This window comes from Symphalangus syndactylus, chromosome 16 (genome assembly GCF_028878055.3).
Source record: "Symphalangus syndactylus isolate Jambi chromosome 16, NHGRI_mSymSyn1-v2.1_pri, whole genome shotgun sequence".
NCBI lineage: Eukaryota > Metazoa > Chordata > Mammalia > Primates > Hylobatidae > Symphalangus > Symphalangus syndactylus.
Window position 1 is genome coordinate 90,542,452 of NC_072438.2, and position 144,179 is coordinate 90,686,630.

A 144,179-nucleotide genomic window follows, 5' to 3' on the forward strand; every position below is an offset into this window, starting at 1 on the left:
GAATCAAAATAGAACTGGAGGAGTACTCAAATGCCATCTTCTCAATGAGGCTCACACCAATCATCCTATTTATAAATTTCAACTCCAATGTCCTTTGCCTTTTCTTACTTTCTTTTTATCCTGTAGCACATACTGCCTTCTGACACACTATATGTTATCTTATTTAGTGTGCTTATTGGGTATGTCCCTCTTCTCATACTAAAATGGAATTCATTGGTCAGGATGTTCATCTCAGATCATCGATGTACCCAAAGCCCTATAAGAGTTAAATAAACGGATGCATGAATGAATTAACATTGAAATTGCAGAGGCTGGCTCAGGGAAAACATCTCATATAGTGACTTCTCTGCTTCACCTCTGGGTACAATACCTTGTCTGGACTGTTAACCCTTTTAGGTGAGGGTGAACAAGGGTAAGGATGTGTCTCTGTTACTGGATTATTTTAGGTAGCCTTCTTTGAAGCTGTTTAATCTACAATGAAGATTCCTGCTGCCTGGCAGATAAGAACTAGAATGTATATGTAGACCATGATGGGTACTTGAGAGTTAACCCCTCCTTGTCTGTGAAGCCTCTGTCTTACTCACAGTGCAGCCTGAAGATCACCTATGCAGAAGGTACCTGCCTTGGTATTATGTGAGTTAAGGGCCTAGGCCATGGCGTGATTAGTCAAAGAGGATAATTTAGCTTAGATATGGCCTGGAAGGAATGAAATCGATACTGGATGGAACCTGGCTAACCCAATTTCCGAGAAAGATTAAATATCAGATGAGTGGAGAAAAATACAAACATTAAAGTAGAGAAGCAGCAAAATGGGATCTATAAGAAGATAATAAGTAGGATCATGAGGCAGAAAAAAGATAACAGTCACTGGTGATTGCCGAGACCTTTCAGGCAGAAATTGGAGAGCTGAGTCACTAGTTGAAGAACTAGAGCAGGGGATAGGAGAGCTTGCTGCTGAAGGAGTCAGAGTGTCAATCACAATACCAGAGTCTGTGTTGGACCATTGTTCACAACCTTGATCTAAATGATGGAGTCATGTTCCTTAAGGCCCTCTGGCAGGCTCAGAGATAGTTTCCTGCACCCATTACTTTTATTCTTACTAACAAATTTGTAGCTTAGAACATAAAGTCAAGTAGCATTCTTAATTATCTTCTACAATAACTAAACATTATTTTCATTTCTCTCCTCCATTTAGAGAGATGGTAGAAATTTAAAATAGGTCACTTTCTAATTCTCATCTTTATCCCTTTCTCTAGAATTATGTCAAGTTCCAGGAGGCTTACAAGGGGCAAGCGTTTTGGCAGCACTGTGTATAAGAATAATAAGAGTGAAGAGATGGGAAGGAGCCCATCTTCATGAATTTCCACTGATTTATACTTACTATAGAACTTACTATAGATCCTCTTGAATCATGAGATCTCTTCATGTCTCTCTGCTACTTCTAAGCTCTATTCACTTCTCAAGCCTTGGATGTTTGAAGTCATAACTGCTTGGATATACCATGAGCCATTCCTTCATTGAGCTCTTTCTGCACTGCTGAGCCTCTGCCTTGGAGAGGTGGTTTATTTTCCTTCTGCCCTGGGATTCTCTAAAGACGCCAAGGCATTTGACTACCCCCCTCCCACACACCTGGACTTCACACCCTTGTTGGAGTCAGAGGGTTCTTGCACAAAGCTCCGTGCTCTGCACTGAATATTACACATCTCCTTCCCAAATATTCACAGTTGTAAATATATTTTCAATATTCAAAACCGTCCACCAGAACTCTTAATCTGCCAACTAGGATCATTTTCCTGAATCAAGATCAGGAAGCCTTCACCATGTATTCTCTAAAATATATTATTCAAGCCCAGAAAGTTGTTCTTAACGCCCTCCATCTTCAACATCAAGATTTTGGAAACAAAGGCCAACAATAGTTGTCTCTATATTTCGCTATGTCACCCCTTCTCTGAGATGATAAATGTAGAAGACCCCAACTTTTGAATGGGGCAAAGGGCCTGGGGTACAGGGTAACATTGAAGGAGAAACTTTGATTAACATTTTGATATAAATATGCTTAAATATTTACATTAATTATGGAAAACTATGTAACCAAAATACTATGAATTTCTTAAAATAAGGAAGATCCCAATCGACCTCATATGAAAGGATTTTCCTCTGTGAATCTTAGTAGAGATTTTAGTGAGCCAACTACTGTGTTCTATGTATAGTTTCTCACATGAGATTCCTAAAACTGAATCATTAGTTACACATGAATACTTAAATCTGAAAAAGTGAAATAATGTTTACCTGCCACCAAAATATATTATTTGAATAATAAATAATACTAATACAGTATAATCATTTGATATCTTTTACAGTTGCATATGGTTACAATAATTTTCTCTGGCAATAGAAATCTTTCATATTCCAGAGTTTGAGAATTAATTATAATAACTGCAATCAAATGTTAGTATTGCACATTGGTATTTACAAAGTACTCCTTAATATATTGTTGCATTCTATTTTTATGGAAGAAATTGACTGACAACTTTAAGGGAACCAAATTTAAAGTGGTAAATCACTTTATTTTTTTCCTAAAATGAAATATGTAACTGGGAGTAGAATAAGTTACCCTGGTGCTCAGTCCAGTAGTAACTTTAAGGCAACTAAATTGTTATAATAATTTCCAAAGCTAAAGAGATTTACCCCCTTCACCTTGCAAGACTTATTTGATATACTAGCATCAAATCCTGGCTCAATTCCACTCCAGAGTTAGATATGTTTCAATCTGTTAACATTTTTAGCAGTCTTTGGTTGACTACACACGTAATCTGGAGGATGGTTTATTGCATGTAAAGTATCTATTTTTAAGCAGTTTTCTCTGTGATTGGTTTTTCAAGTAATTACTTCTATTAAAGTCAAATATTTCATGTCTTCTCTTATCACATCTATTTGTAACATGGTTGCATTACTTATTTTGTATTCTAAGAAGACATTCCTTTTCCCAAGGGCTTCTATGTTTCCTCCCGCTTACATTGCAACCATATTCAGAACTTAAACAATTCATCAAGACTCTGACACCTTGCCAGTCTAATTCAGAAAAGGCAGCCATGTTTTAATCAATAAAGCTTAAAGAGACAGAAAGAAAGGAAGATTTCACTTCTCTAGGGGTTTGTTGTATATATTCTGTTTTTAGGCACAATTTCTTTCAGTCAATCTTGAAGTACAGGTTACATAAGAAATATGTTAGTCAAATAACTACAAAATATTGGAGAAAATGGAGTTGCAATGCACACACTTAGTATTTTCATTGCTAACATCAATGAAAGGAATTAATTTTGCATTCATGAGCATGAAATTAGCATGAAATACAGCTATACAAAAACATATAATTTGGTATATTTATGGCATAATTTGTTCTCTAAAATTAAAAAGTTATCTACTTCATTAAATCTAATGAATCAGTATAATGGGCATTTTCACATATAATTATACTGGAAAGCACAAAGAAGGAGGGAGAGAGAGACACACGTGCACACACACACACACACACACAGAGAGGGGAAAAATTGTATTATTTGACTATTTTATTTTCTTTTTTATGGTATTATACATATATATGTTAGATTTGCTTCATTAAAGTTCCTTGTGGTCTCTCTCAGTCTCTGTCTCTGCATGTGTGTGTACATGTGTGTATTCTTATCTCAGAATGGGGCGGAGGAAAAAGTTGACATACATAATAAATGTTCAAAGAATTAGGCCAATACAATGAAGGAATCATCTCATATTTCATATTTAAAGGGTAGATCTGAAAATAACAGGACTGCAGATAATTTTATGGTACACAAAAGTAACCATTTTATTATCTGAAAATCTCATATAACATATATTATTCAATCTACTTCAGTAACCTACAATGTACATCACATGAATTGGTCCTATCTGATTCTCAAACACTTTTAATTTGGTGACAGTAGCAGATACACAAAATAACTGTGTTCCCAAGAAGAATTTAACATTTCTCATGAGATTAGAAGATACATTTCTAAAGTGTGAATGAGAGAATGTAGCAATGCTGATATCCCTACAAATCAATCTGGGCATAGAACTTGTTTGGCGAAAGGAGGAGAATATTGATTTAATGTTGGGCTTGTTCAACTGATTTTCATTTGTCCAGTGGCCAAGTAGGAATATCAGACAGACACTTACATGCATGGGAATGGGGATTAGATAAAAACCTCGACTGGCCTATCAAGCAGACTTAGAAATAATATCGGTTGATGAGGTCATAAAGATATTACTTTCCATAGAATTTATTTACACTGGACCTAGAGTTGAGGGGAGTAATTCACTGTGGTACAATAACACATTTCTGTGATTCCAAGTCTCACCTTTTATTCAGTTTGACATTTTTGAAATTTTCTTATAAGACTATACACACATACATAGATGTATTTATGTGCATGTACATACAGTACCCCTTATTATTGATGTTACTATAGAATCAAGGAAATATAGTCATATTTTGTATTTCCACTTGATATAATTTTAAATTCTCATTAGAAGAAACATAGCTGGCCAAACCAAGTATTTGGAGACAAGTTTTTAACTTGACAAAGGTCTTCCAACTATGCAAACTTTATGGCATGTGGATTTCAAATACTGCAAGCAAGAGGCGGAAGTGTCGTCTAGGGACTCAGCAGGTTGACGCCTGTCATGGTTTCAATGTGTCTCTCAAATTATCGTATTAATAGATGAGGCTTTAGGAGGTAATTAAACCATGAGGATGAAGCACTCGTGATTGGGCTTAGAGCCTTTACACAGGACTGTGAGGGGATGGCTTTGTTCTCTTCTGCTCTTCCACCATATGAGGACACAGAATTTGTCCTTTTTTGCCCTGTCTCTCTCACCACATGAGGACACTGAGACAGCACCATCACTGAGGAACAGGCCTTCTCCAGACACTGATCCTGCTGGCACCTTGATCTTGAACCTCCTAGCCTCCGGCACTGTGGAAACAAATCTAGAAATAAATTCCCATTCTTTATAGACTACCCAACCTCTGGTACATTGTCGGAGCAGCACAAACAGACTATCACAAAGCCCATGACATTTCCTTTAGAGACTCAAAGCTATTGTGACAGTCTTTAATTGAAGTAGTTCCAAGCAAGATGAATAGTCTGCCTATTCACTATCAGTGGTTTTGAGGAAGTCAAGAGACTGGAGGGAAAATAAAATATTGTGTATAGCACTCAGGTGCTAGCCCTGGTGACTGGATGAATGATGCCATTACATGATATAGAGAATATCAAATAAGCCAGGGGAGAAATTGGGAGAGGAGAGTAATTCATCCCGAAAATTGTGAATTCAAATGGAAAATGAAAGTTAATATTTCTGCAAAAATGTTGTTGATCTAGAATGTAACAGCTAACTGTTGATATGTTGATATGCTATACATTTAAAGTATACAGTAAGAGCTTACAAATACTTTCTGAACAAATTTTAGAAAGTTTTGTGTACATATCCTTTAGTTATAGGGCTATAAATATATTTTTATAAAGGCAATCGTGTCTTAAAGTCTAGATCCGTACTGTCCAATATTTTCAGATTTCTTATTCTTTACATTTTAGCTGTGTTCCTCCAATATAATAAAGTTGCTCTTTAATTTGAGAATTTGGTCCATTTGTAATTAAATAACTTACTTAGATGAGTATGGATTCACATCTATTTATCTTATTCTTGCCTTTTACTCTTCCTTTTCTTTTAACTTCTCTTGGGTTATTTTTTCATTATTCTATTTAATCTGGTTGGCTTGGTAGATTTACAAGATTTGCAAGATTGCAAGATTGTTTTACTATGCTTTTTATTGATTACCCAGCAATTATAGCACATGTCCTTGAATTATCAAAGTTTAGTACCTTTACTGCTTCTCATATCAGACAATTTCCTTTAACTACCTTCATTTCCTTTGTCTTCTTCCTGACTTACAGCCTACCTCTCTCATGTGATTTGATTCTTTTAACTTAGTTCTCTTTTCTCATTATTGGGGGTTTCTCAACAAGTCATAATCACCATAGTTCTAACAGAAAATATCCATTTATATTTATTAATATATTTGCCATTTCAAATGCTCTTCTTTCAAGTTTGCATCTTCAAGCTTTTATCAAGCATCATTGCCCTTCTCCCTAAAAAATATAGTTATTTAACGTACTTCTACTAGTGACGAATCCTGTGCCACTTAATTTCTCTAAAAATGTCTATCTTTATTTACTGAAAGATATTCTCATGGGTTTAAATGCTAAATCAGCTGATATCTGCTTTTCCCCCTTTGAAGCTCCCCTTGTGTTGTCTTCTGGCTTCCCTGCCTCTCTGGGGAAGTCCATGGTGGCCTTCCTGTCGTCCTTTTGAAGGTATTGTGCCTTTTTTTCCTCACTTCTTTTAAGATTTTTAAAAGCAAATATGTTTTACAAATCTTGAGTTTATGCTTTCTAGTTAATCATTAACTTTGGGGACAGTAAAAAAAAAAAAAAAAAAAAACTGTTCAGCGATCTCTGGCAACTCTCTGTCCCATTTTCAGTACATTTGAGAAAGGAGTTACAGTTACAATACACTGACAAACGGAGGACATTTTTGTCCCACCAAGCTTATTTCGAGCAGCTCTTTAGTTCACTGTTCCCTTGCCACCAGACCATGAAGTGTCTCATTTTCTCTTCTCTCTTATTTACGAGGGGAATTTAAGTAGAATCTTGTATTATTTATGGCAAAAATGATCATCCACATTCAAGACTTCTCTCAAAATATATTGAATGTCTTCTCAAATAAAATCGGTCAATAAACAGTATGCTTTCTTGATAATGTTTACTTAAAATGTTGGTCTGTTTTGATAATTAAATTGTTTTTAATTAAATATTAGCCATCCATATGTGCCTTCCAGGTAATTGCAAGTAAAGTCTCTAATCACAAAACAATGCGTGAAACTTCCCAGTGACTTGTCACCAAGTTCTTTACAAGGCAGGAATGGGATTCTGGAATGCGTTGATGGCCTGGCTGTTCTCTTTGTCCCTAGTATGTTTGTGTTGTGTATGTGTGCACATGCACATGTGTGGATGTGTGTCAGTTACTTCTAAATTTTTTAAAGTTTGAGAACTCCACTATAAGCTTTAGCTTCTCTGCTATGAAGGACTTCTGAAAGCCATATTTTTCGTGAGTGTACAGTATAGTCAGTTCAACATCTGATTTAATGTAAAGAGAAAACATTCATTAAAGATAATGTACTAACAAATATATATAGGTCAAATATAAAATAAATAATGAGATGCACGGAAGTACAGGATTACAGAGATGACTAACATAAATTTTAAAGAGCCACCATTTGCTACATATACATTCAATGTTACACTTTCCACTACAATGAATAATATGTCCAATGAGCAAATATTAAACTAATGCGTAATAATATCATCATATACTTAATATCTAAACCTAGACATGTTTTCTTCTAAATTCATAGCTCATAGTACTTGATAGTTTCTGGCTCTTACTGTTATTTATTGCCTGTTTATGAAGCATCCAGAATTTCCAGTGATTATTTTCTAGCCATTAATTTCACAACAGTAACAACAATGATCACGTTTGGTGCATCAATCTCCTGCTGAGAGCTGTCCACACTCTGATTTTCTTATAGCCTTCCTCTTTAAAATAACCATCTCGCTTTCTATCTCTGTCACTGTAGGTCTATATTCTGATAACTTAGGTCACACTGTCAGGTCATACTGGACAGTTTACTTTAAAAGTAAATAGGCCTCCAAAATAACTGGCGTTGTGACAGTCTTGTGATTCATGGTGACATTCTGTCCCTGAGTAAAGAATCTTATCATTAGTTTCTCAAATTGTTGATGTACTGATTAATGCATAACCTAAGGACTCTGAGAAGGACTCTGATTTATTTCTGAAACATGAAGTTTTACTGAATGTCTTGCAGGTAGACATTTTAGCCTGTATGTTGCAATCCGTACACAATGATTGTAACCTCTGTATCGCACTCTCAAACAAGAAGGGAAAACTCTTGTATGAAGCCTCTCCTAAAGTTTCCTATTCACACCTCCCAGCTTGGAACAGATTCTGGAAACTCCTAACCTTGTTGGTGTGTCTTCCCAGGTCAGTCCTCACATTTGGGTTCCAATAAACCTTTATCAAATTATTTCTGCCTCAACAGCTATAATTTGGGTCACAATTCCAAACTGATATAACTTGAATGATTTTTTTCAACGTATTCTTCCTAATTTACCACATACGTTACAACATTTACATGGCTAGTCATTTATCACTTAGATTGAAACAAAAATTTACCAAAATTTAGTGGTACAGTGCTTAGCAAAGCAAAGATTTAGGCCTCCGAACATGACAGGACTGGTTCAAGACGTAAACACAGTGTGCTTTATGCCGTATTTATTTTAAACGAGCATAAAAATCTCACCTTCATTTCCAAAATTTAGTCCAAATTAGTAAATGTAAAATTTTATAGTACAATTTATTATTTAGAAATAACCTATTTTTCTATATATGCTCACATTTTAGATCTTGTGTGCCTGACTCAATTGACTCAATTAAATGATTAAACTATATTAATCTCAATCAGTCTTTGGGGTTTAGGACATCAGTTTAGAAGTATAAATGATTTAACATACTTGAGTTTAGTCACTAGGAACTTCCAGCAATATTACAGAAAGTCAACGGAGATTACAGACATGCACATTTTTCAAAGACCAGAACCATATTATTAATTAACATTAAACTCAAAGGAACATTGATACTTCAATTATGTTAAAAACCGCTGATCGGGGAATGATGAATCAGACTCAGAAACATAAGTACGAGTGCAGTCACCATTAAGCAGCTACTGAATATTTTATCTAAATGTTAACAGCTTTTTGGTATAGTGATTACATATTCAGAAAGGTTACTGGTGAACACTAGGATCTCAAAAACAGTTTCATTAAAAATAATACAACATTAGAGAATTTGTGTTTAACTGGGGATTTTTTAACTTAAGGAAACAGTATCATCCTTGGCCTCCACCAATGATGGAAGACACTAGTAGTTCCCAGTTGCATACAAATCGAATGTCTCCAGTCATTGTCAAATGTGTCCTAGAAAGCAATATTGCCCTGGGTTGAGAAACATTGTTTTTAGATAAAAGTCAAAAAAGTTTCCCAAATTCTTACCATGTGATGAAATTTTATTAACTTGCCTAATATTAAGATATTCGATATATTGTATCTTTAACTAGGGGCTAACCTACATTTTAAAAAACCACATTTGTCTGTTACAACAAATGTCTAACTGTAAAGATTATTCAATCCTTCTTGCCTGGGAATCATCTGTTCCAAAAATTAGTGTCCCAGGGAGCACCAATCAATCTTTCTCTAATGGGCATCAGCAATCTGCTGAAAATTCCACATTAGTGAAGTAAACTCCCCAGTTGTAAGTACAGTTGTCCCTCAGTATCCTTAGGGGATTTTCTGGGGCCTTCCACAGATACCAAAACCCACTGATGCTCAAGTTCATATAAAATGGCATAGTATTTGCATATAACCTCTGCACATTCTCTTTTTACTAATTGTATTAAGTATTATAAGTAATCAGTTGGTACTAATACTTTTTACTAATTGTATTAAGTATTATAAGTAATCTAGTTGGTATACTCAATACCATTTTATTAGGCATTATATTATAAATATACTATATATTATAAATATAACATAAAACATAATACCTAATACAATGTAAATTCCTCATAAATAGTTGTTTAGGGAATTGTTTAGGGAATAATGTATAGGGAATTGTATGTATTGTTTAGGGAATAATGACAAGAAAAATGTCTATACATGTTCAGTACAGATTCAACCATCTTTCTTTTGTTGAATATTCTCTTTAATTATGTATATATTGTAGACTGTTCCATCAGAATTTTATAATACACTGCCATTGATCTGCTGTGGTGGTTGTGAGAGGGTATGAAAGTAAGTTAAAAGAGCATGGTCCCATCTCAATAAAGTAATTATATTCAGTAAACCATGCTATATATTTTCAAAAGATATACAATAGATAGAAGAACATGACCATCTGGAAGATCCCCAAACTAACAGCAATTCCAACTAGAGCAAGCATGGGTGAATGATTATGTACACTGCATCTAAATTCTTCTAGGTTTCTTTTTAAGTGTCATTAATTGATGTGTTATGTGTCTAAAATATAATAATTATTTTATATATCAAATGAATAATGGATATTTTAACAATAACTAGAATAGAAAATATTTATTAAGAAATTTCTATTTGTCAGACTCTTTGGTGCATACTTTAGAAGATTTGCCTTATTTTGAAACAACCACATCACATAGCTAATATGATTATCCTTATTGTACAGGTAAAGAAACAACGGCAGAGTGAAGCTAAGTAAATTGCCCAAGGCTGAATTACTGATGAGTGACAGAGCCTGAATTCCAAATAATGCAACCTATCCCCAGAGTTCTGCTTTTAACCTGTAGGGTATTCTACATGACACACTACAATAATATTATGATGTGGATACCCATCTTTCATCTTAACAAATTAAGAAACATTATAAGCAACAAATCATTGAGGAATGATGGTTAGCTGACCATGGAGCGAGAGCAATTTTACAGGTGTGTTTCCTTGACTGAGCTGATGAATACTATGACTGACTTCACTTGCAGATTGTATATAACATACAATTATTTGGTTAAATTGAGCAAACATTTTCATACATTATGAATTTCCAGTTTACAAAAATAATTTTATTTCTACTCTTCATGAAACCTGCTTTATAATAGGCCTTCCATATGCCTATACCCTGCAATTAACAATCAATATTTAATAGTTTTAGATAACCATCTGTTATGGTTGAATTGCGTCCCCCAAAAGGATATGTTGAAATCCTAACCCCCCATCCTCAGAATGTGATATTGTTTGGGAAAAGGGTCATAGCAGATATAATTGGCTAAGTTGAGTGATACTACAGTGCGATGGACCCTTAATCCACTATGACTGGTGTCCTATAACAGGGAAATTTGGACACACACAGACACATAAGAGAGCAGTATGTGAAGACACACACACAGAGGAGAAAGCCATGTGAAGATAGAATCAAGTTTTGGAGTTATGCTGCCACAAACCAAGGAATGCCTGAGACTATCAGAACCTGAAAGATACAAGGAAAGATCCTTCCCAAGAGGCTACAGAAGGAATAAGGTCTAGCCAACACCTTGATTTTGGACTTGTGGCTCCAGAACTCTGAGTGAATATATTTTTGTTTATTTTAGCCATCCAGTCTGTGGTACTTTGTTATGAAAGTCCTAGGAAACTAATTCAACATCAAAATAATTCATCACTGAACTAATATTTAGAAGAATCATTCTTTAAAAATTAAGTTTCTAGAATAATATTGGAAAATAATACTTCTTGACTGAATCAACAGACTGTAATTTGTTAAGGGAATTTTCTTAGCATGATGAAATCAACATAAACATCACAACCCTTAGCTCTTAACTGTGGATTAATCATAGCAGACAGTTTATAGTCTGAAGTACAAACCACTTGCAAGTAAGCTCATGAAGACTTTTTACTAAGTGATAAAAGATAATACGCAATGCATTTCTTCCCATCAGGAAGAGGAATAGCTGTCCATAAACTAGCTGTCCATTTCCTTAGGGGATCAAAACAGATTTCTAGCATCCCTGGGAACCTGGAAGGACAACAGCAGTTGGCATGGGACAGCAGAAAGTGGGTGACCTATCATCTCCTCTTCAGAGTGCTAGGACTCATTGGGTAGAGATGCTGTGTAACCAAAGAACATGAAGCAATTTGGTATATATTCGGGCAACTACATTGCTGATATTTATGAGAAAAAAATATTATTTGACAAATCAATGCCATTAGAAACATCAGAGCTGTCAGCATCTTCTCCCTTGCAAATACATAGCAGAGACATCAAGTACAGTATCTTGAGGATTTTCCTAAGGGCAGTAACCAAATGAAAAATTTTAAAGTTCCTAAATAGAGGTCATCCCCAAGCCTAAACCAAAATATTTCAAACACAGATCTCAAATTAGTAGCTTTGGCATTTTCAATCCACAGGATCTTTTAGATAATGCACTGCTCTAGATGCCGCTTTGTAACAGCCGGGCAATATGTTTAACTTGATGGCCAATAATTTAATCTATGGTACACACTGTATACCAAAGTTATATATTCTTACTTTATTGTCTGCATGGAAATATTTTCGACTTGCAATACATTAAGTTAGACATACAAAATAGTATTATAAGCTTTCATTTTTTTTTTTTTTTTTTTTTTTTTTTTTGAGACGGAGTCTCACTCTGTCGCCCAGGCTGGAGTGCAGTGGTGCAACCTCGGCTCACTGCAAGCTCCGCCTCCCGGGTTCACGCCATTCTCCTGCCTCAGCCTCTCCGAGTAGCTGGGACTACAGGCGCCCGCCACCACGCCCGGCTAATTTTTCTTTTTGTATTTTTTAGTAGAGACGGAGTTTCACTGTGGTCTCGATCTCCTGACCTCGTGATCCGCCCGCCTCGGCCTCCCAAAGTGCTGGGATTACAAGCGTGAGCCACCGCGCCCGGCCTATAACCTTTCTTAAAAAAGATTTTTTCAACACTCTAAGTATGCACCAAAATATTATCTAAAGTACAACCTTTTGTAAAAGGAACTGTCAAAACGGTTTGGCTAAACTTAACTGAAAATTATTATCTCACTTTGCAGTTCTGTGAAAAGACATTTAATGGGCTCATGATCGGAGATTTATAATAGGTACAAAAATACTTTCTGACCAAAGATTTAACATAGTACAATTATGTGAAAGGATAAACTGCACACTATAATTTTAGATCATGTTGATTTGAGGATAATGATAAGGCAAAGGAAAATTTTAAATGGATGATCACTACAAAATTATTTTATAACTTTCAGTTACGTTACAGAAATGTGTTCGGTGTTTCGAACCCTGGTTAGGTAACCTTAGACTTTAATTTGTTGCAAGGCAAGTGGCTGGTTATATGTAATATTAAGATAATATGTAAGGACTAGAAAGAAAATCTTCAGTCTTTTAAGTGATTATATTTAATTCTATAGAAAAGCATCTCATTTCATGTAAATAAATTGTATATCAAAAGCATCAAGCCTTATATTACTAACTTATTGATATAGAGAAATACTGTTAAATTTTGAACAAGAGGATTAATAAAGTCGAGGCCTAGAAAGCCAAACTATTATTTTACATCTGTTGGCAAATATGTGTGTGTGTCTGTGTGTATGTGTGTGTGTGTGCGTGTGTGTGTGTATGAGAGACAGACAGAGAGAGATTTTTATGTTGCCTGCTCATTTCACCTACTTAACTAAAAAACAACATAAGATCATAATTTCCTCTAAAAGCAATCATCCTAGTTGATGTTTAGATGGATAATGAAATGTAAGGAGGCAAAACTAGGGAGTGGGGTATCAGCTGGGAGCCTGCTGTAGTTGTATTAGACCAAGGATGGTGGCTTGGACTAGGATGCTGGCAGAGATGTGAATAAAAGAAATGAAACATACATGTGATGAAGAATCAAAAGAGCCTGGTGGTCAGTGAGAGAGATAGAAGGGCCAAGAATGGCCTCTAGATTTCTGGCAGGTGCATCCAAATTGAAGGTGATATAATCCACTAAAATGAGTATCACCAAAAACTTGAATCACCGACTATTGTGTGTAAAGTTCTTGACCATCACTTATAGTAAGCAAAATGCAAATTAACAGGAAAGTAAGTTATTGCATCACTCTCAACATTCTACAACCATTTATTGATGGTGGTGAGAAAAAGGGGACACTAATATACAGCCAGTGAAAATATTAATTGTTAAAACCTCCTCAAGGAGCAATTAGAAAACATTTAGTGATATTAAAGATGCAAATACCCTATGACTTAGCAATTCAGTGTTGTGTCCTGAAGAAACACTCCCACGTTGGCCCAAGGAAACACATCTGGGCATCTGCACCATAGCATTGTTTGTTGTAGCAAAGTAGGGGACCTGCTTATTTCCTTCTCAGCTAGAATTACACAAGTAACTATAATTGTTTCAAACAATGGAATATTCCATAGCAGCAGCAAGAAATAAATTGGGCCTATATGTGCTAACATGGATAAATAACTGAAATGTAATATAAAGTTGAGAGGTTGCAGAAGGATATGTACATTATCATACAGCTTATGTAAGTTCTAAAAGCATAAAACAATACTACACATTGTTAATAGTAATACAAATTACAAAATGGTACTTGGGAATGATTAGCACCAGTATTATGGTAATAATTACCACTAGGGAAGAAAGAAAGGGGTGGGGAAGCTTACATACACAATACAAAAAAAATCTAATAATTCAGAATAATAGTTTTGGGTAGGTAAAATTATTAGTAAATTTTGTTGTCATCATGATATACTTCTGTATTGTTGGCATTTTAATAATTTTAATAAATAATAAAATATTCACTAAAAATTATCTCAACAATTTTTATGTTGAGAATTACCATCATCTTACTCCACACATATCCTTCAATATGGTGTTTTGCAAAATAAAGCACACACATTATTTCAAGAAATATGCATACCGTCGCCATCCTAGACATGTATGCAATGTCATGATACTTGCGTTTGCCACTAAGTGTCCAGTAGCTATGAACTGATGAGGAGGTATTGTTGTCATGGTCTCACATGTTTCTGTCACTTCTACCAGCTCTGCAGCAACTGCAGTGGAGATCAGTTATCTCAGCATTAGTCAAATCCAGTTAGTCAGTTTCAAGTCCTCAATCTATCATTACATTTGAGGTTAGAAAATCAGACAAAAAGTTGTGAAGTGCCCAAAATCAGAATAAAAGGCCAAGTTTTATAATGTCTAGTGCTTTTAGAAAACTGTGGCCAGAGATAAGACAAACTTGATTACTCAGCTTGACTATGACCCTCATCCCCTGTGAGACTTTGTTTCTAAATTAAAAGCATTTAATCTTGGCAAGGTGCAATTTCCTCGTTGTAGGTACTGACGGCATCTCTGCGCTGTCTACATGTTTTACACACTTGTCTCCTTTAATTCCTAAACAACTATGAGAGGAAATATTATTGTCACTGTCTGATATACAGAGAAACATACATTTACCAACCTAATGTCCCCAAGTTTGTGAGTGTTCCAGAGACATCTCAGCCATGTTTCGGACCATCTGCCTCCCACTCTTGTGATCAAGACACAGCATTTGGTCTGTTGAATGCAAAGCATATGTAAGATTTAGACAAAGAAAGTCAAAGAAATGTTCAAAAAAGAGAACTTTAAAGCATACTACAATGATTATCTTATCAATATTAGCATACTGTTAAATCAAACATAGTCTTCTGAGAGCCAAATCTCAGATAAAGCAGTGAATAGTTAGGTGTTTGCACTCATCTTACATAGAGCTTTTAAAATAAAAACAATTTCATGTCATGATTATTTTGTATCATCCTATTTGCCTTGCTCAATCCCTCATCATTTCCTCCATTTTCAGTCCTTTTCCCACACCTGCCATGCCAAAAATGTTTTTTTGCAGGTGTAGCTAGTGGCGGATTGCACTTAGGTAATAAAAGGCTTTATTAACTATAAATCGTTTTGCCCTATATTAAACCTGGAATCGTAAAACTTGCTCTGGGTCACACTCACAAATAAAACAATCAATGGATATGTACGCATGAATACTAAGGTGTGAGTATTGGGGTTAGATCAAAGACACTTAATATGTAACTGTGCTGAATAACGGACTCTAGGGGAACACCCAAGTGACTAAGCCTGTTATATTTTTTCATGATTGAATGCTCTCTTAAGGTTATCTTTGTAGAAGTACTAAGTCCTTAACATTTGCAAAATTATATACCTTTCAAAAATCATCAAACTCATTTCATACCTGTATTTTGAGAAACTTTTTGCCTTAGGTTTTTACCTCCAAAAATCTTTTACATTTTGAACATGATATAAACATAAATCTCTGTGGTGAGGATCTTCATTATTTATGTTTCTGATGATTTCTAAGCAAAATAATTTCACTCTAGGGTAGGCATGGTGATAAATTTTATTGTCCCAGAGAATATTGATAATTTAAGTTCTGTGCACTCTGAAGTTCCTTATTGATTCTGCTTAACCCTCAGGATCCAATTTAAAATGAAATCTTCTTGCTTGTAATAGAGATACGGAAAATGTTTTAAGAGTGGAGAAATCACGATAATATTTACATAAATATTATTTCATTTTATATTCGTCATTCCTTCTTAATTCCTTATCTAGTCTTTCTTTTGCTGCTGTCAGGAGTAGAGCCCCAGGTACTATTTTAAGGATTTTGGAAAAATTGGAATTAACCTAGGGTACCAACCCTGTCCCTGAGTTTCAACTTTGATTTCTCTGGGCTTCAGTGATTCTTGAGAAATTGGAAGGTCAAAGAAAAGTCAGTAAGTTTGGAGAGCTTTCAGGACTAAAGTTATTTCTAGGTGAGAAGGAGGGTCCTTGTTGTATCATCTTTACACTGAAATTTATTCTTTGAATTTAGAATCACCTTTTTCCCACAAGTACCTTTATTTATGTTTATTTAACAAAGACTATTCTAAGCACTTTATATATGAAAACAAATTCGAGTATCCCATTACTGACGTAGGCACTATTCTATGCCCATTTTAAAGATTAAAAAGGTGAGAAGCAGAGAGCTGGGGTATCTGTCAAACATCATATCGCTTTTTAGAAGAAAGTCCAGGCAGTCTGCCTCAAGAACTTATGCCCAGAACTACTCATGCTGACAGGGGGAGTTTTCTTGAGGTTTTGGTGCACATTATTGTCTAGTGTATTGCAATGATCTAAAATAAAACTAAAGTGCCCTCTAGTTTTGAGAATATTTTTATTTGGTGGGATTTTGTCTCATTTATGAAAGGGATTCCTTCTCTTTCTACTAAGAACATGGTCGTCTGCATCCTCCTCTTTCTGGATTATACCACTGCCAGCCTTGCCTGCCTTCCTCTCGTCCTTCATCGTGATCAGAGCAGGGGAAATAATGGTGCCTGTTCCTCTACACTGTGTTCAGAATTAATCACTTAGTATTTTCCTGCTACCTAACATTAGTTCTATTCATTTTCTTTTTCTGCTACTCAAGTCTCTCTTCATCTATCATTGCTTACTCTTGTTTAAAGGCAATTTTAAATATCAATGCCTGGTTCCTTCTTGCTTTGGAAAAATGATTGATGTTTCCTGACAAGAGCCTGGAGCACTTTCAGCCTCACCTTTTACTGCTATTCTTCATGCCAATCTTGGTGAAGATAATAAACTGTATAAAGAAGGCCTTCCTCTGAGATCCCTTGACCTCCACCCAAACCCCACCTCCACGGGAAATGCATTGCTGTCACATGCTCTTCTTTTTCCTCCTCGTCTCATCTTACTTGCCTGTTGTCTGACCCTGCCAGACCCACTCTCTTTTTATCATGATCTCAAACCAAGCCAAGAAACTGATCTTGTGAGTGTGTAAACAGGTATAAAAAATTCACTGTTTCCAAATTAAATAGAAGCTGCCTCCTGACTTTCTCTTTCCTCATAATGCCATTGTAAATGTCCAAAGTTAAAGTAACCTGGCCCACTCTAATTATAGTCCAAAGTTACAGTGTTCTGGACCATTGTTGCTTTTTCTTGATGTGTATTTACCTGTTAATTCATGAAAAGTATGCATTTAAAATCTCACTCATCTATCCTGTTTCCAGATTTTACTACGTCTCCCCTGCACTACCGTAACATGGTTTTTAACTGGCTTGTTGAAAGGCCCCATATCTCTATCTCCACTGTCATTTATTTAATATTTTTAAAAATATTTTTGGTACCAACTCTGTGCACATAGGCAAACAAAATTCTTGTTAAACAAAGTTTAATAATACATTATCCTTCCTCTTTAGAAAGCTTGGTAGCCGACAGAGAGAGAGAGAGAGGGAGTGTGTGTGTGTGTGTGTGTGTGTGTGTGTGTGTGTGTGTGTGTGTGTATACCTGTACTCAGGCTTCACACAGCAGGTGTGGGAATCTATGTTCAATTAAACATGGATTTAATTATTATATGCCCTTACTAAAAACATTAGTAAGTCTTTGTTTTCCATTGAATTAAGTGAATACCATGTATTCTGACCTTAGAGCCTCAAATTTTACAAATCTCCTAAATACACCAAACCTCATGACATACGGCATTCAAACTAGACTCTTCGTTTTCTGGAATGGTCCTCAGCTTTCCCCCTCTCCCTACATGAGCTGAACACTCTTCTTCTCCTCCCTGCCACAACTGACTTCTTTGTTAAGTCTTGGGCTGCCTCTTTTACATCCTTCAAACACCATCTCCCTACAAGAAGGGCTGTCTTCTATCGTGCCACCCTACTTCAAACTATATTACCAGCCTACAGTAACCAAAACAGCATGCTACTCGTACAAAAACAGGCACATAGACCAATGAAACAGAATAAATAACTCAGAAGTAAGACTGCACACCTACAACCATCTGACCTTCGACAAACCTGACAAAAACAAGCAATGGGAAAAGGATTCCCTCTTTAGTAAATGGTGCTAGGAGAACTGGCTAGCCATATGCAGAAAAATTGAAACTGGACTCCTTCCTTACACCTTATACAAAAATTAACTCAAGATGGATTAAAGGCTTAAATGTAAAACCCCAAACTATAAAAACCCAAAAAGAAAATCTAGGCGATACCATTCAGGACATAGGCATGGGCAGATATTTTATAATGAAATTGCCAAAAGCGATTGCAACAAAAGCGAAAATTGACAAATGGGATCTAATTAAACTAAAGAGCTTCTGCACAACAAAAGAAACTATCATCAGAGTGAACAGACAACCTACAGAATGGGAGAAAATTTTTGCAATCTATCCATCTGTTAAAGGTCTAATATACAGAATCTACAGGGAACTTAAGCAAATTTACAAGAAAAAAAATCCTATTAAAAAGTGGGCAAAGAAACATAAATTATTCTATTACAAAGATACATGCATGCATATGTTCATTGCAGCACTACTCACAATAGCAAAGACATGGAATCAACCCAAATGCCCATCAATGGTAGACTGAATAAAGAAAATGTGGTATATATACACCATGGAATATTATGCAGCCATAAAAAGGAATGAGATCATGTCCATTGCAGGGAAATAGATGGAACTGGAAGCCATTATCATCAGCAAACTAATGCAGGAACAGAAAACCAAACACTGCATGTTCTCACTTGTAAGTGGGAGCTGAACAATGAGAACACATGGACACAGGGAGGGGAACATCACACACTGACACTGGGGCCTGTCAGAGGAAGACAGGGGTTTGGGGAGAGCATCAGAAAAAATGGCTAATGCATGCGGGGCTTAATACCTAGGTAATGGGTTAATAGGTGCAGCAAACCACAATGGCACACACTTACCTATGTAACAAACCTGCACATCTTGTGCATGTACCCTGGAACTTAAATAAAATAAAATAAAAAAGGACTGCTTTTAGTCCTTCAAACTGAAATGAGCTCCATCCTTTTCTGTAGGCTCACAATACTTTATCTCTTTCTTAAGATTCGTTCTTGATTACAGCTTGCATTTGTCACATTTAAGGAAAGCAGAATACGTCATGGAAAGGAAAGGGGACTCGGAGCAGGAACATCCAAATTCAAATTCTTCCCCTGTCTGTCTCTGAGATCTAGCAAATTACGTCACTTTCTGTCTACATTTTTCCTCATCTCTAAAATGCGGATAATAAATACCTAACCCGGAATTGTACAGAAAATATTTGGCACCAATTCAATGCTCAGTGAAATGTTTCTTTCTCTTTGTGCAGCTGGCTTACTTTCTCTCGTTCACTGTCCACTTCTTAGGGACTTAGGTTTGAATGCATTCAGGTTTTTCACATGGTTTTTTAAACATATTGATAATTGAATACCTTGTTATTGACTGAATACAATTTAATATTGGCCTTAAGAAAGTATGCATGAAATCAGAGTGATTCTGGAGAACCAGAGAGTTTGCACATCTTAACGTGGCAAGGAAAGAGAAGAAGTGTTAGAAGAATCTTGTTTTTTAATCTTTCAAATCACACCAAAAAGATTCCCAAACTGTAAAGTCATTACCACCTTGAGGTCCTGATCACCAGTTCAGAGCTTTTGTTTTACGCCTTTACCTTTATAGTCCTTCTTATGAGTCCAGAGAGCTCTTCCTCCAAGGTCCTGCTGAAATGTTGGGTTGTCTTCAGCATTGCCCTGTTCTTCACCCGCTAGCCACTCACTTCTAGACAGGGCCAGTGTCTTCCACCTTTTCCTGTCCTAATAAGTTGCTGATGTATCTACTGGTTCACTTTTCACATTGTATTGCAAGTATTTGTTATCAAGATTTTTTTTTTTTTTTTTTTTTTTGAGATGAAGTCTTGCTCTGCCTCCCAGGCTGGAGTGTAGTGGCATGATCTTGGCTCATTGTGAGCTCGGCCTCCCGGGTTCAAGCAGTTCTCCTGCCTCAGCCTCCCAAGTAAGTCTCTGAGACTACAGCTGAGACTACAGGCACCCACCATCATGCCTGGCTAATTTTTTTTGTATTTTTAGTAGAGATGGGGTTTCACCGTGTTAGCCAGGATGGTCTCGATCTCCTGACCTTGTGATCCACCCGCCTCGGCCTCCCAAAGTGCTAGGATTACAGGCCTGAGCCACTGCACCCGGCCTGTTATCAAGATTTTAAGAGCTGAGTTGTCTCTGTTTAGACTGAGGTATCAATGCAATGGAAATGAGATAGGTAGTTGAGTGCGGGAAAAGATCCTCAAATGCAGAATCTATACAGGAATAATTACGAATTGATTCTATCTCCAGGGCCTCATGGTACTATCAGAATTATAAAAAGAAACCAGAAAGTGGCGATAGATAGTGAAGAGATGTGTTTTTGGAGAAAGGTGTCTTTGAACTTTGTGTCCTCACCCAAAAAGGAGAGGCATCTGCAGGCTGCCTCATACATGAGGCAAGTGGATGTGGGAAAGAGGTCAGTTGCTGCTATAGTCTAGATGTTTGTCTCTTCCAAACCTCATGATGAAATTTGATCCCCAGTTTAGAAGTGGAGCCTAATGGAAGGTGTTTGGATCATGGGAGTGGATGCCTCATGAATGGCTCCATGCCACCCTCGTGGTAATGCCTGAGTTCTCACTCTATTAGTTCCCACAAGAGCTGGTTGTTAAAAAAAAAAAAAAAAAAAAAAAGTCTGGCACCATCCCACTCGCTCTCATTCTTCCTCTGTCACCATGTGATCTCTTCACACATCTGCTCTTTTTTGCCTTCCACCATGAGTAAAAGCAGCCTGAGGCTTTCACCAGATGCCCAGAGTTCCAGCCAGCAGAATCATGAGCCACATAAACCTTTTTTCAAAATGAATTAATCAGTCTCAGGTATTCCTTTACAGCAACACAACATGGGCTAAGACAGTCTCTGAGATTACTCACAGTAATGCTTTGACACACATTCTCTGCAGTGGGGAAATGCAGAGAACTGCTAGGTTTCTATCAGAACCAGCAGGAGAAAGTGAAAATGAGCCAAGGAGCAGATGTGAGGTATGAAAAAGAGAGCTGTCTTGGGTTCTGCTCAACAGGATACAAAAGGCTGGAGGTGAATGTCAGAGACTGCAGCCTGGGAATGGCTGGCAACCCAGCACCCAGAGTACAGAAGCACCTTTCCAGGCAAAGTGAATGGCAGCAAAAAGACCCAGGGTGATGGAGATCTAGCAAAGAGTTCACTAAAGTGACAGAAGAAAGTTCCAATATCTGCCTGTTCAAGAAAATCCTTCCACACTTCTCATCCTTTGTCTTTCCCTGAAAAAGTCCAAAACAGGCCAAGAGGGTTATGAGTGGAAGTTGAAAAAACAACTGGCCAGAGGAATAAGAGAAGAGAACAACCCTGCCTCTTCCCAGTGCTAGAGCTCAAGCTCAAGCAGGCCAGAGCTGGCAAAGATAAAAGCAACCCCTGACATCAGGTTCCTGGTGTCGTTTAACAGTTTGGAATGAATATTCTAATCATAATGTGACAGTAGAGTCATCTTTCATTCTATGTGGGCAATTGGTTCAAGGACCGTGTGTATACTCAAATTCGTGCAGGCTCAAGTCTGGCAGTGAGCCCTGCAGAGCTCACAAATAAGAAAAGTCAGCCCTCCATATATATATGGATTTTGCACGCCACAAATTCTGCATTTTTAGTATGCATTTGGTTTAAAAATTTTTGCATATAAGAAGTGGACCATGCAGTTCAAACCCATGTTGTTCAACGGTCAACTATTTATAATGTAAAGCGACCATTAAACATTTTATTGCCTATAAAGGAACAGGCAAGTGAGGAGACCTACTTAAGGTTTCATCCTTTTGGGGGTGAAGAATTTTGCCACTGAATTAAAAAATAAAGTTTCATGTAGGTTGCATCTCTCATCTCAGTTGTTCAATATGCTGCTTACATTCACAGTACGAGGCTCCAGGTGACTGAAAACAGCCATGTTTACTCATCTCCACTTACGCTACGCCCCAACTGCCCCAAGTCATATGCCACACTCTTAGATAATAGGCACTATATAAGTGAACTGTATGGACTGTTCTGGAACATAAGGGCACAATATTTGTCTCATGCAGGTTTGTATTTCTCGTCTGCCTCCAAGGCTATACCTTTGATTTTGCATGTAGCAAATACTGAGCTATATTGATTTACCACGTTCCTCTCCCTAATCTCAGTAAGAGGCTTTTATGTTAGAACAACTTAAAAGGGGAAAATACGGGACCCAAAATGTAATGACACAATTTTAGGCGTCCTAATGGAAATGTTGCCAAGCTTGGCTGCCACAGCGGTCTGTGGCATGAAGGAGGAAGTGTTCAGTTTAGAGAGGAAGGGAATAAAGAGAATGGAGGGCACAGCATACCCTTTTAACATTTTGGAGGACTAGATTCTGCCATGGACAACGAGTATGCAGGGGCAGCATTGCCAGCTGCCAAGGTGGGGGCCCACCTTAATTGCCCACTTTCTAGTGTTTTCATGTGATGCTTCAGGGGAAAATTGTCTGCAGCTTATTTTGAGGGGTTCCTTAGGCATTGAAGTCAAATTCCCTGTAAGGGTTCTTTTTTTTTTCCTTCCTTACCATGTGACACTCTGAACAACCTACCTCTTAAAATCCGAGGCAGGCGGATCACGAGATCAAGAGATCGAGACCATCCTGGCCAACATGGTGAAACCCCTGTCTCTACTAAAAATACAAAAATTAGCTGGGCATGGTGGCATGCGCCTGTAGTCCCAGCTACTCAGGAGGCTGAGGCAGGAGAATCACTTGAGCTCAGAAGGTGAAGATTCGCAGTGAGTCGAGATCAGGCCACTTCACTCCAGCCTGGCGACAGAGTGAGACTCCGTCTCAAAAAAAAAAAAAAAAAAAAAAAAAAAATTCTGTGCAAATATTGACTTGTACTATATGTTTAAATTCCCAAGAAAAACATATGCTTTGGCTTGAAATGTTCATTTAATTAGAAATAAAATCCAGTGAATAATTCTAAAAGAAAATATGGGTCTGAGTTCCTGACATAAATTTTTTATCAGGCAAGTTTCCCAAACATCATTTTATTTATTTATTTATTTATTTATTTATTTATTTATTTTTATCATCATTTTGCGACAGAGTTTCACTCTGTTGCCCAGGCTGGAGTGCAATGGTGGGATCTTGGCTCACTGCAACCTTTGCCTCCCAGGTTCAAGCGATTCTCCTGCCTCAGCCTTCCAAGTAGCTGGGATTACCGGCATGCGCCACCACACCTGGCTAATTTTTTATATTCAGCAGGGACAGGGTTTCACATTGTTGGTCAGGCTGGTCTTGAGCTCCTGACCTCAGGTGATCCACCCACCTCGGCCTCCCAAAGTGCTGGGATTATAGGAGTGAGCCACTGCCCCTGGTCCAAACATGATTTTATAAACAACCCATCCACACCTTTACTTCTCACCTCCTGCATGTGCACACACACACATGTGGACACACATGTACACATACAAAACTTGCTTGGCTTTTACCTAGAGGATGAAAGTGCTAAGAATTGCATAATTCCAGGTAACTTACTATTGATCTTCCATTTCTGAATTATACATATGGAAGTTACAGGAGTCTGCATAACCTCATGAGGACATTCATGGGTCATTAAGAAGTGTGTGGAATTTTCTTAACAGTCATAATTGCAAATCATTTATACAAGCATATTCACTTGGAAGAATTTACTTCTATTTCTTGTATGTTTTTTTTAAAGAATGTTAGTCATCTCTCTGAGAATTACTAGCTGGATGTAATTTTTTGCTTGTGGAATCAAATCAGTTCTTCATTGATTTGAACCAGGCTTACAGGGTGGGCACCACAGTTTGGAGGTAACAGTCACAAAGCGAATCTTTTTATTGATTTGACCATAAAAAAAAGTATCCTGAGAATATTTATAGACAAGAGACGTAATGCAGCCCAATATTCCACCTTTATGGGAAAAAACTGACATGAAAAGACTGAGATGATCCCCTTTTTCATGACTAGTCATTAATGTTTATAAAAAAGATTAAGTACACGTAGAGACTGGTTCATACACACTTTATGCTGAGTATAATTATTAAATTGTTTTATGAATATGTTTTTAATGTACATGCACTTCAAGATTATGAATCTGAGAGCAAAGTGATGAAACAATAGTTTTCTATAACAAGCGTGATCAGAAACTTCCTGTGCAATCTGCTACTAAGATGGCACCTCAGGGTTTACAAGGCACGTATTTTCTTTCAACTAGCTAAAATAAATTTTACCCAACCAAATATGGATTGTGAAATGTCAGGCAGATTTTAAGACAGAGACATCTCCTCTCTGAATTTTTAGATATTCTATCTGCAAAGCAGAAGATGTTTTATTGTTATGTAGCCAAATGTCTTCATGATGAATACCTTATTAAAATCATTTTAACTGTACAAGGTCACTTACAAAATGAAGTATGCTTAAAAACCAGATGGATTGTTTACATTGCAGGTAGAGGACAGAGAAATGTTGGTGATTGCTTTGTGAGAATTAAAAGGGAAATAAATGCAAGTTAGAATACATACATATACATATATATGTGTAAGCTCACTAAACGAAGTACTAAAACAAAAATTGATTATTAAAATATAAAGCACAGACATGATTACCGGCAAATATTCTATACATGTGTGATCAGTTATTTACTGGCTTACAGTGACTGTGTAGCTTTGTAGTGGGGAAGGGATTTTAAAGAATATTGGACTAGTTTCCTATTGCTGCTATAACAAGTTACCGCAAACTTGGTGGCTTAAAATGGCACAAATTTATTCTCTTACACTTGTAAAGGCCAGAAGTCTGACAGTTTCACTGGGATAAAGTCAAGGTATTAACAAGCCTGGTTATGTCTAGTAGCTTTGTGGAGAATTATGGTCATTGATTTTGCCATTTCTAGAGGCTGCCCACAGTTGTTGGCTCCTGGCTGCATCTCTCCTCTCTTTCCATAGTCCCATCGCCTTCTCCCTCACCGTAGTCAAATCTATCTCTGCCTCTCTCTTTTAAGGGTAATTGTGATTGCATTTAGGGTCTACCCAGATAAGTAATCCCCCATCTCAAGATACTTAGTCACATCTACAAAGTCTCTTTTGTCAAGTAAGGTAACATGTACCTGTTCCTGGGATTAGGGTGTGAATATCTTCAGGGTCATTATTTAGCCTACCATAGAAATGCTAGGATTTTTGCTGATGAACAGATTTGAAAATGCAGTTAGAATTTCCCAAAATATCTGAACAAATAGGAAATTGAACCCTGTCATCAGCCAATAACACTGGTAATGTTGAAAAATGTTTTTTTAAGGTTTATATCAATAATTTACCAAACGTGTATCATCATTAGAAACAACACTTTTCAGAAAATAGTAGATTACTTACCTGTAAATCCTTTTCTAGATAAGCCCTTGGGAGGGATTCTTAAACTCCACTAAAAGAATACTAACATTGATATTTGGAACTACTCATTAGTTAACTCATTATTGGAACGTAACCATCTCCTTATTGAAAAAATTCCAAAATTCTGACAAAATTAGACAAATAATAACAAGAAATGAGAGATAAACTAGGCTTTTGAATAAATAGACCAATAATAGAAAACCACTATAACTCATTTTTTTAAGGTATCAACTAGTTATAATATTTGAATGAGTGAGAAATAAAAGGTGTTTATTCTATATACTTTGAGTATTTGAATAGTTGGTAAATTGTGTAGTAAATTGAGATTTTTAATAAACATAAGTGATTCTTCCAAAAGAAAAATAACTGTCTGTTTAATAATAGTTATTTTGCCTAAATTGGCTACAACTTTTCACTTTCTCACATTAGGCACAGCGTCAGCTAGACGTATCAAACATTTCTCCAATTGAATGAAAGCTTTCACATTTACAGATGCAGACTAAATGTATAGAGTGTATTACAAAGCTATGCATGCAGGGTGCCATGCTAGCACCTGGAAAATAACTGCTTGTGGGTGAAACCAGAGGCTAATCAACTAGGCACTGACAGCTGTTTATAAAGAAGAAGAAGAGGAAGACAGAGAACAGGAAGTAGAAGGAATATGAGAGAGAAAGGGGAGGGAGGGAGAGAGGAAGTAGGAAAAAAGTGGTGCTCTTGATCTAATTGGTAGCATGTAATTCACTAAATTGAAATTCTCCAAGAATGCAATCACCTGACTCAAGGAAAGATGACACCTTCGATGACTTTAGACAGCCAGCTCCCCAAAGAAGAATGACCTTTGCTGTGAGAATGGTAGACAACTGTCTCTGCTGAGTTTTTATATTACCCAATGTCAAGTTAATTTTGGAGGTAAATCCATTCAAAATATTGATGTGAATCATTTTTGTGCATTTTGTGACACAAAATTTTGCTCTATTAACAACAATAAAATTGAACTGTATTTCAATTTTATAAATAGAGGTAAAAGGGCAACTCATTGAGATCACTTAAAAGTAACAAAAAAGATAACAAATACAGTTTTTAACAATTAGCATTTTCCCCAAGCACATCAATTTACCAAATTTTATAGGCACAACATTAATATGACGGCAAACCATGGTGAGTCTTTTTTTGGCCTACATCTACATTATTAAATGTTTGGTTTGAATTAATAGCATATAGCCAGAATGTTCTAAATTGCAACAGAATTATGGAAAATTTATATTGTAACAAAGATAAGACTATGGTTCCAGTGCTCAAAACAGCCATCACCAAAAATATATGACAGACTGTGCTTCAAAATATCTCACTTGTCTCCGGCTTCACAAATGAAATCCGAAATAAATAATCTTGAAATAAAATGTACATATCAGAAATAATTATGAACTCCTCTAGTGTTATAATAGATTTTTACCCCATTATGGCTTTCTTTTAGTGAATTGCCAAGAAGAACATTTAAATTCTACACTTTGTTAAAGTTCAATTGATTACCCCTTAGGAAAAAGGCATATTTTTCTAGAAATCAGCAACTTCACAATAAAGATAAGCTGAATTATATGTGCTTTATTTCCCTTTTATTTTTCCTCCCTAATGTTGACACATATTGCAAATATATGTGAAGACATAACTGATACAATTTTCTTCCCAATGAATCTGGTATAACCTTCCTCTTATCTAACAGAAGTAACATGGTTCTTGAGAGTATTAAATTAATTATTGGAAAAGTACTTGGAAGATAAAAAGCCCATAAGTGCTAACTATTAATTAGTATTTCTATTATGAGTATGACCTTGGAAACTGTAGCTCACACAATTAAATACTGGCTATACTTAGCATATATAAATACATTTCAGTGAAAAATCAGATTTTAAATTGAGAGAAGATAAAATATTTTATCTAAATACATTCCATCTTAAGAACTGAACGATTATACATGTATATCATACATATATCATACATGTATCATACGTATATCGTGATACGTATATGTGTGTATTCTACATGTATGATATCATATGGTATGATACACATAAAATTTAAGCCATCATAATTAACATTTTATACATTATTTAAGGACTATAATAAATTAGCCAAACTAAGGCTAAATCAACTTGTAGTTCAAATCGTGGGGAAGTTATAAATTGCGGTGGATATGAATATCAGTTCATAAATTCATTTCTCTAAAAATACTATTTCACAATTTCTTGTAATAGAACTTAAATTCTGTTTTAATCTCTATCTCATATGGTAGAGGTGACATACCTTGAATCAGTTTAGATTCTCCTCTTCGTATCAAATTTCTGGAAGACCTAACAAGTAACCAAAAAGCGTCTCGCTGTATGTGTGGGTGGGTGCATGCCATGTTTAAATATGTCCCCCAAATTTCATGTGTTGGAAAGGTAATCATCAAATTCATATGAGGAGCGAAGGTGGGAAGTTTAGGAGGTAATTAGGATTAGGTAAGGTCATGAAGGTGGGGCCCCTATGATGGAACTGGTGGCTTGATAAGGAAAGTAAGAGAAATCTCAGCTGAGACTCATGCTCTTGCCCTTTCACCATATGATGCCTCACACTCTTGCCCTCTCGCCATGATACCTCAGCCATGTTATGACATCACAAGAAAGCCCCCACAGATGTGGGCACCATGCTCTTGGACTTCCCAGCCTACAGAACTGTAAGAAATGAAAGTATTTTCTTTACAATTTATCCAATTTATGGTGTTCTGTTATAGCAACAGAAAACAGACTGAGACAGTATTTTTTTTTTTGGGGCCTCTCATTTATCAATACTAGCACTGTTTGTTGTCAGCTGATCTATGAGAGTTTCACTTGAGCGTGCTTGTTGCTGTTGTGTATTTCTTATTCTTGAGAGCAGGACACAGAGCTAGCCTGCTCTAGGAATCACCAACACCTCTTTATTCATCTGTCATTTCTAACAACTACATGATATTTTGCTTTGAGAAAATTAAGAAACATTCTACAAAGCACAAACATAGCCAAAGAAAAAAAACTCTACAACAATCACAAACTTATATTTGTTCACTTAATGTTATATTATTTTTTAATTTTAATTTTTTATTTCTATAGTTTTGGGGGTACAAGTGGGTTTTGGTTACCTGGATGAGTTGTATAGTGGTGAAGTCTGAGATTTTAGGTCACTCATCACCTGAGCAGTGTGCATTGTACTCAACATGTAGTTTTTCATCCCTTACCACTCCACTTCTGAGTTGCCACAGTCCATTATATCACCCGTATGTCTTTGCCTATCCACAGCCTAGCTCCCACTTATAAGTGAAAACATACTTGGTTTTCCATTCCTGAGTTACTTCACTTAAAATAGTGGCCTCCAGCTTCATCTGAGTTGCTGCAAAAGACATTATTTCATTCTTTTTTATGGCTTTGTAGGATTCCATGATATATATATATATATATATACCATTTTTTATCCACCCAGTTTAATGAGTGAATAATGGGTACTTAGGTTGGTTCCATATATTTGCAATTGAAAATTGTGTTGCAATAAACATACACATACAGGTGTCCTTTTGATATAATGACTTACTTTCCTTTGGATAGATACCCAGTAGTGGGATCGCTGGATCAAATGGTAGATCTACTTTTAGTTCTGTAAGAAATCTCTATAATGCTTTCCATACAGATTGTACTAGTTTACATTCCCACCATCAGTGTATAAGCATTCGCTTTTATTAGAAATGAAATAATTTTTAAAAGTTTTTAAATAGAAAACAGTACAGATAAAGTTAAGGTCATTTTATCCCCAATTATTAGTTTTATTTTACTGTCCACTTTGTAGAAACAAACTTCCCAATCTAAATATATATGCTTACACACACAGAAGCATGAAAAATAAAAAGATACTTATTATCATTTTTATTTCTACATTACATAAATGCTACCTTAGTATTTGTATTATTCTGCAACTTACTCATTTTTATTAAATTTAGTATTTCTGTAATCTGCTTTGAACTGTGCATGAATTTCTTTCTATGATTTCCATCGGATAATGCACTTTCTATACCTTACTCAACTTCAACCATTACAGCTTTAAAATATGCCCTGAAACCTGAAATGACAACCTGCCACATACCCCGCATATTGTGATGATTTTCAATAACTTTTAGAATCAATTTTTTACATTCCACAAAATGTCCTATTGAGCTTTGGTTAAAAGTTGCATTAATTTATCATCTGTAGAAAATTTACATTGTTTAAATAGTATATCTTCCCTTTCTCCTTTAAAGCTTTCAGTGGCATCAAATATTATAGGCACCATGTACATGTGCATATATTTTACACATATTCCTAGTGACCATCGAGTTTTTGTTGCTCTTTAGAATAGGCTTAAAAGATAAACATTATTGCACTTATTTCTTGTATCAAGATACTAATTATTTTTGTTGTCATGTATCCATACATTTATTGAACTCTGTTATTATTAGCAGTATTTTATACATTTTCCTGATTTTTTGTGATCTCCTTTATTTCATTTCACTTATAATTCCATTTAAATCTTTTAGCTCTTATGTCTTTGTCTGACTTTATTATATTATCTAAAATTTCCAATAGTAATGCTAAATAATAGCCATCATATGAGGCACAATTTGCTGTTGCTGACCTTAATGAAAATATTGTATTTTTTCTATACAATTAACAACTGTTTTATGAAAATGAATTGATTGTTACACAGATACAATTATATCCTATACAACCCTATATCATCTTGAGAATAACTTGTCAAAATTTGTTTGAAAATCATCAGAAATATTTACCTTTTTTGTATTTTTTGTTTTTCATATACAGGTGCATATGGCTTTAATAGGCAGCTTGGCTTAAACATCTTACATAATACTGCTCAATCAAAGATTCTAAGTATTTTACACTTATGACCATTCATTTTATAGGTGTTATCTAAAATTGAATGTTAATGCTACTCAAAATGCTTGTCAATATCCATTTAATACATTTCACTGATTTAGTTAAACTGTACATTTTCCCAAAGGTGTTGTGCCTCAGGCTTTGTTCCAGATGCATGTAAGATTTAATGTGCAAACAAATATACTCCCTGTCTAATATTTTGTGCTAAAATGACATGCTTTTTCCCATGGCCTAGTTATAGAACTACAGTGACAATAAATAGATAAAAAGAAACTTCTGAGTCTTAAACATTTATGGTCTCAAGTCTTTCAATTCAGTGCTGCAAGAATAAAAATGTTACACCTTTTGAATTCTGATACTCCTTCTATAAATACATAAGAATTTATTAAAATATAGAATTGCATGATTAAAGCACAATGTGTAAGGATTCATAAAAGTGATACACATTTTAATGTTAAAGAATAAAAAGCTAGCCAAAATGTATTTTTTTCTGTGCTATGAAACATCATACTAAATATGCTAAATTACTTTTGAGATGCAGCAGTGATCTTCAGAATATTATCTATCATGCTAAATCAATCAATCTCTGGGGAATAAAACTATTCATACTTCTCTTTTGAATATAAACATGATACCATTGGCCAAAATCAGATTTCTGTATCTTTAAATTCAGATTTTAATTCACTTCCAAGATTCTTAAGCAGTGGTATTAACATGGAAGTGAACAGTGTGCTAAAAAGGGTTTTCCAGTCCATCACATGAAGCCATGGTTAAATTAATTATCAAAACAAATTGTGCAGTTCTCTGAATTTATAATATGTAGCAAAAATCTTTCTTATTTAACTAACATCTAAATTACGAAGTTAAAATTACATTGGTTTTTCCAAATCTGTTTTTCCATTAGTATCTTCTTTCCCTTTTATATATCCTAACAAAACTACATTCAAAATATTAATCATTCTAGGATAATTTTGCATAACTTCCTGCCTATATTTATTTGCTCCTACTCCTTTCCTCACCAAAAATACTTTTCTCTTTCCCACTGTTTGCCAGACAGGCTCTACCCAAATGTCAAATCATCCTCTGAAAATCTATTACATTTATGAATGCATATAAAACAACTTTGCCATCATTATTTATTTTATACTACTTGACATCAGATTTTCGTAAATAGTAGATATATTTTAAAATTTTATTTTAACAAACAGTCATATCAGTTAAGAGCTTTTTTTTCCCCCTTCAAGATATTTAGGTTCCTATCAGTTTCTTCATTAGACCCTTTTCTTCTCGCTCTCTGCAGTCTCCTTGAATTCTGACTGGCTCACAGCTGGGCCATCTCCCCATCATCCCACCAGTTCCTGGGAACCCCAGTCTCATATATTTGCCTGGTTATTGTGGAGCTCCACCATAAGTTTGTGTGGGCAACACAAACTTAACTTATCTAATCTGAGTTTACTCCCCTTCTCCTATATAATTACGGCTGCTCGTGGTACCACTATGTTTTTAGTAATCAAAGTAAAAAACTTGGAAATAATTCGAAATATCTTCGTTTTCCTAATCTCCTTTATGCACTTACCTTCTGGTAGTAGACTAAATGTTTGTGTCCCCCCAAAATTCTTCTGCTGAAACCCTGACCTCAAACGTCATGCTATTAATAGGTAGGGCCTTGGGAGGTACTTATGGCTAGGTGAACTTGTGAGGGGCCTCTTGATGGGCCTCATGAGGGGACTGGACGACGGTCACACTATTGAATCTCAGAACTTATTCCTTCTATCTAGTAATGTGTTTACCCATTAAACAAGCTCTCTTTATCCCCTTCTCCCGGCACTCACACCAACATACCCTTCACATCCTCTGGTATCTATAATTCTATGGTTTACCTCCATAAGATATTTTTAGCTCCCATATATGAGTGAGAACATGCAATATTTGTCTTCCTATGCCTAGTCGATTTCCAGTTTCATCCTTGTTGCTGCAAATGACATAATTTCATTCTATTTTGTGGCTGAATAATATTCCACAGTGTATGTATAGAACATTTTCTTTACCTATTAGTCTGTGGATGGACACTTAAATTGATTTGATGTCTTTGCTATTGTGAATAATGCTGCAATAAACTTGCAAGAGCAAGTATCCCTTTGATATACTGATTTTCTTTTCCATTGGATAAATTTCTGAATTATATGGTAGTTATATGTTTAGTTTATTCAGAAATCTACATACTGTTTTTTATAGTAGCTGTATCAATTTACATTCTCACCAACAGTGTATACAAGTTCCCTTTTCTCCACATCCTTGCTGGAATTCATTGTTTTTTCTTTTTAATAATAGACATTCTAACTGGGGTAAAATGATATCTCACTGTGGTTTTATATTCATTTGTTTCAATAAATTTTTGTATTTCCTCCTTAATTTCTTTCTTGACCCAGTGGTTATTTGGGAGCATATTGTTTAACTTTCATCTTTTTGTACAGTTTCCAAAATTACTTGGTTATCAATTGCTGGTTTTATTTCACTGTGGTGTGAGATAATGCTTGATGTGATTTCCATTCATTAAAAATTTGCCAAGAACTTGTTCTGTATTCTAAAATATGTTATATACTGGATAATGTTCCATATACTGATGAGAAGAATGTGTATTCTGTAGCTATTGAATGACATGTTCTGTTGATGTTGGTTAGGTCCATTTGGTCTAATGTGCAGTTTAAATTCAATGTTTCTTTGTTAATTTTCTGTCTGGATTGTTTGTCTAATGCTGAGAGTGGGGTATTGATGTCCCCAACTATTACTGTATTGGAGTCTATCTCTCCCTATAGATCTAATAACATTTGCTCTATATATATGTGGATACTCCAGCGTTGGGTGCATATAGGTTTAAAATTATGTCCTCTTGCTGAATTAATCCCCTTATCATTATATAATAACCTTGTCCCTTTTTGTTCTTTTTGACAAAAAGTCTGTTTTATATAAGTACAGCTACTCTTGCTCACTTTTGTTACTGTTTATAGGGAAAATATTTTCTATCCCTTTACTTTCAGTCTGTATGTCTTTAAAGGTGAGATGACTTTCTTGTAGGGAGCATATAGTTGGACCAATTAAAATAAAATTCATCCTGTCAGCCTACATATTTTAAGTGGAAAGCTTAATCCATTTACATTCAAGGTTATTATTGGTATGTAAGAGCTTATTCCTGTCATTTTATTAATTGATTTCAGGTTGTATGTACCTCCTTTGTCTCTTTTTTTCTGTCCTACTGTTTACCATTTTGGTTTGGTGGTTTTCTGTTTTGAGTCCTTTGTTTATCATTTGTGTGTTTGCTCTACCAATGGGTTTTATACTTTCATGCATTTTCATGGTGGCAGATATCATTCTTTCACGTCTACGTGCAGAACTCCGTTAAGCATTTCTTACAGAGCCTGTCTAGTGGTGATGAATTCCCTGAGCTTTCACTTATCTGGGAAAGACTTCTCCTTCATTTAAGAAATTAACTTTATTGAGTATAATAGCCTTGGCTGGAAGTTTTTTCTTTTAATACTTCAAATTTATCATCCAATTCTCTCCTGGCCTATAAGGTTTCTCCTGAGAATATCACAGTTATCCTAATGGGGGATACCTTATAAATGCCCAGATACTTTTCTCTTCCTGTTTTTAGAATTATCTCTCTGTCTTTGACTTTTAACAGTTTGACTATAATTTACAAACTGTAAGACCATTTTCAAAAAATTGTATCTGCCAATCTCCGAGCTTCCTGTATCTCAAAGTCTAATTTTCTTCCTAGACTTGAGGACAATTTTGTTAAATACGTTTTCTATTTGTTTTATTTTTCTTTTCACCTTCTGGGACCCTAAATATTTGGTCACTTTATGGTGTCCTATATGTCACATAGGTTTTTTTTATTCTCTTTTATTCTTTTTGCTTACTTTTTGTCTGTGTTATTTCAAAAGACTTGTCTTCCAGTTCTGACATTCTTTATTCTGCCTGATCTTGTCTATTGTTGAAGATTTTGAATGTCTTATTGTTTTATTTAATTAATTATTCAGTTTCAGAATTTCTGTTTGTTCTTCTTATATCATCTCTTTGGTAAATTTCCCATTCATGTCTTGAATTGTTTTCCTGATTTATTTGTGTTGTTTTTCTGTATTGTTTTGTGTTTTCCTGAACTTCTTTAGTATCATTATTTTGAATTCTCTTTCTGGAATTTTATAATTGTTTTATTGGACTCTGTTGCTGGAGAATTATTGTGACCCTTTCAAGATGTAATGTTTTCTTACTTTTTCATGTTTATTGTGTCCTTATGTTGGTATCTTCTCATCTGGTATAGCAGTCACCCTTCTTAGTTTTAGAATTTACTTTTTAAGGGGAGGACATGTTTCTGAAGATGTATTTATGGTGTTCATTGGGTAACACAATTTAATTTTGATTCTGAGTGTGTACAGTTGTAGTCTCAATATAATTTACCTGGCTATAAACAGCATCAGTGGTATCTGTTATTTCCCCATTGGCCTAGGGTACAATTGTTAGTGGAGGCTGTGATAAAGTTTTGGTGGGTACAGGGTTATGAAATGGGTCTATTCTTGAGCCCCAGGGTGGTATAAGTTGTTACCACTGTTAGTAGGTCCAAAAGGGTCAATTTTGGGGCCTTCAGATGGCTTGCTTGGGTGCTAGTAATGGCAGAATACAGCTAGGCAGATGGACAGGTCCTCAGGCCCCTGGGCAGTGGGTGTGACAAAGACAATGGCAATAGCAGGGATAGGACAATTTTCTGGATCCCAATAAGTTCACTTCGGTGTTGGCAGTGGTTGCAACAGGCTGAGTGAGCCGGTCTCCAGGTCCACAGGTGGCACATGTAACCAGCTGTTGTGGGTGCCAGCTGTTGTGGTAATGGCAAGCTGGGTGGGCTTGACCTCAGGCCCCTGGGAAGAGTGTTCCTTGAGCACTTGGTGGAGTTGGCTGGTTGGTCTGCAGGCTGCCAGGGGGCATGCTCAGGCACTTACAGGGTAGTTAGGTCCTGGCTGGGCAAACCTGCCCTCAGGACCCCTGGTGGTGCACACAGGTGCTGATTGTGGTAGACACGGGTGAGGTGACCCCCAGGAACCCAGCAGAATGCTTAGGTAGGGGCCACAGCAATGGCACTGCAGCCCAAATACTGTGGAGGGTGGGGTTGCTTTCAATGACCACAGCCTTATGCAGGTGTTAGAGGTGCATGCATTTCAGTGTGCTTTGGTCTCAGTGGCAGCAGCCTGCAGCTGCTGGAGGGGTTTGTCCTGAAGGTGCATGAAAATGCATGGTAGCTTTGCTGCTTAAAGAAGTGGGATTATTGCCAATGGATTGTGCTTCAGCCTTGACAGAAGCAGCCAGCGATGGCAGTGGCTGTGGGCAGGGGATGTCAATGACGCTCTAGGGATGTGAAAATGCAGGGGTTGTTGGGCTTCTGGGCAGGACATGGTCTAGAGAGGACTGGGCTGTCTGTATGGTGCCTTGTTGCAGCTGCTTGGGGCTTGTGGGGGTTTGGTACCCAGCATGAGCTCCCTCACTGCAGCAATGCCTTCATACAGTGTCTAGGTGACTCCCTATGTCAGCCTCAGGGTTCACAAAGGTCTAGAGTCTCTCTTGTAGCTAGGAGCGTAGGAGTCTATGGTGGGAATATGGATTCTGGGAAGGTCACTCACCCTTTCCACACAATGTAGAACCTTTCCAGGATCCCCACTGGTCCCAGCAAAGCAGGCGTTTTGCTTCCTCTCTTTCCTTGCTTTAAATGTTTCCTGTCATTTCTCTGTTGAACTCCAGTGTTCTCTCTTAGATAATGTGTTTCTAAGTATGATTATCTACTCAGAAGTTTGGTTCTTCTTTGTAGAAGAGGGAAGTACTAGTTGCTTCTAATCAGACATCTTAAAGGTCTTTGTCAAAGAAACTTTCTTAAAAAAAAAAAAGATTCAAGTCTACAAATGAGAAATACTCCAATATCTCTCACAAAATCAATGCACAGTTATCTATAATGAGTGCCTTCTTTTGCTACTCACCAGATTTGAAAAGTAAAATAAAAATCATTATGAATCTCAAGGCAATAAAAGAAAAGGAAATAAAGTTAGATAATGTACAAAAGGGCGAAAACCAGACTCCTCCCAAGCTCTGTGCACTATCATCTAACAGTATGTGACAGTGGAGTAATATCTACAGTGACTGCAGTAAAAAAAATGTGTGAATTATGAACTTTTTATATTTTTAAAATTGGATCTAAAAATCTTAAAGTACTTGAGAAAAGGCAGCTTTTTAAAAGTGTGCATTAACTCAGGAACTATGGTTAACAATATGGTTTTGTTGTGTCCCCACCAAAATATCATCTTGAATGTTGTGGGAGGGACCCAGCAGCAGGTAATTGAATCATGGGGGCAGGTCTTTACCATGCTTTTCTCATAATAGCAAATAAATCTCACGATATCTGGTGGTTTTTTTTTTTTTTTTTTTGAGACAGAGTCTCGCTGTCGCCCAGGCTGGAGTGCAGTGGCGCGATCTCGGCTCACTGCAGGCTCCGCCCCCCGGGGTTCACGCCATTTTCCTGCCTCAGCCTCCGGAGTAGCTGGGACTACAGGCGCCCGCCACCTCGCCCGGCTAATTTTTTGTATTTTTAGTAGAGACGGGGTTTCACTGTGTTAGCCAGGATGGTCTCGATCTCCTGACCTCGTGATCCGCCCGCCTCGGCCTCCCAAAGTGCTGGGATTACAGGCGTGAGCCACCGTGCCCGGCTATCTGGTGGTTTTAAAAAGGGGAGTTTCCCTGCACAAACTCTCTTTGCCTGCCACCATCCACGTAAGATGTGACTTGCTCCTCCTTGCCTTCTGCCATGTTTGTGAGGCCTCCCTAGCTATGTGAAACTAAGTCCAATAAACCTCTTTCTTTTGTAAATTGCCCAGCCTCAAGTATGTCATTATCAGCAGCATAAAAATGGACTAATACAGTAAATTGGTACCAGTAGAGTAAGGCACTGCTGAAAAGAAAAGATATCCAAAAATGTGGAAGCAACCTTGGAACTGGGTAACAGCAGAGGTTGGAATAGTTTGGAGGGCTCAGAAGAAGACAGGAAAGTGTGGGACAGTTTGGAACTCCCTAGAGCCTTGTTGAATGGCTTTGACTAAACTGTTCATAATGATATGGACAAATCCAGGCTGAGATGGTCTTAGATGGAGATGAGGAACTTGTTGGGAACTGGAGCAAAGTGTCTCTTGTTATGTTTTAGCAAAGAGACTGGTGGCATTTTGCCCCTGCCCTAGAGATATGTGGAGTTTTGAACTTGAGAGAGATGATTTAGGGTATCTGGCGGAAGGAATTTCTAAGCAGCAGAGTATTTAAGAGGTGACTTGGGTGCTGTTAAAGACATTCAGGTTTTTTGTTTGTTTGTTTGTTTTGAGATAGAGTCTCACTCTGTCATCCAGGCTGGAGTGCAGTGCCGCGATCTTGGCTCACTGCAACCACTACCTCCAGGTTTAAGTGATTCTCCTGCCTCAGCCTCCTGAGTAGCTGGGATTACAGGTATGTGCCACCACACTCAGCTTATTTTTGTATTTTTAGTAGAGATGGGGTTTCACCGTGTTGGCCAGGATGGTCTCGATCTCCTGACCTTGTGATCCACCCACTTCAGCCTCTTAAAGTGCTGGGATTACAGGCCTGAGTCACTGCACTCAGCAAGGCATTTAGTTTTATAAGGGAAGCAGAGCATAAAAGTTCAGAAAAATTTGCAGCCTGACAATGCAATAGAAAATAAAATCCCATTTTCTGAGAAGAAATTCAACCCAGCCACAGAAATTTGCATAAGTAATGAGGAGTCGAATGTTAATCCCCAAGATAATAGGGAAAATGTCTCCAGGGCATATCAGAGGTCTTCATGGCAGCCTCTCCCGTTACAGACCCAGAGGCCTAGGAAGAAAAAGTGGTTTCCAGGGCTGGGCCCAGTGTTCACATGCTGTATGCAGCCTAGGGACTTGGTGCCCTGTGTCCCAGCCATTCCAGCCCTGGCTGAAAGGGTCAATGTAGGGCTAGGGCTTCAAACAGTGCAAGCCTTAAGGCTTAGCAGCTTCCACATGGTGTTGAGACTGCTGCAGTGCAGAGAAGTCAAGAATTGGGATTTGGGAATCTCTGCCTAGATTTCAAAGGATGTATAGGATGCCTGGATGTCCAGGCAGAAGTTTTCAGCAGTGGCGGGGTTCTCATGGAGAACCTCTTCTAGGGCAGTGTGGAAGGGAAATGTGGGGTCAGAGTCCCCACACAGAGTTTCTACTGGGGCACCACCTAGTGGAGCTGTGAGAAGAGGGCCACCGTCCTCCAGATCCCAGAATGGTACATCCACTGACAGCTTGCACCATGCGCCTGGAAAAGCCACAGACACTCAATGCTCACCCATGAAGGCAGCCAGGAGAGAGGCTGTACCCTGCAGAGCCACATGGGCAGAGCTGCCCAAGACCATGGGAACCCAGCATGACCTGGATGTGAGGCTGTTGCTGTTGAATGGCATGTTAAGTATATATGTCTTTTAGATCCATTTGTTCTAAAGTATTGTTAAATTCCTATGTTTTCTTATTAATTTTTTTGGTCTGGATAATCTGTCTATTGTTGAAAGTATAGTGTTGAAAATTCCTACTATTTTTGTATTACCATCTATCTTTCCTATCAGATTTTTAAATTTTTGTTTTATGTATTTTTATACAAATATAGATACCATGCATTGTCTCAAGCTTGTACTTAAGTACTGGAACCTTCTAACAGACATTCTATCCTGTGGATTGTTGCTACTTTTCATAGAATGGAGTCAAGACTGTAAATTCCTATGCTACCAGCTTGCTAACATCCCCTGTAACTGATTTATTGTTGATGCCATTTAGACTATTCCTATTTCTAGTTTGCTGATAGTTTCATCATGAATAGGTATAGAATTATTTTCAAATGCTTTTGTACACGTATTGAAATGATGTCACAGTTTCTCTCCTTTACTCTCCTAATGAGGTAAATTTCATTGATTGATTTTTAAATATTACATCAAACTTGCATTCTTGTGATAAACCCTACTTAACTGGTCATGATGTATTAACTTTTTTTTTCCACATTTCTGGATTCAATTTGCTTATATTACACTAAGTAATTTCCAATTTATTATCTGTTTCCTTCTTTAATCCTGTCAATTTTGTCACCGATTTTTTTGAAAGCTTAATTATTAGGTGCTTACAAATACATGATTGCTATTGACAAGTTGATCTTTTGGTCATTATTAAATAGCTCATTTTTACTTTGATAATGATCAGTGTCTTAGAGTTTTGCATTATATTTTAGTGCTTCAGATTACAATATATATTTAGAATATGTATTCTAAATAAATAACAATATATAGTGGAGTACTTTTTTAGTGCTCTAGAGATTACAATATATATCCTTAACTTTTCAAAACATACTTAGAATTAGTACTCTATCACACACATAAAAATGTAGAAATCTTGTAAACCTTATCTTTTATGTTATAATTGCCATATGTATTATATCTATGTATATTACAAACAACTAAGATAATGATATAAGTTTAGCTTGATCAGACTATGCAGTTTAAGGAAATTTTAAAAAATCATATTTTATATTCCCCTCATTGTTTACTATTTCTGACGTTTTTCCCTCCTTTCTGAAGAACAAATTTTTTCTAAGGCTTTATTTTTCTTCAGTTTAAAATTTTCTTTTAAAATTTCATGTAGTGCCTGGAACTTAAATTTATGGCAATAAGTTATCTTAATTTTAATTTAGCTGATTGTATCTTTATTTTGCTTTCATTGTTGAGGGATACTTTGTGTATGGAATTCTGGATTGGTATATCTCTCTTTTTTCTTCACTTGATGATACTGTTGCAATGTCTTCTGGTAGCTATGGTTTCTAAGTCAGGATTTCTTCAAATCACAAGTCCCCAGTATATTATTTTTGTGGTTGATTCCAATATTTTCTCTTTATCTTTTTAAAATAATTTGATTATGGTATGCCCAAGCATGTGTTTCTTTGTACAGTAGGCCAACCATGTGTTCCTCATTGATGGATTCAACCAACTACAGATCAAAAATATTCAGAAAAAAATTGCATCTGCACTGAACATGTACAGCCTTTTAAAAAAATTATTCCCTAAAAAATACAACAAATATTTACATAGGATTTCTATTTTATTAGGTATCATAAGTCATCTAGAGATGATTTAAATTATATAGGAGGATATGCATAGGTTATATGCAAATACTTTGCCCATTTTATATCAGGGACTGAAGCATCTACAATTTTTAATATTCTCTTCTAATAATAATATTTAAAATTTAAATATCTATGATATTTAATAATTTTAATATCACAGATATTTAATATTCTTCCTTTTTCTCAAGCTTATCTCTCTCTTTTTGACTTGGATAATTTCTGTTTTTTTATCTTCAGGTTTACTAGTCTTCTCTATCATCTACTTGTGATCAGGTTCATCTTGTGAATTTTAAATTTCAGGTACTTAATCATTTGATTTTAGAATTTTTAAATATTTTTATTTATCATCTGAATTTTGCTCTGTGTTCATTTATTCCAAATATATTTTTCTTTATTTTTTGAGCATATTTAAAATAGATGCTTTAAAATCCTTCTCTATGAAGTCTAATATGTGTGTCATTTGGGAGTTGCTTTCTATTGATCGTCTTATTACATGATACTGGATCATATGTTTTTTATTCTTATATCAAGGAAGTTTGGATAGTAAGCTGGATGTTGTGAATATTATGTTATGGAAATTGTGAATTCTGTTATTGTCCCCAAAGAGTGTTTAAGTTTTTGTTATAAGGGCAATTAACCTGCTTGAATTTCAACTATAAACTGTTCCTTGAGCAATATCTCTAATCTCAGTATAGTTCTTTTATACTTCGCCGGACTGCTTTAATTCTGTACAGCACATACCCGATTCTGGGGTCAACCTGAAAAATGGTCAATATTTATTTACAGATTTTGAGAAACTCCATATGTTGTCTCTCCTTTTAGGATTTTAAAAAATCACTTTCTAGTGGCCGTGAGTTGCCCCAAACTCCGTCCTTTGATTCTTCAAGTCAAAAGTGCTGCCGGTTACTTGGAGAATTTGCCCTACTACAGGGAAGCCGCAGCAGTCTGCCCTCCGGCTGAAAGCCATATAATCAGGAAACTCATATACCGCTCCTTCTTCCAATGTTGACCTTCCTCTTCTCTCTGCTCTTTATTACTCGTTTGTGTTTCAGGTCATTTTTGTTTATTTGGTGTGTCAGTTGTGTGACAGAAGCACATAAGTCAGGAGCTACCTGAGCCAATCAAAAAAAAAAAAAAGTAAAGTAGCCCTTTAACTGTATGAAGGAAAGTAAAGCTGTAGGATTTTTCTGAAGAACATATGAAAATTTTTATCCATTTTCTTATCCATTTTACTCATTTACATTAAATTGTCATCTTCTATGTACAAGGTACTCTGCTGGTTACTGAAATCACATTTTTTAAAAAAGAATAAAACTTGGTCTTTCTCTAAAGTAATTTTTCAATGTAGTTGTGGAGGAAAACAGTCTAAGCAATAGCCAAAACTTGGTGTGCAGCAGGGCGCAGTGACTCACGCCTGTAATCCCCGCACTCTAGGAGACTGAGGCAGGCGGATCACAAGAGGGGTCAGGAGTTCAAGACCAGCCTGGCCAACATGGTGAAACCCCGTCTCTACTAAAAATATAAAAAATTAGCCAAGCATAGTGGTGTGGGCCTGTAGTCCCAGCTACTTGGAAGGCTAAGTAGTGGGAGAATCACTTGAACTCAGGAGGCGGAGGTTGCAGTGAGTCGTGGTCGTGCCATTGCCACTCCAGCCTGGGCGACAGAGCGAGGCTTTGTCTCAAAAAAATAAAATAAAATCAGTGTGATAATTGCCATACTTTATGCTATCTAACATGTAATATGAGAGCACAGTGAAAAATGCACATTTACAGTGTAGTTCACCTTGTACAATCCCCAAGTTTCAACTAGGTATGTGTGTGCACAAGAACAGTTTTTTTTTGTTTTGTTTTGTTTTTTGTGACAGTCTCGCTCTGTCGCACAGACTGGAGTGCAGTGGCGCGATCTCGGCTCACTGCAAGCTCCGCCTCCCGGGTTCACGCCATTTTCCTGCCTCAGCCTCCCGAGTAGCTGAGACTACAGGCTCCCGCCACCATGCCCCACTAATTTTTTGTATTTTTGGTAGAGACGGGATTTCACCGTGTTAGCCAGGATGGTCTCAATATCCTGACCTCGTAATCCGCCCACCTCGGCCTCCCAAAGTGCTGGGATTACAGGCGTGAGCCACCGCGCCCAGCATGCACAAGAACAGTTTTGTGGACTTATCACTGGGTCACTCTTCCTGGTTAAGGTAGCTACCTAGATGTCGATTTAAAATGTTCTTTCACCAGTATAATACAATTTGTTGATGTTGACAGGATTGATGTAATGTTCATGTTCATGATGTAAATGTAACACTTATTCAAGTACATCATTCTTAAGCAAAAATCTTTTGTATCCATAATCATATAGTGAAGCCAATTAATATGATATAAGGTAATTACAAATGTTGCTCCTGTACTTCGGTGGGATCTTGTACAAGGTACCTGTGACAGGTGAATTGATATCTGTCATAGGTACCATTCAGGCAGAATAGAATTTTGATTTAGTTATTCGGGAGTTATCATCTTGTAAATTTGCCGGTGCAGTGACTACCTCCAAAATTTACACTTCCGAGGGGTGGTAAAGACAAGGTAGTGCAATCTGATTTTCATGTTGAGTATCCAAGAGAGACTGCGTCTACCTTCACATATGGGCTTCAATATATTTCTAATAACTGCAAGTATACTGCAAGTTTCATTGCTTGAACAAAGAAAGCTAATGAGTATCATGTTAAGAATTTGTGCCTGTCTGTAGGCAGTTATAAAATAGGCAGTAATATCATGATTCTGTCACCCCAAATCATCCATCAGCTGTCTCATCATTAAGATAGCTTAATTTTCATAATGGCTAGATTGCATAATCACTTGTCAATGCATAATTATTAAATGGAGCTAAGCATTGCATGGGCAAAGCATCTGCATCATCAGTTCCAGGCATTTCAGTGCCTTAAAGATGAGGCCAGCAGCTGTGTCACACGGGCAGCAGCATGTCACTGGAAAGAATTAGTAAATTGGATGGAAAGCATGATATCTGTGTATTACAGATTGCATGGTTTTCTGTAAGCTCCAAATTGGTACATTTTGGTTATTTTACACATCATTTCCTCCTTTTGTGACCATTAGAATCCACTGAACTAATCATTCTACAAATCCCTGGAAGTCCACAGCTCTTACCTGGAAGAAAATTTATGTAAACTTATCCTTTGGAATGTAAAAGGTAGTTATAAAACATGAAACCTATATATCTTTGAAATTCTAGGGATTTTACCAATATGATTATTCAAATAGATTTGTGATGTTACTATGCTCAAAATATATACTGCATCATAAAATAAGTGATTTACTTAAAAGTAATGTGGTCCATTTCCTTTTATCATGTGTTCACAGAAGTTCCTAAGACTTAAAAATATGACATCATGACATGGCAGCTTATAGCTATCACTTTGTAGGACACTTCCAGGTTCTTAAATTTCTAATCAATCCCGTCACTTCTCACTGACTTTTGATGCTTTCTGGGAAAAAATTATTTTTGCTCTAGATTTATTCTGTCTAATATACAACCTTAACTCTGAATTTTTATGAGGCTTCTTTCTACCATCTTTTGGTACAGTGAATGATGAGCTGATTTTTAGACTAATAATTTTTTTCTGTGTGTTATATAAAATTATTGGGTTCTAGAAGTTTCCATTTGGTTTTCAGCATTTTATACTGAAACACAACATTCTGTATACAATTTGGGGAGCAAGATATTATAGGAGGTAGTTTAAATTAAATACATGAGCTAAAAAATGTGTAAAATATGTTTTCCCTCAGTGTTATGTGAAATTCTTGCATACCAGTAGATAACATCTGGAAGTACCAACTCTAATTAAGCAAACACAGCGGGAAAAGATCCTCTTACTGTGAACCCATCTGACACCCGAAAATTCCTCATTCAACTATACATACCAATGAGAAGAGGATTTGAGCATTAGCAAGGCCTCAGCTGCTACCCTAAACTTAATGAAAGTCAGGGAAATGAGAAATCTCAGTTTTAACATAGACATCTGACTGTCTTGCTTTCCTTCTAAAGTTAGTATTAACTTCATTTTCTAATTTTTAATGTACAAAAACATAACGCATTTTGCATACTAGTTTTATCATGTAACTATTAAATTCAGTATATAATTCAAATTGACATTACTATAGACTTTAATTTTTTAAAAAACAACTATAAATAAAGACAACTATTTTTCTCTTTGGTAATATATTATCTCTTCCTCAAGAAATAGATTCCAAAAAGAGCCCCGCAGGGATCTATATCTGAGAAAACAAGAGTTGAAGAAACAGAAAAGAACCAAATTCTTTTCTCTATCTTGAATAATCACATTTCATGCTAATATATTAATGCTTCTGAGAATTATTACATTAAAGATTTCTGTTTTTTGATGATAGAACCGTTTTCACTGAAATATCTATTAGAAGAATAAACTATGATGTAGATATGTTGGAATGTTCACTGATCTTCATTTCATTTAGAATTTGCAAAGAAGAATCTCATATAATAAGTCTAAATAGCTCTTAATGTGATAACAAGGTCCTGTCCACTTGAAGAGCTGCCATGCCTGGGATAGTTTGTTGAGAACTGATGAAATGCCCCCATCACCTGGCAGCTGGAAAACTGGTATAAAAGGCATGAATCAAATCAGGCCATGTCTTTCCATGTCTTTCAAGCCCTGACCCCTCACCTCTCTTACCTTAAAAAAGTTGAAAATATATGTTATTCAAATGCAATGCCAAGTTTTTCTCTAAATAACCATATGGCCAAGTGGAATAAGAAGTCTGTCAGGACTGTTTGAATGTTACCATTTCCATGGGTTTAGTGGGTTGAGAAATTGCAGAGGCTCTTCCAGAGGTTATGCACTTCATTCAACAGATGGCGAAATCATCTGTCTTTGGGACACTGTCCTTTGTGCCATGGCATTTCAGGTCTTCTTTTGAAAGGTCATGCAACTAAAGAATAACACTTCACATAATCTTATTTTTTAACAAATGTATTAATCTTTTTCCCTCAAAATAATTTTATTAGGTATAGTATACAGATCTTAAGTACACAATTCAATCAATTTTGACAATTGAATGCAGCCACATAAATCACACTTCTATTGAGATAAAAAGTTTCTTTATGTTGTATCAGGGGTCCCAAGACCATCCCCAGGTTTGATGATTTGCTAGGAGTGCTCCTGCGACTCAGCATATAGGCATAGTCATGGCAGTGATTTATTACGGAAAATGGATAAAAAGCGAAATCAGCAAAGAGAAAAGGTGCATCCAGCAATATCCAGAAGAAACCAGGTGCAAGCATCCAAGAATCTTATCCCACTGGGGTCACACCAGCTGATCTTAATTCACCCAGTAGCAACTTATAATGGCAAGTATGAAATGCTGTCTACCAGGGAGGTTCCTGAGAAACTCAGAGTCCATGGTTTTTATTAGGGTTGATTACATAGGACACACTCTGCCTACTCTGTAAAAAATTTTAGACTTCAAGAAAAACAGATAGTCAGGATAAACCAATTGTTTGAACAAATACTTTAGGACAATGAATCATTCTTATCAGAGAACGGTGGGTACTCTCTTGAAATATAAGTTTCTAGATGCCAGCGAAGACCAACCTCGCAAGCAGGCTCTTCTAAGGATCAGTCTCCTGCCTGCTTATGTTAACCCTTTCCTGCATGTTTACTGCAAATTAAGCCTCCAAGAAACCACAGATCTACTTTTAATCAAAATAGTTAGTTTTCCTAGTCTAGAAATTCACATAAGTGGAATCAAATAGAAGAACATAATGTCATTTCACCACTTAATTTTCACTCATTTGTCATAGCTTCTAAATGTTTTTGGTCTTGATTTAGTGTGCATTTTATATTGCGATATTTTGTAACTCAGGAATCATGGCCATCAGCAGCTCCAGGCTCAGCTTCACACAGCTTGGCTGCTGGAAAGAAAAGTCAAGTGTGCATTGGAAAATCCCTTTTGGCTAAGATCATGTGTGAAAATTCCAGGGAAGAATCATGATTGTCTTGGATAGAGCGAAGACCCACTTGTGACCAAGGAAGGCAGGTTTGGCTTGCATTCTGAGCTACAGTTCTACTGTTATCAGAAATGAGTGGTTTTCAGAAAGAACAGGATCCAGCCACTAGAAGAGATGACGCTGGGTGAGACAACCATTCCAGTGTGACAATATGATGTTTAATTTTTCAAGAAAGATTTAATTTTTTAAATTCCAAACCAAATTTATGTTAATTTATTGAGCAATAATAAAAATAATTATTTTCTCAGGTCTGTTGGTAGGGACCTGAGAAAGTGCTGGAACCCTCAAAGTGCTGGGATTATAGGTGTGAACTACCATGTCTAACCCATTTTATGTATAATTTATAAAGTCCACAAAAGCTAGTAAAGCTGTACATATACGTTGAATATAAATAATTTTAAACATATATAGAGAGCAGAACCTGCTCAGATGATTTTTAAGTATTAGTGTTGATCAAAAAGGAAGGGTGTTTTAAGGAACATAATACTAGTTATTTCTCTTTCTGTCTCAACTCTTCTGGATATCCCAGCCTCCAGGTCGTCCATCCTTGGAAGGGACCTGAGAAAATATAAAATGAATTGAAGAAAGATTTTTTTCTCACATAGTGTGTAGTCTAGAATGGCACTTATAGCCAGCCGTGTGAACATTCAGTAGATCCTATATAGTGGACAGAAGGCATTCCACTGAAAACAATTACATCTTCCACCTCTGAGTCAATTTTTCATCATTGCATTTCAATCTTCTTTAGCTTCTTGTTAAAAACAAAACTCATCTGACAACTATTAATTCAGAAAGCTAAATGCCAGGGTTCAAACCTAGATCCTTCATCACATTGCTTCTCCAGGCAAGAACGAGATTGTGTTGAGGGTACCTGGAGATCAAAACAGAAAGCACAGTTTACAAGTCATTTATTAACTACTTTTTAAAAAAATTCTGGTCTTAATAGCAACATTTCTTCTAGTTGAGAAGCCAAGTTGAAGATGGCATAATAGACAATTCGAAGTCATTTCCTCTAAATATATTTTGTCTAAACGATCTAACATAAAACTTTCCTGCAGTGACATTTGCATCCCTGGAGAAGGGCTTCCCGATGTTGGCTTGCTGCTGATGTTTAGTGCAGCTGCTGATGTTTAGTGCAGCTGCAGAGCTTTAGCCTGACTCTGTCACTCCTTGGGCATTCCTTATGCCCAAAGAATAATTCATTGTTCCAGATGAATTTTAAAATCTTTGTTTAATGTAGCACTATTCCTCAGTTTATTGTGCAAAAGGAAAAAAGAATTGGTGTTTTAAATTTACACATTAAAAATTAATCTTTTTTCTCAACATTTTTCATTCAATTAGATGTATGATTGATTGATTGATTATTTTGAGACAGAATCTCACTGTCACCCAGGCTGGGAAACAGTGGAATTATCATGATCATAGCTCACTGTAACCTTGAACTCCTGGGCTCAAGTGATCCTCCCACCTCAGGCACCTGAATAGCTGGGACCAGAGGCACATGCCACCACACTTGACTAATTTTTTTTTGAGGGGGAGAGATGGGGTCTCACTATATTGCCTAAGCTGGCTTCAAACTTCTGGCTTCAAGCAATCCTGCCACCTTGGCCTCCCAAAGTGCTGGGATTATAGGTGTGAACCACCAAGTCTGACCCATTTTATGTATAATTTATAAAATCCACAAAAGCTAGTAAAGCTGTACATATACATTGAATATAAATAATTTTAAAGATATATAGAGAGCAGAACCTGCTCAGATGATTTTTAAGTATTAGTGTTGATCAGAAAGGAAGGGCATTTTAAGGAACGTAATACTAGTTATTTCTCTTTCTGTCTCAACTCTTCTGGATATCCCAGCCTCCAGGTCATCCATTATCTTGAGACTTCTGATACCCACTGTACTTTACACAACCACCAAACTACCATAAACAGTTCCCATTTTTTCCCCTGAAGAAATCTATCTGGAACTCTTCTTCTGGGATTACAAAATTTTCTCCTATTATCAACTTCTCTTTTCTCTCCCTTCCCCTTCTTTTTACCCAAACATCAGTCTCCCTGACAGACACTGATTCTGCTTGCAGGTGGAGGTTATTATTCCTTTCATGTTCCTTCATGATCCCCATCATTATTGCCAAACCACTTCCATTTCTACCTCCCTCAAAATATTACTGCTCTTTTGAACTTCAGACCACTTAGCTGTAATCTCCAAATTGTTGTGACACACCAGTGTCAAAGTGTCTACAAAACTCTCCACTGTGTTCACTGAAAAACCTAGTTCTTGGTTCGCTGTCTTTTCCTTCCCCCTTTTCTAATAGTTATTCCCAGTGATTTTAAAACCATCATGTAAAGCCCATACCACATTTTGAATCGGCAGCTCTTTGGCCACCTCACTTCCTACAACTTTTTTTTGTCTTCCATATATTAATCCTTCAACCAACTTTTTCTTATGAAATAACCATGTACTAACTTTCATGAAATGTATGCTTTAGAAAACTTTAAACATGCTTCCAATTTCAGAAGAAAAGCTGATGTTCAAGGTGTCAAAATTGTTGATGTTATGTAATAGATGATCTTCCATACAAGGCATAGGTGTTCATGCAATTTGTCACATCCTTGCTCAAAATTAAAAGCCATATCTGTAGCATATTGTACCTTTTCCATACTGCTATTTTCAAAATCAGCTGTGAAGTTAAAATGCCCAAGCACTCACTATATAATACAAAGTGCTTTATTATTATCTTTCTTCTGAGTTCTTACTTTTTCAGATAAGAAAGTGTGTTTAATATAAAATGGTTAACGTTATTAATAAAAACGTTACTGAGTACCTGCATTTTGTTACCATGCAAAATAAGTCCAATTCCATTTTAGCATATGAAGGCTTTAACTTATATAGATATTTTAGTTGTATTAATAGACACACAGAATTGGCTGTGTCTAATATGCATTGAAATATGTTTCCCTTTTTATTATGTGAAAATATAAGCTAGAAAAATAATTCCATTTTCTACAATTGTGATGATTAAAAAATGTATGGAAGTAGTTGAATGAAAATGTGAAGCATCTAAATAAATAAAAGTGATTAAATAATAATGAAGTAAATATTTGGGATTTTTTTTAGTTTACATTTTTATTTTCTGATTACTTTTATAAGCAGCAGTTACCTGATTAGACAGCATTTAAACTGATAATGTTATTTATAAAAACTTAACTAACTTTTGTTTCCAAAAATACATTTCAGGAATGAGACAGTAAAACAAGGGAAATATTTAAACCATGCCAAAAGAAAATGAGATTTCAACTATAACTGAAAAGTATGAAAGTTTATAATCTAAAGACTTCTAAAGAAAATTTGAGAGTGTTTTTGTTCTGCAAGTTACCGAAATTTGCAGTTGTATTCCTGCTGAGCAGAAGGGAAATTGACCTAAATTTTATAGGCTCTCCAATTCTGTGTAGTAGAGAATGGCTTGGAAAAAATAGAGTTGGGAAATTATTGTTCAATTGCTTGGGGAACATGATTTCAATAGGTGTATTTGATTTATTAATACTGATTTATGTAACAACTTCAGAAAGCCACATGTTTATTTGCCACTGTAAAATACATTATTTCTTTTTTTTTTTGGAGGGGGGTGGATTTTTACTTTAAGTTTTGCAGATGAACTGGTATTAAGAAAATATTGAGCCAATATTTTGTGAAATCTACAACGTTAGGCCCTTGAGAGAAGGAAATAAAAGAGTAATTGCCTATTTGAAGTGAGTACTCTAGTGAGGCAGGCAGACATCATGACTTGAGAAACGGCTTCTAAGTAGGATTGGGCATCAGGAAGCTTGCTGTTGCAGGATAGAAGACAGATTGCAATTCTGACTTTGGGATCAGAAATGACTTAATGGTGAAGGTATATTTTGAGATGAAGCATGATCAGAGCTTCTCTTGCTGTCAAGATGAAGATGAAGCAGCAGAGCATTCTGACATAAAATTTTAAAATAGCAAAAACAGTTTGCAAGGCAGCTATGCATGGTATAGTGTGTGCTAATAAGTGGTCTGGAATGGCTGGAGTTGGTGGAAATGATATGGCATGAGCAGAGTGGGAAGACCGTGCAGGTGACAAGAGAAAGTCATGTAAATTAAGACACTGTGAGAGCAAGAAATAGTATAGATACTACCGTCTAGAGATAGAATCTGCTGAATTTTTCATCTAGATGCTGTTACAGAATGAGTGCTGGGAAAATACACTCAAGCACTCATCTTTAGATCTATTTCAGGCTAGCCATGGTAAGTCATATCTGCCACCCCTGTAATAATTTTGAGATGCTGAGGCAGGAGGATCACTTGAGGCCAGGGAGTTTGAGACGAGATTGGGCAACAAAGTGAGACCCTGTATCTACAAAACAAAAATAAAAAATTAGCCAGGCATGGTGGCACATGCCTGTAGTCCTAGCTTTAATACTTGGGAGGCTGAGGCAGGAGGATTGCTTGAGCCCAGGGGTTCAAGGTTATATAGTGAGCTATGATAGTACCACTGCACTCCAGCCTGGGAGACAGAGCAAGGCCCTGTCTATAAAATTTAATTTAACTGAAAAATTAAAATAAAAAAGTAAAGATCTCTGGTTTCTCATAAGTTCCTTGGTCCCTTTATATCAGACCCCACATACTCAACCTACTTTCCTCTAAAAGTCCCATGTTTGGGATCTAAAACCCAAATCTATCTACAATATCTGTCCTTCACAACAATGTGTAATTTTAAATAATGTGAAGGTAGAAATCAGAAAAATAAAGAACCTATGCCTTTCCTATTTTTCCATTCTGCTTCAACAATAGCAAAGGAATCCTCTTTGCATGAGAACATTGTTCTGGCTTAAACTTGCAATCAGGCTGAAAATGCATTAAGCTGATTGACTGTTTCCTGTGAATAAACAACACTGCACAGGACTTTCAGCCATATGTCCAGTTCCCTGGCCTCTGCATGTTAAAGAAACATCCTCTCATGGACATTTATATAATGAACCAAAAATATGTCCAAAGCTTCAATGTGACTAAGAAGATAACTGTGTAATTTGCCAGAAACAAAGTGAGAAGCAGAGAGAAGGAATGGAAAAGGAAGGAAAGTATATAAAATGTTAGGAGGGAAGAGAGAAAACACACTGGGATAAATAGATTGGGAGGAGTAAGAGAAGGAAAAGAAAAAACAAAAAACAGAGAATGCATTTTTTAAAATCCTTTTTGTGTCCCCAAAATGGAGAATTTAGTTTTCAATGCTGTATTAGTTATTGCCTAATAATGTTACCACACTTAGTGGCCTAAGTAACATACATAACGCTATACAGGAAGCCCTCACTTAATGTCATCAGTAGGTTCTAAGCAAAATAACATATAATGAAACCAATTTTTTTCTCATCAAAGTTATAATAAAATAATATTGATCAAAATTATGTTATTCTGGGACCAGCTTTACATGGTTTCCAAAAATCTATGGACAGAACAACATTAAGCGAGGACTTACTCTATTGTCTCACAGTTTCTATAGATCATAAATCTGCCACAACCTAGCTAGGTCTTCTGTTTCATGATCTGTTACAAGCCTGCAATCCAGGTATCAACCAGGGTGGGGGTTCCTCTGAAAGCTCAGTAGGGGAAAGATCCACTACCAGACTCGCAGGGCTGTTGTCATGTTTTAGTTCTTTTTTTTTTTTTTTTTTTTTTTTTTTGAGACGGAGCCTCGCTCTGTCCCCTAGGCTGGAGTGCAGTGGCGCAATCTCGGCTCACTGCAAGCTCCGCCTCCCGGGTTCACGCCTTTCTCCTGCCTCAGCCTCTCTGAGTAGCTGGGACTACAGGCGCCCGCCACAACGCCCGGCTAATTTTTTGTATTTTTAGTAGAGACGGAGTTTCACCATGGTCTCGATATCCTGACCTCGTGATCCGCCCGCCTCGGCCTCCCAAAGTGCTGGGATTACAAGCGTGAGCCACCGTGCCCGGCCTCATGTTTTAGTTCTTTATGGGTTGCTAGATTGAGGGTCTCAGTTCTTTTCTAGATGTCAGCTGGAGGCTGCCCAGAGTTTCTTGTTGGCTGTTATCCAAAGGGCACTCTCAGTTCATTGCCAGAGGGTCTAGGAGCAAGAGGGAACTTACAATCTTATGTCATATAACCATCAAAGTGACTTCTCATCACCTTTGTCATAGTCTAGTAATTAAAGGCAAGTCATAGGTCCCATTGCACACTCAAGAGGAGGCCATTTGAGTGTCTGACACAAATGCATTGAGTTTTAATTGTAAATAAGTTTATCTTAAAATTTCTAGTGTCTGAGAACTCACATTAACATAACCCGCTTTCCCTGTGTTGAATAACACTTGTACCAGATGTACTTTCCTATCTGTGTGTTAAACAATGCCGGGCCCAAGTTAAAATGACTTCATGCCTTGCTCCAGAAAAAGGCTGGTCCTAGATGACAAGACTCTAAAAAACTGCTTACTTATCAAGACTGATATCTTTTCTAGGACTCACTTCAATACCCTTTCTTTGTTGTAACTACCAATCGAAAGTTATAAACTCTGTCCCATCACAATTAATTCCCACTTTGCAGGAACTGATCTAAAATCACACACTTCAAGGTCTAGATTCCTACAAATATCTTTCCCTGAATCCATTCTCCTAAGACATTACTAAGAGTCTATCAAAATAGTATGCTACCTTCAAGCAGTAGGCTTTGCTTAGTCCATGAGTTTTTTGGAAACTGACAGTCAACATAGTCAATGAATAGATAGATGCAGATTAGGAAGTCACCTTCTTTGATTGTTAAATCAATAGAAATGAGTGAGTTATTTCAGGATATATATACAGGTCAAGAAGTCCAAAATTTTGAGAATGTCTTCATGTAACCAAATTCCTCAGCCATAATCATCAGAAAAGTGGTGAATCAAGGAGTTGTCACAGAGGCCTAGCTAGAGAAACCACAGAAGAGATCTCCCTTAATGTAAGAGTGTATAATAAATTGTGAGAAATTATAATGTTATGGACAGGTACACAAAAATCAAAATGAAGATTGATAGAGTTGTGCATTATGATGCCAATGATTCCTATAAACATAATATTGAGCAAAAATATAAAACAAGAATATAATGATTAGATTTAAACTTTAGATGAATGCATAGGTGCACAAATATGAAGAAAATTAAGAGTATATTTTCATAAATGTTAGTATTGTGATTACCTTAGCAGGGAAAGGTGATGTGGTCTGGGAAGGGAAGTGATAACTTCTGTGGTGTTGACATTTTGTATTTCTTCTGGGTATAAATTTCTAGAGTGAGAGTATTTCATCTTTATTCCTACAGAACTTTAAAGATATCACTCCACTGTTTTCTGGTTTACATAGCTGTGTTTATGTCAAGAAACCTGCTTTCATTTTAGTTCTTATTGCCCTGCATATGATGTTTTCTTCTTCTCCTGCTACCTTCAAGATTTTTTTCTCTATATTTGTTTTTTGTTGTTACGGCTGATGTCAGTTTGACTATCATGTGCTCATGTCTGTTTTTCTTTGTACTTAGTCTTTGCCCAAAATATTATTTTTCCATTTTTGCACCTTTCTCCTGGTGGAACAACAAGTAAATATGAGTTAATCAATTTAACAGTGTTCCACAGCTCATAGGTGCTCTGTTGTATTTTTTTTCTTTTCATTCAGTTTTCACTTTTTGTTTCATGTAAGATTATTTCATGAAATGACTAACCATTTCTATTAACCTTGAAATGATTGACCCATTTCTATTGACCCATCTTTAAGCTTAGCCCTTCTGGACTCAGTTATGTAAAGTGTAATGATAATCTCATGAAAGGAATTCTGTATCTCTGATAGTGTGGGATTTTTTAAAAAAAACTTTTGTTTATAATTTCCATCTTCTTGCTTAAGTTTTCCATGTATTGCTGCATGTTGCCCAACTTGTCAACTAGAGCCATTGACATATTAGGTATAGGTATTTTAATGTGCCTGTCTAGACCATCTCTAAGTCTAGTTCAGTTGATTGTTTTAGCTCTTGAAAATAGGTACTATTTTTCTTGCTTTTTAGAGAGCCATAATTTTTAAATTAAGTGGTGACTACTTAGATATTGAGGTAAATTGTATGTACACTCAAATGTGGCCATTCCTCTGCTTTTCTTAACTCTCACCATAGGAAAATAAGTCTGTCTATTCAGGAGTTAGGATATGTTTTGGATTTTTTGTTGTTATACTTACCTTTAGTGCATTGAAAACTGAAATTTTCTCCAGTTGTGGGCTGCTGCTACCTTGTGCTTAGTGATGTCTGGATTATCTGAAGATTTTTTCTAAATATTTGTTTCTCTGCTTTCAGCATGCCCTGCACAGACATTCCATACAGAAGTCTCTCTCCGTACTTTTGCCTTTCCCCTAGCAAATTACTATCATTTGTTATTAGTGCAGATTCTTGGTGTTAAAAGGTGGAGTTTTTAGGTTCTTATGCTCCAGATTCAGGTACAAGCAGGCCCTGAGTAATTAGTCTCATGGATGGAGCTTTCTCACTCATTCCATGGAACCTAAAATCTGTCTTACATAATGAGAAAAGGTCTCGGGTAGAAATATGTTTCCCATTTCTTCTCTGGCAGCAGCTCTTTGTCTAGCATCACTCTAGAATTGGGCACAACAGGTGCTCTGCCACTCCTCACAAGCAGATGATTTTTGCTTCTACTCCTCCCCTGGCCACAGGTGACATTTGCCTGCAACAGAGATTTCCAGGGTGTTCTTGTAGTGCAGGTGACTTTTGCTTAGATGAGAAAAGTGCTTGTTCAGGAAAGGGATAGGTTTTAGTGGCTCTGCTCACCGAGGGAGAGGGAGATCTCTCTTGAATCTTTTGCTCTTCCCACAAACCGCCCCCCGGGTCCTTCTCATAAACACTAGCTGGAGGCCTGTGGCAAAAGCTGGTGGGTGGAACCAATGCCCTTGTGCCTGGGGTCTCAAGCTTCTAAATTGTCACACTGGCCTACACTTAATGATTCCTTACTATGTCACCTACTTTCTTCTCACCTGCTTTTACTGACCCTGCCTTGCTATTCCAAAGGCAGAACGATTTTTATGTCCCACCCCTCCTTGTAGGGGCTTATCATCGTTTGGAATTCAGTTCATCTGTATATCTTGCAAACTCTGCTCTCTGATGGGTCCCAAAAATATATGATTTTGTCAATTTTTTAAGTTGTTCTCAATTATAGGTTGAGAGTCTTAAGCATCCTAAGTGCAACTGGAAATTCTTTAAATGTGTTTGCTTTCTTTTGGGGGGGCGGGGAGTGTTGATATTGTTTTTTATTGAACAAATAAATTTCTCTTTCTTGACACCTTCTGGTAAGGACCATAATAACTAGAAAATGAAGTTCTCTGTGGGTTCCCAGAGAAATATTGTTAAAACATATAACTGTATATAAGCTTTATGGATTTTTCTTTACATATATCACATAGCACAATAAAATGTTTAAAAATGAATAAATCTTTATATTTTCATTTAAATTAACACTGACTTTTACTTACAAATGACCAGAAATATATAGGTTCTTTATTCAACACTTAGAGTATAAAGTATCCCCTCTGAAATATGACAGAGATAGGAAAGTGAGAAAAAGCTGTGTATTAGTCCGTTTTCATGCTACTAATAAAGACATGCCCAAGACTAGGTAATTTATGAGGAAAAAGTGATGCCAGCACGGTAGCTCACACCTGTAATCCCAGCACTAAGGGAGGCTGAGGCGAGTGGATCACCTGAGGTCAGGAGTTCAAGACTAGCCTGGCCAATATGGTGAAACCCCGTCTCTACTAAAAATACAAAAAATTACCCAGGCACAGTGGCACTCCTGTAATCCCAGCTACTCCAGAGACTGAGGCAGGAGAATTGCTTGAACCCAGGAGGCGGAGGCTGCAGTGAGCCGAGATCGTGCCACTGCACTCCAGCTTGGGCAACAAGAGCTAAACTCCACCTCTCAAAAAAAAAAAAAAAAAAAAAAAAAAAAAAAAAAAAAAAAGAGAGAAAAAGAAAGAAAGAAAAAGAAGTTTAATAGACTCACAGTTCCCCAAGAGTGGGGAGGCCTCACAATCATGGCAGAAGGCAAAACGTATATCTTACATGGTAGTAGAGAAGAGAGAATGAGAGCCAAGCCAAAGGGAAATCCCCTTATAAAGCCATCAGATCTTGTGAAACTTACTCACTACCAAGAACAGTGTGGGGAAAACTGTGTCCATGATTCAATTATCTCCCACCAGGTCCCTCCCACAACACGTGGGAATTATGGGAGCTACAATTCAAGGTGAGATTTAGGTGGGGACACAGCCAATAATATCAGGCAGTATCCTCATTCTTAAAAGTTTGATAGTCTAGAGGCAGGAAGGGATACAAAAACGATTTTGATACAACACATGGCACTGTTACAGGAGCATTTAGTGGAAATATTACTTCCCTCAAGGATTCAGAATACTATCTTCCTTGGAAACAATTTAGGAAATTTTAGGTTAAAAATCTGATAATTCTGTGATTTCTATATTAAACTCGAATATTGTTCTCTACTGATAGTTGTTTGGCTTTATGAGAAAAATCTAAAAATATATCTGCTAATGTGACAAAGAGACATCCTTCAGATTCCTCTAAGTGTGTACAATGAGATGTTATTTTCTTAGTTTGGAGAAATCTTTTATTTTTTGGAATCAATGAAGTATGCATGAGAGGTCAAGCCAGCTGGACTTCCTGGGTCCAATGGGGACTTGTAGAACTTTTCTGTCTACCTAAAGGATTGTAAACACACCAATCAGTGCTCTGTGTCTAGCTAAAGGTTTGTAAATACACCAATCAGCACTCTGTAAAATGGACCCATCAGCACTCTGTTAAATGGACCAATCAGCAGGATGTGGGTGGGGCCAAATAAGGGAATAAAAGCTGGCCACCTGAGCCAGCAGCCACAACCTGCTGGGGTCCCCTTCCATGCTGTGGGAGCTTTGTTCTTTTGCTCTTCACAATAAATCTGACTGCTCCTCACTCTTTGGGTACTACCTTTATGAGCTGTAACACTCACCACGAGGGTCTGTGGCTTCATTCCTGAAGTCAGCGAAACTATGAACCCACTGGGAGGAAGAAACAACTGTGGACGTGCCACCTTTAAGAGCTGTAACACTCACTGCGGAGGTCTGTGGCTTCATTCCTTAAGTCAGCGAAACCATGAACCCACTGGGAGGAAGAAACAACTGTGGACGTGCCACCTTTAAGAGCTGTAACACTCACTGCGGAGGTCTGCAGCTTCACTTCTGAAGTCAGCGAGACCACAACCCCACCGCAAAGAAGAAATTCCGGACACATCTGAACATCTGAAGGAACAAACTCCGAACACACCATCTTTAACAACTGTAACAAGTACTGCGAAGGTCCGAGGCTACGTTCTTGAAGTCAGTGAGACCAAGAACCCACTGGAAGGAACCAATTCTGGACACATGGATTTGAAAGAAACAGGGCTAATAATTTCAAAAAACCCCGACAAATTGACAATCATATTACTACTTGAATAAATATAATTTAATATATGGTTCTACATGAATTATTTATACAGTGTCAACCTTAACATTCACATTCTCCAATTTCTGTCCAACTCTACATTTATCATTACTTTAAACTAATTCAATAGTACTTTACAAGTTTGCAGGAAAATTTCCTCTTTTAAAAAGTATTAATATTGAAAGACAAGTAGTTGGTACTTCTAAATTAATTTGTCATTGTGCAATTCTATCATAATGGGAGTCAGTGAAACATCATTACTGAGAATTCAGAAATTTTGCAGCGCACTAAAGAGAAACTTAATAAAGGGGAAAATATCCAAAAAAGCTCAGATACTTTAAAGTACTGTGCAGAACTACAAGAAAACAAAAACCTTTCATTCATTAGAACCTTGGATAATATTGTAAAGAAAGGTTTTAGAAGAATTCTTCATAATTTATATATAGGATAATAATGCCGTGTACACTGTTATTTATACCAGGTAGATTAAGTGCCTATTAAGCCAATCAATATATGTAATCCTGGACCAGGTGTGGTGCCTCACGCCTGTAGTCCCAGCGCTTTGGGAGGCTGAGGCAGGCGGATCACAAGGTCAGGAGTTTGAGACCAGCCTGGCCATCATTGTGAAACCCTGTCTCTACTAAAAATACAAAATTTAGCCAGGAATGATGGCGGGTGCCTTTAATCTCAGCTATTCTGGAGGCTGAGGTAGGAGAATCGCTTGAACCGGACAGGCGAAGGCTGCAGTGAGCTGAGATTATGCCATTGCACTCCAGCCTGGGTAACAAGAGCAAAACGCCATCTCAAAAAAATATATATATATATTTTTATACATTTATTTACATATATACATATATGTATACATTATATACATTATATATTATATACACATTTATATACATATGTGCGTGTGTGTATATATATATATATATATATATATATGATGCTAAATTCCCGTTATTGATAAGGCAGATTGTTGAGCCAGTAACGATTATGACATTATTATTGCTGTTGTTGCTGCTGCTGCTGCTGTTGTTATAGATAACAGTACATCATTTGCTAGCTTCTAGTCTAAGCACTTGACATACAACTTTACTATGACCCTATGAAGTAGACAATATTGCCATTCCATTGTTTCAGGTGAAAATCTGAAGTTTAGAGAGTTCAGTTTGTTTCCACAAAGTCACATAGTTATTATGTTTGCCAGACTGCTTGGTTTCTGAATCCAAGCTACATCGTAGTACTCTATTTGGTAGTGTCCTAACACATCATGTCTTATGGTGCTTACACTATTTATTTTTTGATTCCAAAGAATGGAATGAATTCTGCTATTCTTGATTCATATAACAAGCTAAAATACAAATTAAAATTTTGCCAGAGATTATTCTAAGTATATTTTTTAATGATAACGATATTTTTCTTCTGAAAGAATTGATATAACTAATTTTAAGAGTTTCAGAAGGTAATTATTCACATAAATATAATTTAAATTTAGAGAGCTAAATCATAGACTATGAGTTTATTCATGAGATTTCCTGTTAATACTGAGTCAGTATTCATTTTCTCATCTAAGTCAGTACATTATAGTGGTGGTTGTAGATATCCATTTATTCAAGAATATTACTGAATATTTCTTATGTACTAAGATAATTTGTAAGAATATCCGGCTGGATATGAGCATTGAGCATTTAAATACATAGATAGAGAGTAAAAAGCTTACTGAGAATTTAGGAGAAAAGATTAATACATCAATACATTGCTTGCCATAAAAAAATTACACAAATATATTTAAGCTTGGATTCACCTTCATTTCTCAATGAAAACGGAAAGCCATGTGATGAGAATTCAAAACGCAGGAATATAAAGCAGCTTCTCACGGTTCTCCACCTAGTAATCACACTCTTCACACCTTCTTATAAGACAATATCTCTGTATTAGTTTTAAAAAATGCTCTTCAGTCTAGTTATTTATAATGAGTGACTTGTAAAATGCTTTCAGAAGCTACAACATGAATATTTTCTTCAAATATTGACTGCAAAGTACATAAATCTCTGACATAAAATAACTACATTTCCTATGACTTCCCTCACAGCATTGTCTTTTCTCGTTTGCTTGTTTCTTGCTTGGTTGGTTGTTTTTCTTACTATTACTATTGTTCATTCCACCAAGAGTTTGAACCAAAGAGTGGACAAAGAATAAGTTGAAAGTAACTGTGCAAGCAAAACATTTTCTACAGTTAACTGTATTCTTTAAAAATAATAATTATTAGAGTAAGAAAACAAGCTTCTGTACCTGTGATTTTTCATCTTGTACCTCATAAAATGCAAGGCAGCATAAAGTACAGAAATTAAAACTCAATTGCTAGTTTTATTCTGGTTTTACTTTCAAGTTGCTTTCACTGGAATAATTTACTTTTCTTCTAAATTAAGCCAGGCAAAGTTAATATTTCTTCATCTTTTCTCTGCAGTATACCAGTTCTTAGAGCTATTATAAATGCTTTGCGGGGAAAGGCAGAAATTAAAAAAAAAAAAATACACCAAGGACACACTGATTTAAAGTCCAAAACATGTCAGTGATTTAATTGTGTTAACATACAAGGAAAATATCACAACAAAACTTTTGATACTTATGAACTTGTTATATAAATACTCAGAAAAATTAGTAAAAAGTTACCCAAGCAAATGAAAATTGCATGTTGCTGTAATTCCCAGTAAGAAAAGGTAACTGGGTCACAAAGGTTTATTAAAGGGGGCATATCTGTTCTGGGGTATCCAGGAAGGATTCTCCTCTGAAAGAGGTATCAGACGGGAGAGTGGAAGAATGAGGTTTTTTACTTGTTTTTTCCCATCATAGAAAATTACACTATGAATATTTTATACACCTTTTCTTGTATATGTCATGACATCGCTGTAAGTACCTAGGAGTATAATTAAAGGGTTTGAAACTATGCATATTTTCATATTGATTAGATTTGGCCAATTATTTTCCCAAGGGTGTATTCCAATTTTACATCTACAAGCATTGCATAGGCAAATCCCCTATTCCATATTCTCACTGATACCTAGTGTTATCCGATTTTCTGTCTTTTGCCAATCTGATAAATATGAAATTGTAGTTTCCTGTGGTTTTACATCTCTCTGACTAAATATGCATTTAAAAATCTTTCAGATATTCATTGGTCATTCTGATATTCTCTCCTATACATTGTCCATTTACGTCTCCTGATTTCTATTATTTCTATATTTTACTTATACTTAGATCTTTTTATATTATAAATATGAGTTGTTCATTGCTTTGATGTTTTTCAAATATCTTTTCCCAACTGTGCTCTGCCATTTTAATTTATGTATAAGTATATATTATTTAGTAAATTGCAAGAATTTTGTCCTCATCAATTTTCCTGCTATAACAAAATACCATAAACCAGGTGACTTATAAACAATAGAAATTTATTTCTCACAGTTCTGGGGACTGGGAAGTCCAAGATCAAGGTGTTGGTAGAGGTCCTGTTTATAGACTCCTGTCTTTTCACTGTCTCCTCACACAGCTGAAGGGGTGAGAGATCTCTCTGGGGCCTCTTTTACAAGGAAACTAATCCCATTCTTGAGGGTTTTCACCATCATGACCTAATTACCTCCCTGAGGCCCCACTTCCAAATACCCTCACACTGAGAATTAGGTTTCAACATATGAATTTGCAGGGGAGTGGAGGAACACAAATATTCAAGCCAAAGCATTTGCTTTATTTTTTGTTTCTTCACTTTAACCTAATCAACATGAATCAACATTTACTTCATTGTTTTGCTCTTTGTGACTGACTCAAAAACTGAAGTCATAAATATATTCTCCTATTTTATCTAAAATTGTTTCAGCTTGGCTTTTTGATTTCAGTTTTGAATGACCTAAAATGTATTTTTTGCATACAAAAAGAAGGGTCCATTTTTGTTGATTTGCATATAGATTATTCATTTTTCCAGCATGCCTTATCGAATAATCCATTTTTTCCCTTCTGATCTGCATGGTCAAATCTGTCATGTATCACATTTCTGTATATCTGTGCCACTTTCACCCTCTCTATTGTATTTTTCTAATGAATCCGACTATTGCTGGGCCAGTGCCAAATGTCTTAATTAGGAAAGTTTATAATATATCTTCATATCTAGATTACTCACTTCTACTTGTTTTTCCTCCCTTGGAGGAACTTAAAGAAAAATTACAGTTTTAAAATATGATGATGACTGCCTAGTGAGGACCAGGAGTGAACGTGAGGAAACCATTAGAAAAATCGACCAAGTGCAGGGTAAGGTAGCTGGTACTAGGCAGGCAGTAGTAGAGATGTAGATAAATTGGCACAATAGATATTTAGGAGTAGAATAAACACAGTGGGTGGCTGGCTATGTTTGATGATAGGAAGCAGTGTATGGTGGGTGTCCTCAATGTTATTTGGAGAACTACATGAGAAACAGTGTCATGATTAGAGACAGAGAATACCAAAAAATGAGTCAAAGAAGATCTTTTACTTACTCAAGAACTAGCAACCTTGTGACTCAGGCCAGCAATAGACTGGGTTTTAACCCACCAAATATATATATGTGTTGAGATATATACATATATAGATATATATATCTGTTATTAATTTCACTTTGTTATTAATTTCACCTTCTATCTATATATATAATTGGTGGGTTATATTAGTGTGTGTGTGCACGCATGCCAACTGTTATCATATGATTCATTTATATTTCTTAACTGTTCCTGCACTCGATATACTTGCTGTTTTAAACAAAAGAATTTTAGAAAATGGATGTTACTTGAATACATGAGATTGAAGGACAAATTATTGGCACTGTAGATTCTAGTACTATTTGTTAATTAAATGGCTTTTATTTTGTTGTTGATGATGTTTAATTTTTTTATTTCCATAGGTTATTGGAGAACAGGTGGTGTTTGGTTACATGAATAAGTTCTTTAGTGGTGATTTGTGAGATTTTGGTGCACTCATCACCTTAGTATTATACACTGCACCCTATTTGTAGCCTTTTATCCCTCACTCCCTTCCCACCCTTTCCCCCTGAGTGCCCAAACTCCATTGTGTCATTCTTATGCCTTTGCATCCTCAATTTAGCTGCCACTTATGAGTGAGAACATGTGATGTTTGGTTTTCCATTCCTGATTACTTCACTTAATAGTCTCCAATCTCATCCAGGTCGCTGTGAGTGCCATTAATTCATTTCTTATTATGGCAGAGTAGTATTCTATCATATATATATACCACAGTTTCTTTATCCACTCGTTGATTGATGGGCATTTGAGTAGGTTCCATGCTTTTGCAATTGAGAATTGTGCTGTTATAGACATGCATGTGCAAATATCTTTTTTGTATAAAGACTTCTTCTCCTCTAGTTAGATACCCAGCCAGTAGTGGGATTGCTGGATCAAATGGTAGTTCTACTTTTAGTTCTTTAAAGAATCTCCACGCTGTTTTCCACAGTGGTTGTACTAGTTTACACTCCCACTACCAGTGTAGAAGTGTTCCCTGTTCACTGCGTTCATGCCAACATCTACTATTTTTTTATGATGATCATTCTTAGAGGAGTAAAATGGTATCATATTGCGGTTTTGATTTCCATTTCACTGATCATTAGTGATGTTGAGCATTTTTTCATGTGTTTATGGGCCATTTGTATACCTTCATTTTAGAATTATCTATTCATTTCCTTACACCACTTTTTGATGGAATTGTTTGTTTTTTTCTTGCTGATTTGTTTGAGTTTGTTGTAGATTCTGGATATTAGTCCTTTGTCAGATGTGTAGATCGTGAAGATTTTCTCCCACTGTGTGGGTTGTCTGTTTACTCTGCTGACTGTTCCTTTTGCCATGCAAGAGCTCTTTAATTAAGTCCCAGCTATTTATCTTCGTTTTTATTGCATTTGCTTTTGGGTTTTTGGTCATGAAATCCTTGGCTAAGCCAATGTCTATAAGATATTTTCCAAAGTTATCTTCTAGAATTTTTATAGTTTTAGGTCTTAGATTTAAGTCCTTCATCCATCTTGAGTTGATTTTTGTATAAGTTGAGAGATGAGGATCCAGTTTCATTCTCCTGCATGTGGCTAGCCAGTTTTCCCAGCACCATTTATTGAAAAGGGTGTCCTTTCCCCATTTTATGTTTTTGTTTACTTTGTCAAAGATCAGTTGGCTGTAAGTATTTGGGTTTATTTCTGGGTTCTCTATTCTGTTCCATTGGTCTATTTGCCTATGTTTTATACCAATACCCTGCTGTTTTGGTGACTATGGCCTCACAGTATAGTTGGAAATAAGGTAATGTGATGCCTCCAGATTTGTTCTTTAGGCTTAGTTTTGCTTTGGCTATGCTGCCTTACTTTTTGTTCCATATGGATTTTATAGTTGCTTTTTCTAATACTATGAAGAATGATGGTGGTATTTTGATGGGAATTGCATTGAATTTGTAGATTGCTTTTGACAGTATGGTCATTTTCACCATATTGATTCTACTCATCCATGAGCATGGGATGTGTTTCCACTTGTTTGTGTTGTCTATGATTGCTTTCAGCAGTGTTTTGTAGACTTTCTTGTAGAAGTCTTTCACCTCCTTGGTTAGGCCTTTCACCTCCTAAGTATTTTTTTTTATAGCTATTGTAAAAGGGTGGAGTTCTTGATTTGATTCTCAGCTTAGTCACTGTTGGTGTGTAGGAGAACTACTGATTTGTGTACAAATACAAGATTAATTTTTTAATCTGGAAACTTGAAGAATTATTTTATCAGTCCTAGGAGCTTTCTAGAGGAGTCTTTAGGGTTTTCTAAGTGAACAATCATATCATCAGCAAACAGCAACAGTTTGACCTCCACTTTACCGACTCGAATGCCCTTTATTTCTTTCTCTTGTCTGATTGCACTGGCTAGAACTTCCAGTATTATGTTGAAGAGGAGTGGGGAGAGTGGGCATCCTTGTCTTGTTACAGTTCTCAGAGGGAATGCTTTCTACTTATCCCCATTCAGTAATATGTCGGCTGTGGGTTTGTCATATATGGCTTTTATTACATTGAGGTAAGTCCCTTGTATGCCGATTTCGCTGAGAGTTTTAATCATAAAGAGTGCTGGATTTTGTGGAATAATTTTTCTGCATCTATTGAGATGATCATGTGATTTTTGTTTTTAATTCTGTTTATGTGGTGTATCACATTTATTGACTTGCACATGTTAAATCATCCCTGCATCCCTGGTATGAAGCCCACTTGATCATGATGTATTATCTTTTTGATATATTGTGGGATTTGGTTAGCTAGTATTTTGTTGAGGATTTTAGCATCTATGTTCATTATGGATATTGATTTGTAGTTTTCTTTTTTGTTATGTTCTTTCCTGGTTTTGGTACTAGGGTGGTACTGGCTTCACAGAATGATTTAGGGAGGGTTCCCTCTTTCTCTATCTTGTGGAATAGTGTCAATAGGATTCCTACCAATTCTTCTTTGAATATCTGGTGGAATTCTGCTGTGAATCCATGTGGTCCTGGACATTTTTTTGTTGGTAATTTTTTAATTACCATTTCAATCTCACTGCTTGTTATTGGTCTGTTCAGGGTATCTAATTCCTCCTAATTTAAGCTAGGAGGGTTGTATCTTTCTAAGAATTTATCCATCTCCTCTAGGTTTTCTAGTTTGTATGCAAAAAGGTGTTCATAGTAGCCTTGAATGATCTTTTGTATTTCTGTTCTGTCAGTTGTACTATCTCCCACTTTGTTTCGTATTGAGCTTATTTGGATTTTCTCTCTGCCTTTCTTGGTTTATCTTGCTAATGGTCTATCACTTTTATTTATCTTTTCAAAGAACCAGCTTTTTGCTTCACTTATCTTTTGTACTTTTTTGTTTCAATTTTATTTAGTTCTGCTCTGATATTGGTTATTTCCTTTCTTCTGCTGGGTTTGGGTTTGGTTTGTTCTTGTCTCTCTAGTTTCTTGAGGTGTGAGCTTAGATTGCCTGTCTGTGCTCTTCCAGACATTTTGATGTAGGCATCTAGTGCTATGAACTTTTCTCTCGGTACCACGTTTGCTGTATCCCAGAAGTTTTGATAGGTTGTGTCAATATTGTTGTTTCGTTCAAAGAATTTTTAAATTTCCATCTTGATTTCATTTTTGACCGAATGATCATTCAGGAGCAGGTTATTTAATTTCCATGCATTTGCATGGTTTTGAGGGTTTCTTTTGGAGTTGATTTCCAGTTTCATTCTGCTGTGGTCTGAGAGAGTGCTTGATAACATTTCAATTTTCTCAAGTTTATTGAGGCTCATTTTGTTGCCTATCATATGGTCTATCCTGGAGAATGTTCTATGCACTGTTGAATGTATATTCTGTGGTTGTTGGGTGGAAGGTTCTGTATATATCTGTTAAGTCCATTTGTTCCAAGGTATAGTTTAAATCCATTGTTTCTTTGTTGACTTTCTGTCTTGATGACTTGTCTAGTGTTGTCAGTGGAGTATTGAAGTTCCCCCTATTATTGCGTTGCTGTCTATCTTGTTTCTTAGGTCTATTAGTAATTGTTTTACAAATTTGGGAGCTCTGGTGTTATATGCATATATGTTTAGGATTGTGATATTTTCCTGTTGGACAAGGCCTCTTATCATTATATAATGTTCCTCTTTGTCTTTTTTAACTGCTGCTGCTTTAAAGTTTGTTTTGTCTGATATAAGAACAGCTACTCCTGCTCGCTTTCAGTGTCCATTTGTATGAAATGTCTTTTCCCACCCCTGTACTTTAAGTTTATGTAAGTCCTTATGCATTAGCCGAGTCTGTTGAAGGCAGCAGATAGTTGGTTGGTGAATTCTTATCCATTCTGCAATCCTGTATCTTTTAAGTGGAGCATTTGGGCCATTTACATTAAATGTTACTATTGAAATGTGAGGTACCATTCCATTCATCATGCTATTTGTTGCCTGTATGTCTTTTTTTTTTAGTTTTGTTTTTGTTTTTTAAATTGTATCTCATTTTATAGGTCCTGTGAGATTTATGCTTTAAAGAAGTTCTGTTTTGATGTGTTTCCAGGATTTTTTTCAAGATTTAGAGCTCCTTTTGGCAGTTCTTGTAGCGGTGGCTTGGTTATGGTGAATTCTCTCAGCATTTGTTTCTCTGAAAAATACTGTATCTTTCCTTTATATATGAAGCTTAGTTTTGCTGGATACAAAATTCTTGGCTGATAATCATTTTGTTTGAGGAGGCTGAAGATAGGGCCCCAATCCCTTCTAGCTTGTAGGATTTCTGCTGCGAAATCTGCTGTTAATCTGGTAGGTTTTCCTTTATAGGTTACCTGGTGCTTTTGTCTCTCAGCTCTTAAGATTCTTTCTTTCCTCTTAACTTTAGATAGCCTAATGACAATGTGCTCAGGTGATAATCTTTTTGCAATGAATTTCCCAGGTGTTCTTTGTGCTTCTTATATTTAGACGTCTATGTCTCTAGCAAGGCTGGGGGAACTTTTCTTCGATTATTCCCTCAAGTATGTTTTCCAAACTTTTAGATTTCAATTCTTCCTCAGGAATACCAATTATTCTTAGCTTTGGTCATTTAACATAATCCCAGACTTCTTGGAGGCTTCGTTCATATTTTCTTATTGTTTTTTCTTTGTCTTTGTTGGATTGGGTTAATTTGAAGACCTTGTCTTTGAGCTCTGAATTTTTTTATTCTATTTGTTCAATTCTGTGACTGAGACTTTCCAGAGCATTTTGCATTTCTATAAGTGTGTCCATCATTTCCTGAAGTTTTGATTTTTTTAATTTATGCTATCTATTTCATTGACTATTTCCCCCTTCACTTCTCGTATCATTTTTTAAATTTCCTTAAATCGGGCTTCACCTTTCTCTGGTGCCTCCCCGATTAGCTTAATAACCAACCTTCTGAATTCTTTTTTAGGTAAGTCAGGGATTTCTTATTGGTTTGGGTCCATTGCTGGTAAGCTAGTGTGATTTTGGGGGGCTGTTAAATAACCTTGCTTTGTCATATTACCAGAGTTGGTTTTCTGGTTCCTTCTCATTTGGGTAGGCTCTATCAGGGGGAAGGTCTAGGACTGAAGGCTGTTGTTCAGAGCCTTTTGTCCCATGGGGTGTTCCCTTGATGTAGTACTCTTCCCCTTTTTTTAGGGACATGGCTTCCTGACAGCCAAGTTGTAGTGATTGTTATCTCTCTTCTGGATCTAGCTACACAGCAAATTTACCAGGCTCTGCACTGGTAGTGGGGATAGTCTGCACAGAGTACTGTGATGTGAACCATCTGTGATCTCTCAGCCGTGGATACTAGCATCTGTTCCAGTGGAGGTGGCAGGGGGGTGAAATGGACTCTGCGAGGGTTCTTAGCTTTGGTGATTTAATGCACTATTTTTGTGCTGGTTGGCCTCCTGGCGGGAGGTGGCACTTTCCAGAGAGCATCAGCTGTGGTAGTATGGGGAAGAACAGGCTGTGGGCAAGGCCCTAGAACCCCCAAGAGTATATGCCCTTTTTCTTGAGTTACCAGGATGGGTAGGAAAAGACCATGGAGGTAGGGGCAGGGCTAGGCATGTCTGACCTCAGACTTTTCTTGGGTGGATCTTGCTGTGACTGCTGTGGGGTATGGAGGTGAGATTCCCAAGTCAATGGAATTCTGTTCCTAAGAGGATTATGGCTGTCTCTACTGTGTCATGCAGGGTGTCAGGGAAATAGGGGAAAGCCAGAAGTCACAGGCTTCACCCAGTTCCCACACAAACCAAAGGGCCAGTCTCATTCCCACCGTGCCTCCCCAACAGCAGCGAGTCTATTTCCAGGCATTGGGTGATCAGGGCTGAGAACTTGCCCCAGACTCCTCCCTCAAGTTGGCCAGGAGACTATGCAATCAGTTCAAATTGTTACAAAGTTTAGCTGGAGATATCCTTCTCCTGTGGCCTTTTCCCAGTGCCTCTGGCCACCCTCCCCAAGGACCCCTGTGAAGCCAGGCAAAAATGGCTTGCTAGCGGACCCAGTGATCTCACAAGGCTTTTTCTCCTCCTTCCTCTACCCCTGTATTTTGCTCGGCTCTCTAAGTTGACTCAGCTCCAGGTATGGTCTGAATCTTCTCATAATATAGACTTTCAGTTTCCCCAATGTGGGTGTGTGTTTGAGGGCAGACATTCTCCCTTTCCCACTTCCACAGTTTGGGCACTCAGTATTTGGTGTGTCTCCCAGGTCCTGCAGGAGCAATCCACTTCCTTCAGAAGGTCTGTGGGTCCTCTCGGGTTTCTTGATTTATGCCTGTAGTCGTTCTGGAGCAAAAATTCATGATGTGAGCCTCCATATGCTGCTCTGCCCATCCGAGTTGGAGCTGCAATCTAGTCCTGCCCCCCTTCCACCATGATCCACCCAGGTATCCCCTGTAAATGGCTTTTATTCTGAAAAATGTCCTATCTCACCAAGATCTCTTTTAAAGATTTGCCTTCATCAGATTTCCTAGTGTTTTAAGCATTTTATCTTCTAGAGATTCTACTTTCTATCTAAGTATTTTACTTACCAACATTGGAGGAGATTAAGAATTGTGTCATGTTAGAACTGAAAGAAATTTAAGGATTGTGAAGATAGTTCACCCACTCCTACCACTTCAAGGGAAGCAGTTGCAACATAGAGGTTAAAAGGTTAGACACTAGGCTGGATTCCCTAGGTTCAATCCTTCTCTAAATGTTGTGTGACTTGGGAAGTTAACTCTCCCTACCTAGGGTTTCTCAAATTAAAGAGGCAATATTATTAATACCTCACATAGTTGTAATTTCAATTAAATATATTTATGCATGCAACAGTCTGAAATGTTCCTGGCACATAATAAGTGGTCAGTAATACTGGCTACTTTGTTATTCACTTCCATAGAAGAGAAACATAAAACCCCAAACGACTCAGTTGCCCAATCTCATAGCCAGCCAGTCACGGTCAGAGTTACGACCAGAAGCTATGTCTTTTCTTCCTTACCTAATGTTGTTTCCAAAATTATTATTACATTTCCTCCCCACTCAACATGCATATAAAAGTAAAATGCACATCCTACACTACAATATTCTCACTCATTTAGAATTGTTTATTGATTTGTATCTGTGTGCCAGGGGAAAAAGACAAATGATAATATACAGGTAAACTATAATAGTGATGAAGTGCAATCTAATAAATGAAATAATGCTAAAAGACAGAATCAGTATTGTAAAAAGGTCAGTGTTGCAGAAAATCACTATTAGTTTTTCTTATGGGTTCTTCCTTCTGAAGAGTACAAGTTTCTGTCACATACCTTTCCAGAATAGAGCCAGGAATGAGTATCCCCAGCCCAAACACAGAGCAAATGTGTTGGTAAATCAGCCTGTAAATGTAGAGACAGAATGTATCTAAAACCCCCAAAAAGATAAAAATGTATAAAAGAAAAATGCATAGATGGAGATAAGCTTTGAAAGACTTTGATGTTCTTCCCTGACCCAATTTCATATGGCTGGCATGCCATTCAAGAGAAAAAAAGTCTACAAATATTTTTATCTATTATGACCATCTATGAGAAAACTAAGCGAAATATTGGTAAATACTATATCTGAATGTTTTTCCAGCCCCCGTGGGACAAAAAAAGCATGACTACAAACCTGTTACATCATTTTATCATAAGTAGGGTCACATATTTTTTAATAAGGTTAACACACTTCAAATAAAATAATCATTTCCCTTATGTCAGAGTTTAAAATCCAATCCATGAGAATACTTTTAAGAGTGTGCATAAATTGTTAATCTGAAGGATAGAGCAGAGTTTCAGTCTTCACTCCAAAGTGCATGACTGGTGAGAAGGGAGGGCTGGTTGCAAAGACAACAATTTGGGTTTGTCTGAAGTGTTGAAGCAATTTTTTGATATCCATTTTTTCTAAACAGCATAGAAGGAAGAGTGAATAAAACTAAAAGCTAAGGAAACATTATTCTTCTTCTTCCAGCATTAATGTAGTAAGGCAAGGTTCTTTTTGTTCCATAAAGAAAATTTCATCTGAGATTTATTTTTTTGAGGGTTGCTGTTATTAGCAAATCAAGATAAAAAAGCAAAACCCCACTACCACCCCTATTTTAACGTTTCTTGCTGTTCTACAAACACAGTTGTATTTTGGGAGAAATCGTATTCCCCATGTGCATATTCACCTACAGTAAACTCTGGTTAATCACATGGAAAGTAAGTATGGCAGAGATGTTATGAATAGATATAATTCTTGGTCTCTTTAAAGGGTATCACGTGGTCATTAAGACCTTGGAATCTAGCAAGAAACATATCTGGGGTATGATACTGATTCTTCTACTTACTATCAGTTACCTTTGGCAATTAAATTTTGTCTAAAAAAATGACAAAAACAATAGCCACCTCCCAACATTATTTTAGAGATTACATGACATAACGTTTGCAAAATCCCTAAAAATCATTCTGTACTTATAAATAGTGAATAAACATTAGCCATTATCATTACGTTTATTAAAATAATATATTCTACCATGTTCAAATCATATACTTGTAGAATGTGTGTGCCCAGGAAAAGAACTTTGGTTTTTCACCACTATTCAAATCTCAGGCTTTAAAGACTAGTTTACACCCAGTTCTTCCAGGAAAACTATTTTGGATACTCCAGCAGCCACTGATTTCTCTGCCTCTTAAAACTGCGACATACATTATATTGAGTTTTCTTTGTACATTATCTGGCTTTTCTACTTAATGAATTTTTTAATGTCTCTCTTTGATATTTTGCAGTTTCACCACAATGTGCCTAGGTTTGAATTCCTTTATCTCACTCAATATTCAAAGCATTCCTTTGATAGAATCAAGAGTTTTTTTCATATCTGAAGAAAACCAGAGTTTTATATCTTCTAAAATTTTTACATTTTCTCCTTCTGATATTGCCAGTTGACAGAAGGCAACACGGCTCATGGCTTGTCTATTTTTCTTTAACACTTTCCAGTTCTGCATTTTCCAACTCCTTGTGTGCTTGCACTACATACACTGTACAAGCTCTCTATTTTCCTGTGGGGAATCTTCCATCTTACCTACTGCGGCAGTTTGTATTTTCCAAAGACAGCCTTTTGGGAAGCTCATTCTTGGGAAACCCCCTCTTGAAAGCCCTATGCCATGTCACAGGATGTAGCACCTGCCCTTGAAAGTTCTGGGAGATAAGACACTATGTGCCATGGAGAGAGACAGAGAAGTCAAACAGCCCCAATGAACCAGACATGTCAGTCCAGGGCTGTGATGGGAGTGGATCCTCCTGCTCCCGTCTCCAGAGTGAATCAGAGATAAATATTGTCCACCATGAACTTTTTAGAAATTTCCAACTCTCAAAAGAGTGAATAAAATAAAATGACTATTTTGATATACTAATTTTGAGGGAGTAGACTTTTACTTAGCAGTTGTTATCAATGCAACAGCCCCTCCTTCTTTTATCACTTTATCCACTTTAGTGCTATTTTAGGGCTTCTTTCAACGTTATCTATGATTTCCAATTCTTGTTTGACTGATGATTCTCTTTCAGGTTAATCTTCTTTTTCTGTAATTTTTTTGGTTGGAGGTCATTTTTAATGGAAGATGAATTTTGTATAAGGCCATTGAATAAGTTCCTTCTCACATTGCTGTAAGGAAATACCCAAGACTGGGTAATTTATAAAGAAAAGAGGTTTAATTGACTCACAATTCTGTATGGCTGGGGAGGCCTCTGGAAACTTACAATCACGGCGGAAGTCACCTCCTCCTAGGGCAGCAGGAAAGAGAATGAGTACCAGTAGGAGAAATGCCAGATACTTACCAAACCACCAGGTCTCTTGAGAACTCACTCAGTATCATGAGAACAGCATGAGGGAAACTGCCCCCATGATCCAATTACCTCCCACTGGGTCCCTCCCACAACACGTGGGGATTATGGGGATTACAATTCAGGATGAGATTTGGGAGGCGACACAGACAAACCATATCAGCCATTCTCATGTCCTTCTCACATTTCAAAATACAATGATCCCTTCTCGATAGTCCTCCCAAAGTCTTAACTCATTCCAGCATTAACTCAAAATTTCCAAGTCCCAAATCCAAAGTCTTATCTGGAAATGACTTTCTTCCACTTATGAATATGTAAAATTTAAAAAAAAATGTTATTTACTGCCAATATACAATGGGGTATAGGTATTGTGTAAATATTCCCATTCCAAAAGGGAGAAATTGGGCCAGGCATGGTGGCTCACACCTGTAATCCCAGCACTTTGGGAGGCAGGAGGATCACTTGAGGTCAGGAGTTTGAGACCAGCCTGGCCAACATGATGAAACCTCATCTCTACTGAAAAATGCAAAAAAAAAAAAAAAAAAAATTATGTGGGTGTGGTGGTGGGTGCCTATAATCCCAGCTATTCAGAAAGCTGAGGCAGGAGAATTGCTTGAAACCAGGAGGCAGAGGTTGCAGTGAGCCGAGATAGTGCCACTGTACTCCAGCCTGAATGAAAAAGTGAGACTCCATCTCAAAAAAAATAAAAAATAAAAATTAAATTAAATTAAAATTTTAAAAAGGAAAATATTGGCCAAAAGAGGTCTATGTGCCCCATGCAAGTTCAAAACCCAGTAAGACAGTCAGTAAACTTAAAGTTCCAAAATAATCTCCATTGACTTCATGTCCACATACTGGGCACACTAGTGGGCTCCCAAGGCCTTGGGCAGCTCCATCCCTCTGACTTGGCAAGTTTCAGTGCGTGAAGCTGCTCTCACAAGTTGTTGAGTGTCTGTGGCTTTTCCAGGCACAGGGAACAAGCTGTATAATCTACCATTATAGGGTCTGGAGAATGGTGGCCCCCTTCCCACAGCTCTATGAGGCAGTACCCCAGTGGGGACTATGCATGGGGGTTCCAACCCCACATTTCCCCTTGGCACTGCCTGAGTAGAGGTCCAATGTCATGACTCCACCCCTGTAGCAAGCTTCTGCATGGGCACTCAGACTTTCTCACACATCCTCTGAAATCTAGGCAAGGGCTGCTAGCATTTTTCACTCTTGCACTCTGAGCACCTAAGGCTTAACACTACACAGAGGCTGCCAAGGCTTATATAAGGCTTGCACCCTCTGAAGCAGCAGCCCAAGCTGTATCCGGGGCCCTTTGAGCTGAAGCTGGAGCCAAAGTGGCTGGGATGTGGGGAGCAGCTTCCAGAGGCTGCACAGCGTAGTGGGGACCTGGCCCTGGCCGATAAAACCATTCTTTCCTCCTAGGCCTCTGGGCCTATGATGGAAGGGGCTGCCATGAAGGTCTCTAAAATGCCTTTGAGGCCTTCTTCCCATTGTCTTGGCTGTCAGCATTGGGCTCCCTTTGAGTTACGCAAATTTCTCTAGCAAGTTGTTGCTCCACAGCCTGCTTGAATTTCTCTCCCATAAAGGTTTTTCCTTTCTTTGCCACATTGTAAGCCTGCAAATTCTCCAAACGTTTGCACTCTACTTCCCTTTTAAATATAAGTTTGAACCTTAAGTCCTTTCTTTACTCCCACATGATTTTCTCTCATCTCCTTCTTTCTCTCATCTCTGAACTAAATTAACACTCTTTTGTTCTAGCTTCCACAGATCCCTAGGGCATGAACAGAATGCAGCCAACCTCTTTGCTAAGGCACAACATGGGTGACCTTGGCTCTAGTTCCCCAAATTTCCTCATTTCTATCTGAAACCTTGTCAGCCTGGACTGCACTGTTTATATCACTATCAGCATTTTAGCCACATGACAATTTAACCGGTCTCTAAGAAGTTCCAAACTTTCCCTCATCTTCTAGTCTTCTGAGCCCTCCAAACTCTTCCAACCTCTACCCATTACCAAGTTCCAAAGCTGTTTCCACATTTTCTGGTATCTTTATGTTAATGCCTTACTCCTCAGTACCAATTTTCTGTGTCAAGCCATTCTTGCATTTCTATAGAGAAATATCTAAAACTGGGTAATTTATATGAAAAGACATTTAATTGGCTCATGGTTCTGCAGCCCGCACAGGAAGCATAGCAGCATCTGCTTCTGAGAAAACCTCAGGAAGCTTTCACTCATGGTGGAAGGTGAAGCAGGAGCAGAAATTTCACATGGTGAAAGCAGGAGCAGGAGAGTGGGAGGTGCCACACTTTTAAAGAGCCAGGTATCGCGAGAAGTCACTCACTATTGTAAGGAGAGAACCAAGGTGGATGGTGCTAAACCATTCATGAGAAATCCACCCCCATGTTCAAATCACCTCCCTCCAGGCCCCACTTCCAATATTGGGGATTACATATCAACATGAGGTTTGACCATCATATACAAAGTATATAACATACGTTTATTTGGCCATGTGCGGTGGCTCATACTTGTAATCCCAGCACTTTAGGAAGCCAAGGTGGGTGGATCACGAGGTCAGGATTTCAAGACCAGCCTGGCCAACACAGTGAAACCCCACCTCTACTAAAAATAAAAACAAAAAATTAGCTGGGTGTGGTGGCGGGTACCTGTAATCTCAGCTGCTTGGGAGGCTGAGGCAGGAGAATTGCTTGAACCCAGGAGGCGGAGGTTGCAGTGAGCCAAGATCACGCCACTACACTCCAGCCTGGGCAACAGAGCTAGACTCCATCTAAAAAAAAAAAAAAAGATACATTTATTTGTTTGTTAATTTGTTTATGGCAAGGCAAATATGTCTCTTCTATGGGCTGTTTTCCCCCATTTCAGAGTCATGAAATTTCACTGGTCTTTTCACTTATTTTATGTTAATTTTATGCACAGTAACTCACACCTAGAGTTTTGTAGTTCTGGAAGTTGGCTTTTCCCTCCATTCATCCAAGGATTTTTTTGGTGGCAGCCATCCCAACCACTTTCCAGTGCCAGTATGTACTTCCTCTTATCTTCTTATCTATGGAGCAAGACAGCACTTTGAGTCACCCACCATTAGGCAAGGATCTTATTTTAAGCTCCCTCCCTTGTGCATAATCAAGGATTCTCTGTGATGTCCTTCTTGAATAATAACCTTCCCAGCCAGCATCCCTAGGAGCTTTACCTAGGTACCAAATCCTTATGATGGCCATGGTGTCAGCTCCCACTTGGTGTCAGCTTCCTTTTTCATTTCTGCCCCATTGGGATTTTCTTTCATTCAAGGTTGACAACAAGGTTTTCAACATCATCTTTTTGAGAAACTTCTTCTTCCTAGAAAGATATGGCTTGGCTCTGTGTCATACCCAAATATCATCTCAAATTGTAATCCCACATGTCAAGGGAGGCACTTGGTGGGAGGTGATTGGATTTAGGGGTTGGTTTCCCCCATGCTGTTCTCATGATAGTCAGTGAGTTCTCATGAGATCTGATAGTTTATATGTGTGGTACTTCCCCTCTCTCTTTCTCTCTCTCTCTCTCTCTCCTACTGCCATGTAAGATGTACCTTGCTTCCCCTTCACCTTTTGCCATGATTGTAAGTGTCCTGGGGTCTCCACAGCCATAAGGAACTGTGAGTCAATTAAACCTCTTTTGTTTGTCAATTACACAGTCTCAGGTAGTTCTTTATAGCAGGGTGAAAATGGACTAATACAGAAAATTGGTACCAGCAGAGTGGGCCACTGCTATAAGATAACCTAAAAATGTGGAAGTGACTTTGGAACTAGGTAATGAGCAGAGGTTGAAATCATTTGCAGGGCTCAGAAAAAGATAGGAAGATGTGGGAAGTTTGGAACTTCCTAGAGACTTGTTGAATGATTTTGAACAAAATGCTAATAGTGATATGGACAATGAACTCCAGGCTGAGATAGTCTCAGATGGAGATGAGGAACTTCTTGGGAACTGGAGCAAAGGTCACTCTTGCCATGCTTTAGCAAAGAAACTGAAGGCATTTTGCCCCTGCCTAGAGATCTGTGGAACTTTGTACTTGAGAGTTATGATTTAGGGTATCTGGCAGAAGAGCTTTCTAAGCAGCAAAGCATTCAATAGATGACCTGGCTCTTTCTAGAAGTGTACAGCCATATTCATTCACAAAGAGATAATCTGAAATTGGAACTTATGTTTAAAAGGGAAGCATAACAAAAAAGTTTGGAAAATTTGCATCCTGACCATGCAGTAGTAAAGAAAATCCCATTTTCTGGGGAGAAATTCAAGCTACCAGCTGCAGAAATTTGCATAAGTAATGAGATGTATGTTGATAGCCAAGATAATGGGGAAAATGTCTCCAGGGCATTTCAGAGATCTTCATGGCAAAATCTTCAATCACAGGCCCAGAGACCTAGAAGGGAAAAATGGTTTCATGGGCCAGGCCCAGGGCTCTGCTGCTCTGTGCAGCGTTGGGATATGGTGCCCTATGTCCTAGCTGCTCCAGTTCCAGCCATGGCTAAAAGCAGCCAAGGTACAGCTTGGGCCATTTCTTCAGAGAGTACAAACCGCAAGCACTCGTGGCTTCCATGTGATGTTGAGCCTATACACAGAACACAAGAGTTGGGTTTTGGGAGTCTCAGCCTGTATTTCAGAGGATGTATGGAAATGCCTGGATGTCTAGGCAGAAGTCTCTTGCAGGAGTGGAGCCCTTGTGGAGAACCTCAACTAGGGCAATGCAAAGGCGGAATGTGACGTTGGAGCCCCCATAAAGAGTCCCCACTGGGGCACTGCCTAGTGGAGCTGTGAGAAGAGGGCCACCATCCTCTAGACCCCGGAATGGGTAGCCCCACTGACATTTTGCACCTTGTGCCTGGAAAAGCTTCAGGCACTCAATGCCAGCCCCCAAAAGAAGTTGCAGGAGCTGTACCCTGCAGAGTCACAGCAGTGATGTTGCCCAAGGCCATTCAAACCCATCTCTTGTATCAGGGTACCCTGCCATCTCTTGTATCAGGGTACCCTGGTTGTGAAACATGGACTCAAAAGAGATTACTTTTTTTTTTTTTTTTTGAGACAGAGTCTCACTCTGTCGCCCAGGCTGGAGTGCAGTGGCGCGATCTCGGCTCACTGCAAGCTCCGCCTCCCGAGTTCACGCCATTCTCCTGCCTCAGCCTCTCCGAGTAGCTGGGACTACAGGCGCCTGCCACCACGCCCGGCTAATTTTTTGTATTTTTAGTAGAGACGGGGTTTCACCGTGGTCTTGATCTCCTGACCTCATGATCCGCCCGCCTCGGCCTCCCAAAGTGCTGGGATTATAAGCGTGAGCCACCGCACCTGGCCAAAAGAGATTACTTTAGAGCTTTAAGATTAAATGACTACCCTTTCAGGTTTGGGGCTTGCATGAAGCCTGTGGCCCATTTGTTTTGGCCAATTTCTCCCATTTGGAATGGAAGTATTTACCTTATGCCTGTATCTGCATTTAATCTTGGAAATAACTAATTTGCTTTTTGTTTCACAGGTTTATAGGCAGAAGGGACTTGCCTTTTCTCAGATGAGACTTTGGACTTGAACTTTTGAGTTAATGCTAGAATGAGTTGAGACTTTGGGAGACTGTTGGGAAGGCATGATTGGTTTTGAAATGTGAAAAGAAAATGAGATTTGGGAGGGACTGGGGGCAGAATTATAGAGTTTGGCTCTGCATCCCCACCCAAATGTCATCTCAAATTGTAATCCCCATGTGTCAAGGGAGAGACCCGGTGGGAGGTGGTTGGATCATGGGGCCAGTTTCCCCCATGCTGTTCTCATGACAGTGAGTGAGTTCTCAGGAGAGCTGATGGTTTAGAAGTGTGACAGTTCCCTCCACCGCTCACCAGCATGTAAGATGTGCCTTGCTTACCCTTTCTTTCTGCCATGATTATAAGTATCCTGAGGCCTCCCCAGCTGTGTGGAATTGTGAGTCATTAAACCTCTTCAGTTTATAAATTCCTCAGTCTTAGATAGTTCTTTATAGCAGTGTGAAAACAAACTAATACATAGGATGAACAAATCTAGGATGACTCTCACTTCACCCTAACAATTAGAAAATTATGGTTAAACAACAGAACTTTGGTGCAATTCATCACCAGGATCTCCCTCTCTTTTCCTCAGTCCATATACATAAGCTCTTCTCTCACAGAAAAATCTCTGGTTCCCAAATATTTACAGTTATTCATTTGCTTAATTCTACTGTACACATCAAGTCATTTTAGAATTAGAACTTTCATGACACAAACAACAAAAATTCCCTAAATAAAGTCCAAATTTTCTGTTTATTTTTATCTTTAGTTTGTATTCCATTGAAGGTATATATGACTGAAGACACAGGCCATTCAAAAGTTACTTGGATTAGTTCTGTATTTATTTTTTGAGATGTTATTATCAATGTGATACTTAGTCCCTTTGTTTTTTCACATGTAAAGAAATAATTTGTCATAGACTGTGTAAGTCAATGACATAAATTGTAATCTCCAAGGTAACTATTAAAAGAATACTAAAATCATGTTTAATTAATGATATAATTGTAGGGAAAATGACAAAAATACGTTTGATTAATACAAAGAAGGCAAGAAATTAGAAAAATGATTTTTAAAAAATTAAATAGAAAGCAAATAGAAGAATAAAATGTATATGTTGATAATTACATTAATTATAAATTGACTAAATAAGTGGTAACAGTCAAAAATATGACAAAAAACTTATAAGCACAATTATCTAATCATTAAAAAATGTGTTATGAAATTTATGCTTAATTACTGATTATTAGGATAGATCTAATGTTAGCTCTTATACCTACTATAATTTTAAAATAATCATCAGTTAATGATAATTTGAGTATCTGCAACAAGTACAAAATATAAAAATAAAGATAATTTCTATTGGTGAGAAAGTCTCAAGGACTTCTTTTTTTTTTTTGGTTGTGTGATCTGTGCAAATCAAGTACTTCTTATGTTGATTGTCTGCTTACATTCATGAAGGAAAGAGCCACTAAATTTAAGTTAGTGATTGTGAAGACAGGATTTTAAGTATCTTCTATTCATTATATTGTAGATCAATGAAATTATTTCCATATCTTCTCTGTGTACTCTGAAGAATTTCTATTTTAGAGAAATAGAGTGTGATATGGTTTGTTCACTGGATGTGAGTGACCGTGTGTAGGTACACCTGCCATGCATAGTGAATATCAAGGTGAGGAGAAAAGAGAGGTAAGATCTGCAGGGTCTCATGCAAATAGGGGGGATTTTAGATTTTAACCAATATATGACAGAAAACCATCAAGGATATTGGATGGGGTAATGTCATGATGGATGATTTTATTTGTAGAATGTGCATTGAAAGTTAGGTAAGTGTTCACAGTAGCCCCAAAAACGCTCAGTAATAGGATTTAAGGCATTTTGGGCACGTAAAACTTCAAGGCATTTACTGCATCCCTACCAGCCATATCACTTTTAAAAGAAATAGATACCATTACTATTTCATTCTCTTTAGAATTCTTATAAATATACTTCTACTGAAAAATATGGCTTTTGGATCATCATTATTCAAAAAATTGTTGGTAAATCTTTCTGAAAAAAATCCTCACTGAAAGGTGTCTATTACCTTCCATTTTCAGGTTAGAGTAATATTTTAGTCAAAAAGAGTCAACAAAAAGTATTTTCAGAGAAGAATCTTGGCCCTGCCATCTGATACCCCCTTTGCTCCCACTTGGTGAATATCTTTATTTTATTTATTTATTTTTTTGAGATGGAGTCTCGTTCTGTCGCCCAGGCTGGAGTGCAGTGGCACAATCTCAGCTCACTGCAACCACTGCCTCCAGGGTTCAAGCGATTTTCCTGCCTCAGTCTCCCGAGTAGCTGGAATTACAGGTGTGTGCCAGCACACCGAGCTAATTTTTGAGAATAAGACGAGGTTTCACCATGTTGGCCAGGCTGGTCTCAAACTCCTGACCTCAAGTGATCCTTCAGCCTCCCAAAGTGCTGGGATTACAGTCATGAGCCACCACGCCAGGCCTAACTGGCAAATATCTTTAATGGATCCTCTGTTTTCACAGATGGGTGTAAATTCTACCTTAATTCAGCTGATTCTTAAAAGTTTGTTTCTTCCCCAACAAATACATGGAATACTATTACAGACACCTGTAAGGGAGTAATATCGAGTCTTCTGTCATTCTGTATCTTGTAAAAGTTTGGTTGAGACAAATATTAATATGACATGCAAAATTTGAAAAGATGTGAGCTTCATTAGACTTGAAATCATTGAAACAATGCAGAAAAATATTGTGTGTTTTTGCCATCCTCCGTATGTTCTGACTTCTAATGCTGACTGTATTACCCAGTTTCATCCAAACTTTTTACATTTGCTGATGTAACTAATCAAATTTTCCAATGTTATTCAACATTACTTAGATTTTATGTTTATGAGCATACTAAAAACTTGTATTGAACCTTTGTCTTTTATGGTAATTACAGAGTCTGGTTATGGTGTGAATTCCTAAAACCCCTGCCCTACGTTGTAACAGAGTAAGGAGAAAATGAGAAAAGATAACACTTCACAGTCTCTTGTTGATATCCTAAGAAGGTATACCTTAAAGCAAACATCCAAATTTAAACTGATTATCAATATAAAGTTAAAAACAAAATAAATTATAAACAATTTAAAAAATAAAGATACTTGTTTATGTCTCCCAAGAACAAATTCAAATAAAAAACCCTTGAATTAATGCCAAATGGACTTTAATATCATTATCACATTACTAGTTTATAGTACAATATACCATATCTTTCGTATGTTGAAGCTTTGAAAGAATCTAAGGTCAAATCAGAGATCATGTTTAATCCAAACAAGAGGAAAAGGAAGTAAAATGTCTTTACAAAATGTTAAGATTCTCATATTCTATGATAATAATCAGCCTCTTCACCTCGAAAAACTATCAGGGTAGTTCAATTCGAATATCTCTATCAGTATTTTCTACCAAGCTGCCCTTAAGTACTGTAATTAGAAAACCATTAATAACATCAGATTTTTCTTTGCCCAGTAGAGGGCAGTGCTACATATGGAAACCAACTTACTACTTGGTTCTTTGAGAGTTTGTGAATGAATGACCCCATTAACTCCTGTACCTAGTATAACTTGATTTCTGTTCCTTAAAATAGACAATCAAATTCAACGGAACTAAGTGGCAATAGAGATATAGAGAAGTAAAATGTCCGCACAGCCAAGCAATAACTACAGAGCTGTGGCCGCATTGATAACACTAATATTGTTTAATATGAGTTATACAAGTGTTTTCAAGTAATAAGTCAAATAGCAATGTACATGAGAGTCAGAGACTAGATAATTCTTCAGGATTAATATTCAAAAGTAATATTAGAAAAACATATAAATTATCTTTAATTGTCTTCTTGCTTACTAGAATTAAGCTAAGTAATGTCCCTAAAGAGTAATGCTCTGAAAAATAACCTAATTTAAGAGGATGTAAATTCCATCCCTTGAAGCTTTTACTCCAGTTGAATCTCCACTTTAATCTCATTCTTTTAATTAAAAATCCCAAATTCATGAGCCAGTTTTAGTTCATTGTGCTATATCTTATGATAATATCAATATCCTAGCACCAAAAACTGAAGTAATCTCTTTTCAGGGATACTGAAACAGTAGCAAAAATGGGTTTTTTTTCCAACATCTGAGCACTTTACTTTAAAAAACCAGACACTGTAAAATGTGTAATATGTAATTTTTTGAGGAAGACAACATCTACTCTTTTCTACCATAGATAGCTTCATTTGTTTCTACTCCATAAACTTATCAAACCAGCTCCTAAAAATCACTATGGTAATTTGTCAATTACATCACTTTGACCTATATCCTCTTAGATAGAAAGTTTACCTTCAAATATTTCCCCAATATTTCTTAATTTTAATTATTTCTTTAAACTTATTTGATTTTTATTTGTAAGCATAAATTTAATTAATTATTTGAAAAATACTTCGTTCTGGATGTGTAGTCTTTAGATCCCCTTTTTCGGATTTATAGGTTTAGGAAGAAGTTGTATCTTCTTTATTTTGTGAAGTGCTTAGAAATAAATATTTGATGATGATAATAAAGCATCCATAGGATTTCTTCTCTACTCCATTATCTAAATATTCACTAAGAGGAATGTCTAAAAGAATTAAATAAGTATGAACATGAGTTAAACATTTCCAGTTATTTCATGTTGCAGCACCTAAGTCAACACTGCCATATGCCAACTCTCCTATTAAAGCTCCCTTCAGGGAAGAGAAGAAATTGGTAATCCGATAGAAAATTACCATTCAAAAGCGTTACTTTTTAAAAAGATACTGTCTCCACTATCAATTATTTTATATGTCATTCTTTGACTTGAAAAATATGTACCCAAATTTTTCTATGATAACAAATGTCTCGATATAAATTATTAAATGAGAAAAAAGCAAAGCTAATCTGAATGAGAGAAAACTATTTTATAACACACAGTGAAATGCTCTTAGTTTAGTTTAATTTGTAACACCATTGTAATTTTAGATTCCGCTACTTACTTACCTGGGTTAACTTGGTGATCATAGATAATTGGAGGTAATACTATCTTCCTTCGAAGGCTGAGGCAAGCATTATAGGGAAATGTATATGACACACCTGTCATAAGGACCAGTATGTGTTTGTTGACTAGTAAATACTTACGACTGTTATTAGCTCTGCAAATCACTTTTTATTTGATGTTGGGCAAATAATTAACTTCTTTGAATCTCTTCTTCACCACTCAAATTGGAATTATAATACCCACTGTTTTACCAAAGAGTGATGTTAATTTGAGATGAGATAATAATAAACGTGAAAGTGTGAAAACACTTTGCAAGTGACAGAGGGCTGTATAAGTATTAGGATATAGAATTAATTGGGAATATACACAGAAATTAAAACTGGCGTAAGAAAAACTCTATTGCATGCTTTATCATCTGGGGACATTGTTTAGAAAGACCATTTTGAAAGAAAAGTTTATAGTAGGTTGTAGAGAGCAGATCATTACTTATAACACCATCGTAATTTTTATTTACTTTGTGAAAATCATGTTTACATTTTTCAGAGTTTTGCCTGAATACTGATGGATCGATTTAGTGGGTCAGAACTAACAGTGTTGACTGTATTTGTAAAGTACAAGACTCCCAAGATACATTACATTTTTATTTTTGAAATAAATTTTATTTTTAAATAGGTGAGTTTCAAATTCTCACACAGAAGGAAAATTTTACTAACAATTTACTGGTGAGAAACCCTGGCCAATATGACAGAGGTTTATATTCAGGATCACTGTATATATTGTAGCTCCTACCTCCTGGGAGTTCTGTAAGGGACAGAGGTCATGGATGGCATAACTGTTGTCTCTGAAGAAAGCAATGCATCTTGCATCCCTCCGAAGAGTCATCCCACGATGAGTATTACTGAGAGCCAAGTCCTCCCTGACTCAGGAAGAGAAAATGAAAAAGTGCTCCTCAGAGAAATTGTTCCTCAGAAACACTTTCTAGGAAGAAAAGTGTTCCTTTCATTGCCTCTTCCCCCAGACAACCACATCTCCTTCTGGGTCCTCAGAATGCCCGTTCAGCTATGGCCTTCCATAGCTGATGAGGAAACACTACTTCTATGCTTAAACATTATTAATAGCTCTAGGGATACTAGCCATACCTAATTCATATGTCCATCAGTTTATTTATCTACTTGTTTAACCTAGAATTCCCAACCTCCTAAACACACACACACATTGAGCACACTATATCCAGATAGATAGATAGATAGATAGATAGAAAATAGACAGATATGATATATGATAAATAGATGATTGAGATGACAGATATGATATTTGATAAATAGATGATTGATTGAGATGATGATAGATAGATAATAGACAGATATGATATATGATAAATAGATGATTGAGATGACAGATATGATATTTGATAAATAGATGATTGATTGAGATGATGATAGATAGATAGATAGATAATAGACAGATATGATATATGATAAGTAGATGATTGATTGAGATGACAGATAGATATATTTGATAAATAGATGATTGATTGATTGAGATGATAGATAGATAGATAGATAGATAGATAGATAGATAAAAATATTTGAAATTTGTGGAATTGCAAGGCCAAAGGCTCTACCATTGGTAACTCATTACTCTAGTGGTCTATATTCATAAGAACTTGGATAGCTAAGAATAAAGTAACATTACAAGTATATTTACTAATGGTCCTTATTAGGATATTTCCTTTCAATACGTTTCTTTCCAATGCAACTACTGGGATATGGGAGAGACAATGTCCATTTTGATGAGAAAATGCTTCAACAAGGGTGTTTTTAGAGATCTCTATGAAGTGTCTTCTCAACAGACAGATGGGTGGATGTCAGATCCCACAGTAACCTCAGCTACATAATAAATTACACAGAGCATCATATTTTTAATACACACGTAACACTGGTTTTTTCTTTTATATATAAATACATTTTTTTTCAATTCTTAAAACACACCATGTTATTAAATACTTCCTGCCACAGTTCCTTTTCACATCCTGCTGCTCAACCTAAAATGGAACCCCCCTACAGCTAGGTCAGGCTGTTTCAGAGGGGCTGGCATAGAACTGAGACTCTTCCCTTAGAAGGACCTATCAGTAAACGCCTATCGTATGCCTACCTTATCAGTTGTTGTCTTTCCCACTAGACTGGGAGCCACATAAAAGGCAGCGCTGGTGCCTATTTTCTCATCATTCTGTCTAGAATCCATTGTACAGTGGCAACCTCAGAATAAGTGCTCAGTAAATTTTTTTGGATAAATAAAATTGGGAGGGTTACACATTTTAAGCATCATGGAAAATATTCACTTGTGTAAGAGTTTCAGGTTATTGTGTCTCATTTAAAAAACGAAAGGTATTATGGACTGTTTTATTGCCAAAACGGTAGAAAGAGGTAGATAAACTGCAACATAATGAAGTGTTGGAAAGCATACAGCGGATTGTATGTGTAACGGCGTCAAATGCCATGGAAATCTAGAAGAGAATGGTGATTTAGGGAGAAAAAATGACGTGGCAAACAGAAGGTAACTTCCATGGAGAATTTTCAAAAGATAACAGAAGGTAGCTAGAAAGCAGATCCTTGGAGAGTGGAAAATAATTTGGTAGCATTAAATGGCCCATTCATACTGCAGGAGGTGGAAGCAGAGGGTGATTCTAAAAGGGGGATGATGCAACAATGCTCACAGAAGAGCCTCACTGCTGTGGATCATGCGCATTTTCTCATCCAGCTGAGTGTACATGCTTACTTCATTTGTCAGTGAATTTAACTGGTAGAAAATGATATCATGTTAATAAGCATGATAACTGGATAAGAACAAAAAAGTCATCGAATGCAATCCATAGAAAGTTAGAGAATCTGGCTCCTGCTTCTCACAATAAGAAACTCAGAACCACAAGCTGAGTGTTTTATTCCGGGTGCCCAGGTGCATTAGGATGGGGGTGGGACTGGAACAAAGGTCACTTTTATGTCACCAGATTTTACACCAACCGTTACAAAGACTGATTAGCATTTGGAATACCTTTTTTCAGCATTTTTTAAAGGACCAAGAAATAAAATGCCCTAGTTCTAAAAATCCAGTTTCCACTAATTAAATCATAATTAGTTAAAACCACATAATTCTATTTAACCTTGATGATATGCCTTTATTCTTCAGAATAAGGAAGAATGTCTCTATGGTTATACTTAACATTTTTTATTTGGTAGGTATCCAAGTACAGCTCTTTGCAAGTTATATATAAGCTAAAAATAATGCCTGGGTATTTGTTTCAGAACAGAAGGAATTCTAGACTAATGTGATAAATGGCATTTCCCCAACTGCACCCATACTATTCCATTTTGGTTATACAGTCAGCTCCAAGACTAGATAGAGTCTTAAATGTCTATCTTCATGCACTTTAAGTTTGTGACATTCAAAATTTCAAGGAAAGGAATACAGTTGCCACCGTGTGCTTTAATTGATAGGTAAAATGGTAAATTCAAATCCAAGTCATTCATTTTATTTATTTGAGCAATATTTGAATGGCTAAACCTAGATACAAAGTATGGAAATAGAGCTATGAGGGAAATAAAAATATATAAAGACACCATCCTAATGTCTAAGTCTTCTTATAGTCCAGTGAGGAAGAATATTGTGGTATACAGTTTTTCCTTATTTTAAATTCATGTGTACACTCTTGAAACCCACATTGACATTGTTGCTATGACAAACAAGAGTAGAAAATCATTATTACTTGGATAGCTAAGAATAACATTACAAGTATGTTTACTAATGGTCTGAATTTAATTATTTCCTTTCAATATGTTTCTTTCCAATGCAACCATATCTTCAACTAGAACCAGAGGAATAATTTCTAAATGGTGGAGCTTGAATCCAAAGAAAATCAAATAAGACAAATAAAAATGTTTCAAAATTCTTCTCTGTAAATACTGTTTTTAAAAATTATTTTTTCAAACATTTATTTTCTACAACTTCAAATAAATCTTTCCAGCCAGCCCAGGACTATTTAATCATCTGCAAAAAGTAGGCTACATGGTACCCTGAAATACACCATGCTGTGTGTCAAAGCTACAGCCAAGAACTGTTTACTTATTTTTGTCAATTCCATGGGACAATGGGAACTTTAGAAATAGTGGGAAGGGGTATTGAGTAATCACTGGCAATGACGAAGCACTCTGTGATCATTCGGTGATTGTGACAGGGACTTTGTCCAAAAGTTTGCATATTTTACTTTTGGTTAGAGATAGGTTGGCAAGAACTCAACTCTGAACCAGCAGCCTCATGCATTCTCATTAATTTTAATTGAATGAATTGAATGTCCAGTCTAGACACAATTTTCAAACCCAATTAATAAGATACTTAAGATGTTGGCAAAAGTCTCTGCAAGGCTTTTAGCTATAATTTTAAGAATTTTAAAGATGGGCCAAATGCCGGGAAATTATAAATGAGTCAATGCAGTAACTTTAGTTGAAAAAGAAATAACAGATGATACTGTATGCTCTAGGAAGCGCAACTTATTTCTATACTTATGCACAAAAAAAAATCAGAAATAAAATGTCAGTTTTAGAACACCTGGATGAGATCTAAAACACCTGGATGAGATCAGGGTACTGGGAAACAAACGGCACTGCCTGAGAAAGAAAAGTTGTCAGATTCATTGTTTTTCTCACCGTGAATGCAGCCAAAATTAACGTGTTGTGGTGAGAACACCTTTTACACTTTCAAACATGATCTAACTTTTTGAAAATAGTCATATTTTTGGTAAAATTTTAATATTTTCTTATCTAAATGGACCCATTACTTTAATCATCACTCTCTACTAAATTTTACTGAAGGATTGACTTTGTGCAGGGTAGCATGTGTTATTAAAACTTGTATCACAATACAGGCCAATATCACATGCTATGCTATCTAAAACAAATATATTCACACGGAGTTACTTGTTCAGTTTGATCCTGACAACATGCTTGTGGGTAGAGTAGTGTTGGTTTTGCCAACTTCATTTGAAAAAGAGAAGGTTGTCCTGGTTCTCGTGGTGGGGCTGAAATGAAGCTAGTTGGCTGCAGCTGAGTTCAGGGAGCTTCGGAGTTAAGTTCCAGTTATCAGCTGTTAAGAAGCGAGTTCTTTGCTCAGAGCAGGCAATGGAGCTGAAACCAGAGCACAGCCTGTGTAGGACCAGGGGGCAGATGCCCTGTGTCAAAGCCAACGAGCAAGAGGGAGCTGTGGGTGGGAGAGCCATTGTGGAGACTGGCAGCAGTTCCGGGTTTCAGGTGTAGAGCAGGTCGGAGTGAACGTGATGAGGCGATGTGTGACAAAGGCTGCCACAGGTGTAAAAGGATGAAGAGAACCCTTATGTTGCCCTGGCTACAAGCTTTAGGGATAGAGTTAATGATTGATGATACCCTCAGAAGGCCGAGAAACAGAAGCCAATAAAAATAAAAATGTTCATTCTTAACTTACTGAGTTACATATACAAATATATTACTATAATAATATAAGTTATTCCATTATAATATATGAAAATAATATAATATTCATAATAATAATCTATTATTATAATATAACATATTCAAATAATATAATATATATAATAATATTTAAGATATTATGCATATTCAAGAGGAAGCAAGAGCCTGCCCTGTATATAGTAATATGCTAGATTCTAGTCATTTAAAAACAAAAACCTGTGTTTCTAATGCATGTGTCTGAGATTGAATTTAATTATGATGCAATTGAAAATCCAACCAGGGCAGTCTATAAAGATCTCTATTCTCCCGTTCTCCCACTGGAGCTAGTCTAATCAGGACAGGGAAACTGTGAGAGCAGACAGTGGTGTCTCCAGGACTCAGCGGGAGGCAGAGGACTCAGCAGGGGCCAGACAGCCGCTCCATGGAAGGGATCAGCATGGACTGGGATCCTTTCTAATTTTCCACCTCTCATCTCAGCTCATCTCAGCTCCTTTTATTTAATCCCCTCTTTCATCAGGCTTGCTGCTTCTTTTTTTTTTTTTTTTTTTTTTTTTTTTCCTGCCATATGGAAGATAAAAACAAATGCTCACTCCCTTGCCAAACTTACAAATGTAGACGGACCAAATGCATGAGGAAAATACTCTCCTCAGCTGAGCTTGGGTGAGTCACCTCCACACAGGGCTGGGTTCAGTGCATGAAACAGCTGCCTGTGGCCTCTGCTATATTGGAGAGGTAAAGAATTTAATACAAAACTGAAACTGTCAAGTTTTTTGTTTAATGATGTTTTTTTATAGCTCTCATATGCAGTACAATTCTGCTCAGATGTCTGATAAGCCTGGATTGTCAAATCACATACAAGAATGAAAGTGTCAGATGTTGCTTGAAAACTCGTGGCACCTGGGTAGGCTTTGTCAGGTGCCACACTGGTAGAAAGATAGTTAAGAAATTGCAGGATCAACCTGGAGTCATTTCTTTTTTATTTTTAAAAAGAACTTTTTTTGTTTTTTTTTTTCTAAAATGAAAGCATCTAATCTCTGGAGCTTATAAAAGTACCAGTGTGGGTGACCAGAGGGCTTGGACTCCAATATTTTGACCCCAGTTCTTTGACTCCAATAACCCCCCTTAGGCACCAGTGTGATTCCTGCCTTCCCTTGTGCGTGAGTTTTCAGTCCCGAGCTTTTTGGGGGTTGTGGAAGGACTGACACTGGTATCAACTCTTTTTTTTTTTTTTTTTTTTTTTGAGACGGAGTCTCGCTCTGTCACCCAGGCTGGAGTGCAGTGGCAGGATCTCAGCTCACTGCAAGCTCCGCCTCCCAGGTTCAAGCCATTCTCCTGCCTCAGCCTCCAGAGTAGCTGGGACTACAGGCACCCGCCACCACGCCCGGCTAATTTTTTTGTATTTTTTTAGTACAGACGGGGTTTCACCGTGTTAGCCAGGATGGTCTCGATCTCCTGACCTCGTGATCTGCTCGCCTTGGCCTCCCAAAGTGCTGGGATTACAGGCGTGAGCCACCGCGCCTGGCCTGAACTCTCATTTTTTTCCCCTCTCTGTTTTCTGCGCTACACTTTCTTAGGGACAAATCTGCACACTTTTCTTCTGCCAAACTGTTATGTTGTTCTTTCACTATTGCTCACTCCAATCCCCTTTTTAGTCATTGTGAAATTATACCTATTTTATACCTTCACTGTCTTTTGTTTTTATTTTTTATTTATTTTTGAGACAGAGTCTTGCTCTATTGCCCAGGCTGGAGGGCAATGGCACAATCTTGGCTCACTGCAACCTCCACCTCAGGGGTTTGAGCAGTTCTCCTGCCTCAGTCTCCTGAGTAGCTGGGATTACAGGCACCCACGCTGTGCATGGCTAATTTTTGTATTTTTAGTAGAGATGGGGTTTCACCATGTTGGCTAAGTTGGTCTCAAACTCCTGATCTCAGGTGATCTGACCTCCTGGGCCTCCCAAAGTGCTGGGATTACAGGCGTGAGCCACTGCACCCAGCCCACTGTCATTTTTAACAGCATTTCAGGTGGTTTTCAGGGGTCACAAAGACCAGCCACATGTTTCGTGATTCACAGAAGGACTCACAGATCTGGTGTCCTTTGTACTTACATCTATAAGGTTTTTGGTGATGTTAATTTTCCTTTTGAGTTTTTGTCCCTCTGTATTGTGTTCCTTTATTTGGCTTACTTACTGTAACTATCTGTTTTGTTGTTTAGTTAGATTTTTACTGGTAGCTGGTCACATAGATACCCTCTGCCCAGGGTTTCACCATAAATCACATTGTTTGTACCAACAACCCTGTCACAGCAAAACAAACTTATCAACTAGGAGTGGAGAAACTATTGTGACAGTCAAGCTCCCAGATGTCAATCAAAGGCCAGCCCTGAGAGCAAGGCCTTTTGAAGATAGTGCCATGATGTTAACTCCTTTCTTCACCACTGATAAGAGGATGAACATGTGCAAAGACACAATTGTATGAACAAAGCTAAAAACCTTTTACCTAGGCAGCCGCTCAAAAGGCAGATTTTCACTACAATGAAGTCAAGCTAGACTTCCTGATGCAGTTAATAAATACTATCGGAAGAAGTCAGAGAAGTAAGGAATTATTGTGATCTGGATCAGAAGGGTTAAATCTTAGGTTTTTACTTGGATTTCAAAGTGTAGGTGGAGGGTAAAATAATTGAAGGAAGTATAAAGCAGCATGAACTGACATGTGCTATTCTGTATGAATGTTCATTGTCAGGTAAAAATGAAGTCACCCTGGAGAAATGGAATCACATGAGGAAGCACATGGAGGTAAGAATTTATACGTACAATAGGGGACAATCTGAACAGTAAATTTTGTCATTCTGCTGTAAGCAAAGGGATATATAAAGACTTTTTTTTTTCCCAGTAGAGATATAATGGAACTAATATTCTAGAGAAATATATCTAGCTTGGATCCTATGATGATTCTCTTTGGGTCAGAGTGGAGCCTTAGCCTTATGTTATATACATGCAACCACCTGAACTAAGGTTATAAACATTTAAAAGGCAAGATATTTTTTTAACTAAAAGACTAAAATGAAGGTATGCATTACAATAAGAAGTTATAACTACGATATTGAGGGGAGGGGAGGAAGAGGTTAAAAGTTAAATAAGGGAATTTTTTTTGTTTTATTTTGTTTTTTATTATTGTACTTTAAGTTTTAGGGTACATGTGCACAATGTGCAGGTTTGTTACATATGTATCCATGTGCCATGTTGGTGTGCTGCACCCATTAACTCGTCATTTAGCATTAGGTGTATTCCTAATGTTATCCCTCCCCTCTCCCCCCACCCCACAACAGTCCCCGGAGTGTGATGTTCCCCTTCCTGTGTCCATGTGTTCTCATTGTTCAATTCCCACCTATGAGTGAGAACATGCGGTGTTTGGTTTTTTGTCCTTGCAATAGTTTACTGAGAATGATGGTTTCCAGTTTCATCCGTGTCCCTACAAAGGACATGAACTCATCATTTTTTATGGCTGTGTAGTATTCCATGGTGTATATGTGCCACATTTTCTTAATCCAGTCTATCATTGATGGACATTTGGGTTGGTTCCAAGTCTTTGCTATTGTGAATAGTGCCGCAATAAACATACGTGTGCGTGTGTCTTTATAGCAGCATGATTTATAGTCCTTTGGGTATATACCCAGTAATGGGATGGCTGGGTCAAATGGTATTTCTAGTTCTAGATCCCTGAGGAATCGCCACACTGAGTTCCACAATGGTTGAACTAGTTTACAGTCCCACCAATAGTGTAAAAGTGTTCCTGTTTCTCCACATCCTCTCCAGCACCTGTTGTTTCCTGACTTTTTAATGATGGCCATTCTAACTGGTGTGAGATGGTATCTCATTGTGGTGGTTTTGATCTGCATTTCTCTGATGGCCAGTGATGATGAGCATTTTTGCATGTGTTTTTTGGCTGCATAAATATCTTCTTTTCAGAAGCATCTGTTCATGTCCTTCGCCCACTTTTGGATGGGGTTGTTTGTTTTTTTCTTGTAAACTTGTTTGAGTTCATTGTAGATTCTGGATATTAGCCCTTTGTCAGATGAGTGGGTTGCAAAAATTTTCTCCCATTCTGTAGGTTGCTTGTTCACTCTGATGGTAGTTTCTTTTGCTGTGCAGAAGCTCTTTAGTTTAATTAGATCCCATTTGTCAATTTTGGCTTTTGTTGCCATTGCTTTTGGTGTTTTAGACATGAAGTCCTTGCCCATGCCTATGTCCTGAATGGTAATGCCTAGGTTTTCTTATAGGGTTTTTATTGTTTTAGGTCTAACATGTAAGCCTTTGATCCATCTTGAATTAATTTTTGTATAAGGTGTAAGGAAGGGATCCAGTTTCAGCTTTCTACATATGGCTAGCCAGTTTTCCCAGCACCATTTATTAAATAGGGAATCCTTTTCCCAATGCTTGTTTTTGTCAGGTTTGTCAAAGATCAGATAGTTGTAGATAAGCAGCGTTATTTCTGAGGGCTCTGTTCTGTTCCATTGATCTGTATCTCTGTTTTTGTACCAGTACCATGCTGTTTTGGTTACTGTAGCCTTGTAGTATAGTTTGAAATCAGGTAGCGTGATGCCTCCAGCTTTGTTCTTTTGGCTTAGGATTGACTTGGCGAATCGGGCTCTTTTTTGGTTCCATATGAACTTTAAAGTAGTTTTTTCCAATTCTGTGAAGAAAGTCATTGGTAGCTTGATGGGGATGGCATTGAATCTATAATAAGGGAATTTTAAAAGGTGACAGTCATAGAAAAGTCTAGATTTTGGCTCTGAATTTCCTAGCTGCAAAATGAAAGAGAGCTACAGATGGTTACCTATGTAGTGCTCATTGTCATTGAAGATAAAACATTATCCAGGAAGAGTAAGACTTCCCCATAGATTATCTCTAATATAACCTTGTGACAGTGGGTTTCATATAGGATGTACTGAGGGGAAGGATATGTTTCCTTGCATATAATTCAGTATGTTCTTGCTTGATGCTGTTTCCTGCAGAAGCCTTTCATGAGAGTCAGTGGAAAAGCTGCCAAAATGCAGCTGCAATTCTGCAAGCTTTCAGGACCAGATGGTCCCAGGATGTAATTCTCGGGTGACCTGACTTAATTAATGGATGGAATCTCAAGGGATTGAGAGTCAGCTTGGTCTTTCATATTAATCCATAATTATAACTTCTCTCAAATCATCCTATGATAATGCTGGACAGAAAGAGCTCTAGGATGCGCTCTTTGGTGAAGACTGGACTGTAAGTTAAGCAAATCTGTTCATTGATAGTTAACTCTATTTTATTTGCTATATCATTTTAAGTGACTTTTACATGTTAATATTTTTTAAAATTATCCAAGATAGCACAATTACTTCCTTTGGAAAGTGAGAGCCATACTTTTTCTACCAGGGTTACCCGTCATTCCTTAACCTTGTCCTGTCCTTTCCTGAGTTCCTCCCTCATCTTGTTAGGGGACACAACCTGTGAACCTCAGTCTACTAGTTTAGGAGTGAGCTCCTGACAAGAAAGTGCCATAACCTATGATATGTGACCTATTTCACAAAGTTACACTGAGACAATTTTATACTCAGTCTTGTGAATCACAGGCCAAGAAGAAGATGAGTAGTTGGGGGGTGAGAACTTGAGCAAGTAGTTCATGGGGCTTTGAGAATGAGACAGGCTTTCTGCAGCAGTGGGTACAGGAAAGTGGAGAATGTAAAGATCCAGACATAACTGCTAAGGAGAGAGGGACCAAGAGAAGCAGATGAACAGAGAAAGGGAAACATTATGAGTAAAAGAAATGAAGATAAAAATTGCTGTTTTAGTTTGCTGGGGCTGCTATAACACAATATCATAAACTGGGTGGCTTGAAAAATAACAGAATTTAATTCGTCATGATTCTGGAGACTGGCAAGTCCAAGATCAGGGTGCTGGCATGGTTGGCTTCTGATGAGGGCCCTCATCTGTGTTGTGGATTGCATACTTCTGGCTGTGCCCTCACATGGTGGAAGTTGGAAGAGGGATCTCCCTGGGGTTCCTTTCATAAAGGCATTAATCATATTCATGATGGTTCCACCCTCATGATCTAGTCACCTCACAAAGGCCCCACCACCTCCTCATGGCATTACTTTAGGGGCTAGAATTTAAACATACGAATTTTGAGGAGACACAAACATTCTGACGATAGCAAGTAATAGTCTATGAGCAGCCTGAAGTCTCACCCTTCCAAGCATTTCTTCATTCAACTTTCCCAGAGTCAGAGAGATGTGTCTACATTGTTTTACATCAGAAAAAATGTGGGAACAAAAAAACAAAAGAAAAAGAAAATGAGGCAAGCATGCAAAGATGTACAGACAAAAGCAAAACCGATAGACACTATCAGTGCATTGATGGTGAAAGAAAGCAGCAGTAAGTCCCAAACTCCCCGTCCCAGGCCCAACAACTATGTACTTTTTTTTATGTCTGACTTAGAGTGCTATAGGATCCTTGCGGTGAGCTAGCTCAAGAGGATCTCTCATCTGGTAGAAGAAAAAAAAATCCTCATTAATTAGCATCTGTTTGTTTTACTAGCAATAACAACAAATGTATAATTGTGAATTATATTTATTTGTGAAAATATATTATGTAAATAATCCTAGCTGTAACTTACCTGTTACCTTCTATATCAAATACTTTATTTTAGTTAAACCTCACAAATCACCCTTTTTGGAAAGAGGAAATTGAGACACAGTTGTGTTTATTACTGCAATCAAAAGATTTATCTAACAGACCCTCCTGAGTAGATCACAGAGATGGTATATAGTTTATCATAAAATACCTAAAGGAATAAAGTAGAAAACTATTGTAGTTTAATCCCAAAGATATATTAAATTACTTTAAATTAAACCTGAATAAAAAGTGATAAATAAAATAATTCACTGAGCTTGGTTTTATATTATGAAATTTAATTATAGAGTGTGAAAACATTTTATGTATGACTTGCTTATATATAAAAAAACACATTTTTCAAAGTTTGAAGTGTAAATATTTTATTTTTTCCTAAGTATAGAATATTTAGCTAGTTAAGTCTTTGAAACATATATGTATATTAATGTACTTGGAAATACATAAAGTGAATTCTAACAACAAATAAATCTACTTAGGCATGTTTACATATAGTAAATATATTAGCTTTAATCATACAAAAGTACATGATTACCAATTATGCATTAGGCTTTTGTGCAATGTAATATTTTAGCTTCTAAGAGTTTATTTTACTTGTTTGAATGCATTGCAAATATAACAAAAATCCCCTAAAAGCAGAAAGAGGACAATTTTGTGAATATGTGAGGATGAGGGCATTTATAAATCAGCTTGTGAAGCCCCAACAGGGCATATAGTTTTGAAATCCAAAATTTTTCTATTCAATCAGGTATTCTCATGTAGATAGCAAAAATGGAAAAACTGAAGATATCTGTGGGGTAGAGATATATTGACATTTACTTATAGAAATAGAAATGTTAGTACGGGAAACCAGAGGAAGAAATGACACTCTTTTAAAATGAGAAGCTGAAAATCCACAGGCTGGAGGAGGCCAAGGAAGAAATTGGTCAGTGGTCAGTGTCACACAAGTATTCCAGATAATAAGTATTGATAGAATTAGAATATCATCATTTAGTAGCCCATAATAAATACAAAAATTATATCACATATCTGTTATTATATAATACATATCCTTAAAATGCGGTCATTTACAAATAACAGTCATGTATTAGCTTACAGTTTAGGCAATTCTGTGAATATAAGTGCTAAACTTGTCAATATGCTGGTCTCCCCTAGAAAACATACATTTAGAATCAATCAAGTGAGATGGTCTGAAAAGACTTCACACACATCTGTCAGTTGGTAATGACTCTCAGCTCTACCTTTCTCTCTACGTATTATATTAAAGAAGGCTAGTGGTTTCAGGGCAGCAACAGGGCAGGAATCGAAGGTCTCTTGAGTCCTGTGCTTAAGCGCTCCAAATTCACATGCCCTGGATTATGCTGATGAAAGCAGATCACACCACCAGCCCAGAGTCAAGAGGGCAAGAAGTGAATTCCATTTTTAATGGGAGAAGTGGAAAAGTCTATTGCAAAGACAGCAGAGAAAAGAGGGAAGAGAATAATTTGTGGCCACTTTTTGGCGTGTAGCAAATAGTTCTAGGCAATGATAATTGGGTTTGGCAACATCTCAAAAAATGAGATGAATAAACATTATGAGACTTGTAGTAGAAATATAAAATATAATCTATTATAAAACACACACATGAAATCTCAATGTAATCAAGCATCCAGATCTAATAAACTAATCTGGGGATAGGAAATTAAGGGGACAGAAGATCAGGCTATACAATGTTACAGATAAATCCATATTTGGGTAAACTTTTTAGTGCAAGCCACTTTCTTTCTTCCAACCAATAAATTTGAAAAAAAAAAAAAACATTTAAAAGGCACAGATTGGAAAAGGAAAAACAAAATTGTCTTATTTGCAAATAAAATGACTCCCTACATAGAAAATTCAAGAAACTCTAACCAAAATGTATTATAAATAATGGTTGCTGGATAGAATATCAAGAGAAAAAAATGGTATTTCTCTACAAAGCAAGGAGCAGAAAATTTAACTAATAATGTCCTTTTACCATGGCAACAAAAATACAGCATTCTTAGGAACAAATCAAATGGAAATTGGCCAAGAACCCAATATAATAATTTTAAAAAGACAAAAAAAGTAAAGGTCTTTATGATAAGAGGTTAGATTGAGATTTTTAAAATAAGACTCAAAATGTGTTAGCCATTCTAATCTGTGGATAAAAAGTGATTTCGACTTAACTCTGAACCTAAACTTGAATGCATATTTCTAAAATAAGCATAAATGTACAAAAACCCATGAATGGCCTAGATACTCTTAAGAAAATTAAGACAGGTGAGTTTGTCTGCCAAGCAATACCATATCCTATAAATCTGTAGTGCAGGAATAAACAAATAACATAAAGTGATATGGTATGGCTGTGTCCCCACCCAAATCTCATAATCCCGAAGTGTCATGGGGAGACCCTTTGGGAAGTAATTCAATCACTGGGGTGGGATTTTCCCTTGCAGTTCTAATGATAATGAATGAGTTTCACCAGATCTGATGGTTTTAAATGGGTAGTTCCCCTACACACGCTGTCCTGTCTGCTGTCATGTAAGACATGCCTTTGCTTCTCCTTCACCTTCTGCCATGATTGTGAGGCCTCCCCATCCGTGTGGAACTGTGAGTCCATTAAACCTGTTTTTTCCATAAATTAAGCAGTCACAGATATTTCTTCATAGCAGTATGAAAATGGACTAATACAGTAAATTGGTATCATAGAGTGGGGCACTGCTAATAAGATTAAAAAATGTGGAAGTGACTTTGGAACTGAGTAACAGGCAGAGGTTGGAAGGGTTTGAATGGCCCAGAAGATGACAGGACAATGTGGGGAAGTTTAGAGCTTCCTAGAGACTTGTTGAATAGTTTTGACCAAAAAGTCCAGGCTGAGGTGGTCTAAGTTGGAGATGAGGAACTTATTGGGAATTGGACCAAAGGTGATTCTTGCTATGCTTTAGCAAACAGACTGGCAGCATTTTGTCCCTGCCCTAGAGATCTGTGGAACTTTGAACTTGAGAGATTATTTAGGGTACCTGGCAGAAGAAATTTCTAAGCAGTAAAACATTCATGATGTGACTTGGGTGCTGTTAAAAGCATTCAGTTTTATTCATTCATGAACATAGGATTTGTAATTGGAACTTATGTTTAAAAGGGAAACAGAGCAAAAAAGTTCAGAAAATTTGCAGCCTGACAATGTGATAAAAAATAAAAAGACCATTTTCTGAGAAGAAATTCAAACCAGTTGCAAAAATTTGTATAATAACCTGGAGCCAAATGTTCATCACCAAGACAATGAGGAAAATGTCTTCAGGGCATGACAGAGGTCTTCGCAGCAGTCCCTCCCATTACATACCCAGAGGCCTAGGAAGAAAAAAATGGTTTTGTGGACTGGGCCCAGGGCCTTGCTGCTTTATGCAGTCTCAGGACTTCATGCCCTGCATCCCAGCAGTGGCTAAAAGGAGCTAACATACAGCTCAGGCTGTGGCTTCAGAGGGGGCAGTCCTAAGCCTTGGCAGCTTACACATGGTGTTCAGCCTGCAGGTGCACAGAAGTCAAGAATTGAGGTTTGGGAACCTCCACCTAAATTTCATAGGATGTATGGAAATGCCTGGATGTCCAGGCAGAAGTGTACTATAGGGCAGAGTCCTCATGGAGAACCTCTGCTAGGGCCGTGCAGAAGGGAAATGTGGGGTTGGAACTCTCACACAGTCCCCGCTGGGGCACTGCCTAGTGAGAGCTATAAGAAGAGGGCCACCATCCTCCAGAACCCAGAATGGCAGATCCACTGACAGCTTCCATTGTGTGCCTGGAAAAGCCACAAACACTCAACACCAGCCTGTGAGAGCAGCCAGGAGGGAGGCTGTACCCTGCACAGCCACAGAAGCAGAGCGACCCAAGACCATGGGAACCCACCTCTTGCATCAGAGTGACCTAGATGTGAGACATGGAGCCAAAGGAGATCATTTTGGAGCTTTAAGATTTGACTGCCTCCCTGGATTTTGGACTTGCATGGGGCCTGTAGCCTCTTCATTTTGGCCAATTTCTCCCATTTAGAATGGGTGTGTTTTACCCAGTGCCTGTACTCTCATTGTATTTAGGACATAACTAACTTGCCTTTAATTTTACAGGTTCGTAGGGAGAAGGGACTTGCCTTGTCTCAGATGAGACTTTGGATGTGGACTTTTGAGTTAATGCTGAAATGAGTTAAGGCTTTGGGGGCTGTTGGGAAGGCATGATTTTGAAATGTGAGGACATGAGATTTGGGGTGGGGAGGGGTGAAATGATATGGTTTGGCTGTGTCCCCACCCAAATCTCATCTTGAATTGTTGCTCCCATAATCCCCACATGTCGTGGGAGGGAGCAGTGGGAGGTAACTGAATCATCAGGGCAGGTTTTCCTGTGCTGTTCTTGTGATAGTGAATAAGTCTCATGAGGTCTGATGGTTTTATAATGGGCAGTTTCCCTGCACACGCTCTCTTGCCTGCCACCTCCTTTGCTCCTCCTTTGTCTTCTGCAAAATGATTTCATGGGTTTCATGATTGTGAAGCCTTCCCACTCATGTGGAACTGTGAGTCCATTAAACCTCTCTTTCTTTATAAATGACCCAGTCTCAGATATTTCTTCATAGCAGTATGAAAATGGACTAATACATAGAGTAAAAAAATAAAGTGGGAAATATGGGAACTGGAAACTTGATAAAAGAAAGATCCATCGTTGCAAATATATGACATATAAAAGAATGTTCAGGCAGGGCGCAGTGGCTCACGCCTGTAATCCCAGCACTTTAGGAGGCTGAGATGGGTGGATCACCTGAGGTAAGGAATTCGAGACCAACTTGGTCAGCATGGTGAAACCCCGTCTCTATTAAAAATACAAAAATTAGCCAGGTGTGGTGGTGGGCGCCTATGATCCCAGCAACTCTGGGGGCTGAGGCAGGAGAATCACATGAACCCAGAAGGTGGAGCTTGCAGTGAGCCAAGATTGTGCCATTGCACTCCAGCCTGGGCGACAGAGTGAGACTCCACCTCAAAAAAAAAAAAAAAAAAAAAGAATGTTCAATGCAGTGTTTTTGTCATATTAACAATATGGATAAAACCCAAGTTCCATCAACAAGGAAGACTGTAAATAGATTTAAGGGTTTTCCTTGTATGAACATAAAATAAAACTAAAAATAAATGTCATTACACATATTAATATGGATGAATTGCAAAAATCTATGTAGAACAGTAACAAAAGTTAACAAAACTTCCAAAAAATCTCATGAAGGATGACAACATATATGTTAAGAATGAAACAAAATACAGTTAAAATACAACAAATGCTCACACATACACACAAACTTTTGGAAGCAATAATTGAGCTCCACGAGGTTGCAGGAAATAAGACCAATATGCAAAAATCAAGTGTATTTATATACACTACTAATAAAAATTTTTTTTAATGAAGAAAGTAATTCCATTTATGACAGTGGTAATGGTACATCCACGTAAACAGTGTTGGTTTCCTACAGAACTAAACCTATGATCCAGCAACCAAGCCCGTTAGCATTTACTTAAAAGTGTTAAAGACATGACCTCACAAAACCCTGTACATAGATATTTACAGCAGCTTTATGCATAATTGCCAAAAATTAGAAGCAACCATAAAATCTGTAAAACAGGCAATACCGTTCTGAAATCAGAAAGTGGTAATGGTTGCATAAGTCTCTGAAGATCATAAAAAACCCCTGCAATGTACATTTTAAAAGGCTAAATTTTGCGGTATGTGTAATGTATCCCAATAAAGCTATTAGTTTAAGAAATAGTAAAATCTGCCTGATATGAATTATTTTTAATTTAGAATATTTTCAGGTAAATTTTAAAATGCTTAATGCTGTGTAATAACATTTTTGAAAGCTATTTCAACATGCTAATTTCTTAGAAACCAGAATAAAAGGCATGCTATCATTGCTCCCATTTTTCAGACCCAGAGGAGCTTCCTTAACTTTTTATATATTGAACTGTCCATTTTAGAATTAGCACTCACTGAACTGAGAAAAAGTGTGTACTTTTGCAGATGAGTGAACTGAAGTGAATGAATGAATGAAATCGGGACTTTTAAATGATGTCCAAACTTTAAATTATAAAATGATAATATTACCCATTTTTAAAAACACCATTTCATTTTTCTCTCATGTTATTTTACTTTCATAGTACTGATAAGCCTAAAAAGTCAAGGAAAGATGCTAACACTGTAACTTTCATCAGAAAGAAAAAGGATAGAATTTTCTGTGCTGATTTTAAAACTCTAATTATAACACAGTGGCCCTTTATAATCACTCAAACTTTTAGTTTTGCTCATTGATGTTTGACAGATTCTGCTAATTTTGATTTATTAGAGTGTTTTACACAGGATTATTTGCCATTGCTCTTTTTTTGCTAGCATGAGGTAGAAATTTAATATATAATTTCCATTCGGTCTTTTTAAGTTGTAAATAAAACTGATCACAGGATAACAGTGTTGCTGGAACAGACAAAGGAATTAATACGTTGGGATTGTCCTTGGGATGAATTCTCAATATGCTTAAAAATCACTGGGCTGTTTACACATGAGTACATTATGTGAGATGCACAAGATATGCCTCATGTACTGTGCCCCTTGTACACAGTATTTTTACATGCTGAACCCCCCATCCTCGGAAGTAACCTGTCCTGACATACTGTTTCATTAGGTTTTTAGGGACCAAAGAGAAATATAAAGATCAGCCAAAAGTTGCCCAGAGGCACTGGGTTTGATGGAAAGTTAGGAAAGGACTGAGAATTCCCTCCTGACTGGGGAAGAATCTGCACCCCATTATCATTCCCACACTGTGGTTTTAAGCAACTGCCAGGAGTTCTCCTCCCAAGTAGGAAAGGAATGGTGACACCTAACAGGGCTAGGTGCAAGCCCTGGAAGGGTCCTGTTGCCAATGAGCCTGGCAAGCCTTCAGCAGGCTTCCTGTGAACCATGACTCATGAGCTGAATGGGCAACGGAAGGCTTCCACCATGCCACCCTTCCTCTTCTCTATGTTGACACAGAAAAGTACCCAAAAATACTACGCATACCCTGTTTCAGGATGCTGAGTCTGCATCTCTCACCCAGCTCCATTTGAAATTGCCATTTTTCTTGATCTCCCCTGCCCAACCCAAATGCCTTCCTATGAAGCAAAAATCTCTAAAGATACTTACCTTTTCCTCCTTCTACATTCTTTGGCTGTAGTTGCACCTTTAAACTAAGGATGGGCTTATGCCTGTTCATTTGTACACATTCTGGTAGGAAATTAAAAATTCAAAGAAGTAACAAGAAAATAGGCATCTATATTGCCATATACTAGAATTTACCCCTGGAATTACCACTAGAATTACCAATAAACATTTTGGAGTAGTGCTTTCAGTGTTCTTTTTTTGCTTTTTAAATCAGTTTTTGGTAACTAACACTACCTTTTCATAGATATTTAATACAATGAAAAACATGCAAGGACAAATGTAAAAAGAAATCACATCAAATCTCTGTGTCGGAAAAACCAATATCATTAGTAAGATGCTTAGTCCAATATATTTTTAGGCATATATACAGATGGATAGTCAAATATATGCATATATATATATATATATAGAGAGAGAGAGAGAGAGAGAGTTTGTGAGAAATACATTTTATTTAAAAACGCAAACAGGCCGGGCGCGGTGGCTCACGCTTGTAATCCCAGCACTTTGGGAGGCCGAGGCGGGCGGATCACGAGGTCAGGAGATCGAGACCACGGTGAAACCCCGTCTCTACTAAAAATACAAAAAATTAGCCGGGCGTGGTGGCGGGCGCCTGTAGTCCCAGCTACTCGGAGAGGCTGAGGCAGGAGAATGGCGTGAACCCGGGAGGCAGAGCTTGCAGTGAGCCGAGATCGCGCCACTGCACACCAGCCTGGGCGACAGAGCGAGACTCCGTCTCAAAAAAAAAAAAAAATAATAATAATATTGTTTTAAGCGTGAATTACCACTACACATTTTAAAATGTCATGTGTGTTTTGATTTCTTATATTGTGATTTCCCAAGTGTGACGTGTACATTTAAAAATATATAATCATATATTTTATAAATATTTACAAAAATAAAGTATGAAAAGATACAACAGCAGGAGTGAAGGGTCACTGATGAAATGGTATAAGTAGCTTGCTTCTATATTTAGTAATTCACAAATTATACAAAGAAAATCAGATGTTTGTGCTGGTTACAAACCATGAAATGTACTGATGCAAAGGAAATTAGAGCACTTGCTTAGAAGAAATTAGCATCTTTATTTTCATTGACTACTAACTAAAATGTGACATTTCCTCCCATTATGAATGTGAGCAATGAGCTACAGTGGTTGTAGACACTTGTCATACATAGAAATAACAGATATTGTCATATCTTAATATGGTAGCTTCAGATATCATCAAATATCACTTTTTGGTGTGTGTGTGGGCTGGGGGAGGCGGGGATGCGACAGTCTCTCTGTGTCCCCCAGGCTGGAGTGCAGTGGTGTGATCTCGGCTCACTGTAACCTCTGCCTCCTGAGTTCAAGCGATTCTCAGATCACAGGCATGTGCCACCATGCCTGGCTCATTTTTGTATTTTTAGTAGAGACGGGTTTCATCATGTTGCCCAGGCTGGTCTTGAACTCCTGGCCGCAAGTGGTCCACCTGCCTTGGCATCCCAAAGTGCTGGGATTACAGGTATGAGCCACCACACCTAGGCAAAATATTACTCTTTGAAATTACAGAATTCAGTGGACCCTTTGTTAGGTCTTGTTATTTAATGTTAATAGTGAAGCACATATACTACTATGTGACATACAGTTTTCTAAAAATAATTTGATAGTGGTATTTCTATATGATCGCTCATTTTGTAATCTTATTTTTTTATAAATTTTATTGCCTTATTTTGAAAAGGGCTTATGGGCTTCATGAGGCTGTTAAAGAAATCCATGACTTATATAAAAAAAATCAAGAACCCCTGTCTTAGAGGAGATCTAATTCTACTTCCCAGCCTCTATGGCCTTCCTACTCAATGTGGTGATCAGCTGCATCTGCGTCATCTGGGAACGTAGTAGCAATACAGAATTTCTGGCCCTACTTGAAAACTGCTGAATGAGAATCTGCATTTCAGCAATACCCTTTAGGTGACCTGGACATTTTCCAGTTTATTATTCTGTAATTTTAAAATATCTATTACAAAAAGACCCCCGGTCGTACCTATCTACTTTCTGTGATATCATCTAAACATTAGCCAATTCACCAGGACCAAACAAAAACCAAAACAAGTAAGAAAGGGAAAGAGCAGAAAGAAGAGCAATACCAGTTCTATTGCCAGCAAACAGTGCATTTTCTGATTTTAATTTGGCACAGAGACTTCTTAAGTGAACTGATTATATGCAATATTAACTTCATGAGGAAATCATTATTCCAGGCTCCAAACTGTATGCATTTACAAACAAATAAACATACCTTGCTTCTATGTGATCCCATTCTGGAATTTAAAAACCAATGAAAATTTGTATTTATCTAGAAAAGACAAATCACTTTGAAATGCTGAGTGCATCTGATTAGCAATAACATCTATATTTAAAACGTGAAATGAGAACAAGAAAGAGATGGTTAAAGAAAAACTGACATTGACAAATTACTGCAGTTCATTTACCATCCAGTTTTGAAATTTAAACAGTTATTTTAAGATATTCACTAATTTTATAAATCCTTAAAAGAAGTAGAAGTATTTACATGATTTTCAAAGAAACCCCAAATGATGCTGAACCTTCAGAATGCAAAGTTCATAAAATGAATGATGCAATATCCTTTTTTGGAAATTTTGACTCAGTAATTTCCTGCCAAAAACCTTTTTAGCAATATTGCCTTCCAAGAATATAAATAAAAATGATTAAGCAAAGGATAACTTCAAAGAATGAGATAAGGCAACATGCTTACATAATACTTCCTAAAATAAAACTAAATGTGCATTTTTATTATTTGTTTCTTTTTCTTTTTTTTTTTTTTTTGAGACGGAGTCTTGCTCTTGTCGCCCAGGCTGGAGTGCAGTGGCGCGACCTTGGCTCATTGTAACCTCCGCCTCCTGGGTTCAAGCGATTCTCGTGCCTCAGCCTCCTGAGTAGCTAGGATTACAGGCTCCCGCCACCACATACGGCTAATTTTTCTACTTTTAACCGAGACGGCGTTTCGCCATGTTGGCCAGTCTTGTCAAACTCCTGACCTCAGGTGATCCACCCACCTCGGCCTCCCAAAGTGCTGGGATTAAAGGTGTGAGCCACCGCACCCTGCCTTTTTTATTTCTTTGAAGCAATATTGATTGATCACAATGTCAAAATCCTGAGCAGGGCATGAAGAAATGAGTGGGTAAACAAATACTGATACAGCAACTTTCACTTTTTATTCCAATGATTAAAATGTAAAAACAATATTCAACCAGATTTTTTTCAATGTTTATTTTAGATTCAGGGGGTGCATGTGCAGAGTTGCCATCTGGGTGTATTGTCTGATGCTGGGGTTATTAATCCCATCACCCAGGTACTGAGCATAGTACCCCATAGTTAGTTTATGAACGCTTGCCCTCCCACCCCCCTCTAGTAGTCCTCAGTGTCTATTTTTGCCATTTTTATGTCCTTAAGTACCCACTGTTTAGCTCCCACTTATAAGTGAAAACATGTAGTACTTGGTTTTCTGTTCCTACATTAATCTGCTTAGGATAGTAGCCTCCAGCTGCATCCATGTTGCTGCAAAAGTCACAGTTCTGTTCTTTTGTATGGCTGCGTAGTAGTCCACAGTGTATATGTACCACCTTTTCTTTATCCAATCCACTACTGATGAGCACCTAGGATGATTCCATGTCTTTGCTATTGTGAATAGTATTGTGATGAATATATGTGTGCATGTGTCTTTTTGGTAGAACAAGTTATTTTCTTTTGGGTATAAACCCAGTAATGGGATTGTTGGGTTGAATAGTAGTTCTATTTTAAGATCTTTGAGAAATCTCCAAACTACTTTCCACAGTGGCTGAGTTGATTTACATTTCCACTAACAGCGTGTGAGAGTTCCCTTTTCTCTGCAGCCTTGCCACCACGGGTTGTTTTTTGTTTTTTGTTTTGACTTTTTAATAGTAGCCATTCTGACTGACATGAGATGGAAATGATATACCTCTCATCGTGACTTTGATTTGCTTTTCTCTAATGATTAGTAATGTTGAACATTTTTTCATGTTTGTTGGCCACTTGTGTCTTCCTTCTAGAAGTGTCATTTCTGGGATACAGGGTCATTTCAACATATGCAAATCAATAAGCATGATTCACAATATAAACAGAATTAAAAAAACATATAATCTTCTCAATAGACACAGAAGAAGCTTTTGATAAGATCCAATATCCTTTCATGATAAAATCCCTCAGGAAACTAGGCATAGAAGGAACAAACCTCAAAATAGAAAGGGCCATCTATGAAAATGCAATAGCCGACATTATACTAAATGGGCAAAAACTAGAAGTATTTCCTTTGAGAACCAGAAAGAGACAAGTATAGCCACTATCCCTACTCCTGTTCAACATAGTACTGAAAGTCCTTGCCAGAACAATCAGACAAGGGAAAGAAATAAAAGGCATCCAAATAGGAAAGAAGTCAAATTATCTCTTTTCACTGGTGATATGATGCTATACTTAGAAGACCCTAAAGACTCTGCCATAAATAAGAATGAGATCCTGTCATTTGCAACAACATGGATGGAAATGAAGGTCATTATATTAAGTGAAATAAGCCAGACCACAGAAAGACAAATATCATGTTCTAACTTATTTGTGGGATCTAAAAATCAAATCAGTTGAACTCATGACCATAGAGAGTAGAAGAACGGCTACCAGAGGCTGAGAAGGGTAGTGCAGGAGGTGACGGAAGGTGGGGGAAGGTTAATAGGTACAGAAAATATAGTTAGAAAGAATGGATAAGACCTAGTATTTGATTGCATGACAGGGTGACTATAGTCAATAATAATTTAATTGTACATTTTAAAAGAACAAGTATAATTAGATGGTTTGTAACACAAAGACTAAATGCTTGAGGGGATGGATACCTCATTTTCCAGAACGTAATTGTTATGCAATGTATACCTGTATCAAAACATCTCATATACCCCGTCACTATATACACCTACTATGTACCCACAAAAATTAAAAATTAAAAAAAAAATTTTAAAAACTACCAAAAGGCCCCTGGAACTGATAAATGACTTCAGTAAAGTTTCAGGTTACAAAAGTCAACGTACAAAACCCAGCAGCATTTCTTTTTTAAAAAATTATACTTTAAGTTTGGGATACATGTGCAGAACATGCAGGTTTGTTACAAGTGCCATGGTGGTTTGCTGCACCCATCAACCCATCATCTATATTAGGTATTTCTCCTAATACTATCCCTCCCACAGCCCCTTACCTTCCCACAGGCCCCGAGTGTGTGATGTTCCCCTCCCTGTGTTCATGTGTTCTCATTGTTCAACTGCCACTTATGAGTGAGAACACACGGTGTTTGGTTTTCTATTCCTGTGTTAGTTTGCTGAGAAAGCTGGTTTCCAGCTTCATCCATGTCCCTGCAAAGGACATGAACTCATCCTTTTAATGGCTGCACAGTATTCCATCGTGCATATGTGCCACATTTTCTTTATCTGGTCTATCATTGATGGACATTTGGGTTAGTTGCAAGTCTTTGCTATTGTGAATAGTGCTGCAATAAACATACGTGTACATGTGTCTTTATAGTAGAATGATTTTTAATCCTTTGAGTATATACCCAGTAATGGGATTACTGGGTCAAATGGTATTTCTATTTCTAGATCCTTGAGAAATCACCACACTGTCTTCCACATGGTTGAACTAATTTACACTCCCACCAACAGTGTAAAAGTGTTCCTATTTCTCCACATCCTCTCCAGCATCTGCTGTTTCCTGACTTTTTAATGATCACCATTCTAACTGGTGTGAGATGGTATCTCATTGAGGTTTGGATTTGCATTTCTCTAATGACCAGTGTATGATGAGCTTTTTTTTGTATGTTTGTTGGTCACATAAATGTCTTCTTTTGAGAAGTGTCTGTTCATATCCTTCACCCACTTTTTGATAAGGTTTTTTGTTTTTTCCTTGTAAATTTGTTTAAGTTCCTTGTAGATTTTGGATATTAGCCCTTTGTCAGATGGATAGATTGCAAAATTGTTCTCCTATTCTCTAGGTTGCCTGTTCACTCTGATGATAGTTTGCTGTGCAGAACTTTTTAGTTTAATTAGATCCCGTTTGTCAATTTTGGTTTTTGTTGTCATTGCTTTCGGTGTTTTAGTCATGAAGTCTTTGCCAATGCCTATGTCCTGAATGGTGTTGCCTAGGTTTTCTCCTAGGGTTTTTATGGTTTTAGATCTTGTGTGTAAGTTTTCTATCCATCTTGAGCTATTTTTTTTATAAGATGTAAGGAAGGGATCCAGTTCTATACACCAATAATGTTCAAACCAAGAGCCAAACCAAGAAGGCAATCCCATTTACAATACCTGTCCCAAAAACCAACTTAGGAATACATCTAACAAAGGAAGTGAAAGATCTCTACAAGAAGAACTACAAAATACTGCTGAAAGAAATAAAAAATGACCCAAAGAAATGGAAAAACCTTCCATACTCATGGATTGGAAAAAAATCAATTTTTTTAATGGCCATATGGCCCAAAGCAATCTTTAGATTCAGTGCTACTCCTTTCAAGGTACCAGAGTCATTTTTTTTTCACAGAACTAGAAAAACACATTCTAAAACTCATATGGAACCAAAAAATAACCAAAATAGCTAAAGTAATCCTAAGCAAAAAGAACAAATCCAGAGGCATTACATTAACTGGCATCAAACTATACTGCAAGCCTACAGTAACCAAAACAGCATTGCACTGGTGCAAAAACAGATACATACACCAATGGAACAGAATAAAGAACCCAGAGATAAAGCTGCATACCTACAGCCATCTGATCTTCCACAAATTTGACACAAACAAACAATAGAGAAAAGAGTCCTTAGTCAACAAATATGCTGGGATAGCTGGCTAGCCACATGCAGAAGAATAAAACTGGACCCCCATCTTTCACTATATAAAAAAATTAAGATGGAATGTATATTTAAATGTAAGACTTCAAACTGTAAGAATCCTGGAAGAAAACCTAGGAAACACTATTCAAGCCATTGGCCTTTAAAAAGAATGTATGACTAACTTCTCAAAAGCAATTGCAACAAAAACAAAAATTGACAAGGGAAACCTAAACTTAAGAGCTTCTGCACAGGGAAAGAAACTCAACAGAGTAAACAGACACCCTACAGAATGGGAGAAAGTATTCACAAGCTATGCATCAGACAAAGGTCTAATATCTAGAATCTATGAGAAAGTTAAACAACTCAACAAGTAAAAGAAAAAAAATCCCATTGAAAATTGACAAAACCAGCCTGGGTGACAGAGCGAGACTCTATCTAAAAAAAAAAAAATTGGCAAAAGATAGTTTTTTTGAAGTTTCGTGTGCATGTGCACACACTCATACACACACACACACACTTCTACTATTTAACCAGTTTTAAATTGCAGATGTAGCTTTAGGAAAGAGTGTATTTTACAAAGAACAATTTTCCTGAGAGAGTCATAATTTATCATATCAGAAACTTTTTCATCATATAAAAACTGAAAAATACAAATGAAAGTGATGAAAGATATTCATCTGGAAATGGAATTGAATATGTATGACTAACTTTAATTACTATCAGAAGAATAGCTGCATAAATTTAATTATGATTCTTTCCAGGGGACAGAATTCCAGGTTCAGAGTCATAGGAACTGGGCTTACATTGAAAACGAGTCACTTAGAAACTAGACTATGAGGCAAAAATCACCAATCTTTGAAGGGGAAGAGTTTGCTTAATTATAAAGAGAAACTACCACAGCAGCCTCCTTACCATCTCACAGTGGGATTTTATCCTTGTGGCGTCAGGCCTAGATAGTTTCCAATGTAGTCTGCCATCTTGAATTTCTCTCTGGATTCCTCCATTTTCCAGCCACATTTATTTATACTTACTTTTCTTTCATTATTAATTATTTTTAATAATTTTTGAATGCTTACGTGTGTTCAATACTTTTATTCATTGAGACACAAGCCCAGTAAAGTTCATGCTTGTGGTGGTACCTGTGGATAAGCCATCCAGACCCCTCTCAAGGAAGCACTTATTTACACAGATGCTGGAAGTATTTTTGGCATGGATAAAGTATTCCAGTTAGCCACCAATTTAGTTGATGGCTAAACACCTCTCCAAAGTGCATTTTAATCAGGAGATTTTGAAGCTGCTATTGTCTTGATAATCCAAATGAATGAAGCAATAATTGTAGAAAAAGAAGTTGGGTTAATATTTTGGATCCAGGAAATGTTTTAGCATCAACTCTATTACCTTGTGGGCTCAACTGGTATAAATGCCAGGAAAACCAATGCTAAGGAACACATCCTAGGCTCTGACCTCAAAATAACCTCATATGGAACAATCCAAAAAAAATACGATGACGCACACAGCAATATGCCAAATGAATCTCTATATTCAAGGATCCACTTGTTTTATTTCTTGTGTATTTTGGCAGGATCCACTTGTTTTATTTCTTGTGTATTTTGGCAGAATTTCACCAAAAACCAGTCATTCTCCAAACATTTCACTACCTTTATCTCTTCCTAAAGCACACCTATGGAGATGTTCTATGGTCTATTTGGAAATTTTGATGGATCACAGGTTCTAGAATGCTTCCCGTCATCTATCACACTCCTCAACACCCTGCCTAGATTTATCACTGGTAATGATCAGAAATCCAGACCAGGGGAATGAGTGGCCTGGTATCATAATTTGACCTGTACCAAATGACATTGACATACTTTACCTAAATCATATAAAAATTACTTGTAGAAATGATTTTGCATTTGCTTAAAAGCAAAGTATCTATTTCCAATATGTCTAAATTCTTTTTAAACTCATGAACATATTAACAGATCTGTTTAAAATCCAATTTTGAGTAACCTAGAATCAACCATAAAAAGCAAACTAACCCAAAACTACTGTTTTTTAGTTTGTTAGTTTGTTATAATTTATGACTTCAGGGTAGGAGTGGAGGGTGATGTGGGTTCTAATTTACTTCTGGAAAGTGCTGTTCCTCTTTTGAACAAGATTACTTTCTTCCTGAACATATTTTCTTCCTTTCCTTTTTTCTTTAAACTTTTTTTGCTGTTCTCTCCTTTCTGTTCTTTTCTCTTTCTTCTTAGCAGGCCACAAGAGGAGTGCTGAGGAGTTTGTGATGTAATGGAGCCATTCAAAAATTCTTTTCTCACAGCTCAAGATTTGCTTACGTAGGTTTTAGACAAAAGACATGTCTTTCTTTCCATGACCCAATTAACTACATATAATGTAAGTTCCTAACTCAATGAAGCAGGGCAGAGGTGGGTCATAAGTACAAGAGTCTCTGAGATTTGCCTCTCTGAAACTGGCTTCAGAAGCAAGGTCTCTTGCATGTTGCTTTAAAATGACCACTGAAAATGTAAAGACCTGTAACTGGTAAATATATTTGCAGTTATTAGTAAATAATGATATCACAAGAGTAGAAGGGAGAAAAAAGTTACTTCTTACTGAGGTTGACTTATAATACACTGAGTTGTATTTTCAGCCATTCTGTAATCTATTATAAAACTCAAATCTAACAAATTCAGATAAATTTTCTATAATCTATCACCAAGATTATAGATATTATTTTTTCAGAAACAGAAGTTTTATTTCTTGTTATGAAGAAAAAAAACAACATGGATTTTTCTTTTCTCAAGAATTCATGGATAATATTTAGTAATGAATTTAAATAATTGTTGATATTTTAACAATAAATGCAAAAGCAAGAGTGGAATATTTTATCAAACATTTATGTAGGAATTTATGGACAATTTACATATTTATTTTATGTAATATAGCTTAAGTATAATGTTTAGAACTGTTCTGTTGTTTCAAACTGATATCTATCCAATTATTTTTAATAATAGTAAATTGTTCACTTTAGTGTAGCATTATCCCCAGTGTGTTATAAACTATCATTTGAATACACATCCCTTTTTTAAAAAATTTGTAGAATTTTTTGAGAATAATTTGTAAGTTAGACACTACTGCAAGGTATAATGAAAAGAGAGAAGAACTAGAAGGCCAAGTATTATGTATACTCTCTATATGACCTTAAAAATCTCTTCCGCTTTATCTTTTATTTTTTAGAGGCTCAAATATCCTCATCCATACAATTTAAAATTTAAAAATGGACCAAATGAGCTCCATGTTCTCTTGGTATCTTCTAAAAATATCATTATTCCATTGCATCATTTTAATCTATTTAAGGATATTCTACATATCTCCCATTGTTTCTTGATTTATAAATAGAATATGTAAAATATAACAATTTGTATTAAATGAGTTAAATGATATCTATGCATGCATATAGTTCTTCAGTAACATGTACCCTGATTCTATGGAATAACATTTTCTCGTTGTAAAAAAGTTATTTAAAACATTTTTATATTGAAAAGAAGGTGTTAATACGCAATAGAAATTCATAACCACTCATTATATTTAACCACTTAACTTTTCATTCAATATTTACTAAAGCACTGAATTTATGGCTAAAACATAAATCAATAGATTTTAAATCTAAGTCATCTAATATACTTGAAAAGAATAAAATAAATTGAATATATGTGACTGAAGCCACTTCACCTTCAGAAATATATACAACAGATGTTTTTAAAGAAAGCATAACATGATCAATTTTCAATATAAAAAAGTGAAACATCAGCTTTTGTGTGACAAAAGAAATGAAGCAATTTATTTAGTGCAACATAATACAATTTTGATCTATTATCCTACAATAAGTATTATGGTCACCTTCAGTCATTCATAGAGCCTCTATTCAATAATTAAGAGGTTCATTCCATCATATAATAAACATGCTGATATATAAAAGCCTTAAGTCTTCTCTAAAATCATTCCTAAAATCAGCCCTGCTTCAGGCTGAAAACCTGGAGACTGAAAGAAGCTGTTTGTCACCTTCTCTCTTTATCTCTCCTCCTCCTCACACCTATTCCCAGCTTATGGTCTAGTCATGCCCTTGAAGACCCCTTGACCTGAGTGATCGCATCCCTACCCCATGCCGAGAAGTCTTTCCACGCCTTCCACAATCCAGCCTTCAACTTGAGTGTGTCACCCAGGTCCTCTAATACCTATCCTTTTAGGAGATCCTATTGCACAAAACCCTAGACATCAGCATATGTTGTGTTTTACTTCCATTAACCCCATGAAAAGCTACTGCACTGACTTGGGGAGGACCATGCAAGGAGCAGAGGAGCGGGGCTCATGGCACAGCTTCCTCTGAAAATCTGCTTCCAAACCTCACTCTGCGCCATTTTACATATAAAAGTATACTCTATATTAATATATAGAGTATATGTATATTATGCTATATATTTTTGGCCTCTAACGACTCATCGCTATTCATTCAGAATACTATTTTTCTTTTCTACATACTTTTGTCTTTTTCTTGTATATTTTGTTCATAATTTAGGTACCAAATTGATATATTTGATTATATATTTGATTAATATTTAGAGTATACTTTATACATATATAAATATAATATGCTATATACCAAGTACAGTATATATGTTCAGATGTTCAAGTGTCCTAGGACATATTTTTATAATAATATCTCCCTACAGTGATTTTTACCTCATACACTTTCGAGTCTAATCTCTTTCTTATTTGAATCCAAGTCAAAACTAAAGCAAGAAGACACCAATTCTAACTTACTACCAGTCACTTATTACCATAATAAACCTACATTACAAACACCATAAAACTCTCTCTATAGCTTTATATAATAATACTGTTCTCATTTATGTGTGAGAGTTGGCTGGAGTTTGGTTGATGTGAGCTGGGCTCCTCAGGGCTTCCCTCTAAGCTCCAAGTAGAGGCCACATCTGCACCACGTGTCTCTCATCCTTTTGGGACCAGTGCAACCAGCTGGGGCCACATTCTTGTCATGCATCCCCAAAGTCCAAGAGAGCAAGCCTTAATGTACAAAACACATTTCAAGGGTTTGCGCCTGTCAAGTTTTCTAACATTAAATTGGCCAAAGAAAGCTTTAAGCAGGGAATTATAATATCTCTACCTCTGATTGAAGAAGCAGGAAAGTCATGTGGAAAGGGAGGAGTAAAGTATCATGGCAATAATTCAACCTATTACATGTACTGTCTCTGAAAGTTGTCATAAAGTCACGTTTCAATTCAGTATTCAATGTCATTGCTGCTACATTCACGGCTGCTGTCTTCAGACCAGAAGATAATTTTAGAGATGAAGGTAATCTATCAGCACAGTTGCCCATGATGCTGTCATGAATGAATATAAAAACGTTCATTTTCGAAAATACTTTGCTAAATTTTCATCTTGAGTTCCATTTCCTCAGTTTCTCTTAAATGTTACTTTCCACATGATACTAGCAGCTTCTTTAGAACTTGCATTTAAATTTAATAAATTCTTCTGTTAAAGCAATGTTTTACCTTGCAAGGCAAGAACATAATGTCTATCAAATTGAGAATTTAATTAAATTTGATGTTGCCTACGTGTAATTATTTTTTGGCCTCTAACCACTCATTAATATTCATTTGGTATAATATTTTTCTTTTCTACACATCTTTTGTCTTTTTCTTGTATATTTTGTTCATAATTTAATTAGGTACTATTTGGAGTCCCAGACTCAAGTACTTTGCTATCACAGTGTATAATTTGGATCTTTTTTTCAATTCTAGTCCATCACTTCCCCACATGTAATTTATAGGTGGAAATTAGAGATTCTGATAGTGTGAAGAAACTGTTCACTTGACCCTAATGTTATAGGTATTTTTTAAAAATATGTTGATTTCTATATGAAATCATTATAGACTTTCAAAAATGTTGCAAAGATAATAGATTCAAAATTTTATTGTATACCCTTTACTCATATCCTGCTCATGTAACAGCTTATATTCATGGTATAATTATTAAAAGTTAGAAATAAACATTGACACAACATTTTTAATAAATGACTTGGTTCAAATTTCCCCAGATTTTCCACTAATGTAATTTTTATATTTCTGGATTCAAGCCAGGATATCACATTGCATTTATCTGTCTTTTTTTCTTGGTCTTCACCAACCCGTGACAGTTCCTGAGTCTTCTCATCTTTCACAGCTTTGACATTGAAGAATACTGGTCACATATTTTGTAAAATGCCCCTCAATTTGGATTTGTCTGCTGTTTTCTAGTGATGAGACTAAGGTTATAGAGTTCCTGAAAGGAATGACAGAGAAGTGATGCGCCCTACTTATCACATCATATTAGGGTGCACATGAACCCGATATACCTTATTACTGGTGATGTTAATCTTCATCATTTGGTACAGGTGGTACCTGCAGGTTCCACTGTAAAATTGCTATTTCTTCTTTGCAGGCTCTAGTCATTGGAAGCTGGTCACTAAGACCAGCCCATGTACACAGGGAGAAGAATTAAGCTCCTTCTTCTGGAAAGAAGTGTATGAAAGTATCTATGAAATATCTTAAAACCATCACAATAATTAGTAAATATTTTGGGGAAATTACTTTGAGGCTGTAAAAATATCCTGCTTATCCTAGCCTAATCGGTTCAGCATTCATTATGGAAGTTGCCTGCAGCAATTATTACTGTAGTGCTCTAATAGTGATTTTCTAATTCCCCTTTTGCTTCCACATTTATTGAATGGAATTCTTCTGTAAGGAGATGTCTCTTCTCCCCTATTTATTTACTTATTTATTCATTCGACATTAATTTATACCAGTATAGGGTTATGGATATTTATTGCGTTATTTGAGTTAAAATGCAAATACTATAAATATTTTGTTATTCACATGGTTCCAGATTAATCTACTGACAGCTCTTTCAAGTTGTTTCTTAAGTCCTATGGACAGGTCCATTTTTATTTTCCCTTCTCTTACCTTTTTCTTTTCTTTTTTAAGGAGTTGCTTACTCATCACAAGACGCTCCAGATTCATCTTGTATTTTTGCTCCCCCAACCCCAATTCTCCAAGGAGTTCTGCTTGCAGAATGTTCTTTAGAAATCTGAGCATTTAGAAATTTGGGTATTAGATGTACCTATGCATATTCCTGCTTAATTTTAGAAAGACTAATCATTTTCACAAAATCATGATAATTGGTTAACTTTACTTGCTTCCTGATGGTTCTTTTCTATTTCTTTCTTTGTCTCTGAGCTATTCTTCCTCAATATTCTCCCCTGATTGTGTGATACCAGAGGACATTAATACACCTCTTACTTTTGGATTTGCTTTCCTTATTTCTTCTTTTCAAAAATTCTGAACATTATGAAATGCTCCTTCCTACTTATCTGTTCTTTTCTATTTCCTGTCGATCTCTAAAAGTTTAGCCAATCTCATAGATTCGCAATTTACCTACAATATTGACTTCCTTCTACCTCCAATTTACCTGTCAGCTGAGCCCTCTTTCATGCCTAACTTGGTTCAAATGTTACATTTGCCACATCCATCCTTACCTGTTTCAAAAATACTCCAATTTTTATCACTAGATATTAATTTCCATGGTAATACAAAAGAGGGTTACCAAACAGTAATTTGGAGATTGAGTTGAATTTTTGAACAATATTTTTTATCATTCCCCTGGCCTCCTTTTATACTCTTGCATGATAACAGCTTGCAATACAAAAAAAATAAGGCTGCCTACAGATGTGAATGCCAGTCTTCTCTTTGTAATCTAGGCCCTCAGGAAAGCCATAATTATTAGAAAGAGACAAAATCCTAGAATTGCTTAATATATAAATGCTGCATTAGTTAATGCATAGGTTCAGATACTAGTGTAACAAAAACCCAAATAACAATGATTTAAACTAGATAGAAGTTTATCATTCCTTTGCATATAGTTTGAGGCATGTCAACCAGGGCAACATAGCAGTTCTGCCATATGAGATCACCAAAGGAACCTGGTTCCTTCTGACCTAGGGATGTTCTGCAATATTTAGGGTCATCCACATGATTCAAGATTGTGCAATACCATGTCTGCACTGCAGCACACAGGAGGGGGCAAAGATAAAAAGGAGAGGGCAATTTATTTGCCGTTAAGGGCACAACCATTACGTTGTATTCATCTCTTCATCTGCCATCCTTTGAACAATTCTTGGACACATGGTCATGCAGTCACACTTAACTGTCTACACAACTGGGAAACATAGTGTTTGTACTAGACAACCACATATTTAGCTAGAAATCAGGTGGTTTCTAGCATTACAGAAGAAGGGGAGAAGTAATGTTTGAGGACTATGAAGTCTACCTCTTCCAGAAATACCAAAACCTCTATTTTCCCTTTAATATGTTTCCTCTCTCCCTTAGTCTCACTGAGGTTTCCCTACCCTTAACTCTCCCAACCTCACTCATGGATTATTTTCCCACACAATAATCACAGTCCCTAAACATAGGATATCCTAAACCTGTTCACTAATGATCTCTCATCTTCCTCTTCTATAAAACAAATGATACGTAATGTTAACCTGCACTACACAAGCCCATGAAGAGGAATTTTGTGAAATTAATTGCATGAAAACTATAACTTTACACTGGCTTTGCCCCCTCAATAAATATCAGAATTAAAGAATTCTCTAGATTCTACCAGTTTATTAAAATATTACTTGAAAATATTATTGCTTCATCTATTATTAATAACAAATCACTTTTGACTTGCCATCAGGACAGCATTATTATGTTTAAAAATGCTCTCCTCACTCACAATTATTATGAAACCAATTATTGATGACATCGTTCTCCCTGAAAAAATATCAATTGCTTCTCATTGTCTTGTTTCTAGAATTAACCTTTTTTGACCAATTTTCATGACTTTTGGATTGAGAGCTTACTTATTGAGCATAAAAATGATTACACAGAAGATATTAAATCATTAAACATTAAATGACTTCTTCTTATCCTGTAACAGTTATTTTCCATGCTTGAGCTTTTATTGGAAGCTGCATTGTTTGTTTACCTGTACAAGGATATGCAAATCTGGTCTCATGGAAAAGCATAATTTGCCAGCAGTGATCTTTCTTCTAATTTCCTGAGCCAGCCCAACTGAAAAGACCATGCATCCCCATAAAACCAAGAATGAATAATCCTTTGATAAATCCCGGAAGTTTCTTGTTTCTTTGCTCCCAGACGTTTTTGTTTGTCTGCTCTTTTTATTTTGTTTTTCATGTACTTAAGAGTTGCCAATGGCCTTATCTTTCTCTCCGAAAGAAGTCCTCCAGCTTAAGGCAACACGTAAAATATGTAGAGAATGATAATTTTTCCTCCAAATATTGATTGTACATTCTCCTTTTCGTATTAATAGTGAGATGATAATTTTTTCTTAAAAATATTTTCTGTTTTTATACTTTAATGTACATTATGAATCAGAGTACCACAAAACTATGATTAGATTTATAGAAACATTAATAGGAATGATGGTTTACTTCTAACTTATGATCCATCATGGAATTTAATCATACAGCCCTATTCAACTTCTAATTTGATTAAACTAAGCATCAAATTCACTTTCAAGTTCTCTGAAAACAAAATGATCAATTTATAGTTCTATCTTAGAGTTTTCTTTTGAAATTTTACCTTCCATATTATTTTTCCATAAGGATCACTATGCTCTTAAAAATTTGTATACATACCACTTTGATGTTAATTTCCTGTATAAATCAGGGAAGGCCTGAACCACTTTCATTGCCTGCCATCTCTCTGCAACTTTCCAAGACTGATCATGAACTGCTTCACGACTGTTGTACTGCCAAGCTTGCCATGTGTCATTTTCCAGTTGCCTTCCAAAATATGGCACCATTTTCCACATTAACACTTATCTGTGAAGACATTGTGCACTGTAATCAGGTTCCTCCAATGTAAAACACACACTTCCAAGTTCAATTTAAATCAGCAATGTTAGTTGTGGGGCCTGGTGTTTGATCTGCATAAGAGGGAAAGAGGGAAATAACCAGGAAACACAGACATTCTGTAGTAAGTCGTAGCTTGAGTCAATCGTAAGAACGGATCCAAGTGATATTTAGTACACGTTTGTGAATAAGTCTACAGTCATCATCAATTTATCCCTCTTTAAAAATTATAAACATATATATATATTATCAAGCTTGGGTGGGAGAGAGGGCAATATTTGTAAGAGAGATATAGAGTATGAAAGAATAAATCAGCTTGCCCCTGTAACATCTGTTCTTTGTCCTGGAAATTTCTCCCCACACTTCTTCCTGTGATTCCCTAGGATTTAATAACCTTCACTACAAGGTTTCCAGATACATGGCACCAAATATTTTGGATCATCCTCATGTCTACAACCATCAGAACTAATGAATATTAAGGTTGCATAGATTATACCTGAATCTATTATGATTATAAGCAATATGAGAAAATAAGAATACAGGGAAAGCAGTTATAATGCTTATGGTTATAAGCATTATAAGCTGAATTATTATAAGCATTATGAGAAAATAAGAATATAGGGAAAGCAGTTATCACAGAGACTTTAGGTAAGGAAATATAGAATGATCTCCAGCTCTAATGGTATAAAATCCAAGAAAACTTTAAACTTCTGAGGCCAAGAAGAAAGACTTAGGGATTCTTTAGGGACACCTAAAAAAAAAGTTATTATCTAATTAAACCATCCAATACCAACTGTTCTCAGTAAGGGCATTTGTTAGTGATCTCACGGTCCAGGAGATAATGGTACAGAATTGACAACCAATGGATGATTTTCGGGAATTAGTAAAGTCAATTGGCAATGCCTGAGAATATGTAATAAAGTTCAGGCTTACTCTTGATTAAGAAAAAAGCCGTACAAGTATTTGTTTTTTCAGAATAGAAATTTAGTGCAAGACATAAGAAGAGAAAAAATAGCCTCCGGAGAAGAGAAATATAAAAACATAAAAAGGGGAGGGCTTGGTGGGAGATTGTAAAAATGAATAGAGCAATGAAACTAAGCAATAACATGGAAAGATGGTAAATGTGGATGTATCATATTTTGGTCAGCAATGGAAGTTGGCTTACTGGGGAAGAGACAAAGATGGCCCTAGGGAGTAATAGAAGCAAAGAAGCGGAGAAAGAAAATATGCTGAATATAGTCTCAGGGTTGGGAATCTAAGTTTAATTTTTAAAAAGTCAGGTTTCATAAGACAGAGAAGTGGAGAGAAAATAAAATAGAATTTTCTAACACACAATCAAGTGGGCCTGGCACTCTGCTCCTCTTGCTTTTTATTAAATCCAACCTTAAGTTAGGAGTTTAATTCTAGATTTCACCTTACAATACACATTTTTAAAGCAACACACTCCCCTCAGCATTTTCGACTGAGGAAATGTGTATAAAGGCACCGTGTAGCTATTCTTATTCATTTAATTTTGATGAAGTATGAAGGTAAATTCATGACTGTATTATCCAATCAGTTTGGTTCAGCATTGTCAGGAAAGGAATATTGTAAATACTCTTAATAAAGAATAAACATTCATAATTTAAGATTGCCAATTGTCAAGAACTGAAACAGAGTAAGTGTGCCTACCTCTGTTTTTACAGTTCCTACGCTCCCATCATTTTCCTCAACCCCAAATCCCACCTCCACCCCTAAATATATTTTCCATCTCTTTTCTGCTGACAACTACATTTCCACTCCAGTTGTATTCCTACTCGCAGTCTTAGGGCATTTGGTCCTTTCTTAATGCTCTGCATTGACAAAGATGGCAGCCACTGTGTAGGTGAATATGTGATAAATATTACTCCAATCTAGATAGTGGCACAAGGACCAGTATTTCTATATCATCTGCTACAATGTCACCAAGATTTTCTTCCCAGAGTAATGTTTTTAAATGTGCATCGTCCATGTGACCTTTGAGTCAACGTACACCTTTTTATTTAGTGTTCATCCCATCCCTTTTTCCACATGCTAATTGTTAAAAGTGAGTCACTAGGTCCAGGTCACTTGAGGAAAGAGATGCACAAGGGCGTAAATACCAAGCATGGAGATCACAGCGGGCCACAGCCTCTGGCTGTCTACCACATCATGTTGAACCAGATTCCCTGATTCATGTGGTTGGCACAAACTGAAATGACCTATGACCCTGGCCTATATATATATATATATAACTTCCTCCTTTTTGAGTATGGGTAGAACCTCTAAATATGATGAGATAGCAATCCAGTGATTATGTTACATTATATGACTGAGTTGACTGTAAGAAAGACAATCTATATGAACCTGTCTGAATCACATGAGCCCTTCACAAGCAGAGAATGGTCTTCATATGGTGGCAGATGAGGAGGTCACAGAAATAGAAAGTGGAAGGATACCCAAACCAAGGAGATTATTCACTGTTAACTTTGAAGATAGACAGGGCTGCATGGAAACGAACAGAGAACAACCTATAGGAGCTGAAGGGAGTCCCAGTCTCACAACCAGCAAAGAACAGAGACCCCAGTCTATAGCCACAGGAAACAAATAATGCCAACTACAAGAATGAGCTCTGAAGGGGTTCCAGTTTCTTCCCCAGAGCCTCCAGATGGGACCTTTGCTCAACTTGGATTTCAATCTTGTGACACCAACCACTCACGTTGTGCCAGACATCTGACTTAAAGAGCTGAAGGATGACAAAGGGCTCCTGCTTTCAGACACTCCATTTGGGTAATTTGTTACACAGCAACAAAAACTAAAGTCCCCAGGTCAATCACCTTAACGTCCGGAGGCAAATTCTTCTGGAGAGTCTTCAGTGTTCAGACAACCCTGGACAGAGATATGCATCTGTGCAGTAGTTTCAACCTTTGGAATTTTTCTAATGGTATATTTAACAGTAGGTGTTACTGTTAAACACATATACACACACATATATAGACACATGGATGCATATATAAAATATATGTATTAAAAATATTATACATATATATAATCCATCTCTTAGAATTGCTTTGTCATTTATTGCAGCCTGGCCATTCCCCCAAGTTGGTAGCTAATGATCTAAACCAGAAGTTCTGTTTTAGTCCATTCAGCCCGCTAAAACAAAATACAAGAAACTAGGTGGCTTCAAAACAACAAAAATTTCTTTTCTTTTCCTTATTTTTTTTTTCTTCTGAGATGGAGTCTCACTCTGTGGCCCAGGCTGGAGTGCAGTGGCGCGATCTCTGCTCACTGCAAGCTCCACCTCCTGGGTTCACGCCATTCTCCTACCTCAGCCTCCCAAGTAGCTGGGACTACAGGCACCCGCCACCATGCCCAGAACCCTGTCTCTACTTAAAATACAAAAAATTAGCTGAGCGTGGCAGCGGGTGCCTGTAGTCCCAGCTACTCGGGAGGCTGAGGTAGGAGAATGGCGTGAACCCGGGAGGTGGAGCTTGCAGTGAGCCGAGATCGCGCCACTGCACTCCGGCCTGGGCCACAGAGCGAGACTCCATCTCAGAAGAAAAAAAAAAAAATATTTCTTATGGTTCTGGAGTCTGGGAAGTCCAAGATCAAGGTGCCAGCAGATTTGATGTCTGGTGAGGGACTGCTTTGTGGTTCATAGATGGTGCCTTCTCACCACATCTTCAGATGGTAGAAAAGGTGAAAGAGCTCCCTCAGGCCTCCTTTAAAAGGGCGCTAATCCTATTCCCCAGGGCTCTGCCCTCACAATCTAATCATACCCCTAAAGGCCCCACTTCCTGATATCATCACCTTGGGGAGTCAGGATTTCAGCATGAACTTTGGGGGGACGCCAACATTCAGACCATAAGAAGTTCTGTAAGTTTTGTGGGTGGTTGACTGAAAGGTCAGAAGTGTTTCCATGATAATACTAAGACCTTAGTTTTTTGCTTCACTCTCATTCTCTCACAAATATACAGTAGATTTTTTCGGAGGCCATATTTTGTGCAATTATCACAACGGATTTAATGCAGAGGCAGCTGTGAGATTCAGGTAGCTTCTAGCGAGGCACACGTTTTTAAAATTAAAACAATGCCACTCTTCCCACTGTTATTTCTCATTTTGTCAAACATGATTGTTTTCTATAGAAATGTTTTTATCTTAACATGCAATAGATTTTCTACTGCTCTTTTTAAAAGACTTAATCGTGCATAATGATATTTATAATTTCTCAGTATTAATTGCTTACATGGGAAATAGCAACAGATGCAACCCATTAAGCAAAAGTTTTTTTTTCTCAATATTGTTTAAGAGTATAAAGTAATTTTGAGACCAAAACATTTGAGAGTTTCTAATCTAAATCCTTCCTCTTACTAGATGCATTCATAGTTCACTGAATGAATAAAATACATTTTATACTGTACTACTGGTTGATTTTGTGACTGTGAATTCCTATACATTTTACTTGAAAGTACTCTAGAAAAATGCAGAACTTAAAACAGGCATACCTTTGATCCAGCAGTCCCACATCTGAGTATTTAGTCTAAGGAAACTAAGTTGTTATAGGAGAGAGGGGGAAATCTTAGTAACTGTATTAATCAGGGAAGGTTAAGCTTATATTCTTATAAGAAAGAAATTCAAAATATTGATGATTTAACAAATGAAAGGTTTAAATCTCACTCACACTGTATGTCCACAATGAAACTGAGGGTACTCTGCTACAAGGACCCACGCAGAGACCAAGAAAAAAAACAACAACTATTCAGAATATTAGTTTAGCTATAAATATATGAGCTCAATTATGCAAAAACTAAGTCACTGACACATTTATTATGTTAGCACAATATTCAAATATACTATACTAATGTTGTGATAAAACTCAACTACTTATGTGGAAGAGGTTAGAGAGAAGTCATAGAAAAGTATTTGATTTTTTAAAAAATACAATTTGAAGTGGAGGTCTACATTATTGTCAGTTGCTTATTCTCTTATTTCATCAACCTAAATATCTCATTTTCTTTCTCTTTGAATAATATTCTGCAAAATGTACCCATACTTGTCTTTTATATCAGTTGAGTTTTAAAGGAAATGTGTTTTACACAGGAAATTTTGGATGATGTTCAAAAAAATAACATTTTTGCAAAGTTACTTTGACAAATAATTAGATTTGAAATGTGTATTTAAGTTTTAGACTGGCAATTGCTGCCTAGCAGATATTTTAAGCCAATAAAGCACAAGTAAATTACACAGATGACAGGTCTAAAAGTTCACAACTTTTTATCTAACGGTCTATTGTTGATGGAAGGAAAAGTGGGTGACATATTTTTGAACAGTGGTAAGTTTTTTAAAACATGAGATTTTCAATTATTTTTTCAATCTAAAATTCCACTTTTAAGGTAGAAGACAGACACTAGCAATGTTTTTCATGAGTTGTTACGTAAGTTACATGCTTAAATCTGAAAGTAACCCATCAATCACATTTATATATATCACAAAAATATTATGACTCCACCAAAGAATAAGTCTACATTCTCAAATCATCTTTAGTATTAACTATGCTTATCAGGGAAGATTTATTACAAAAATAGTCTTTTGAAGGTCACAGGTATTTGAGTCTTCCTAGATGTTTATTCATACAACTTAAAATATGGCTTCTGCTGACATGGCTTTGCCCAGCGAACCAAATTACACAAAACACAATGTTCCCAAAGCCTGTATTTTGCTTCATTGTTGTTGTTGTGTGAGATCAAAATATGAAAACACAATCCTGATTTTTAAAAAAACTGCCATTTGACAAATGCCACAGTAATAATTGTTGCAAAGAATCCTAAATGGATTCTTAAATTAGTGAGTTAAAAAATTATAAGAATCAGGATATTTGCATAGCCTCAAAGTATTGCCCCACAAGATATTAGAAGGGGAAAAACAACATTACAGTGGTTATGCTTGGAAGACACCAGCAAGTGACAAAAGGTAATCAGTAATAAGATGGAGAAGGTGACATGTTCTTCCCAATATCCTACACTCGGAAGGATAGACATCCCTTTGTGGTATTTGTGCCAAAAATAGATAATCTGAATTTAATCGTAAGGAGATATCTGACAAATCTGAATTCAGGGACATTCAGTTAAATAACGAATACTTCACAAAGGTGTCAGCGTCACAAAAGACAAAAGAAACAGCTGACATTGGGGAAGACTAAGGAGACAGAACAAATCAATGCAACAGGGATCCTGAATGGCAATCTGGACCAGTAACTTGAATAGATGGTCAAAACATGAGTGAAGCCTGTAGATTAGTTAATGGCATTGTATCAATGTTAATTTCCTGGTGTAATTTCCTGGTACATATGACACCAAAGGCTATGAATAGATATGTTATGGAAGAATTAACATGGCAAATAAAGTTATAAAATGATGTCCATATTCACTCACAGGTAAAGAAATGAAATAGAAAATGATATTGAGAACAAGCTTTACAAATCAAATTTGCAAAATTTAAAAACAATATATGAATAGCATGTAGGTGAAGGGTTGGGAAACAGGCAATCCCTTATATGGTTGATGCGTTTGTCAACAGGGATGACATTTTGGATGGCAATTTAACAGTATCTAGCAGAATTTCAAAAACACATGCTCTTTTATTCAACAGTTCCTCTGCTAGGAATTTACAGTACTTGTCTATTCTCAACAGTATCCTAAGGATGTCTATTTCCTGGTAGTAGAAACTCCACAAGCAAACAAACTGTTTATCCCCTGCTAAGTTCTTAGGAGAATGTGGCGCGTACTCAGTGCTCACTACATGCTTGTTGAATCAGTGAACGTATGAGTCAATAAATGAATCAATCAATCAATTGTAGCATCGTTTGCACAGCACAGGCTACATACACATGCCCATTGAATAATCTATGATATAATATATAGTAGTTTAGATGTCTTTTTAAATAAGAAAGATCTGTGTATCTGATTTTCTAGATATTCAAGTTTAATACAAAGCCAGCTCTTAACTATCTATTGACAAAGCTTTACTCAATAAATCAGTATCATTTTTTGGTCTCCTTTTTATTGTCCCTTGAACCCATAATGTGGGCCATTTATTCCATAAACTTTGGATGAAACTTGCCCAGGTTTCATAACTTTTCCAGTCAGAGACAGATGAGAAAAAGACTTAAGGTCATTTTCAGACAAGCAACCTTCTTGTTTTTGAATTAAAAGTCCTATGGAGTCAATTCCATAGTTTTCCCATTTGAAACTCCCTCTCACTCCCAGCTGAGGCCTGCTTCTGGGGGTGTGGGTTGGAGGAGGAACCCTGGGAGCCGGGAAGAGTAGGCATCCTTGCTCTTCTTTTTGCTACTCCCTTCCCTATAGTGGCTCTGAGTTTTCTCCATGAGAAGGGGGAGAGGAGGAGGGAAGGGGCTGAGGGCCAGACACAGATGCAAGCCTGGTGGTGTCCTCTGGATGTGGCTAATATCCCATGTTGATTTTGTTCTCTCTTGTCTTCTTGGGAGGCTGTCTTGTGCTCAGACTGGACATCGCCCGGTACCAGCTTCCCCTCACCTTCTGCAGGTCTGGGTCTCAAGCCTCACCTGGGGAAGTCCTTCCAGGCTGTTCTCATAGAGCTATGGAGGAGCCCCAGGCCATCCCCAGGATGCGTTCACATCCGATTGAGGGTGTAAACACTTCCTTGGCCACCCCTGCCCTGGAGTAAATGGCTTCTCTCAGGTGACCTCAGAGGCCTACTCCCATCCTCCCACCCAGAACAACTTCTCACACTTCCCACCTCCACGTGGGGTCCAAAAGGGCCAGTTACTCACTTCGTCAAAGAAAACAGACTAATGAGAGGACAAAGATAATTAAATCTTCAGGTCTGTCACAGTGGCTCATACCTGTAATTCTAGCACTTTGGGAGGCAGAGGAGGAAGGACTGCTTGAGCCCAGGAGTTCGAGAACAGCCTGGGAGATGCTGTCTCTACAAAAGTAAACAATAAAAAAAAAATAGCTGGGCATCTTAGCACAGGCCTGTGAGCCTATTTATTCATGAGGCTGAGGCAAGAGGATGCCTTGAGTCCAGGAGTTGGAGGCTGCATTGAGGTATGATCATTCCTCTGCACTTCAGCCTAGGCAACAGAGCGAGACTCAAAAAAAATCAAATATTTATATTCAGAGTAAAGTGCAAGAATAAAAAGTTTATCCAGGCACTAAAACAATCTAACATTAAATGTGATATGATTTGATGTGTGCTACTGAACTACATAGAATCTTATTTGGTAAACTTTTTCTATTTTATCTTTCTTCCTTTGGACTCAGTATCATAAAACAATTGTCAAATATAACAATTTTAATGCTTTTTGGCAGCTGTAATTCAGATACTTGGAGTAATAATCGATGTGGGTAAAAAAAAACTGAAGAAATACTATGATTTTAACTATGAACTTATATTAATTCTAAAACACAAGTTTTGCCTTTTAAATTAATAAACACCATGCTCTATATAAGTTTATTTTTTAATATATCACATTTGACAAAATCTTGTTAAAAAAGCACACACACACATAAGTATTTTTTGTAATGTCAAGCACTGAAATCTGGCATCATCTGGTATCTAATGAATATAGCTACAGAATGAAGCATGGGATGGTATATGTTTAAAAAAATCTATTTTCAGCCACACTGCAATAACAAACAAAAAAACATGTCTGAGACTCTTCCTTTCTTCTGAGCAATCTCAGCCTAGACATCGACCTTTTGATAGATTGTGCGTGTTCACCTGGCTGCTCAACAAAAGACTGAGTAGGAATTTTGAATTACATTCTTAAAATGTTAATTTATAGAATATGCTCAGTAACCAAGGGCAGATTGAATTTAACAGCATAAAAATACACACCCTAACGTGTGTTACCCTTTATTCTAAGGATAATATTTTCAAAGATTTATTTCGTAGCTAATATATAAGGAATAACATTTTAAAAAAAATTACTAGATGAAAACAGTAAAGCCATTTCAAAGTATTCTTCTCATATTGTGTTGATATTAATTTAAAACTAACTTTTAATTTTTTAATTGAACTTTGAATAGGCTGTAATGCTTTAATGTAACAATGCCTCCTATATAATGTAATGGAGAACTCCTATTTCTAGCAATGTGGCAGGTGAAATAGCCAGAAAATCCTTTCCTGAAATGCTGAATAAAATATTCACCCATGATTTTAAGTGCAAAGCTAGGGGAATAGAAGAAAATATCAGGTACCAAAATGCATGGGGAGCTGGAAACAAGAGGTAGAAACTTGTGAGTGATGCTAGTGTGGCCATTCTGACTTCATAATTAAAAGGCTGCAGTGTGAATTGCCTCATAACATAGATGACATATGATTAGGCACTGATATGGCTGGGTTGTGTCCCCACCAAAATCTGACCTTGAATTGTAATAATCTCCAAGTGTCAGGGGTGGGGCCAGGTGGAGATAATTGAATCATGGGGATGGTTTCCCCCATACTTTCCCGTGGTAGTGAGTAAGTCTCATGAGATCTCACGGTTTTACAAATGGGAGTTCCCCTGCACAAGCTCCCTTGCCTGCCACCATATAAGTGGTAACTTTCCTCCTCATTTGCCTTCTGCCATGATTGTGAGGCCTCCCAGCCATGTGGAACTGTAAGTCCATTAAACCTCTTTCCTTTACAAATTCCCAGTCTTGGTATGTCCTTATTAGCAGCATAAGAACAGACTAATACAGGCATGCAAAAGGAGGGCTTGGCAATGGAATCCCACAAAGGTGGTTCTCTTAAGGAGCTGCACCTTTGGTAAAGGATGGATTTTAGGAAGGGAGGAAGTGAACCCTTCAGAAAGGGAGACAAGATGCTTTTCTATCTGTAGGTTCTTCTCTAAAACTTCCTCATCACACGCACTCTCACATGAGTTTGAGTGCCTGATTCAGGTTAGCAACATCCCTCAGTGTTTGGAGAGCCCAGGAGGGCTTTCTTGGAGGGACATTTTCATACCCAGACACACAGGATTCTCATAGATAGAACCCCACTGAATATAAGGTCACAATTTAGAAAAAGAAATTATAAAAGCAAAAGGAAATAAACCATTATTAAGAATCACTAAAAATAATAAAGAATAAAATATGACACTTCCTTACAAACTTCAGATAATGAAATATTCAGGTATGAAATGTAAAATAAATATAGAATAGTTTTTCAAAATACAAATAAAAATGTGAATTAAATACCATAAAAAGAATAGGAACGCTTGAAAAATAACCAATATGACTAGAAGTGAATAATATCAGCAAATTGAAAATTCAGTAACAATGTTAGACATCTAATTGGAAGACTAATTAAAAGAATATGTAGATTCAAGGCTATAACTGCAGAAATTATCCAGGATGCACCTTAGAAAGCCATAGGTGGTGTAAGGAACATGGCCAAGGTAAACATCGTACGTGACTCAGTGAGTTTAGAACACAGGCATGTAACTCAGCTTGTTATCACAGCCATGTAGCCATAATATAGGAAGGCTCATCATTTGGCTCTAAGCCACTATTGTCTTTAAAAGGTATAATTGCCCTGCTGACATGGTACAGGTGCTCATGCCCAGAGAGAGAAAGAGTTAAGTAGCTGACCCTGAAGCCAAGAGAGAGCCAACCGTGCAGGTGTTCATGGGAGCGGCCAAACCAAGCAGCCGAGACAGAGCAGACAGTGTAAGAGAGCTGCTGATGAGAGAGCTGCTGGATAAAGCCGTATTTCACCTACCTATGGCCCCCGAGTGTTTTTTCAGCTATCTGCCATTTATCCACCCACACCCCTCGGACCTCAGCATGGGCTGGGACCTGACAGATGGAAAATGTGAAAGAATGGTTTTGGTTTTGAAAAATGGAGAATAAAATAAAAATATTCATCATATCTAATTACAGTGTAGAAAATTGAGTAAATGTTGGCTGTGGCACTCTGTGCAAAACAATGTCTCCAATAAAAGCCTAGCCCCCTTACAGTCATCTGACTTTGTAATGTTACTTTGCTGCCCACCATCAAAAGGCAAGTCCATTTCCACCTTCCTTGTCTGTGGCTGGCCTCCTAATTTGCTTTAACTATTAGAATGTGGTAGAGGTGACACTGAATTCCAGAGTAGCTTCCACTCTTGACCCATTGATTTGCTGTCCTGAGATTTCAATATAAAGAACTTCATCTGGGCCCTTGTGCTCAGGAAGCCACAAAGGAAAGAATGAAAACTAAAGTGCCCAATTGAAAGCCAGTGCCATCAGCCAACACATCTGTGAGATCACCTAGTCCATTTAGCCCCGTGTAGCCTGTCAAATGACTGCAATTACATGAGTGGCCCCGGGAGAAGCTGATTCCAGACCAACTGCTAACTGCAGAATCATTAGCTAATAAATGGTTGTTGTTCAAAAACCAAAAACGTTTGGGGTGATTTGTTACTTGGCAATAGATAACTAATACATTTATAATATTCCAGAATGATCTCCAGAAGTACCACCAAGGTTTTATGGGCCTGAAACTTTGGGGGGTTTTCTTTTTTAAAAAAAAAGAATACGAACTTATAACTACACAATTCAATGTAAAAGTCAAAATGCATTTAGACTGAGAAAAAAATCACAAATTTTAAACGGTTTGTGATAAATATTGCAAAATCACACAGTGCGGAAACAACATATTTAACAATTAACAATCACATACACATATTAATATTTGGCTACTTATTCATAGATTATCTTTTTATATGACAATGATTTGGTAATAGTTTTATTTATAATGCAAAAGAGATAATTTAGTCTTTCCTCTAAGACGGACTCCCTCAACCTCAACACTATTGACATTTGGGGCTGGATAATTCTTTATTGTGGGGACTGTCCTATAGATTGTAGGTTGTTTAGCAGCATCCCTGGATTCTAACCCCTAGATGATAGTTGTAACAACAAAAATTATATCCACACTTTCCAATCATCCCTAGGTGGACATGGGGATAAAGTTACACTCTGTTGAAAATTACTCTTCTAGGATAATTGACCCTGGTTTATAATCATTTATCATTGATTTTAGGATGAATAAACACACCACTATAGACATACTTAATTTAGTACTGTTACATGTTTGTACAATACAAACGTAAGAGTTTTGATAAATTCTATTTCATGGATTCCCATTGTTAAAAATATACTGTTATATAAGTGAATTACGAAGTATTATTGTATTAGGAGATAAATTCTGCTTTCACTAGCATTGTTGAAAATCATATTATCTGTTTACAATTTTATCCATTTGATTGTTTGAAAATTTGCCACAGAATGGCTTCTGACCCCATTTATTTCAACCTGTTCTTCATTCCCCATATCTTTTTAACACCAGGTAACAACACTTTTGTATCAGAATATGAGCTTCTGACCTATACCTCTGCAAAGTTAATTTTGAATGAGGCAGGCTAGTAAGTGGTAGACACTCACCTGGAGCCAGCCTACATCAGGACAGCTAGCAATTACATAATTACAGAAACTAGAGACTGCCAAAAACCTAACACAAGTGACTATGCACAAATTTAAATGATTCCCCAATTTATTGTTCCATTTGTCTGATGCTCAAAATGCTCATGACCCCTTCAAGGCACTCACAAAAAGAAGTCAGACTAAAAATGAACATAGAGCACCCTTAAACAGTCGAACGTGAAAATATATTAGTTTTGCACATGTTACAGAAACATAATGCTGGGTTACCTTAGAGTTGTGAAAGGAGCTTGTATTAATCTGCTCGGTCTTCCATACAAAATACCATAAACTGGGTGGCTTAAATAAAAATGTATATTCTCACAGTTCTGGAGGCCAGTTGTCCTAGTTTGCAGTTTGAAGGGACTAATGCATTAAGTGTTCTCTGAGAAGATTGAGCATTCTCTACAGCACTCCTCTTTCTTTTTTGGGCCCTCACCAGAATCGCCCTTTATAGTCTGTTCAAGGCAATGTAGTTTCTTTCCAGCATACACCTCAAAACTCTTCCAGCCTCTTCTCATTACCCAGTTCCAAAGCTGCTTACACATTTTTAGGTATTTTTTACAGCAGAAAATTGGTTAGAACCAATTTTCTGTCTTAGTCTGTTTGGGCTGCTGTAAAAAGAAAAAAAGAAAAAAAAAATACCATACACTGGATGGCTCTTAAACAACAGAAATGTATTTTTCACAGTTACAGGGGCTAGGAATTCCAAAATGAAGGCACTTGCAGTTTGCTGTCTGGTAGGGGCCCACTTCCTGCTTCATATATGGCTGCCTTCTGGCCGTGTCTTCACATGATGAAAAAAGGAAGAGAAGTCTCTGCAGTCCCCTATATAAGAAAAATAATCTTATTCATTAGGGTTCCATCCTCATGACAAGTCACCTACTAAAACCATCATTCTAAATACCATCATATCATTGATGGGGTTTCAACTTATAGATTTTTGAGAGACATAAACATTCAGCCCATAGTACAACTGTAGCTTGAATAGTTTTATTGTACATCCATCTGATTGTAATAAAACTAAAAAAAAAAATTGGGGGAGGCATTTTTAAAACGTAGACAAGGAGAAAAACCAGAAAGAGAGAATGCCTACAAAAGGAAAATAGAGGCATTCATACACTTTTCAAGAGGAGTAATTGAATCCAGAAGACGGTGGAATGAGGACTACAAATGATGAAAATAAGTCAACTTAGAGTTTTATATTTAGTCAAAGTGTCATTCAATTACCGAGTTGAAATGATGACACTTTCAAGAAACCTAAGACAGAACTTATTAATCAACAGAAACTTAACAGAGGAAATTCTCAATTTTATGTTTTGACAAGGAGAACAATTCCAGAAGGAAGATTTAATAGGCAAGAAGAAAGGTAGCCAAAAAAAGATGAATGTGAATATATATATATACACACACACATATATATATATACATATATATGCATGGATAGCTAAACACATGGCAAAACTAACAGAAATAAGGAGAAGCAGGGAGCAGTGATGCATGCCTGTAGTCCCAGCTATTTACATGGCTGAGGCAGGAGGATCACTTGAGCTCAGGGGTTCAAGGCCAGTCTGGGCAACATACTGAAACTCCGTCTGAAAAATAAGTAAATAAATAAGGAGGCATCAAGGTTTAGAAACAATCCATTTTAAAAATTGAAAGTTGACAGATACCCATTATTACTTCAATACAGCACTGCTCTTAAGATTCCAAGCAGTAAAGTTAGAGGGAAAAAGTAATCAAATAAAAGTGGAAAAAATGAAAGCAAAGCAACAAATTACTATTATTTTCAAATAATGACTATAAAATTGTCTAAACAACAAATGCCAAGATTTTAAAAAACAATTAAAAGAAAAAAATAATTGATCAAGTTTCTTGGATGAAAGATACACTAAAAGTAATAACAGATTCATAACTTGCAAGAAAAACTCCAAAGTATAATTTTTGGAATGCCATTTACAATAGCATTAAAGCATAAAATATCTACGAAAAAAGCTAACAAAAGTTTTTTATAAATTTTATGGAGCTAAGTCATACATTTTTTAAAATTTTAAATCTTAAGATATCCACATGCATAGATTGTAATACCAACATTTGTTAAGATGTCAGTTACCCACAAATGGCTTCTGAAAAAAACTAGAATACAGAAATTATCTTTATGACCTTTAGTTAAGAAATGACTTTTTAAAATATACACGCAAAGTATGAATAATAACAATACAATTAAAAGCATCTTTTTTTCATGTATGTGGAGTAAACGGAATGCTTATACACTGTTGGTGGGAGTGTAAATTAGTTCCACCATTGTGGAAGACAGTGTGGTGATCTCTCACATACCTAAAGACAGAAATACCATTTGACCCAGGAATCTCATTACTGGGTATATACCCAAAGGAATATAAATCATTCTATTATAAAGACACATGCACACATATGTTCACTGCAGCACTATTCACAATAGCAAAGACATAGAATCAACCTAAATGCCCATCGACCATAGACTGGATAAAGAAAATGTGGTACACATACACCATGGAATACTATGTAGACATTAAAAAAATGAGATCATGTCATTTGCAGGGTCATGGATGAAGCTGGAGGCCACTATCCTTGGCAAACTAACACAGGAAGAAAAAGCCAAATACCGCATGTTCTCACTTATAAGTGGGAGCTAAATGATGAGAACACGTGGACACAGACAGGGAAACAACATACACTGGGGCCTTTTGAAGAGCAGAGGATGGGAGGAGAGAGAGGATCAGGAAAAATAACCAATGGGTACTAGGCTTAATCTCTGTGTGATGAAATAATCTGTAAAGCCAACCTCTGTGACAGAAGTGTACCTATGTAACAAACTTGCATTTGTTTTTACCAATGTAACAAACCTGTTCTTGTACTCCTGAACTTAAAAGTAAAAAAAAAAAAAAAAAAAAACAACTCTGTCAAAAAAGTTTTGAAACATGTAAAAAAGGACCTTTCAGACTAAATTATTTGTAATATTTACTTCAACAAATAATTTAATTTTCAAAAGCCATGAAGAATTCTTAAAAGAGAAACAGTACTAGGCCAGGCACGGGGCTTATCCCTGTAATCCCAGCACTTTGGGAGGCCAAGGCGGGCGGATCACTTGAGCCCAGGAGTTCGAGACCAGCCTGGACAACATGGCAAAACTCCGTCTCCTAAAAAGTAGCCAGATGTGATGGCGCACACCTGTAGTGCCAGCTACCAAGGATTGCTTGGGCCTGGGAGGTCAAGGCTGCCGTGAGCCGTAATCCCACCACCACTCCAGCCTGGGTGACAAAGCAAGACCTTGTCTCAAAAACAAAAATCAACAACAAAAACTGAAACAATACTCAATTTTATCTTTTGGGTTTCCAATAGACAAAATTAGGCGATTCACAGAGGAGGAAATCCAAATGACAAACATTTGAAAAGTTGTTCTTCCACTCCTTAGTAACAAAAGACAAACAAAAACTAGAAAACTTACAATGTAACCCTAAACAGACTGGCAAAGATCAAGTCTGAAGATACCATGTGTTTGTGAGAATATAAGCAATCACGTTGGTTATATCCTACTGTGGGAATTGTTAACTGGGATAAGATGTTTGAAGACTAATTTGATGCTATATCTAGAAATTTGAAAATACCCATACACAATAATGACTGGGAAATTCCAGACATTGGTATATCCTAAGGAATCTTATGTGAACAAGCAACATGTATAGAAGACAACACTGGTTGTCTTTGGAAAATATCAAAAACAATATTAATGCTTATCAGTAAGCAAATAGGTAATAAATTGTGATATGATCTTCTTAAATATAATAAACACTGAAAATTAATACATTACAGCCCGTGTACCTACGTTAATGAGTTTGAGAGGAAGAAAAGATAGAATACAGCAACATATTTTATAAGGCTTTAAAACACAAAAAATTATGTATTGTACACATGAAAAATTAACACCAAATATAGGAACTGGTTATCTTTAGGAAGAGAGAAGGGCTTTGACTGATTTAATGTTTAATTCTCAAGTTGGGCCTGAAGTATTTTAAACTTTAACTCAATACATATAAATACAACACAGTCTACATAAAATTAAACCCCTTCTTCTGAATATTTAAAATATATGCAACCATTAAAATTATTTAAAATAGATAACGCTGAGTTGTTGCTTTATCTTCAGATATAAAAATCTTTCAGGCCGGGCACGGTGGCTCACGCTTGTAATCCCAGCACTTTGGGAGGCTGAGGTGGGCGGATCACGAGGTCAGGAGATCGAGACCATCCTGGCTAACACGGTGAAACCCCGTCTCTACTAAAAATACAAAAAATTAGCCGGGCGTGGTGGTGGGCGCCTGTAGTCCCAGCTACTTGGGAGGCTGAGGCAGGAGAATGGCACAAACCCGGGAGGCGGATCTTGCAGTGAGCCGAGATCGCGCCACTGCACTCCAGCCTGGGTGACAGAGTGAGACTCCGTCTCAAAAAAAAAAAAAAAAAAAATCTTTCAGTCTCCATAATATTGCTTATTATTATCTTTTCTTCTAATAAGAAGCAATAATCTTTCATCCTTTTCCTGTGGATATTTAAGTATTAAAATAGTGAAATAATGTCGTTGCAAAGAGTACTGAATACTATTAAAATCAGACTCTACTCCAGCTACCTGGAAACTAAATAAAATGCAGCATGATTTTCACGAGTGTGAAATAAGAAGCTCCACATTAGTGGAAAGAAATGATTGTAAATTTTTAAGTGCCATTTTCATGTACAAAATATTATCACTAGGTATAATTTTCATTAAATTGATATTATTATAACATCTTTGATTTATATAAATGTTGATTACACACTGGCTATTTTGAAGGTTGGAGTGACATGTGAGAGAAAAGTTTGAAGGATATTAATTAAATGCTATCATTTTCAGCTGAGAGCGCATTTATGATTGTTTAGCCAAACATGGTAAGTACAAGTTTGTCTCTCTGAAATAAATAAAACACCATTAAATGATGAGATATATTTATATTTAATAATTCAACAACATGCTAAGATAGTATGTAAATTAGTAAATAATTTACTTCCGTTTTTAAACACATTACATTTTCTTAGTAGAGAAAAAATATGATAACTTACAGTGTAAGTCATTATTAACTGTTATAGATTTACTGTTTTCTTGTTTTTTATTTTCAATTTCAAGTAATTTTGACTATACAGTACTTTAAATTTTGATTTTATTTTTACTTTTCATCTTTTGCAATAAATATTCATTACTCCAAATGTACTCATGTAACAATTTGCAGTATCCTGTTTTAAAATAGTTTATTAACCCAAACATTTTTAATTATTGTTAAAACTTGGGGCAAATAATATCCTACAGAACGTTCCCTCATAATTAAATATTTACTAAAAGCATGTTATATAGTTTTCATATATGGAAACAATCTTATTGTGCAAATTATTTTGTAGACCGTTAATTTTTCAGACCTGTTCATTTCCAGCATACAACTGTGACCACTTCAAAAATGTTGAGAATTTCAGATTAAATTGGTAGGTAAAGGCACTTCCACTCCTCTCTGAAACAAAGGAAAGCATCAAAGATAATTGCAGAATAGAAAAGGAAAGCCTATAGTCAATATAACTAAGGAACACTATTGATTTTTAATTTTGGAGAAGTTTTCCCAATGCCCAATCAGAGGGAATAGGGTAAGCAGGCATACCAAAATATAATGCTGGGCTCTTCACTTCCTGTGCAGAACTAACAATGTTTCCAATTCTGTGTTCCTTAAACATCGGGGGGGCCGGGCGCGGTGGCTCACGCTTGTAATCCCAGCACTTTGGGAGGCCGAGGCGGGCGGATCACGAGATCAGGAGATCGAGACCACGGTGAAACCCCGTCTCTACTAAAAATGCAAAAAAAAATTAGCCAGGCGTGGTGGCGGGCGCCTGTAGTCCCAGCTACTCGGAGAGGCTGAGGCAGGAGAATGGCGTGAACCCGGGAGGCGGAGCTTGCAGTGAGCCGAGATTGCGCCACTGCACTCCAGCCTGGGCGACAGAGCGAGACTCCGTCTCAAAAAAAAAAAAAAAAAAAAAACATCGGGGGAAAGGCCGGGCGTGGTGGCTCAAGCCTGTAATCCCAGCACTTTGGGAGGCTGAGGTGGGCGGATCACGAGGTCAGGAGATCGAGACCATCCTGGCTAACACAGTGAAACCCCATCTCTACTAAAAATACAAGAAAACAAGCCGGGTGTGGTGGCAGGCACCTGTAGTCCCAGCTACTTGGGAGGCTGAGGCAGGAGAATGGCTTGAACCTGGGAGGCGGAGCTTGCAGTGAGCAGAGATCGCGTCACTGCACTCCAGCCTGGGCGACAGAGCGAGACTCCATCTCAAAATAAAATAAAATAAAATAAAAATAAATAATATGGGGAAAAAGCTTAGGAACAACTGGATGGGACAAACAACGGGGTCGCTGTAACAGCTCACTGACTCTAAGCAGGAGCTGGAGAATGTGGAGCTGAATGAGAAAACAGTGCACTCAGAAAGATGATTGATGGAGAAATGTTGGAGGTGGGGATTTGGAGAGGTAGGATTCTTTGATGATTTGGGTTCGCCAAAGAGGCATAAGGTTCCATTTGTGTGTGCACACATGCACACACACACGCACACACTCACACACACACACAGAAGCAGGCTTAGGTATTCCACAGTGGGCAAAGAAGACGTCTCATTCCTATGCTCCCGAGTGATACGTTGGTGAAAGTGTCTGAAGATAAGGAAGGGTGGCTGGGTGCAATATTGTTGGAATAATCCCTTCTTTTCCTAAAAACATAGCAGTGTGAATAGCAATATTTACTGAGGTTAAGTGCAAGACAAAGACACAAAACAAAACACAGAAATAAACTTTACCATGATAAATACGATAATCTACATTGAAAAATCTAACCATAACGAGTACTATTTATTAAATTATATAACATTAATATTCATGAATTGGAAACTTCAGAAGTATAAGGAGAAGGCAACATAAAGACCTAGGAAACTTTGTATCATTTCCGTTAGCCCAATGGGAAAAAGTAGGAAAAAGTGCAGTGCATAGGCTTGTAAAATAATTAATTAGGCAAATCTAACTGATGTATTTTTATTAACTACTCTATTTGTACTCATTGGTAACTTTCTAGCAAGTACCTACTTTTAAGAGTTTTTAAAGGTTACCATGTATCAACGCACAAAAGGTCATTGGATTCTTCAGTAAAGCAGGAAATTAAGAAAAATGTGAAAAATGAATTACTGTTCTACTTAGAAATTCTTTAATTAAGGAACTGTAAGGCCAAAGAAAATCAAACTACATTTTCACAATATATAGAAAATTACAATGATGAAAACCTTACCTTTTAGAAATTAGGGAATAACTGCAAGGTAGGGCTTAGAGAAATCTTCGCGGCAAAATATGTATTCATGTCTTAGCAAAAATAAATTAAAATGAATTAATTAAGCATTTAATTTTAAAAGAAATAGAACCAAAAACTAAGCCTGAGAAAAGCAAAAGGAACAAATTAGTAAAGATTGAAACAGAAAATAATAGAAAAATATAAAATATTTAGAAAGAATAACAAAAATCCACTGGCTATTTCTTCAAAGAATACTAAGTTTCAGTTATGCAGGATGAATAATTTCTGGAGATCTAAGAGGCAACACGGTGTCTGTAGTTAATGATAGTGTATTGTTTATTTCCAATATACAGAAAGAGTAGACCTTAAATGTTCTCACCACACACAAAATATTGGTAACTGTGTGAGGTGATGGATATGTTAATTGAGCTTGTTAGTGGTAACATTTCTCCATGTATACATCTATCAAGACATCACGTTGCACAGTTTAAAATTTATAAGATTTATTTGTCAATCATACCTTATAAAACTGAAAACAAGAGAAAAATCTAATAGCTATTTCCTTGAAATCAAACAATAAAAAAGAAAATAATATAACAGAATTTTTCAAAGAAAAATAAGCATAAGTTCATAGAAAAATTATAGTCCAATGTGTATATATAAATACACATCTAAAAAATGTAAGTTAAAATCAGGCAGTGTATTAAATAATTCATGTGAACAAGCTAAAGTTTATTCCAAGAAGGCAGAGCTACCTAAACACTTAGGAATCTATGAATGCAATTTATTATATTAATATATTAAATAGAAAAAAATTCATGAAAATAATAATAAAACTCTCATGAGAAGTGGAGAATTACTTGGAAATATTCGATGCACATTTACGATAAGTTGAAAACAAAGAAATCAATACTTCCTTACAATGATATCAGTCTATCCATTAAAAGCCTACAGCCAACACCATACTTAATGAAGAAACCTCTGAAGCATCTTCTTTAAAGTCAGAAACAAGAAAAGGATGACCTGTTTGGCAACTAGTATCAACATAAAAAGATAAAAAAGACTATGCTATACAATAAAACAAAAGAAGTAAAAGATTTGAATGGGAAAAACACAACATTGCTATGATAAATATGTCTAGGAGAAATAGAGACAAATTGAACTAATCATGAATTTCATCAGTGTTGCTGGTTACAAGGTAGATATGTAAAAATCAAGCTTTGATGAAAGAACTGTAACAATTAGAAAATATATTCAATAAAATATCCCATTCTTAGAGTAACCTATGAAGTCATGTAAGTGTAAACTTTCATAAATAATGTGTAAAGCTGGCCGGGTGCGGTGGCTCACGCCTGTAATCCCAGCACTTTGGGAGGCCGAGGTGGGCAGCTAACGAGGTCAGGAGATCAAGACCATCCTGGCTAACACGGTGAAACCCTGTCTCTACTAAAAATACAAAAAATTAGCCGGGCATGGTGGCACGTGCCTCTAGTCTTAGCTACTCAGGAGGCTGAGGCAGGAGAATCTCTTGAACCCAGGAGATGGACGTTGCAGTGGACAGAGATCACACCACTGCACTCCAACCTGGGCAACAAAGTGAGACTCCATCTCAAATGATAATAATATTAATAACAATAATGTATAAAGCTCTCATGGAAAAAATTAAAAGGCAAGATATAAATAAAGGTGAATAGAACATCAAAATTTACACTATTTTATTGCTATAATTAGAATTAGAAAATTTCTATTTAAAAATCCCACTGCACACATTCAGCTAATTTTTAAGTAGCTCTTGCTGATAAAATCCAAACATTTTCAGTGTGTTGATTGCTCTTTGAGTATCAACTATATTCTAAGACTGAAAATAGTAGTACTTCAGAAGTAACAAATTAGATAATATATTGTCTAATAATATACACTTCATATATAGATTTAAATATCAAACACCTTATTTAATTCACAGGTGGCATGGCTAAAGGACTTTAAAAGCAGCCAAAGGTTCTGGAAAACGTTTTCTGCTGAAGGCAAACCTACCAGCCCTCATTTTTAAAAGTTGCCCTTCAGGCTCTGATTCCTGAATATTCCCAGATCAAACTGACATCTCTCTTGCTGTTGTGTTTATCTCTCGAATACAACTGGAGTGTCCACAATTCTGTCCCCCCCCCCGCCCCGCTGATTTTTTTTTTTTTAATAAAGCCCCACAACCATGGATTACCCGCCGGCTGAAGTTATTTGACCTTTGAGCACGTCCTGTTGGCAGCCTGGCTACTGCTCCGTGGGGCTTTATAAACTTCTCTCTGAAGAACTGCACCACCCCTAAGTACATGGGCTTTACAGACAATTTTCACAAAAGACACATAAATAGAGGTTTTAATCATTGGATTAAAAACACGTTTCAAAGGTGGCTGCTTTAAAGGGGACAATACTTTGTACTGGTAACGTCAGTCCAGATCAACAAATACATCTGGAGATATCTGGAGTGCTTCCTGTTGTAAACAAATAAGAGTTTCTCCATGTCTACTGAGTGAATTTTTTTTTTTTTTTTTTTTTTTTTTGAGATGCAGTCTCGCCCTGTCACCAGGCTGGAGTGAGGTGGCGCGAACTCGATTCATTGCAACCTCCGTCTCCCGGATTCAAGCGATTCTCCTGCCTCAGCCTACCGAGTAGCTGGGACAATAGGCGCGCGCCACCACGCCCAGCTTTTTTTTTTTTTTTTTTTTTTCTATATTTAGTAGAGTCAGGGTTTCACCATGTTGGCCAGGATAGCCTCGATCTCCTGACCTGGTTATCCGCCCACCTCAGCCTCCCAAAGTGCTGGGATTACATGCATGAGCCACCGCGCGCAGCCCTGAGTGTATTTTTTTAAAATCCATTATTTCAGAATGAGCATTGACTTTTTATTTCTTCACATAAATATTTATTTGTTTACATTTCATTGAAATTGAGGTAAGGTTATTTGTAAAATGATATTTTGCTGCAGAAAGAACTCATGCACTTATGTAGAGAACTGTGATAGTCTTCAGTCAAAACTCAACTTCAACTAAAATAATTTATTTCAGAGTTAAAATATCTAGTATAAAGGCCATCCCAGGTTTGCCATTTATATTAAACCGTTTTCTCTGGGTAATAGATATTGTAAGCAATGAGATCAGTTAACAGAAAGCTTTGAAGGCAACAAAGGACAGATAAAATCTCATGAGGCTCCCTAACTAACAGGACTTGCTGAGATCTGCAATCCATTCAGCTAGGGGGTCGTTCCTAAGAAAATTTTCCGTCAACTACTATTCCTGCTATCCCCTGAAAAATTTCTTATCCAAATTAACTAAACAGAAATAGTCTGGTTGATTGGCTAATCATAAATAATAAAGAACACACAAGAAAATCCCTGGAAACAAGTAAACTATAAAGACAAAATAGCCATAGTAAGTATGTGCTTTTAGACCAGTAATGTCTTCAGTTTTTAATAATCCAAACTAAACATTTTAATAAAAATCCAAGTAGTCGCTCATCAAAAATGAGCGTTTTACTGGTTTACATATTTGCAATTCTATCAAATACAAAATTAAGGATTTTAGACTAACGTGTACTATAAATTAGAAAACAAAATTTGTACATTGATTAACACACATGAAAACTAATGCAGCTCTTTACAATGAGGGATCATGAAAATTTAATGTGTGGTAAGGCAGGCTCTTTTCAAATTATTTCAAACCGATTTTGAACCCCTTTGAATGGTCGTTTATAGTTACAGTCACTTTTCCTGCTGTTTCTAAAAGAGAAAAAATTCACTCTTCACCATTGTTGTATCTAAATTTTTTGAGTAAAGAGGGCTCTCAAATACCAACTCTTTCCAAAATATTTGCAATGGTGAATATTCCAAATTGAGTTTGGACGATCGACTTCTATGTTTATATAAATTACCTTTCAAGAATCC